At 36.5% G+C, this 144,179-nt stretch overlaps 1 protein-coding gene across 1 annotated transcript; it reads right to left on the bottom strand.

Annotated features, from left to right (window-relative positions):
* Positions 1 to 34,403: 34,403 nt before the first annotated feature.
* Positions 34,404 to 115,290, bottom strand: CDH19 (cadherin 19). The gene is made up of 12 exons (XM_061399564.1): positions 115,015 to 115,290; positions 87,313 to 87,613; positions 83,749 to 84,043; positions 75,766 to 75,885; positions 72,724 to 72,888; positions 70,471 to 70,652; positions 69,497 to 69,750; positions 64,670 to 64,791; positions 47,650 to 47,771; positions 41,485 to 41,599; positions 38,747 to 38,998; positions 34,404 to 35,691 (listed from the first exon to the last, which is right to left on the bottom strand). Exons 2-12 carry the CDS (start codon positions 87,505 to 87,507, stop codon positions 35,201 to 35,203), a joined length of 2,313 nt encoding a protein of 770 aa, XP_061255548.1. The 5' UTR covers positions 87,508 to 87,613; positions 115,015 to 115,290; the 3' UTR covers positions 34,404 to 35,200.
* Positions 115,291 to 144,179: the final 28,889 nt, after the last annotated feature.

Here is a 144,179-nt window from a genome sequence, read left to right as displayed (position 1 = left end):
GTCCATGTATAGTTATGGGGTCGCACAGTCAGACACAACTGAAGCGACTTAGCAGCAGCAGCAGCAGCAGCAGCAGCATAGTTCAAGTATGAACAGTCTTAATGTTGAGAGACTGTGTTTAAACAATTGTTGATTACTGATGTCTTATTTTTACCCAGATGATAAGTGTGTATATTTTTAAGGAAAAAAATGTTTTTTGTTTGGTTGTTCTTTTAAAAAAATTTTTGAATAAAATAGTGTGCCTTGAGAAAATCCTTTCACACTTCTTCCTGGATTTACAAATTTAAGTCTTTGCATTTGTTTTGGAGGCAATGTGGGGAATGAGAATATAAGATGTAGATGTTTACTGTACACTTTTCAATAATATAACAACCTTATACTGCATATTATATGAATTAACCATAGGACACCATGTCTGTGTAGACATAGCTCTATGGGTGAAGGAATAGGGTATGGAATCTTAGTCTGCCTGAGTTGCTGTAAAAACTATCACAAACAAGGTGGCTTAAATACGTTTATTTCTTATAGTTCTATAGATAGAGAAGTCCAAGATCATAATGCTGGCAGATTCAGTGTGGTTTCTGGTGAGGATTGATTCTCCGTTCATAGACTGTGCTGTTTGGTGGAATGACCAAGACACTCTTTGGTGTCTTTAACAAAGGACACTTATCCCATTCATGAGGATACCACCCCCATGACCTAATCATCTCCCCAAAGCCCCATCTTCAAATACTGTCACCTCAGGCTTAAGATTTCAACACAAGACTTTTGGGAGGACACAAATATTCAGACCATAACAAATTCCATGATTTTAGCCATTCTTTTTCTCTTCTGCAGGGTATACAGACTGCACACATGTAACTCTGTCCTGACAGAAAGCCACTCGTTGCCTTCCATGCAGTATGATAACACTGCCCTCGTTCAGTCCTGGCAGCCTCGGATCCAAAGACACTTTTATCTTTCTACAAAAAAAGAACTCTGCTAGTTTTCAGGAATCTTGGTAGGTTGCCCAGGTGAACCAGTGGTAAAGAATCTTCCTGCCAATGCAGGAGATGTAGGTTTGATCCCGGGTTGGGAAGATCCCCTGGAGAAAGAAATGGCAACCCACTCCAGTATTCTTGCCCAGAGAATCCCATGGACAAAGGAGCCTGGTGGCCTCCAGTCAAGGGGGTCACAAAGAGTCTAACAGGACTTAACAACTAAACAACAAGACTTCAGACAGTGTACAGAGAAATGACTTCATGGTACAGAATAGGCACTTCTCTTATAGATATTCATCTTATCCCTGAATTACGCCTCACTTTTAGGGAAATCTGAAGCCTACGAATTCCTAAGCATTTTGCAAGTTTTCTCAGGAAAATCAGGGAGCATCTTGACTTTCTCTGCCCCCACTTTGTGATTCTTCTTACTTGTATCTGCTAAGTCGCTTATCACCTTTGCAGGTCCTCTAACTTTGGTATTTTGCTGCTGTTTTCTTCATTCATATTCTCTTTTTTTGGAATCATCTCTTAAGAATCCTAGTGTTGTCATTTTAAGAGGATTTTTGTGGCAAGGGATGTAATTCTTATACTCATTTCAATGATTCTACATGAATTGATCATAGGGTTTTGAAAAGAACATGATCATAGTATTAACTATTTTTTGCCCATATCCTTGAGGTATTGAGCACTAAAAAAGAAAAACTTAACAAGGAAATCATGAATGTGGATATAAGGGCAGAAAACTGCTAGAATGGATGGGATGATATTTCAACTGCAATCTGCATGACATTACCTGCCTGAAGAGGTTTCTTTCAAAAGCAGTTTGTTTCTCCAGTCATATTCTATTAATCACACATACAAATATGATAATGTCAAATTCAGCTCAATCCAAACACATGATCAAAACAAAAAAAATAGCAGAATTAAAAAAAAAAAAAGCCCAAAATATTTATGCCACACTAATCACCTGCTACTCCTAACACTGTCAGTTTTCTCTTCCCCATATGTAGACTGTTTAAAGAAACATTGGTACAGGTGGTCTGGACATACACTAACTAAATAAACATAATTTAATTCCTGGAAGGCATAAAATACATTGAAAATGACTTGCCTTGTCTTAAGACAACATTTTAAAGCTTTTTTTCCCAGTCACTTTATGGGAAGAGGTGCAAAAGCTGAACCTTCAACAAGCAAAATACACTATTGCTATAATTCATATTATAATTTGAGGGAATGTAAAGATGAGTAAGTCAATGTAAATTTTGTCATTTGAAGTATTTATCCTGTTGAATAATGTTAAAACTTTAGCTTCTAAATAATAAACTCTGTGACTAAAAATTATACAATGTTTTACTAATGTATAAACATTTCTTCAACTTTCCATTAGTTTCCTGTGTGGGATGCAATCAAGTAGGTGCATTGAGGAACTAGTGTTAGTAATTGCCTGGTAATTTCCTATCAGCAAAAGATGTTTTTTGTTGTTAATTTGGAGGAGGGAAGGTAACAGAAAAAACAGAGATATATAAATATTGAACTAATAATCAGGGAAGTTGAATTAGAATTTCAACTAGTATTAGTTCAATTAGTATTAGAATTTTGGATGAAAGAAATCAGCCAAGTGTACACAAAGCAGTGCTCTTTCACCTTTTTACACCATGAGCTAAAATATTTAAATGTCTGTTTCATGACCTGAAGCCATTGGGAAGCCGTTCTGTCACCACCAAAGGCAAACATAGATTTTGTTTATGCTGTTGGGATGCAATCACCCTGCTTGAGAAGAAAAGTAAAACTTCATGAATGCTTCTGCTTATATAGATTACAGATTCTCTCTCTCTCTCACACACACACAAACAGAGAATGAGTTTAATCTGAGAAAGATAAAAAGTTTAACAAGTCAGGAAGGTGAAGAATGAGGAAATATAAAACAGAGAGAGAAAAGGAAAATTCTGAAACTTCCTCAGTGTACACTGCATATTATTGGAACTAAAGGTATATCAAAATGTGGATAAAGATGTGGTCCTTATGCAGATGTCAAAAATTGGAAATACATTTACTGGGGCAAGCCCAGATTAAGTGTGATTCACATGAATGCAGTTTCATTTATTCTATTTTACCAAGTTAGATGGTGTTAAGGAACCCAAGGAAGGAACAGACTTATTGAACCAACATCCAAGTTATCAATTTATTTCAAAGAAGATTAATTTAGGATGAGAGATTTTTCTGGTTTAAATTCATTGTATTATTTCCTGGCAGCAAATCCAATATGGTGATGAAAGTATAGACAAGAATTATGCTTCATGAGAGAAGACTTACAACAAAAAAATGAGAGCACAGAAAAATATTTTCATGTAACAGCTGGTAATGGCTCCTGCTATCTGAAGGGCCTACACATGGAAAATTGTACTCCCATGCCATCTACTTGGCTTTGTGTGCCTTTCAGCAAATCATGTGGGAATGGGCTTTATTAATTCACTTGCCTTCAAAGTTTCAATATGATGGTATTTGGCCCATTACTAACCCACTACAGAAAAATCCCAAATTCATACTTCACACATTAGTCCTGGTGACAATGTTTTGGCTCTACTTTTCACTACTAGAAAGGAGAGAATCATTAATATTGCTATTTCTCTAATTTACTTTTGGCGAGTTAAAACTTTTCAGCTTCTTGGTAAATAAATTTGAGATAAAGAAAAATTATTGCAACTTGGCAGTGTTTGTACCATGAATTATTTACCAGTTTTTATTAGAAATGCTTGAATAACACTACTAAAATTTATCACATTCAGAGGAATGGGATTTGTGCTTATCTAGACATTATTTTCACAGCAGAACACAATTAAATTTTTATATAAAATAGTAAATACACTTTATAAAAGTTGTTCTTTGTTCTCTTGATTTTTCTACAAACCTAAGTTCTTAAATTTTTACATTAAATATTCTTTTTTTAACTTTTATTATTCATTTAGTTTATTTTTTATTTTATTTTATTTTTTTAGCTTTATTTTTTTAATTTTATTTTATTTTTAAACTTTACATAATATTCTATATAACTGAAAGAAATAGCTTTATTTTCACTAGAAAAGTGACTTGTCAGTTTTAAGGGAGGTTTACATTTTTCTCTATTTAAGTATTGCAGATGATTAAAACTGAATTATTTTTCAATGAAATATCACCATTTGTAGCAATGTGGATGGATTGAGGCAATACTATGCTTAGTCAAATAACTCAGACAGAGGGAAAAAGAAAAAAAATGTATGACATCACTAATACATGGAATCTAAACAATAAACAAATGTATATGGCAAAATGGAAACACACTCACCGCAAGATAAAACAAATTGTCATCAGTGGGGAGAGGAAAGCAGGAAGGGGCAAGTTAGGGGTATGAGGATAAGAGATCAATACTACTATACATGAAATAGGTAAGCAACAAGGATATATCATATACCACAGACAATTACAGGTACTATCTTGTAATATGGAGAAAGAAATGGCAACCCACTCCAGTATTCTTGCCTGGAGAATCCCATGGACAGAGCAGCCTGGTGGGCTAAAGTCCATGGGGTCGCAAAGAGTCAGACAGGACTGAACGACTTGTAATAATAACACACACATCTTGTAATAATTAAATGGAATATAATTATAAAAATACTGAATCACTATGCTGCTGCTGCTAAGTCACTTCAGTCGTGTCCGACTCTGTGCGACCCCATAGATGGCAGCCCACCAGGTTCTGCCATCCCTGGGATTCTCCAGGCAAGAACATTGGAGTGGGTTGCCATTTCCTTCTCCAGTGCATGAAAGTGAAAAGAGAAAGTGAAGTCACTCAGTCGTGTCCGACTTTTCGCAACCCCATAGACTGCAGCCTACCAGGCTCCTCCATCCATGGGATTTTCCAGGCAAGAGTACTGGAGTGGGTGGACATTTCCTCCTCCACACTGTGCTGTACAACTGAAGCTAATATATTAATAGTAAATCAAACATACTTCAAATAGCAAATTTTTAAAATACAAAAGGGGGGAAATTGAGTGCTCTTTCAGGTTCTTACTCTTCATTTATATTTAGATTAAATTAATCTGAATAGGTTTATGAAATAAACACCATGATTGACTAAATTTGGGGTGAATAGTGCCTTATACAATGGTCAAATAACATATATAGATAAAGTAATAATTTAGGTGAATTTAAACATCATCATTTTCAAGACTCCATCAAACAACTAATGCTCGTAAAAACCTTTTTTCTCAGGAACTATGTGAACTGCTTAACATACTTTAAGTCACTAAATGGTTATAGATTTATTATTAGTTATATCCTACCTATGAGAAAATAAGGCATAGAGAAACTTGTTCAATCTGGATAAAGCTTGGTTGGTTTCATACTCAGTCTATGAAGTGATAGTTTTCCCTAGAAAGTAATTTCAATTCCCATCATGTTATAATGCTTCTTATTAAAATTAAAAATATGTTTGTTCACTTTGTATTTTATGGAATTCATTTTATGTAATTAAAATTGAAATTCTCATCAAAAAGGATTTGAATGTGATAATTTTATATAAAGATCAGCTCTATGTTTTAACTGAGGCATTTTTTCTGTTTCACTGCAAACACGAACAGCTATTCACTATCGTAGATTGCTTGAGTATCCATACTATATCCCTTAATTCTGATAAATAATTCAAGAAATTATCATTAATCTTCCTTTCATAGTTGTGATTAAATTCAAACTTCAAATTGAAATCCCAATTTAAATATTATAGGCAATATTTTGCTATACAAACTGGGTACCACTTTTAGTGCTGGGAAAGATTTAAGGCAGGAGGAGAAGGGGATGACAGAGGATGAGGTGGTTGGATGGTATCACTGACTCAATGGACATGAGCTTGAGCAAGCTCCTGGAGTTGGTGATGGACAGGGAAGCCTGGTGTGCTGCAGTCCATGGGGTCGCAAAGAGTCGGACATGATTGAGCAACTGAACTGAACCACTTTTAGAGGGTTTCCAAAGTCAGATTGCCTTCAAGTGCTTTCCATTATGTGTACAATAAGAATTCTTAATACCATTTATAAGAACTTTTCAAGTATCAATGAGGCCACTATATGCAATTTTAGATCAAAAGGAATAAACCTAAATTATTAGATTAAAAGAGATAAACACATGGCAGTAAGTTCATTGATTTATTCATTTACCCAACATTTATTTGGCATCAATGTGGGAGATCCAGGTTCAATCCCTGAGTCAGGAAGATCCCCTGGAGAAGGAAATAGCAACTCACTCCAGTATTTTTGCCTGGAGAATCCCATGGATGGAGGAGCCTGGCAGGCTATAGTCCATGGAGTCACAAAGAGTTGGACATGACTGAGTGACTAACATTTTTACTTTTAACTCTGAAACTCATACCCCTTTTATCAATAATGATGACCAAAGATGTGGAATATTTAAATAATCAACAGAGTCCACAGTCTCCTTTTAATCTCTGTTTCATAGAAAAAGCAACTAAATTATCAAACTGTTTAGAAACGCTTCCCTCTCCCAGCCTTGTCCCTGAGGTGTGTGTCTCCTATAACATATACCGCTTATTCCCTGTAACCCTGCTCGATACCAGGAATTCGCCCCTTAGAACTCTCACCCTTCCTACCACTACTGTCTACCACCTTTCTGGTCATTTTCCCCCATTTAACATCACATCTTTCTCTCTATCCAAATCTTACCTTCAGTATAAATATCTATAATCTTAATAAGGATGATTCATCCTCTCATCTTTACCCACCCACTCTCAGGATCATACCTTGAATCCTGTCAACATAAATAATTGATTCCTAAATAAAAAGGAAATTTAGACATCCCATTTTCTGAAACCACCATATAACTTTCCTGTGATAAACACCATCAACTCTTTTCTAAGAGATTCTCAATCTAATTCAACTTCCAGAAATCTAGCTTTAAAAATGCAGCACATTTTGTAGAGTACAGTTGAAATAATAGTTCTAAAAGCTAAATACAATTGTCAAAATTATCTCATTGTAACTTAGGGCAGCTCTAGAGAAACTCCTCAAAATTTTTCAATACAACATGCATGCTTTATGAACTAGCTCTGCTTTTATTCCTGAATTTTTCATCATGCCCCCACTAAGAAGTACACTTGAAACCATAAAGAACATTGTACTAGTCAAAGTTCTCCAGAGAAATGGAATCAATATGAGATAATAGATAGATAGACAAATAGATTTATTTTAAGGAACTTGGGATTTGACAAGTTCAAAATCTGTAGGACAGTTCTGGCAGGCTAGCATTCAGGACACAGTTGATGCCTTAATCTTGAGTCCAAATCCCTTCTTTGAGTAACCTCAGTCTTTGCTCTTAAAGACCTTCAACTGATAGGATTAAATTGAGTTAGTGGTAAAGAAACCACCTGCCAAAGCAGGAGACATAAGAAGCTGGGTTGGGAAGATCCCATGGAGTAGGAAAAGGTAACCCACTCCAGTATTCTTACCTGGGGAAATCCCTTGGACAGAGGAGTCTCATGGGCTATAGTCCATGGGGTTACAGAGTCAGACACAACTGAAGTGACTTAACAATCTGCTTTATGCAGATTGATCTAAATGTTAATCACACTTGAAAAATATCTTCGTGGCAACACCTTAGTCTTGTCTCTGATATAACAATTGAATAACATAGCCTAGTCAAAGTGATACACAAAATTAATCATCAGAGACAGAAAGGAAAAAGCAAAGAAATAAGATGTGTACTTGAATAATAAATTACACTTACATAATGTGCACATTTAAATAAGTTTGTATTGACTATGAATATTATACTGAATATGAGTAGTGGAAAGAATAATGACAAGTTACTCAGAGGTATGGTGTCATACCTTATAGATAGAATTGAAAATATAGCAATGCATAAAATCTGGAAATAATATGAGCATATATGTTTTATACACATTCATATCATTTCATACAGTACATTTACATCTTTCACATAAAGCCCTGGAAATGCGTTTCTAGTGCCAATAAGTAAATACATTTTTATTTTAAAACTTTATTTAAAAAAGCTATCTAAAAATTACCAAGATAAAGAAAGGTAGGAGTTTAAAAGTTTAATTTAAAAGCCATCACTTCATGGCAAATAAATGGGGAAACAATGTAAACAGTGAGAGACTTTATTGTCTTGGGCTCCAAAGTCACTTCTGATGATGACTGCAGCCATGAGATTAAAGGATCCTTGCCCCTTGGAAGAAAATCTATGACAAAATTAGACAGAGTATTAAAAACCAGAGACATTACTTTTCCAACAAAGGTCCATCTAGTCAATGTACTGGTTTTTCCAGTAGTCATGTACAGATGTGAGAGTTGGACGATAAAGAAAGCTGAGCACCAAAGAATTGATGCTTTAAAACAGTGGTGATGCAGAAGACTCTTGAGAGTCCCTTGGACTGCAAAGAAATCAAAGCAGTCCATCCTAAAGGAAATCAGTCCTGAATATTCATTAGAAGGACTGATGCTGAAGCTGAAGCTCCAATACTTTGGCCACCTGATGCGAAAAGCTGACTCATTAGAAAAGACCCTGATGCTGGGAAAGATTAAAGGCAGGAGGAGAAGCAGATGACAGAGGATGAGATGGTTGGATGGCATCACCAGCTCAATGGGCATGAGTTTGAGCAAGCTCCAGGAGATGTTGGAGGACAGGGAAGCCTGGCATTCTGCAGTCCATGGAGTCACAAAGAGTAGGACACAACTGAGTGACTGAGCAACAACAAATAATAATTAAAATATATGCTGAGTGAAGGAATGACTACAAGAATATTTTGATTTAAGTACCTCTATGTTGAAATAAAATATTGTCAAAATATGGTAAATCGGTCATGCTATTCTTTTGTTATCCATTTTAACTTATGTGTATCTCCCTTATTGACATGGAATAAATGTAATAGTAATACACCTTGACATCCCATTATTCCTGACAATGAGACTTCACTTGACTGGTGGTAAATAGTTAAACTTTGATGTGAAAAGATATGAACAACATTCTCCCAAAGAATTAAAAGAAAAGGTAGTTTCTGAGGCTGTACACAGAATCTTCAGAGTCACAGATTAGATGAGGTTGTGGACCAGTAATGCTGGAGAAGCTGAAGTTGAATGGTTCTATGAATACCTACAAGAATGTCTAGAACTAACACCCAAAAAAGATGTCCTCTTTATTATAGGGGACTGGGATGCAAAAGTAGGAAGTCAGGATCTACCCAGAAAACAGGCAAATTTGGTCTTGGAGTACAGAAGGAAGCAGGGCAAAGGCTAAAAGAGTTTTGCTAAGAGAACGCACTGGTCATAGCAAACATCCTTTTCCAGCAACACAAGTGAAGACTCTAAACATGAACATCACCAGATGGTCAATACTGAAATCAGATTGATTATATTATTTGCAGTCAAAGATGCACAAGCTCTATACAGTCAGCAAAAACAAGACTGGGAGCTGACTGTGGCTCAGATCATGAACTCCTTATTGCCAAATTCAGACTTAAATTGAAGAAAGTAGGGAAAACTACTAGACCATTCAGTTACGACCTAAATCAAATCCCTTATGATTGATTATACAGCAGAAGTGACTAATAGATTCAAGGGATTAGATCTAATAGACAGAGTGTCTGAAGAACTATGGACGGAGGTTCCTGACATTGTACAGGAGGCAGTGATCAAAACTCCCCAAGAAAACAAAATGCAAAAAGGCAAAAAGTTTGTCTGATGAGGTCTTACAAAGAGCTGAGAAAAGAAGAGAAGCTAAAGGCAAAGGAGAAAAGGAAAGATATACTCATTTGAATGAAGAGTTACAAAGAATAGCAAGGAGAGATAAGAAAGATTTCCTCAGTGATCAATGCAAAGAAATGGAGGAAAGCAATAGAATGGGAAAGACTAGATAACTCTTCAAGAAAATTAGAGATACAAAGGGAACAGTTCATGCACAGATAGGTACAATAAAGGACAGAAATTGTATGGACCCAACAGAAGCAGAAGATATTAAGAAGAGGTGTCAAGATTACACAGAAGAACTATACAAAAAAGATCTTCATGACCCATATAACCACAATGGTGTGATCACTCACCTAGAGCCAGACATCTTGGAATGCCAAGTCGGGTGGGCCTTATGAAGCATCACTAGGAACAAAGCTAGTGAACTGATGGAATTCCAATTGAGCTATTTCATATCCTAAAAGATGATGCTGTGAAAGTGGTGCACTCAATATGCCAGGAAATTTGGAAAATTCAGCAGTGGCCACAGGACTGGAAAACGTCAGTTTTCGTTCTAATCCCAAAGAAAGGCAATGCCAAAGAATGTTCAAACTACCATCTCAAATGCTAGCGAAGTAGTGCTCAAAATTCTCCAAAACATGCTTCAACAGTACACGAGCTGTGAACATCCAGATGTTCAAGCTGGTTTTAGAAAAGGCAGAGAAACCAGAGGTCAAATTGGCAGTATTTGCTGGATCATCAAAAAAGCAAGAATTCCAGAAAAAAATATGTACTTCTGCTTTATTGATTACACCAAAGCTTTTGACTGTATGGATCAGAACAAACTGTGGAAAATTCTTAAAGACACGGGAATAGTAGACCCCCTGACCTGCCTCCTGAGAAATCTGTATGCAGGTCAAGAAGCAACAGTTAGAAATGGACATGAAACAACAGACTGCTTGCAGATCAGGAAAGGAGTACGTCATCTGTATATTGTCATCTGCTTATTTAACTTAAATGCAGAGTACATCATGTGAAATGCCAGGCTGGATGAAACACAAGAGCTGGAAACAAGATTACTGGGATAAATATCAATAACCTCAGATACACAGATGACACCACCCTTTTGGCAGAAAGCAAAGAACTAAAAAGCCTCTTGATGAAAGTGAAAGAGGAGAGTGAAAAAGTTGGCTTAAAACTTAACATTCAGAAAATTAAGATCATGGCATCCGGCCCCATCACTTCATGGCAAATAGATGGGGAAATAATAGAAACAGTGACAGACTTTATTATTATTATTTTTTTTTTTTGGCGGGGAGTGGGCTCCAAAATCACTGCAGATGGTGACTGCAGCCATGAAATTAAAAGATGCTTGGTCCTTGGAAGAAAAGCTATGACCAACGTAGACAGCATGTTAAAAAGCAGAAGCATTACTTTACCAACAATGTTCCGTTTAGTCAAGCTATGGTTTTTCCAATAGTTGTGTATGGATGTGAGAGTTGGCCTATAAAGAAAGCTGATCGCTGAAGAACTGATGCTTTTGAACTGTGGTGTTGGAGAAGACTCTTGAGAGTCCCTTGGACTGCAAGGAGATCCAAGCAGTCCATCCTAAAGGAGACCAGTTCTGGGTGTTCATTCGAAGGACTGATGCTGAAGCTGAAACTCCAATACTTTGACCACCTGATGCAAAGAACTGACTCATTAGAAAAGACCCTGATACTGGTAAAGATTGAAGGTGGGAGGAGAAGGGGATGACAGAGGATGAGATGGTTGGATGGCATCACTGACTTAATGGAGAAGGGTTTGGGTAAACTCCGGGAGTTGGTGATGGACAGGGAGGCCTGGTGGGCTGAATTCCATGGGGTCACAAAGAGTCAGACACAACTTATCAACTGAATTGAAGAGACCAGTTAATTTTCATTGTGATAGTCCAGGTGAGAAAGAATGATGGCATGTAATAGGAGGATAGTGACTTCCGAGGTGGCTCAGTAGTAAAAAAAAAAAAAAAAATCTGCCAGTGTAGCAAATGTAGGAATGTAGGAAACACATGTAGGTAACACAAAAGACATGCATTCTGTCCCTAGGTTAGGAAGATCCACTGGAGGAGGAATTGGGCAACCCACTCCAGTATTCTTGTCTAGGAAATCCCATGGACAGAGGTGCTGGCATGCTACAGAGTCCATAGGATCATAAAGTGTCAGACACAAGTGAGTGACTGAGCACACACACACACACACACAACAGGAGGATAAGGACAAAGGTGGAGATAAGTGAATACATTCGGGATCTGTATAACAAATAGAATCCACATAACTTGATGAGAGTTTGGATATGAATGGGTAAGAACCGGGGAAAACTACCTATTTCAACTACTAATCATCACCATCATCTTCCGGCCCTTGCTGAATTATGGACAGGAAACACTGAGAGCAAATTTCTGGTTGAGGTTTCCCCAACACGAAACTTTGAAAAGGAGAAAAGCAAAGTCAGTTTGGAAGGCAGAACAGAAGCAGAGACCATTTGTGTCTCCTGCAGAGTTTCCAGGTGTAAGCTTGGGCTTTGGAAGACATGAAGTTACGTAGCTCTCCTAGTGTTTCCTTGATAATTTCCCTGTCTGCTGTTACAGGCAGGTCCTTTTATTGTCTGAAGTTTCCTTGTATTTCTGCAAAACTGATTTTCTAAATTCAAAGAATGAAATTGAGAGTTAGTAATAATTTTCCAGGCCTTGACTCCTCCAGCACTTTAACACAATTTTAGGGTTATCATTTCTTGTATTAAACACCTACCTGTACAAAAGGCAGGTTTCTATTTTTCTGTATGATTCTGGCCCAACTGTGCCTGATATGAGAAATGTACTGAACCTCCCCCCAGTCTGCATTATTTCGGGTTTAAATCTACTGATAAGAAGTAGTTGTATGAGATCTGAAAATGAAAGAGAAAAATAAAGGCAATTATTCCATTCAGGGTGGGCAGGACCCACAGATTTCTGAGGAAGTAATATACTGCCAACTCTTCAGGCTTTAATAAATTTTTCCTGCAAATTTCCTGTCCTCTGCTATAGGCATCTATGATCATGGGCATTTTCCTGCTAGTTTGATGACTCTTTTCATTTCCTAAAACCTCTCCTAGAAAATGTTCTACTAGACCATTGTAAATCAAATCTTCCAATAATTTTTATATATTTAATTCCTTCAATTACTTTAAACCTTTTGACTTATGTAAAGTGATAAAAATCAAACTTCAGTAGGCACATACTCAGACTTATAAATGATGCTTTGCAAATGCAAGATTAGGACATACATTCAGGAAAAAAAAAAAACACATTTGGATCTTAACAACAAACTTGAAATTCTGTCTTATTATTATTTTACTGATACCTCTGAGTAATGCAGATTTTGTGATAGTTCTTTTCAGAATATATATATATATATATATATGTTAGTGAGGGTATCTCACCAGAATTGGTAACTTAAAGTACAATACTAATAATCTTTTGTAGATTAACAGTGAAATTTAAGCTCTCAAAACATTGGTTTGAGCCTTCAATTAAAAAACAGGAGACACTGTATCATTTTATCAGATTCAATAAAGCTGAGAGATTCAAAGAATAAATTGTATACTGTTGAAAATTCTCTTTGGCTTGTGATTTTAGTCAGTTTGCTGCTTAAGTTTATTTTGACATTTGTTGAATCCAAATCTTTAACTTATAAGAAGTTACAGGAATTCTTTCACCTGCTTGGCATTTGTTCCCATGTTTGACATGAGACCATATAAAAATAACATTTATGCAAAGTCGTGCAATATAAATGCACAGCAGCATGTAGGCTGCAGCAGTTCATTTAATTCTTATTAACTTGAAATAGGAAGCTGTTATGACCCCAAAAGAGCAATCATTCCTCTCAGCCCAACTCTAACTCTTTCTCTTTTTGGATAAGTAAATTTTGTAAAGATAATTTATACCTATCTTAAGAGTCTAATTTATGATTTCATTGATGACCTATTAAGCAGGCAACTCTGTACTATGCTCTGTGATTATTAAAGAGATAACTTTCTGGCATGATAAATTAGGATCAATTCAGGGAGGAGTAACAGATAAGAATTTTAAAATCTAAGCTAACTAGAGATAAAAAGATAAGTGACCACTCCATCTTCCTATGTTCTTTAAAGTGTCGCTATGGGACTTTACAAATGAAGTGACTTACATTTAGTTCATTTTCTAAACCTGCTTCTCTCTGCACTTACAAGTTTCTCAAACAGTGACTGTGGATGGAGAGGGTAGTGCTTTAAAACTATTTCAGAATATACTCTGCTGGTATTAATTTTGAAATCAAAAAGGCTGATCCACACTAGACTATGTTTCAAAATAAAATTGCCCATAAAGATATTGTAGTTCCACCCTGACAAATTCATGTTTTAGAGAATTTTCCATAATTCTTAAGCAAAGCATTAAACCTACTTCACTGTTAAATTATATAAGAAAAAATGATCTACAGGCTTCTGTTTTAAAGAAATGACAGGGATGGCCACTACTTAAACAAGATCTGTATCTTATGAGAAGTACTGTATATGATAATCACTTTAGGAAAAGTATCCATTCAAAGGAATGGCTGCATTGGGAGAGATTATGGATGAATTGTAGAGTTAAATGCTGAAAATCTAGGTTATTTCAAAGTCATATAATCTTCTCTGAAGCATGCACGTTAAAACAGAGCTGAATGACAAAAGCTATGCTATAAGCACCTCGTTTAACCTAAGCTAAAGCACCTCCTTTAACAGCAGAGGACAAGGGATAAAAAAATAATCTCTGATCAATTGCTTAATTGATCGGATAGTGTTTCAGTCCACAGGAATATGTCCAGTTAGAAGCTTAAATAATATTTTGTTCAATTACTAGTTCATGTCTGACTCTTTGCGACTCCATGCCCTGTAGCCCTCCAGGCTCTTCGGTGAATGGGCTTCTCCAGGCAAGAATGTTGAAGTAGGTTGCCATTTCCTTCTCCAGGGAATCTTCCCAAACCAGGATTGGAACCCGCTTGTCCTGCATCGGGAGGAGGATTCTTTATCACGGAGCCACCAGGGAAGCCCTAGAAAATATGTACCTGGCTATAAAGAACAAAATATGTTTACTATTTGTGTTTATGCTGCTGCTGCTGCTAAGTTGCTTCAGTCGTGTCTGACTTTGTGCAACCCCATAGACTGCAGCCCACCAGGCTCTGCCGTCCCTGGGATTCTCCAGGCAAGAACACTGCAGTGGGTTGCCATTTCCTTCTCCAATGCATGAAAGTGAAAAGTGAAAGTGAAGCCGTTCAGTTGTGTCTGACTCTTAGCGACACCATGGACCGCAGCCCACCAGGCTCCTCCATCTATGGGATTTTCCAGGCAAGAGTACTGGAGTGGGGTGCCATTGCCTTCTCTGATTTGTGTTTATAATAACCCTTAAATATCGAGTATCACATCATGTACTATATATTTTCAGATGTATTTTCTAATTTGATCTCCAAAAATTGACCAGGGGTATAAAGCAGGCGTATTTAATACTCCTACAAAGTATTAAAATAGGCATAGGGAAGGTAGGACAATTTCATTTTTTTCCCTCAACTCTGTCCTCCTTTGTCATAGACATATTGCTATATTTGATTTTTTCACATGAATAAACTGAAGTAGGAAACTATAATTACTTGCCAATATATGACAGAATCTACATAAAAGCTGTTCTTCATGCATAATCCAGGCAAATTCCACACCAGATTGCTTAATTCATAGGACACTGGGAGAAAAATCATTACTTAAAGCGCTAAAGTACTAACATAGAGCTGGAATTGGATTGGATTTACAAATACCTTAAAACAAGGGTTAGAAAACTAGGGCTTGTGGGCTTGCTGCCTGATTTTACAAATAATATTTTTATTGGAACATAGTCGTGCCACTAATTTATGTATCATCCATGACTGTTTTACTCTATAAAAGCAAACATTGAGAAGTCACAATAAACACTATATTCAGAGCAAGGCTAAAATATTTACCCTCTGAGCCTTTAAGAAAGATTTGCTGCCCACTTACTGGAATTCAGAAGGGCCACAAACAATTTCAAATTGCAACACAACAGTAGGGAGAACTCAACCCACAATCAAGGGGAAACTCAAAACGGTAGCTTCTCCCAGAGAAGCGAATGGTTCTAACCCCCTACAGGGAGCACCCAACTTACTCAGTGGGTTGAGCACCCATTGAGACACCCGAGAGATGAGCCCCCAAAACACCCAGCTTGAAAAACCAACACAGCTAGGGACTCGTGATGGCAATACCCAGGAGCGAATTGAGAAACTGCACTTAAAAGGCTCGCCCTTGGACCTGTCTGCTGATCCAGTGGTAAAGAATCCGCTTGCCAATGCAGAGGACAGGGATTTGGTCCCTGGTCTGGGTAGATCCCTGGAGAAGGTGATGGCAGCCCACTCCACTACTCTTTCCTGGAAAATCCCATGGACAGAGGAGCCTGGTAGGCTGCAGTCCATGGGGTCGCAAAGAGTCGGACAGGACTGAGCGACTTGACTTTCACTTTTCACTTTCCTGCGTTGGAGAAGGAAATGGCAACCCACTCCAGTGTTCTTGCCTGGAGAATCCCAGGGACGGGGGAGCCTGGTGGGCTGCCGTCTATGGGGTCGCATAGAGTCGGACACGACTGAAGCGACTTAGCAGCAGCAGCAGCAACTAGACAGAAGCCCCCATTCTCAGCAACGAGAGAAAGTCAATGCAGCAACGAAGACCCAGCACAGCCAAAGAAAAAACCTCACCCTGGGGTCCAGCACAAAAGCAGCTCTGTGAAAAGCACCCAAACTTGATATGAAGGAAGTCAAGTTGTTAACCTTAAGGCATTGCTCTGAGGGTCAGAGGTCACTGGGATAAACTCCATGGAGAGACCCTGGCTGTGTCTTTTGTTTTTCTTCTTGTCTCCAGACAGTGCCACCTTTGTACTCCTTTCTGCCTTGTCCAGCTCATGGGCTTATCTTCATGCTTGCCCTCTGCCTTGCAAATCTGGGGGAGATGTTTCTGTCATGAGCAACAGTGGATAAAGAGCTTAGAAGATGTCACCCCCAGTTTGTGATATGAGTTCACAGCACAAAAAGAAACATACTGAGATTCAAACTGACTTTCTTTTTTTTTTTTTTTTTACTATTTTCTTTTTTTTTTAAATTTTATTTTTAAACTTTACAATATTGCATTAGTTTTGCCAAATATCGAAATGAATCCGCCACAGGTATACATTTGTTCCCCATCCTGAACCCTCCTCCCTCCTCCCTCCCCGTACCATCCCTCTGGGTTGTCCCAGTGCACCAGCCCCAAGCATCCAGTATCATGCATCGAACCTGGACTGGCAACTCGTTTCATACATGATATTATACATGTTTCAATGCCATTCTCCCAAATCTTCCCACCCTCTCCCTCTCCAACAGAGTCCATAAGACTGTTCTATACATCAGTGTCTCTTTTGCTATCTCATACACAGGGTTATTGTTACCATCTTTCTAAATTCCATATATATGCGTTAGTATACTGTATTGGTGTTTTTCTTTCTGGCTTACTTCACTCTGTATAATAGGCTCCAGTTTCATCCACCTCATTAGAACTGATTCAGATGTATTCTTTTTAATGGCTGAGTAATACTCCATTGTGTATATGTACCATTGCTTTCTTATCCATTCATCTGCTGATGGACATCTAGGTTGCTTCCATGTCCTGGCTATTATAAACAGTGCTGCGATGAACATTGGGGTACACGTGTCTCTTTCCCTTCCGGTTTCCTCAGTGTGTATGCCCAGCAGTGGGATTGCTGGATCATAAGGCAGTTCTATTTCCAGTTTTTTAAGGAATCTCCACACTGTTCTCCATAGTGGCTGTACTAGTTTGCATTCCCACCAACAGTGTAAGAGGGTTCCCTTTTCTCCACACCCTCTCCAGCATTTATTACTTGTAGACTTTTGGATCGCAGCCATTCTGACTGGCGTGAAATGGTACCTCATAGTGGTTTTGATTTGCATTTCTCTGATAAGGAGTGATGTTGAGCATCTTTTCATGTGTTTGTTAGCCATCTGTATGTCTTCTTTGGAGAAATGTCTGTTTAGTTCTTTGGCCCATTTTTTGATTGGGTCATTTATTTTTCTGGAATTGAGGTGTAGGAGTTGCTTGTATATTTTTGAGATTAGCTGTTTGTCAGTTGCTTCATTTGCTATTATTTTTTCCCATTCTGAAGGCTGCCTTTTCACCTTGCTAATAGTTTCCTTTGTTGTGCAGAAGCTTTTAAGTTTAATTAGGTCCCATTTGTTTATTTTTGCTTTTATTTCCAATATTCTGGGAGGTGGGTCATAGACGATCCTGCTGTGATGTATGTCATAGAGTGTTTTGTCTATGTTCTCCTCTAGGAGTTTTATAGTTTCTGGTCTTACATTGAGATCTTTAATCCATTTTGAGTTTATTTTTGTGTATGGTGTTAGAAAGTGTTCTAGTTTCATTCTTTTACAAGTGGTTGACCAGATTTCCCAGCACCACTTGTTAAAGAGATTGTCATTAATCCATTGTATATTCTTGCCTCCTTTGTCAAAGACAAGGTGTCCATATGTGTGTGGATTTATCTCTGGGCTTTCTATTTTGTTCCATTGATCTATATTTCTGTCTTTGTGCCAGTACCATACTGTCTTGATAACTGTGGCTTTGTAATAGAGCCTGAAGTCAGGTAGGTTGATTCCTCCAGTTCCATTCTTCTTTCTCAAGATAGCTTTGGCTATTCGAGGTTTTTTGTATTTCCATACAAATTGTGAAATTATTTGTTCTAGCTCTGGGAAGAATACCGTTGGTAGCTTGATAGGGATTGCGTTGAATCTATAAATTGCTTTGGGTAGTATACTCATTTTCAATATATTGATTTTTCCAATCCATGAACATGGTATATTTCTCCATCCATTAGTGTCCTCTTTGATTTCTTTCACCAGTGTTTTATAGTTTTCTATATATAGGTCTTTAGTTTCTTTAGGTAATATATTCCTAAGTATTTTATTCTTTCCGTTGCAATGGTGAATGGAATTGTTTCCTTAATTTCTCTTTTTGTTTTCTCATTATTAGTGTATAGGAATGCAAGGGATTCCTGTGTGTTGATTTTCTTAAACCTATCAGATAATCAATAGTGCAGTTCATTATTTCAGGGCAAAACTGCTACACTGAACTTTGGAAAGACAGGTGAATCCAGTTGGTCTCAGACCCTAGAGTCATTAATTGGTCATTTGAACCAGTTGCTGGGGATGGAGTGTGGACTAGCACGAGAGCAAGAAACTCCTAAAAGCGTCAGTGTTTGGTGGACTCCCCCTCTGGAATTCCAGGAGCTTTTAAGAAAAAGAGCCTTTGCCTATCCCCACAAAAGGAAAGAAAATAGAGAAGAGAGAAAGGAGGGAAGAAGATAAAGAAGGAAGGAAAGAGAAGGTCATCGAGAAGATTCCTTATATTTATAGCAGTAGGAAAAGAAAAATAACCATTGTGAAAATATGTCCAGGATATTCTTGGTGGGCCTATGGAATGCTATCTCTGTGGCCTACCCTCCAAGGAAAAAGACCTCGCCAGAGACACACCTACCTAGAGACAAGGCCATTTTTTATCTGAGTGTAGCTCCCACTCCTCCCTGCCTCACTTTAGGGCTGGAGAGAGCTAAAAAATATTTGTGAAGGTCAAAGCACAGGGACAGAGGGTCAGTAAATGAAATTAACCATAAACTGAGATTTAACCATAGTGTTATAGAATGCTTCCCCCCACACACAGTATTACCATATCATCAGAGCTCCAGTAAATAAGAGTGGATTATAAATGAAACTGGAGAAGGAAATGGCAACTCACTCCAGTATTCTTGCCTTGGAAATCCCACCAACAGAGGAGCCTGGCAGGCTACAGCCTTTGGGGTTGCAAAGAAGTCAAATACGATTTAGTGAATGAGCACTTACTGACTAAGCATTAATGAAATAATCACAAGGCAGGGACTTCATGTAAGGAGACAAAGAAAAGGACACTAGGGGAATTTGAAGCTATACATATACATATACATATATATATATATTTATAAAGTAAGAAAGCATTAGTATTAGACATGTTCAGTTGTGTCTGAATCTTTGCAACCCCATGAACTGTAGCCCTTCAGGCTCCTCTGTCCCTGGAATTCTCCAGGCAAGAATACTAGAGTGGGTTGCCATTCCCTGCTCCAGGGCATCTCTTGGCCACCACCCAGGGATCCCCACCTAGGGATGGATCTCAGATCTCCTGCATTGTAGGCAGATTCATTACCAACTGAATAACCAGGGAATCCCATACATATAGATAATATAAATTTAAATATAAATGGTATAATCATTAAAAAAGAGAGACTGGGTAATCATTAAAAAAATGAGACTGGATATAAAAATAACTCAGTATGTGTTGGATATATGGAATCCACTTTTAATGTAAAGATTCAAATAAGTTAAAAGTAAAGGGGTGGGGAAAATGTACTATGCTAATATTAAAAAAAAAAAACCTTGAGTAAGTATATAAATTTCACAAATAATGGTCTTTAGGAAAGAGAAAATTATCATCTATAATGAAGAATATTATGTAGATTATAGACAGAAATAGATAGCGCTGTGGTGGTGGTGGTTTAGTTGCTGTCATGTCTGACTCTTTGAGATCCATAGACAGTAGACTGCCAGGCTCCTCTGTCCATGAATTCTTCAGGCAAGAAAACTGGAGTGGGTTTCCATTTCCATCTCGAGGGGATCTTTCCAACCCAGGAATGGAACCCTGGTCTCCTGCATTGCAGGTAGATTCTTTATCAACTGAGCTATGAGGGAAGCCCCAACAGATAGCGGTGGAGAGAGTCAATTCCCTCTGAAAATATAACTGGTGACAGTCCTTATAGTGTTATCTAACAAAAGAGCACCAACACATGAGGCAAAAACTTAAAGAACTTAAAGGATAAACAAGTCTGTTCTTTAGTTTGAGACTTCAACACCCTCTTTCAGTAACTGACCATTCAAGCAGGCAGAAGATTAGCAATGATATAAGTACCTGACCATCATTGTCATGGAATCAAATTGGCATTCATAGAATACTCTGTTTAACCACAGCAGAACCCATGCATACAAAGTTTCCTCCCACAGGGGTACTTGTTAACAATTCTGCTACTGCTCTAGATCTTTGTTAGAACTGAATAATTAAGTAAATGAATGGCATTTACTAGAAACCAGGTTTCTCACTGTTGGGTCACAGTTTAGATATAAGCAAGTATAAAAGGCTAAAATGATACACTAGCTAATGGATTAATATTGGAAACAAAGATACGAGCTCATATTTTGCTTAATATATGAGTTTGAGCATGCTCCAGGAGGTGATGACAGACAGGAAAACCTGACGTGCTGCAATCCATGGGCTCGCAAAGAGTCAGACACAACTGAATGACTGAAGAACAATTTTGCTTAAAACAGATGGTTGTATATGGAAATTTTTATGGTATGAGTAAGATACATGAATCCACACATGGCCACACTGCTGCTGCTGCCAAGTTGCTTCAGTCGTGCCCGACTCTCTGGGACCCCATAGACGGCAGCCCACCAGGCTCCCCCGTCCCTGGGATTCTCAGGCAAGAACACTGGAGTGGGTTGCCATTTCCTTCTCCAATGCATGAAAGTGTAAAGTGAAAGTGAAGTTGCTCAGTCATGTCTGACCCTTAGCTACCCCACGGACTGCAGCCTACCAGGCTCCTCCGTCCATGGGAGTTTCCAGGCAAGAGTACTGGAGTGGGGTGCCATTGCCTTCTCCGACACATGGCCATAAACACATGTATGTTTCCCTGCTCTTATAGATAAGAGCCTAAAAGGAAAAAAAAAAAGAAAAGAAAAACCATTATCTCAGTAGCAACAAACACTCTTACTGCCCAAATCTTCATTTCTAGTATCATTCACCAGAAAATAGTCACAGAGCTCCCAACCCAGGGATTGAACCTAGGTCTCCCTCATTGTAGGCAGATGCTTTACCGTCTGAGCCACCAGGAAATTCCTAAAACATAGGTAATGAATACTCAAAAAATAAAATGTAAATCTAAAAGCAATATAGCAAACATAAATCTAAAATTGTTTAAAAATTAGAGACATTCACAGTGTTCTTGGGAGAGAGACATTTGTGGCCAAAGTTGCCACATGACTCAAATTCTATTGCAACATTGCTTGCAAATAAATAGCGCCTGCAGAGTTATGCAACCATGTTCCTTCTCTACTGCATAGTTAGGCTCTCTACCTAGTGTTTGCATTTGCACCACACTTGGTATTCACTACTTACATACTAGCTTTGAGGCAGTTCTTATGTACCTGCAAGCTAAAGGGTGTCACCGGAAGTTGCTAACGTCTGAAGAAATTCCACTGTGTTGTAGGTACGTGTGTTCACATGATCCGCAAACATCATATAAACAACCACCTCCTTATCTTTTTCAAGCCCAGTTCAAATATCACCTGCTTAGAGAAAGTTTTCTTACCACATCTCTCTGCCCTATCCCCTCCTGGGGACCGCTTTGAGATTATGAGAACTGGAGCTGCATGGCTCTCTCTTGTTTAGAGTATATTTGGGGTCTTAAGAGACCTTGTGTCATTCTCTCTGATTTTAAAGACACTTAGGCATGTAATCAGTGCTCAATAAATACTTACTGATTAGGATTTAAAAGGGAAAATTGAATAAATATGTTGTCTATATGTAATTAGAAAGAACCAAGGATGAGAACAGCAAAACGGATTCTCACTATCTTATGGTGTGACTTCTGCCCCTTACAATGTATGTTACTATGAGTTGCTATAGTTTGTATATGTGTGTGTGTATATATATATATATATATATAATGGTACTTTTCATTGCTGGGCTTCCCTAATGGCTCAGTGGTACGCAATCTACCTGCCAATGTAGGAGATGCAGGTTTGATCCCTAGGCTGGGAAGATCCCCTAGAGAAGAAAATGGCAACCTACTCCGGTATTCTTGCCTAGCAAATCCCATGGACAGAGGAGTCTGGTGGGCTACAAAGGCATCGCAAAAGAGCTGGACATGACTTAGTGACTAAACAACAATAATTTTTCAGTGCATGACACAAGTAAACTAGAACCAAATCATCCTAAAAAAAGTAACAATATAGGGATCATGTAGCTATCACATTTAATAGTATTATTCAAATGGATCTTTTGAAGAAACAATTACTAAGTAACAAAATCTTTTAACATACGCATTTTCACATTTTCCTCCTACTTTTAGTAGTGAAGGACATTTTTGGGACTTAAGTGTCATTGTGTCTTACAAGTAGTTTAATAGTGGTTTAACTGTATGAGATTTAACTTTTGAAAAGATTAACAATGTTAACTACATAGTACTTTTCCATAAAGAATACCTACTAAATATTTGCATATTCCAAATCAGTATTGCTTGACTCTTTTATTACTAATGCAAAGCAGTACAGGTATGTCATTTTAAAATTCATTGTTATACTGATCCTCTTTCACTTGTTCTGATCCTCTCTCACCTGGGGCAATGTCTTAAGTCAAAAGCTAATTGTAAAAGCCACATCTCAGATCAGTTCTGCTTGAATAAAAGGACTGTTTGGAAGAAGAGAGGCACCTTGGGTTGCTTTATAAAGATTTGATGTTGCTGAGATTCCCAGTCTCTCAGTGGGACTGATGCCATGTTTAACATATTTGATACATTTAAGTATCCTACCTTTCAGAAAAGCAATTAGAGGTCATGATGGAATACTCTGATTAACTTAATGTTGTAGACAGTATGAAAGTCAATGAAAGTGATTAGGGAAGGGAAACTATGAGCTGCAACCTGCCTCAGGGATTAGCATACATGCCACAAAATGTAACATTTGGCTTTTAGAAGTGTAAGGCATGTGGCAAAAGAAGACTCAGCATGGAAATGAATTGCTCTTCCCCTGCAAGGCTTTTTGAGTTCAAATCCCAAGGTTCCACAAGCTTTGTGCAATCAATTTAATTAGAAAAAAGAATACATTATAAGGCAGCAAATGATTTATAAGGGCGGAAACCCTTCTGCCACCCGAATGTTAAATACACTAAGTTGGCTCACTCATCGAACCCTAAGAAATGACTTCTAGCTCTAGTTATCTATGTGTTTTAATAGCTCTGGTAATTTTTATTAATGTTGCAAACCAAACATTTTAAAGCTGAAAATCACAAGAAAAATTTAAGATTTTAACGTAATATAAAATTCTGTGTGGGTTGGTGCTACTTACTCATGCATATTCAATTATATTCTCTTTCTCTGAGCCAATAATGATAATCTTTGCTTTGGCACAAAAATACAGAAGGGCCCATAGTCTTAATTTAATTCTACCCATCCAACCTCAAAAGTGGGTAGAATGCACCCCCTCCCGGGGCAGATTTTATGGATCTCATACCTACTTTGCCCTTGCCAGATCAGTCAAGCTTTATTTCATCAATAGAAACAGGCATTTTAACTGCTTGGCAATAATTCAGTAATGATTCAATGTTAATAACTGCCCACCATGCTTTAATATTTACTCTAAAAATATTTAGAAGAAGGATTTTAGGTTACTTTCTTTCCATAAGTACAGTAGAAAGAGAACATGGAGAACAGTCACTGTAGATAAAATGGAAACTTCTATTTGGTTTTATCCTGAGTGAAGTGGGTGTGTCCTAGAGAAATCAGTCGATGACCTGGTGCCCAGTAGCGACAGTGGCTATTATCTCGGTATTTCAGGTCATCCCTTGGTCAGTTGCTGTCTCCTTTAATCAAGGAGAACTACATTCTTTGATATAATACAGACCATGAACTCTGATATCAGAAAAGGAGAATTAAAAGAACATGTCAGGCTTATTATCTTTCTTTTGTTCCTAGGGCAGAGATCATTTTGCTGAAAAATGCATCAGGGAACCATGTGTGTTTATCTATGAAGGCTTTCTTTGTGCTACCCAAACACATCAGAATAATTCAACAATCCTGTGAGGCTTGGGTTCAGTTCTCTGTCTCTGTGAATCTCAAAAGTCATTGCTTAAAAATAGCTAATCCCTCTCTCTGATTGAGGATTAAATTATGAAAAAAATCAAATGCATTCTATTATAAGTTTTAAAAGATACAGAAAATGCTCACATAGGGGAAAAAAAAAAAAAAGCAGCCAAGAAAGGAGCAGGGGGATGTGACAACAAGCAATGCAAATGAAAAGTAGTTTCTCTGAATTCCCCTATGTGAATTTAGTGCTTTTTCATATTCTTGCCTAATTTCCTTTCTTTCTTTTGCTCATTACATACTTGCTATTCATGACAACATATACACAATTATTTATTTGTATGCCCTTTGTGGATGATCATTAATACGCAGAGGGAAAAATATATCATATTAAGTAAATTAATATACTGCATTTTTATGCCAGTTTAATATAACAATAATTTAAGAATGCATATCCTTAAATAATCAAGGTTCTTTCTGTTCTCACATATGTTTTGAATGTGTCATTTCTATGGTTGATTAGTAGCAATAAGGAATGATATGTAATAATAAAAGGAAAAGAAGAGTGTTTGTCATTTAATTTTGACAGAAACTCAGTTTCAGTAATAACAACATAAAAATGGATAAGGATGTTTTGAAAAAAGAATACTAATCAGCTCTTTATTCTATCCATGTGTACTCATAAATATTACCATATCATCTAAAGTAACAAATCATCAGTAACCAAATGAAAAAGCCCCAGATTAATAACCTAAGGAGGTGATGCAGATTTAGGAGCTAATATGGTATGATGGATTAAACCTTGGAATCTAGAACTAACTTGATCTTGTGTATGACTTTAGGCAAATCAGTTTTTCTTTGTCCTGGTTTCCTTATTAGTATGCTAGGAATAATATCAGTACCTTACTTTGCTAATAGAGATTTAAATGAGATAACACTTAAAGTGACCCTTAGAATAACACCTGGAAATGCAACTGCAATTAAAATAAACAAAAAAAGAGTGAGTGAGATTTAAAGGAACAGCTTTGTTTGTCATATCCAGAAACATTTGAAATACAAATCTCATCATGAATACTTTCTTGGTTTTGGCCAGAAGGGTAACTGAATGAAGATCAGTGAGAGGCAGTGGCTCCTTTTTGAAGCACAGAGGGAACCGACTCAGCACCTTATCTCACCTGGGTGCCAGCCTGACACCCAAGTCACAGTCAGCTCAACCTCAACTCAACCTCAGTGTGTTGCTCATCATTATTTTTCAGGCGAGGACACACATATAGCGTTTGTTAGGATTCCAATCAGGATTCACTGCTCAGCACTCAACGTAGTGTTGTTCAGTAGATGATACTAGTGGATAAAGTCTTTGATGTTTGCTATTTATTTACAGAAGGTGAATGAACACAAGAGTGAGAAATACATAGGATTTGCACAGTTAACACATTTTCCCAGCATGTTTTTCGGTACAGGTTTCAATTTCAAGTCCTTACTTAAAAAGACAAAGTAATGTGACTGTAGAATACAAAGGGGGAGAAATATTTGTTCTTAAACACTGTACTATTTGGACAAATTATTTTAATGATATATGGTGATGGGTGAGTATGAATAAATATAAGATTTATGAACTTCTAATTTTATTTATATAGTCCCCGAAACTTGACATTTTCAAGTGATCAGATGAAATTCTATGTAAATTGAATTTGTCAAGTGCAGGTATGTGTTAAGTTTTAAAGAGACTTAAACTTAGATAATTAGCTCTGCAAAGGAAGCTTCCAGAATAATGCAGAGGTCTTCTGGGATGAGAAAGAAGTTTCTGAAAACTGAGGTGTCAGTATGAGCCAGATAATTGCCTAGAACTTGTCTGAGCCCTAAGAATAGATAGAAGAGAAAAAGATGACAAAAACGTTCTCATCAGAGAATATATGGCAACATGTCATTATTTTATTTTATTTTATTTTTTAATGAGAAAGGACAGTGGAATACAGAGAGAAGCCAAGGTGCAGCTTTTCATTTTGTATCTTCAGAGGTGATGAGAAGAATCTGCTTTGTACTTTAAATTCTTAGTATAAAATTAGAACTCTGGGTATCAGACCTTAGATATTACAAAAGGTATGAAAGCTTTCTCTTGGAGCCCTTAGCCCATTTACTTTGTTTTCCGTGTAGTTCCAATATTAACATAACATAGAAATAATTTCACTTTTCCATCAGTTACAAAAGTGAGCAAAATCAACCCTTTTCTTTTTTCAGTTTTTTTTTTTTTCCCCTAAAACAAATAAACCTAGAAAAGTCGCCACCAAGTGCGGTTACTACTTAATTTAGCAGAGCTTTTTCCAAGTAAATGTCACAGAGGAGGGATGTTCAATCAGAACATCTCATACATAATGTATAACTCAAGCAATTAATTTTTCCTTTGGTAGTAACAGCACATTACCATGGAAGGGTCAAAGTGGGCAGGCAGGAAGTAACAGCAAGCTAATTATTGTCCTAAATTAATTCATATTCTTCTCACCTTTTTTTGTATTATTAACTATAGTCAACATACTATGCATTTCATTCTCAGGACTTATTTTATAAACGGAAGTTTGTAGATAGCTTTCAGCCATCTTCACTCATTTCCACTTCATTTTCTTTTGCCCATAATATTTCTAGAGTAAGATGAGTCCATGAGCATTCCTAAAGATTAACTTCATATAATTATAATAATTATTATTTTTAACAATCACAAGTTAAAATGTCATGTTTCCTATACATTAAGCTCAATTAATTCTTTATATGTATTATTTCGGTTACTTCCTCTAATAATATGATGAGGTATATATCCTTAATGTTACCACTGTACAGATGGAGCTACCAAAAGACAATGTTTTAAGTAACTCCAAAGTTTACACAAGAAAGAAACATTAGCAACTGGAAAAAAATATGAAATGTACTTCATACACCACTTACTCTCTTTACCATGTAAATGAAGCAATATTACAGAAACATGTGATTTCCATATATCATCTGTACCCCCTTTTTTAGGGCAAAATATTCTACAGATTTGTACCTCTGTGTCATCGTGAATATATGGTCATTTCCATGTCCAGCCTTATGTTTGGCTGAGATAAACCACTTAGCACTGCAAAACCCAAAGAACAGATCACAACTTAAATATTAAAATGAATAAGCACAAAAAATGTGATAAAATAAAGTTGTGCAAACTATTTTAATATGCTTTCAAGTGGCCTAAGAAAACTATCAATTATATTTACTTTTTTGTATTTTGCTAATGCTTCACACTGCTGCTGCTGCTAAGTCGCTTCAGTCGTATCCGACTCTGTGCGACCCCATAGACGGCAGCCCACCAGGCTCCCCCGTCCCTGGGATTCTCCAGGCAAGAACACTGGAGTGGGTTGCCATTTCCTTCTCCAATGCATGAAAGTGAAAGTGAAGTCGTTCAGTCGTGTCCGACTCTTGGTGACCTCATGGACTGCAGCCTACCAGCCTCCTCCGCCCATGGGGTTTTCCAGGCAAGAGTACTGGAGTCGGGCGCCATTGCCTTCTCCGAATGCTTCACACTAGCAAGGTGAGTTTCAAATTATTCAAACTACATGAAATGCCAAATGGATTTGATACTTTAATGTATCCACTTTATTGATCAGTTTGCAACGTGAAAGAAACATCATGAACATGCTTTATTTTATTCAGTTTTTAAGAGACATTTCCATTGATCTTTGTTATGCCCACCTTGGCCAAGATGGCTCTGTCCCTCTTCCTCTTCCACGTACTCTGTGCGTCAGGACCTCTGGTTTCTGGGTGGGGATGGAAAGGTGAAAGACAAAGGACCGGCACTCTCACAGCTTCACAGCCAGAGTCCTGAGTGATGACCGGCGCCTGACGGCTGCCCCTCCCTTCTGGATTTCATGCAGGGGGCATTCGGAAACTTTTAAGGACCAGAGGTCTCTGTTTTTCCTTAGCCTGTGTCACACAGTCTTTGAATGACTGATTTAAGCTCCTGAAGCTTCTCCCTTCTGTGTGAAATATCTACAGGTGCAGTGACTTAATCTCTGGGAAATTACGCAGTTTTGCCTTGTCAAAGGGTAGGAACTGCATTTTGCCCAGTTCTTGCTTTCTCTCCCTGCCGTTTCCTACCAGGCAGCTTCCCATCCTCAGAGCTCTCTAGGAAGAGAAGACAACAATTGCTAACAGGTTCCAAGGATCTAACCTGTGATTGAGATGCTAATCTCAAGTGTAATTGTGAAATTACAATTTCCTGGAGGAGGAGATAGATAATAGTCAGGTGATAGATGATAGATAGATATGTGGTGGGTATGCAGATATAGAAGACAGACATAATTAGATATATAAAAAACCACATATAAGACTGGCCTGGCAGTGCAGTGTTTAGGACTCCAGGCTTCCACTGCAAGGGGCGTGGGTTCAATCCTGGTCAGGTTGCTAAAATCCCACATGCTGCTCATTGTGGCCAAAAACAAAATAAAAAAGGAAAAAAAGTCACATAATCCTTTCCTACATTTCTCTCGCTAATGTGTCTCCCAGCTTTGAGTGTCTTTGATATCTAATGCCTATTTATATCATAAAAAAGAACATGAAGCTACCTTGAAGGTTTTGTGTAGCCCTGCGAACTTAACAATGCATTTGTTCCCAGATTGTTTTCTAACATGTGAAGCAGAATTCCCATGCCACACAAATGTTTTCCTGCACATCACACTTCATGGGACCTTATTCATATGAGAATTTCTACAGCAATCATCAAAGGATGTGTTTCGACCAGACAGGGTAACTGCCATTACCCCTCCCCACAACAGGAAGTGATACAATTAAGTACAAACAAGTTAAAATAACAAACTCTTATTATTTAAAGAAAGATTTTGAAAATCTGGGGTATTTTCAAAGTTCTGGGATATTATTTGTATCCCAGAACTACCCAGTGCCAAACTCATTTGACAAATACTTTAATTCCATATTAATATTCAACAAAGTTAAGGTTGCTTCTATAATACATGACCAAGAAAAATAGATGGGAATTCATTACTGCATTCATTCAAGAAATATTTATTGGTCACATACTGTGTGCCAGAAGCTATTTCAGACAAGAACAAGTGAAAAAGTCAGACAATTCCTTGCCCAATTAGGGTTTACATTGTAACAAAAGGATAAAGACAATAGTAAGTACCATATGTACAATGAAATACCGAGTAACTGAGTGATCTGATGGAAAGAAAGCAAAGCAAGGGACCCACATTTAGGGGACAGTGGCCCAGTAGGTCTTTCTGAGGAAGTCAGAATTGATCATGGACTTGAATGAAGTGAGGGAATGAAAAATAGAAATGTTTGGAGAAAGGTTGTTTCAGGCCTTGAGCATGACATTGGAGGAGTGGAGAGCACACAGGATAAGCAGAACACACGATGATACACGACCTTGTATGTCAGGTCAGAAAGTTGACTTATATTTCAAATGTGCTGTGAAGCCCTTGGGATGGTTCAGTGTTTGAAAAGAAAGGGATCTGTGCATTCCAGCAGAGCCGTGCCGGCCTTTGTGATGATGGGCTGTCATTTGTTGAGCTCTTGCGTTTTGTGTGGTACTGCACACTCTTCCTGTTTTGCTTATTCTTCACAACAGTTGTGTGAAATAGGTAGATTGGACCTCATTTTAGCGATCACAGCCTCAGACGTGGAAAAATTATTCCGTTCGACAAAGTTAACACAGTTACCTAAATGAAAGCGAAATAATGCAAACTCAGATCTGACAGGCTCAAGCCATGGGCTTAGTGAATAAATATGGCTAATATTTTCTGATCCCTATAAAGGCTTTTAACATCATCCTGTATCAACCACCAGTAGTTTAAGACTTAGGCATCAACCTGTAAGTTAATGAAGAGTGACATTTAAGTTTGTGTGTGTTAGTTGCTTAGTCGTGTCTGACTTTTTGCAACCCCATAGACTGTAGCCCATCAGGCCCCTCCGTCCATGGGATTCTCCAGGCAAGAACACTGTAGTGCAGGTAATAATGTGAAGCTGTGCTGTTTCATAAGTATCCACACTGATTTACCTTTATTAAAATTTACAAAAATGAGATCTTAATGTCATGCCTTTCGCTTGGGATACAGCTGTATTCTTGCAACACCTGTGTGACTAGAAAAAAATTTTTTAATAGTTTTTGAAATATTACCGAATATAATTTCTAGAAAATTGCAACTTATCTACTAGAATCTGATAGTGTTTTTTATATGTAATTTAAAAAGAACACTTTTTAGACTAACATATAGGTATCTATCCCTGAATCTCTTTTCCGATGTACGCTATGATTGACAATCCTATCATTAATTAAACCAGAATTTATGTTAACACATCTGCTTAATGCCACTGGACTCAAACGTTAAACCTTATTGATGCAGATATTGCATCAATGTGCATTTTTATAAGGTGTTCATCCAAGTTGATAAGCTGTTTATAAGGCTTCCATCCATGACAGAACTGACTGTGAGCCTCAAAGATCCTATTTTTTTTTCTATTTTCCATAGATTGCTTCACCTGCTATTTATCACACTTTCAATTTCTTTAACCAAGATTATATACACTATTTTCTAAATACAGGGAGCAGTCATTCATGGAATGATTCATGAAAATTTCCCTAACTATACTTTTTCAATTTTTATGTCAATATGATAGGAATATAAACATTCTCTCAACCCATACATTTCTTTTTTACTTGCAAGCTTTTGCTCTTCTGGAACTTTCTTTTGTTTACTGTTCTTTCTTTTCCCTAGGTAAATAATGATATGCATGTACAAGGATTTACTACAGTGAAAGTAGGGAAAACCACTAGACCATTCAGGTATGGCATAAATCAAATCCCTTATGATTATACAGTGGAAGTGAGAAATAGATGTAAGGGCCTAGATCTGATAGATAGAGTGCCTGATGAACTATGGAATGAGGTTCGTGACACTGACTGTACAGGAGACAGGGATCAAGACCATTCCCATAGAAAAGAAATGCAAAAAAGAAAAACGGCTGTCTCGGGAGGCCTTACAAATAGCTGTGAAAAGAAGAGAAGCAAAAAGCAAAGGAGAAAAGGAAAGATATAAACATCTGAATGCAGAGTTCCAAAGAACAGCAAGAAGAGATAAGAAAGCCTTGTTCAGCGATCAATGCAAAGAAATAGAGGAAAACAACAGAATGGGAAAGACTAGAGATCTCTTCAAGAAAATCAGAGATACCAAAGGAACATTTCATGCAAAGATGAGCTCGATAAAGGACAGAAATGGTATGGACCTAACAGAAGCAGAAGATATTAAGAAGAGATGGCAAGAATACACAGAGGAACTGTACAAAAAAGATCTTCACAACCCAGACAATCACGATGGTGTGATCACTGACCTAGAGCCAGACATCCTGGAATGTGAAGTCAAGTGGGCCTTAGAAAGCATCACTACGAACAAAGCTAGTGGAGGTGATGGAATTCCAGTGGAGCTATTCCAAATCCTGAAAGATGATGCTATGAAAGTGCTGCACTCAATATGCCAGCAAATTTGGAAAACTCAGCAGTGGCCACAGGACTGGAAAAGGTCAGTTTTCATTCCAATCCCAAAGAAAGGCAATGCCAAAGAATGCTCAAACTACCGCACAATTGCACTCATCTCACACGCTAGTAAAGTAATGCTCAAAATTCTCCAAGCCAGGCTTCAGCAATATGTGAACCGTGAACTTCCTGATGTTCAAGCTGGTTTTAGAAAAGGCAGAGGAACCAGAGATCAAATTTCCAACATCCGCTGGATCATCGAAAAAGCAAGAGAGTTCCAGCAAAGCATCTATTTCGGCTTTATTGACTATGCCAAAGCCTTTGACTGTGTGGATCACAATAAACTGTGGAAAATTTTGAAAGAGATGAGAATACCAGACCACCTGATCTGCCTCTTGAGAAATTTGTATGCAGGTCAGGAAGCAACAGTTAGAACTGGACATGGAACAACAGACTGGTTCCAAATAGGAAAAGGAGTTTGTCAAGGCTGTATATTGTCACCCTGTTTATTTAACTTATATGCAGAGTACATCATGAGAAATGCTGGACTAGAAGAAACACAAGCTGGAATCAAGATTGCCGGGAGAAATATCAATAACCTCAGATAAGCAGATGACACCACCCTTATGGCAGAAAGTGAAGAGGAACTCAAAAGCCTCTTGATGAAAGTGAAAGTGGAGAGTGAAAAAGTTGGCTTAAAGCTCAACATTCAGAAAACGAAGATCATGGCATCTGGTCCCACCACTTCATGGGAAATAGATGGGGAAACAGTGGAAACAGTGTCCACAGACTTTATTTTTTTGGGCTCCAAAATCACTGCAGATGGTGACTGCAGCCATGAAATTAAAAGACGCTTACTCCTTGGAAGGAAAGTTATGACCTAGATGGCATATTCAAAAGCAGAGACATTATTTGCCAAAAAAGGTTTGTCTAGTCAAGGCTATGGTTTTTCCTGTGGTCATGTATGGATGTGAGAGTTGGACTATGAAGAAGGCTGAGCGCCAAAGAATTGATGCTTTTGAACTGTGGTGTTGGAGAAGACTCTTGAGAGTCCCTTGGACTGCAAGGAGATCCAACCAGTCCATTCTGAAGGAGATCAGCCCTGGGATTTCTTTGGAAGGAATGATGCTAAAGCTGAAACTCCAGTACTTTGGCCACCTCATGAGAAGAGTTGACTCATTGGAAAAGACCCTGATGCTGGGAGGGATTGGGGGCAGGAGGAGAAGGGGACGACAGAGGATGAGATGGCTGGATGGCATCACTGACTCAATGGGCGTAAGTCTGAGTGAACTCCGGGAGTTGGTGATGGACAGGGAGGCCTGGTGTGCTGCGATTCATGGCGTCGCAAAGAGTCGGACACAACTGAGCGACTGATCTGATCTGATCTGATGTCCTCTCCAACTGCTTTTAATATCTTGCAAAATTGTTGTATTGCAAGTCTGATTTTCTCAGGCTTTTGTAAAATTATATCTGTGTTGCTGACACAAAATGATACCAATGATACCTGATTGATATTGATGAAAAAATTATCTTCTATTACATGGTATGGATGTTTATGTCTCAAAATAGAGAGAGAGAGATTGTAGGTATTCAACTGTTCCAACTTCAGCTCAAAATTATTTGACATATTTGATTTGAACATATATGATCAAGTTGGTTCAGTTCAGTTTCACACGCTATTAATAAAAAATGAACACATATAGCAATTTTGAGCACACAGTTTTCACTACTTTCTGTTCAAACTGTGAATTTCGAATTTCACTTTGATTTGGATAGAATAAGAAGAATCATTTTTACAAGGCTGATTAAAATCAAAGTGTTTTATTATCTTACTCTCTAATGTTACCTTCAAGCTTTATGTCCAGCAGCTTAGCATATTTCCTCCATAATGTTACAATAAAAGTAACTCTTGCACCTAATTTTATACTGAATAATAAAAAATGACATGGAAGAATCAGTTACAGTCTAAGCATCGATAAAAAAGGAAATGCTGAGAATTTTATCATGTTTTATTTTATGCACAGTAAGAGCAGCACAGTTGGTCATAATATTTTGGATGAATACTAATTCTAGTTTGAACCCAGTACTAATTTCACTTACTTCTCTCATTTGGTAGCAATAAAATTAAAAAATAAAATGAAAAAATTTCACGCTTTCAATTATTTTTAAAAAGTTTTAATTTAATCTTGAGGAAATATTGATATGTACTTTGTGATTGCATTGTGACATGATAAAGAAGTATTCTGAATACATAAGAAAATAACTTATGAAAATCTCCTAAACATAGTCTATGTGCTTTTTTCTATAAAGCTGTAATATCCAAGAGAATATAAATTTACACTATATCTTTGATTCATAAACAAATACCAAGCATCTGTCTAAATTTGAAATCAGTTTTAAAATGTGGTGTTGAAGACAATTTTAAAATATCAAACTGGAATGAATCATAGACTCTCAGTCATAAGCTTGCATATTCACAGAAAAGAGTTTTTCAAAGTTGTATATAATCACCCAGATTCTCCTATATGTTTTTCTCAGTAGAGTATCAGGAAGTTAACACACAGAAACACTTTACTCTTACTTTGCAAGATTTACAAAGTGAATAAATGAAATAAAAGTAAGACGATCTAGTTCATTGCCCTTTTCACATTAAACAGTCAAAAATTTTCAAAATTTGTATTCGGCATTAAAAAAACAAAAAAAAAAATAAAAAAATAAAAAACGTCTGAAAGAGTATTTCAGGGGCCTGCTAGAGGGAGTCTGCAGTTAGCTTCACTTCCCTTATCTGCTGTCAGGGATGATATGGGATATTTATTCCAAGAAAATCAGAGAATAGTGTAAGTTGCGTCTCTTTCTTTTCCCAGGGAACTGAAGTAAACAACTTTTCACCAAGCGACTACCAGTTTGCCCAAACATACATTAGCATTTTTTAAAAAATGTATTAATGAAAAAAGCCCTAATTCTTTGACTGCATAGCGGAACCAAACATGTACGCTAATCTTTTAAAGCGAGGTCCCAGTTCGTTAAGATAATCATAATTTTCATCGTGATCAGAGACTGCGGAGTCTAAGGAGCTCAGGGATCCAGCTGAGGACCCTGTTCCCTCAAAAGCATAGGTCTGGAGGGAGTCGAAAGGTGGGGCGCACGGGTCAGTGTCAGCCTCTTCCAGCTTTTCTAGAATGAACTTCCTGAACACCGCGCTGTCAGGGCCGACCTGCAGAGACTGCCTGTACAGGCTGCGCATCTCCGCCCTGGCGGGTCTGCGGGGCTTCCGGCCCCGCATTACCGCGCTGCCCCGCAGCTGCGCGATGTCAAAGGCCTCCGTGTCCGCCTCTCCGCCACCTTCATCATCGTATCTGAATATATTCTCTCTGAATTCTTCACTTTTCTCAGGAAACAGAGTTTGCTTCCTCCGTTGTTTCAGACCGAGGTTCAGAAAAATAAACCCTGTTAAACAAAGCGTATCAGAACATTAACGCAAATACAATATTATAAATATTAAGGCTTCATATTACTCCTTAAATATAATGCATGTTTATATTTGTATTACTGTATTATAAATAAACAATAATGCCTAATACTGTTATACTAATGTTATACCTATATAATGTTATATATTTATTCTATTTGTACTGAAACACATTATCAAATATTGTTACATTTATAATATTAATGCATACTATAATTAAATATATAATATGTTATATATTTACATTATAAAATATTGTTAAATAGTATGCTATTTATAATAAGCTATGAATTCTTGCTTTTGTTACAAGCTCAAGACAAAAGCTTCAGTTTTCCGATTATAAAGCAAAGATATATTTGTCATTGAAAATTTACCAAAGGGACTTGCAGAAAGATAAGGCAGCATAGAAGTCTTAACTGGTTGATGATTTAGAGTGGAAAAACATCAGCGAAATATAGTGAACTTTATATGATGATCAATTTATGACAAAATTTTATTTTTTTTCTTTATTGAAAATAAAACAAAGATGAGAAAGAAGATTTTCCAATCTACGTGCCTCTGTCAATCTCAGGAACCAGTGATCCGTGTTAGAGGAAGTTAATCACACTGAGATGGTTTGATTTTTACCACTGAGACACATTCTATGGCATAATTTCTTTCAAAGTTAGTATTTATTGACTACAAAGTCTGTACCAGTCATTTTTCTAAAAGCTCTACATATATTCATTGATTTGCTGTGCTACCTATATTTTATTATAGTGCTCTAGTAAAGATGGTGAAAATGAAGTGCCGAGAGATTAAATCACATGCCCAGGAAACAAAAAGCTGGCATTCAAAACCAGAAAGTTGGTTCACAATCTGTGCTCTGCTATACCATATTAATTTCAGAAATTCGAAACTTATCAGGTTTTTGAGTCATAACACTGGTATGTTCACATCAATCAACTGTATTAATATGAAATAGTTTTAACATTGTGTAGAAATAGAACAATTTCAGAATGCTTTTTAAAAATTTTTTGGAGAAAATTGTGTGTGTTTCATGGTTAGTCCCCTTACACAAGTTCAGATCTTATGTATCTGTTCAGAATTTCATCTACAGAAACTAAAACAAACAGGAAGTAATGTTATTAATATTATCAAAAGAGAAATACATTAGGCAACGTTTTAGGTAAATCTTACATTTAAATAAATTGAAATAGTGTTCCTGAAATAAGCTCACTGTGCCTGAATCCAGGTACAGTAATTTAATACAGCTGAGATATATGGTTGAAATAGAAAGGGATCTAATAAATAATTTTTCAATCTATGAATTGAAGTGCATATTCATGAAACTTTCACAGGAAACTGCTGACTATTGTTGAACCTGACATTCCACCTTTCCAATATGACTCGTGCCCTTGACTGTGAGGTTGCCCTTGGTTTACTTGCAGGGTCTTGGGATTAGGTTTGGGTCTGTATCAGTGAGTAATTTTGTACTTGCAACCTGCAAACATTATACTGTTTCTACTGCTTCTTGCTTCTGATATCTAGTTATATAGCTCTAAATTCAGATTTATGATAAAATATCATCAAACATAATTTGAAAAACTGAAGCTAGATAGAAAAGACGGGCAACTTTGGTAAAAGAGAAATGCCTGGTTTTTAAAGCTTTGAGAACGATGAGAAGACTGAAGGTAAAGCAAATCCTGAAACATTTTGTATGTCAGTTTGAGTAGTGAGTTTGGGATTTCATAACCCATGGCTCGTATGGTTGCTGTCAACATTCAATACAGTTGTGTTGGCTTTGATGTGAAGTGATGAGGGAAGCAACAGAAGGGTTTAGACTATATAGACTGGTATGTTAAGAAAAGTTGTGCTTGATGCATAATGTGTAGTTTTAAAAGCTTAGCTAAAACATTTGGAACCTCATTTGCCTCATCTGTAAAATGACTATAACTTATTTCCTTGTGAAAACAACAGCAACAACAATAGCAAACAGACAAAAACAAGTGGAGCTATTTTACTGAGATTTCTTTTGTGTTTAACACTTTAAGTAAGACTCTCTATTTTACATGTTTAGAATGAAAACTATGTTTATTTTTAACTACAAAGCTAGCTTAAGCATAATTACCCATCATAAACAATTTTTTTTTTAAAGCAGGAAACTTTCTGTTAGTTCCTCATGGTATATGCTGGAAAGTTGGAAACCCTGAGATGTATGTGACCGACAGAACCATGTGCGTCCTGATCAGTTGGAATTTCCTTTTTTTTGGAGTAGAGTTGATTTACAATATTGTGTTAGTTTTAAGTGTGCAGCAAAGTGAATCAGTTATGCATGTGTACAGATTTACTCTTTTTTAGACTTTTTCCCACATAGGCCAGTACAGAGTATTGACACGTTCCCTGGGCTCTACAGTAGATCCTTGTTACTTCTCGTTTACATTTTTTTTCATCCTAACATTTACTCCCCAATGCTCCTAGGCTTCAGTGTGCTGCAGGAAAGAGTTGGATGGAGGTTTGTTATGGTTATGGAACCTCAGCACTTCATTTATTAGCTACAGGACCCTTTGTAAATTAGGTAACTCTTGGACTTTCACTTCTTCATCTGTACAATACGGGCGATAACAGTTGCTACTTCTTGAGGTTATCTTGAGGAGTAAACTGCACAGTTTCTGCAAATCACTTAAGACAGTCTCCTGGAGTATAATAAGCGTGAAACAGAATTTCACCATTATTATTACTAATTTTTATATTACTACATATGTTGCAGTGTGTGTGTCAAAACCACTCCTAAAAGGACGTGCACGTGTGTACTCACACACTCATCAAATTCAAGGGTCATTGATTTTCAACTTGAAGTGCATATTCACTCTATTTTTCATTTACTCCACTTGAGTTAAGAATTGTAACACATTCAGAAGGGCAATTAAACACACACAAACAGGCACACACACACACAAGTCCACATTATATCATCATAATGGGATTAACTCTTTTCTATATGTATCATATTGTTGTCAATAAATGAATATATGCTCAGTTCACATGACTTACCAAATATTATCATAATGCATATCAGAATAGCAGTTATGACTTCTGCCTTGAATCCCATGGAAAGCATAAAATCCTTATGACTGCAGGTCTGTGTGCTGTCAGCATCACCACAGTCACACACGTGTACGGTAAGGGTGTTTGTACTTGTAAGCGATGGGATTCCATTGTCAGCAATTAGGATGGCTATGTAGAAAACAGGCTCTTCTTGAAGGCTAAAACCAGTTCTATTGGTCAAAATTACAGCTGTGTTATCTAAAACAAAAATCCACAGGCATAATTTTTTTTAATAATTCAAAAGAAATTCGTAGCCACTAAGTGTAGAAGAGGCAGGAATGTAGAGATTAAATAAGCTCAAATAAGAAAGAGTACATTTCTGATGAAAAAGAAAATTAAAAGAACAATTCAAAAAGTCATTACTGATTTAGACTTTGCCTAAATCCCAATTACAAAATTAGATGAATTATATGAATCAGTTCTAAAATCTTTTTTTTTTTTTTTTGGTAAAGATAGGAAACATACATATGGAACACAGAAAAGAAATTGCCTTTTAATTAGCCATTGACAGTATATGGGGGTACTAGAATTAAATGTGGAGAAGGCAATGGCACCCCACTCCAGTACTCTTGCCTGGAAAATCCCATGGACAGAGGAGCCTGATAGGCTGCAGTCCATGGGGTCGGGAAGAGTCGGACACGACTGAGCGACTTCACTTTCACTTTTCACTTTCATGCATTGGAGAAGGAAATGGCAACCCACTCCAGTGTTCTTGCCTGGAGAATCCAAGGGAAGTGGGAGCCTGGTGGGCTGCTGTCTGTGGGGTCGCACAGAGTTGGACACGACTGAAGCGACTTAGCAGCAGCAGCAGCAGAATTAAATGTATAAAGACACATCAGTTTCATTTGAATTAAATACTCATGACTCATTTTTCTAATAGAAACTCATTACTTTCACAAATAGTATAAATAACCTGAGATTTTCAAAGTCATCTCTGTGTCACAGTAGTGATCTCAAATAATGTATTTATTAGTAAGGCAAAAGAATTAACTTTACTTGGAGTTAAAGTTTCTTTTAGAACATTTTATTTCACCTTGACATTATTAACCTATTTTCTACTTATATTTCAGAGAATCGTTAAACCTTAATAATACTGATTAATTCACCTGGCTAGAACACTCAGATAGTTAACAAAAATAAATCACGAATACTTCAACATATTTAATTTTTTTCCTTAAATCCCCAAAAATGCTAAGTGGTCTTCTCCAGTGCAGTTTGCTGTGTATCAGTCAATGGTACATAATATGTTTCCCCCAGACACTTTTTTTTTATTGGCATTCCTTGAAATATATTCTGTAGCAATCAAACAAATTTTAGAAGACACAAACAAATAAGAGGAGATAGATAAATGGAAGTCTTTGAAATAGATAAATAAAAATATGGAAGTCTTTTGAAATATATGCCTACTTATCACTTTTCCCAAATCTCCTTTTAAAAACAAACTCTCCATCATGCTCTTGAAGTCTATAAACCTTCTGTGATTTTATTCACTAGACACATCAAACAGGTGAGAAAGTTTATACTTTTTGGTATGTATTTTCTTAAATTACTTATAACCACAAATATTAAACCAATATTAAATTGTTCCCTTTATGTTTCAATATATTTATTTTGTCCCACTAATTTATTTTATATTAATATAAACAAATCTATAGCATATTTCTTATTTTGATGTGGCTTTTTTTTTAATCTTAAATCTATTTGAGTTTCTATCACTAGGGAATTTGACAAAGGCAAAGGGGAAAGAATGTGTCTGCATTTATCCTTCCATAAAAGATCTCCCCTTGATGGGAGTTTAAACTCAGGTGTAAGGAAGAACAGCTGCGGGTGTTTGATTATAGATGCCTGAATAATGAATCCTACAGTGCTGCATATCTTTGTGATATGAAGCAAAACTAGAATAGAAACATATATGATGACAAAAAATATTTTACTGAAGGAAAAAAGAACACTGCAGCTTTGTACAAAGTTAATCTACTTCTGTATGAAAGGAAAAGGAACTCCGTCTCTCCATACAAAATCCTTTAGAACATTTTGTTCTTAGGCTGATACAACTATTTTGTTTTGAAGGGAAAAGAACAGCCTTTTCATATATTTATAGCTTCTAATTAATGATTCCAAATATCTTTGAATCAATCAAGTGAGTATGAAAAGTGAAAGTGTTAGTTGCTCAGTTGTGTCCAATTCTTTGGGACCCCAAGGACTGTAGTCCTACAGGCTCCTCTGTCCATGAAATTCTCCAGACAAGAATACTGGAGTGAGTTGCCATTCCCTTTTTCAGGGTATCTTCCCAACCCAGGACTGAACTCGAGTCACCCTCATTGCAGGCAGATTCTTTACTGTCTGAGCTACCAGGGAAGTATATATCATTTTCTTCTCCAGATATGAAGACATGAGAGGAACTGCAATTATATTTTCAAGGTCATTCAGACTTTGCAAGGGCTTATAGCCAATAATTACTTGAAAAAGTGTTTCCAATTTAAAGAAATCCAGTGGGAAATGAGGCTAGTACTCCCAGAACACTACTTTGGGTTTTGTTTCCCATTTCCATTGCCACTCCTTGAATAATTTCTCAACACTATCATATTGCAGGAACAGTATAAAAAGTAATGTTATGAATTTTCTTAAAATTAAACAAGATCTCAAAGAATGAATAGAAAGCTATTATAAGTGAATGGCATTACCTTGATTATCTATGATTGCAAAACTCGAGTTATTTTCTTTCACGGATAGATTGAAATAAAAATGGTGATGTTCTATGGATTCATCTCTATCCACTGCACTGATGGTCTGAATCACCTAGGAAAAAAAATAGGGATAAGTTTTGATCATTCTCTTTATAATATTCTGATTATTTTAAATTATTATTAGCTTCTATTAAAATTGCTTTACCAAAATCTTTATGGATATTCCAGAGGATATCTCAAAATTGGTGGAAAATATGAAAATATTTTCTGAGGTTAAAAACATGTTTACTTGCTCCTTTCAGAAGAATGTTTTGATATTACATAGAAGGTAAATTCTTGTTAATGGATGAGATGATTTCCATAAGGTAAGTTTGTCAGAAAACATCCTCCGATCCTTCCTGCCTGGATTTCTCCTTTCTGTCCTTTTCTCCTTCTCTCTTTCTTATCTGAATACTAACCATTACGATTTGCTGAAATTAAATAGTTCCTGCATATATTGGAGACATAACTGTAATAAACTTTATTGTCTTACTTGAGTATTTGTTAAAGTAATGAGGTTATAAATTGATTTTAAGAGTAGTGTATTTAAAGCTTAGGGGTGATGTACATAATTTCCTTTCACCCAGAAGATTAGAGCAAAAGTGTTCCATGTCAAGTAAATTCCTCTCTCTATCTCAGATTATAAAAAAATGAAATAATGCAACTAGGAACAAATCAGTTCACAATTAGTCCTTTGCTTTCAAGACATGAAAGTGTCAGTCAAGTAGTTAATTATTGTCAAAAAAGAGATGTGCTGTCAACATCAAATAGTGAGACTGTGATTAATTCTGGAAATTAAAGTAAATTGACTATAGAAGTTATTGTTTTGAATTTTCTAGAATTAAATTGCTTTTAACAATGTGTCAAACAAAAATATCCTTAGTTGCAAGATGACAGATATGATTTATAATCTTATATTTCAAAGGATATCTCTACACATGCATGAAGAACCTTGTGAAACTAATACAGTTTGTGCATTATTTCTCTACATTGATTTATCTTTTCCCTTACAACACATTCCTAATTAAATCACAATCATGGAGTGTTAATTAAATAATCTAGTAAAAGAAAACCTTTTTATTCAATCCATGCCTACAATAATAAATGTGCATTGTATCAGGATAATGCTTTCGAGTTATTGCGAGATTTTGTATAGCCAGGATGAAGGATATGGGCTTGAAAGTCTAATATTCTGAATTCTGTCTTTCCCACTTAATGTTCTAAGTTTAAAATTTGGAGAAACATTTATTTATTGGCCACACTGCACGGCAAGTGGGTCTTAGTTCCTGGGATGGTGGCACTAATGGTAAAGAATCCACCTGTCATTGCAGAAGATGTAAGAAACACGGGTTTGATCCCTGAGTTGGGATAATCGCCTGGAGGAGGGCATGGCAACCCTCTCCAGTATTCTTGCCTGGAGAATCCCATGGACAGAGGAGCCTGGCAGGCTATAGTCCATGGGATCAAAAAGAGTCGGACATGACTGAAGTGACTTAGCATGCATGCATGCCATGGATCAGATCGGCGCCCTCTGCAATGGAAGCCTAAATTCTTTTTTTTTTTAATTTTATTTATTTTTATTTTTTTTAGTTTTCTTTTTTTTTTAATTTTATTTTATTTTTAAACTTTACATAATTGTATTAGTTTTGCAAAATATCAAAATGAATCCACCACAGGTATACATGTGTTCCCCATCCTGAACCCTCCTCCCTCCTCCCTCCCCATACCATCCCTCTGGGTCGTCCCAGTGCACTAGCCCCAAGCATCCAGTATCGTGCATTGAACCTGGACTGGCATCTCGTTTCATACATGATATTTTACATGTTTCAATGCCATTCTCCCAAATCTTCCCACCCTCTCCCTCTCCCATAGAGTCCATAAGACTGTTCTATACATCAGTGTCTCTTTTGCTGTCTCGTACACAGGGTTATTGTTACCATCTTTCTAAATTCCATATATATGCCTTATTATACTGTATTGGTGTTTTTCTTTCTGGCTTACTTCACTCTGTATAATAGGCTCCAGTTTCATCCACCTCATTAGAACTGATTCAAATGTTTTCTTTTTAATGGCTGAGTAATACTCCATTGTGTATATGTACCACAGCTTTCTTATCCATTCGTCTGCTGATGGACATCTAGGTTGCTTCCATGTCCTGGCTATTATAAACAGTGCTGCGATGAACATTGGGGTACACGTGTCTCTTTCCCTTCTGGTTTCCTCAGTGTGTATGCCCAGCAGTGGGATTGCTGGATCATAAGGCAATTCTATTTCCAGTTTTTTAAGGAATCTCCACACTGTTCTCCATAGTGGCTGTACTAGTTTGCATTCCCACCAACAGTGTAAGAGGGTTCCCTTTTCTCCACACCCTCTCCAGCATTCTTAACCACTGGAGTGCCAACTAGTTCACTTTGCTGTATACCTAAGACTAACACAACACTGTAAATCAACTACACTCCAATATTTTTTTTAAATATGGAGATATACATTCTTAGGATTATTTATATTTATTTTTAGGATATACATTTAGTATTCAAAAAGGTTGTGAACATCTGTTCTAAAGGTCAAAGTGCTAATCAAATAATAGAGCTATAAGAAAATTGAGTCTATAGTCTGTTTTCTTTCTTTGTTTAGAATATTTTTAAGGAAAAAATATTGAAAAGCTCGTGATATCATAACATTTTGATAGCAGACAGAGGCAGAACTACTGTTTCAAAAAAAAGTTTTCACAAAATTTTATTAGATGTATTCAAATTACATTAAATGTAATGTTTTGCCATTAACTTGTATAGATATACATTTATTCTGTTAAAAATGAAATAGTCTTAGATTTTATCTCAATATATATTTTCTCATTTTCCTTTGATAAATTACTTTTGTCATTCTTTATAAAATTCTTTATAAAAGTACAAAGAAAATCATCACATATAAATTTAAACTATGAATGTATATAATGAATATCCCAAGGGTATCCATTTAACAAATGTTTCATTGGCATTTGGAACACTCCAAGTCATCTCAGGTCTGGGTGTCCCATGGTGGCAGGGGCCAAGAGTGTCTCTATCACCACTGTTTACATTCCAGCAGAATAGAGGTAGAAATTTTCTCTAATTATTTGGACTTACCGCATTAAATATAAGAGAAAGAACTGGCATAAAGATCTAGAAGTCATTTGCATATGACTGTAATTGAGACATTTTGTGGATAACAGAGTGAGTCTGAAAAAAATAAAAAGTAAGGGACAGGAGGGAGAAAGGAAGATGAAGAGAAACCCAGGGAACACACTGTGGGATCATAGAAATTTAGGCAAGAGAAAATTTTTACATGGAGACAATGTAACTGTCTTTACATTAGACAGTGTATTGGTATGAAGGAATCTAAAAATTACTGCTATTCTACTTGACTTCTGGAAAAGATATTTGGTATCAGTCAAGATAATGGGAATCATTAATTTGAAAAATGATAACTATTTATACCAAACAGAAAAGGCAAATTGCCCTAATGTCAGCTCGTTTATTATATTCATATTTTGCAAAACCCTGAAAAGTTTTACTCTTCCTCTCTGCCGCATCCTGGTCGTTTGCACATAAGGAACAGAAATAAAACTTCTGCTTAGCCACATAGGTCATTAAGGGAAGGCCTGATTTCCTTCAGAATACAGTGCACTGTTCTGGCATTTTTGGTTTCCTACAGGGATTGTATTATCTACCCAAAGCAGATAGATACAGGAGACCTTTTAACACACCATTTTGTCCAGCTGTCTGAGCCTGTGGGACACGAAACAAGAGTGATTTTCATAGTATGAGAAAATACATAAAATATTTCCCTATATTTTTATTACATGTGAAAATCATCATATTCTGTCAAACAAACATTAAAATTAATTTTACCCCTTTCTCTTCTACATTTTAAAAACTTTGTGGCAAAAGCATTTAACATGAGATCCACTCTCTTAACACATTTTTAACCATAGTGACAATGTCACAGGCTTATTCACCCAGCTTAATGCAAACATTATGCCTGTTGAAGAGCAATCTCCTCTCTCTTTTTTTAATGCTTTCAGAAAAATTAAAATTCTATCTTATTTATTTGTCAGCACTTTACTCACTTGACTAGATAATTTTATGTTCTCAAATATATTTTATTCTTTTTGGTAACTCCGCTTTGTATGAATTATATGTATTATTGTAGGGACCTAAGCTTAGGAACACTATGAATTGATAGTATGGAAAGCAGAGATTTTATTCGCATTATTATTTTAAAATATACTACCAAATGTGTTTCAGTATTAAGGGAGATTTTGACTATTAGACTGAGTACCAGTTATATCATTACTTTCAAATATTTGTTGCCACTCTGTAGATTGTCTTTTTTATTCTTTTAACAGGGACTTTCACTGGCTTAATTTTGATTACATCAAATTAATACACGTTTTCTCTTTTGGATTGGTATTTTGGTGTTATATTTAAGAACTCTTTGCCTAGCCATAAAATAATATTTTCTCCTCTGCTTATCTCTAGTTTTAGGTTTATGTTTAAATCTATGATACATTATAAAATAATCTTTGTATAAAGTATGAGGTTTAGATGGAATTTCCATTTCCTCCCTGTTTCCTTCTTATCTATTTGTTACAGCAAAATTTGTTGAAAACACTGGAGAATTTTAATATATTTATGTATCATCTTCCCAACACTGTTTACATCATTCATATTTTCAAATTATTAGAACACACAAATATCATATTACAAAATAGGGATATAATTTTTATAATTTACCCAATATTTCTTTCTTTTTCTTGATATGCATACTCAAAGGTATCATTTCATTGTCTTTCAAACAATAATTTCAAAATAAAATAATCTGATAAATTAAAAAGTATTAACTTACTTTAAGAAAGAAAAATGAAATTTATTGAGTTATTGCTTCTGAGATATTTTATAAAAAACAACATAATATATTTCAAACCAACCAGAATAAATCAAGAATCTAAGTAAAAAAACCTCCAATAAAAACAAAACCAATACCAGTAATACATTTATATTGGTTTTTGTAACCTTCAATTTTTGTTTTATAGTTTTGTAAGTACTTGATTCTTTTTTTTTGTTTGTTTGTTTTATGATCCTTTCGAATTGTGTTGTTAGAGAAGACTTTTGAGAGTTTTTTGGTCAGGAGATCAAACTAGTCAATCCTAAAGGAAATCAACCCTGAATATTCATTGGAAGAACTGATGCTGAAACTGAAGCTCCAATATTTTGGCCACCTGATATGAAGAGCTGATTCATTGGAAAAGAAGTGGATGCTAGGAAAGATTGAGGGCAAGAGGAGAAGTAGAAAACAGGATGAAATGGTTGGATAGCATCACTGACACAGTGGACAGGAGTTTGAGCAAACTCAGGGAGATAGTGAAAGACAGGGAAGCCTGGTGTGCTGCAGTTCATGGAGTTGCAGAGAGGCCAACATGACTTAGAGACTAAACAACAGCAATACTTATTTAGGATTTTAAAAAGTAGGGTTTTTTTAATGTTTTATGACATTTAATAGGATAAATAAAAATGTAAAGTTATTGTGATTGGAACTGAGATCCTCAAAGGGGAATCTAATTTAAATTCTACATTTTACAAATGTAAAAAGGTAAGCCCCATATAAGAAAATGTGTGAAAAAACTGATAATGTATTTCAAAAAGAGTATGCTATCTTGTCTTTATATATTTAATAGTTCATTTCAAATTTAATTTCATCTGTTGATGTCTGATGTATTTTATATATCATTTTATCTTTATTTGCATGATGGATGGAATAATAAAAATGAATTAAAATTATTTACAGAATCACAAAAAATAATTTCTTTATTGACAAAGTACAAATGATTTACTATTAAATTCTAGGGGTTAGCAGATTTTTCAAACGTGAGGAATTTGGAAATAGAAAATTTGAAGTTTACATATTTTTTGAAAGAAAGAAATTTAAATTATATGTAACTTACATTAAAGCCTATAATTAATATAGCTAAATAAAGGCTATTTTTATTAATATCATTTCAAAGATGGAGGAATACATAGAAAATGCTATTCTGTATAATACAAAGTACTGTTTAGATATTGACAATTTATGATGGATTCTTACCTGACCAGAGACTGCATTTTCACAAACATAAGTCTCATAGTATTCGGAAAACTCAGGAGCATGATCATTGATATTGAGAACTTGTACATAGACAGGTACTGAAGAAATCTGTGCTATATTGTCTGCAAATTGAGTAAACAGAATGAAAATAAAGAATAATGCTGTTGTTAGGGGTAACATAGTCATGTAAATTGCATTAGAGGTTATGTGGTATATTTTTATTTCACATGAATAAAAGCCAAGGACAGGATCATTATATATTTCATATACAACAACATAGCCTACAAAAAATGTTCTCAGAACATTCAGCTCAATCAGTATTTATCGAGTGCCTTGTACCTGCCATGGACTGTAGGAAGCTGATGAGGAAAAGCTGTAAAAGTAAAGAAGATAGTCAGGTATATGAATATATTTTTTTTAAAATCCAGGAACTGTCAAACATATTTGTATTATCCCTGGCCTCTACTAACTAAATGCCAGTAGCATTGTCCACTCTAGTTGTGATGATCTAAATTGTCTTCAGATGTGGTCTGAAGGTACTAGGAAGCATAACTGTCTACATTTGTGACCTGTTGAAAGAAAGTGCTAGTCACTCAGTCGTGTCTGATTTTTGTGACCCCATGGACTGTAGCCTGCCAGGGTCCTCTGTCCATGGGATTCTCCAGGCAAGAATAATGAAGTGGGTTGCCATTCCCATCTCCAGGGGATTTTCCTGACCTAGGGATGGAACCTGGGTCTCCTGCATTGCTGCTGCTCCTGCTGCTAAGTTGCATCAGTCGTGTCCGACTCTGTGATGACCTCATAGATGGCAGCCCACCAGGCTTCTCTGTCCCTGGGATTCTTCAGGAAAGAACACTGGAGTGGGTTGCCATTGCCTTCTCCAATGCATGAAAGTGAAAAGTAAAAGTGAAGTTGTTCAGTCATGTCCAACTCTTTGCGACCCTAAGGACTGTAGGCTACCAGGCTCTCCGTCCACGGGATTTCCCAGGCAAGAGTACCAGTGTGGGGTGCCATTGCCTTCTCAGCTCCTGCATTGCAGGCAGATTTTGTACCAACTGAGCCATCAGGTTTGCCTTGAAAACGAACAGAGATCATTCTGTCGTTTTTGAGATTGCATCCAAGTACTGCATTTCGGACTCTTTTGTTGACCATGATGGCTACTCCATTTCTTCTGAGGGATTCCTGCCTGCAGTAGTAGATATAATGGTCATCTGAATAAAATTCACCCATTCCAGTCCATTTCAGTTTGCTGATTCCTAGAATGTCGACATTCACTCTTGCCATCTCTTGTTTGACCACTTCCAATTTGCCTTGATTCATGGACCTGACATTCCAGGTTCCTATGCAATAATTGCTCTTTACAGCATCGGACCTTGCTTCTATCACCAGTCACATCCACAACTGGGTATTCTTTTAGTAACACTGAAGAAGTTGAAGTTGAACAGTTCTATGAAGATCTACAAGACCTTTTAGAACTAACACCCCCAAAAGATATCCTTTTCATTATACGGGACTGGAATGCAAAAGTAGGAAGTCAAGAAACACCTGGAGTAACAGGCAAATTTGGCCTTGGAATATGGAATGAAGCAGGGCAAAGACTAATAGAGTTTTGCCAAGAAAATGCACTCGTCATAACAAACACCCACTTCCAACAACATAAGAAAAGAAAAGACTCTACACATGGACATCAGCAGACGGTCAACACCAAAATCAGATTGATTATATTCTTTGCAACCAAAGATGGAAAAGCTCTATACAGTCAGCAAAAACAAGACCAGGAGCTGACTGTGGCTCAGAACATGAACTCCTTATTGCCAAATTCAGACTTAAATTGAAGAAAGAAGGGAAAACCACTAAACCATTCAGGTATGGCATAAATCAAATACTTTATGATTATACAGTGGAAGTGAGAAATAGATGTAAGGGCCTAGATCTGAGTGCCTGATGAACTATGGAATGAGGTTCGTGACATTGTACAGGAGACAGGGGTCAAGACCATCCCCATAGAAAAGAAATGCAAAAAAGTAAAATGGCTGTCTGGGGAGGCCTTACAAATAGCTGTGAAAAGAAGAGAAGCAAAAAGCAAAAGAGAAAAGGAAAGATATAAACATCTGAATGCAGAGTTCCAAAGAATAGCAAGAAGAGCTAAGAAAGCCTTGTTCAGCGATCAATGCAAAGAAATAGAGGAAAACAACAGAATGGGAAAGACTAGAGATCTCTTCAAGAAAATCAGAGATACCAAAGGAACATTTCATGCAAAGATGGGCTCGATAAAGGACAGAAATGGTATGGATCTAACAGAAGCAGAAGATATTAAGAAGAGATGGCAAGAATACACAGAAGAACTGTACAAAAAGATCTTCATGACCCAGATAATCACAATGGTGTGATCACTGACCTAGAGCCAGGCATCCTGGAATGTGAAGTCAAGTGGGCCTTTGAAAGCATCACTACAAACAAAGCTAGTGGAGGTGATGGAATTCCAGTGGAGCTATTCCAAATCCTGAAAGATGATGCTGTGAAAGTACTGCACTCAATATGCCAGCAAATTTGGAAAACTCAGCAGTGGCCACAGGACTGGAAAAGGTCAGTTTTCATTCCAATCCCAAAGAAAGGCAATGCCAAAGAATGCTCAAACTACCGCACAACTGCACTCATCTCACATGCTAGTAAAATAATGCTCAAAATTCTCCAAGCCATGCTTCAGCAATATGTGAACCATGAACTTCCTGATGTTCAAGCTGGTTTTAGAAAAGGTAGAGGAACCAGAGATCAAATTGCCAACATCTGCTGGATCATGGAAAAAGCAAGAGAGTTCCAGAAAAACATCTATTTCTGCTTTATTGACTATGCCAAAGCCTTTGACTGTATGGATCACAATAAACTGCGGAAAATTCTGAAAGAGATGGGAATACCAGACTACCTGATCTGCCTCTTGAGAAATCTGTATGCAAATCAGGAAGCAACAGATAGAACTGGACGTGGAACACCAGACTGGTTCCAAATAGGAAAAGGAGTTCCTCAAGTCTGTATATTGTCACCCTGCTTGTTTAACTTACATGCAGTGTACATCATGAAAAATGCTGGATTGGAAGAAACACAAGCTGGAATCAAGATTGCCGGGAGAAATATCAATAACCTCAGATATGCAGATGACACCACCCTTATGGCAGAAAGTGAAGAGGAACTCAAAAGCCTCTTAATGAAAGTGAAAGTGGAGAGTGAAAAAGTTGGCTTAAAGCTCAACATTCAAAAAACGAAGATCATGGCATCCGGTCCCATCACTTCATGGGAAATAGATGGGGAAACAGTGGAAACCGTGTCAGACTTTATTTTTCTGGGCTCCAAAATCACTGCAGATGGTGACTGCAGCCATGAAATTAAGAGACGCTTACTCCAGGAAGGAAAGTTATGACCAACCTAGATAGCATATTGAAAAGCATAGACATTACTTTGCCAACAAAGGTTCGTCTAGTCAAGGTTATGGTTTTTCCTGTGGTCATGTATGGAAGTGAGAGTTGGACTGTGAAGAAGGCTGAGCGCCGAAGAATTGATGCTTTTGAACTATGGTGTTGGAGAAGACTCTTGAGAGTCCCTTGGACTGCAAGGAGATCCAACCAGTCCATTGTGAAGGAGATCAGCCCTGGGATTTCTTTGGAAGGAATGATGCTAAAGCTGAAACTCCAGTACTTTGGCCACCTCATGAGAAGAGTTGACTCATTGGAAAAGACCCTGATGCTGGGAGGGATTGGGGGCAGGAGGAGAAGGGGACGACAGAGGATGAGATGGCTGGATGGCATCACTGACTTGATGGACGTGAGTCTGAGTGAACTCTGGGAGTTGGTGATGGACAGGGAGGCCTGGCATGCTGTGATTCATGGGGTCGCAACGATTCGGACAGGACTGAGCGACTGATCTGATCTGATCCATCAGGCAATGGTATTGCATATTTGTATATCATTATTTTGAATATTTCTTTCTTCATTTGAAAAGTCACTGGAAACTACATACATTGAAGAGTGGGGAGGAATTTCTTTTGTCTTAGTGTCTTTATAATCTTGCATGCTCTTTTTTTTTTTTAAACAAAAAGCATTATATTTGAAATTTTAATGTGTAAAGGTAAAGCACAATTTTTTAAAAAAGAGAAAGAATTAGTTCTGTTGAAAATTAGGGAAAAGTCTTTCCTTTCTTCTCCTTCTTAGAGTATTTACTTTAGAAAAGCTTGTAAATTAGTTTTCTCTCTATTTTTTTGAAATGTATGTTAACCTTTTAAAACTGAGACAAATCTCTTGCCAACTTTACAACCCAAGCTTGTCTTTTTTCAGTTATGGGAGCCAATTCTTTGGAATGTAATTAATCATCAAGGAAGATATTAATAGCATATTTTCTCCCATTTTCTGTGGGAGGGTAGGCACCTAACTTCAGCAAAAACCTTGACCAAAATACAGAACTATTTCTTGTCATAAACATGTACAAAGTTTAGTTTTCATATGAATAAAGCCAGTTAGCAAACACAAATGGTCATTCTAACTACTTAGTGGACTTAGGACAAACTGTGTGACACGTGGTGGTGCTAAGTGCTCCTACTTTAATACCAGTAGTTATTTATCTGGGCTTCCTGGTAGTTCAGTGGTAAAGAATCTGCCTGCAAGGCAGGACACCCAAGCTCAATCCCTGGGTCTGGAAGGTCACCTGGAGAAGGGAATGGCTACCCACTCCATTATTTTGAGACATGCCTGCAGCGGATCCTGTTTGGTTGACTATGTAAAAGGCCTGAGGTTTCTTTCTGACTTGGCAGTTTCTTTCCAACTATGATGAACATCAAATTCTGGTTTAATGCTTTTTAATTATAAAACTGTTCATATCTGTTTCACCTTGTAAAGAGATTTTCCAGGTTGGGATGAGATTTTGTATGTAATTATTTTAACCAATACATAATCAATCAGTTAAAATTAAAACTTGCAGTTTTTATTGCATATAAAAAACCCATGGCCTTTAGGAAATACATAAACCACTAAGAATTATTATTTGGTGACTCTATTATACTATTTTCAGAATCAAATAGATTAAAAACATTAAATATGAAAAGATATTTCTAGAAATTTCAAGATAAAAGTATTCAAAACTTAAAATTCATATTTTATGGTTTAACTATACATCACTGTAGAACAACTTTCTGCCTAAGTAAAATGGAAAAAGTATATGTTACAAATAAATTTAAGAAAATTAGTTAAAAAATAATTTAAAATCTTTATCATTTTTTTTCCTGAAAAAGCTATTTAAAATTAAGTTCAGGAATCAGAAAGGATGGAGGAAGAGTAAGATGGGGAGATCGCCAGCCTTCCCCCAAAATACATCAAAAACTCATCAAGATATGGAACAACTCCTACAAAGCAACCTCTAGGCGACAGCAGAAGACCCCAGGCCTCCCGGAGACAGGCTAAGCTCTCTGAAATGAGGTAGGAGAGAAGAGGGAGACACACAAAGGGAAAAGACAGGGAATTTCTGGGCAGCAGCTTGTGCCCCAAGGGAGGGAGGGAGTTCCCGTGCACTGGGAATCTCCCTCACAGGCGGCCCAAGGGGGAGCTGCGGAGTATTGGAAAATCAGGCAAAGCAGGGACTTGGAGGGCCGTAAACAGAGAAAGCTGAACTTCTCAGTCCATTAACAGGCCATGGACTGTGACCCCAAACAGATGGGCGCGCTCAGGGGAACCGAGAGTGGTGTAGCAGACAAACCCAGCCAGTGCCCACAACCCTTGTAGTACAGAGGGCGCAAACACAACCGGCGCAAAGCTCAGGACCGAGGTGCCGACGGAAGGGAGGCCTACAAACTTGGGCAGCGCACACTACCCTCCCGGCGGCACAGCCTTAAGAAGAACAAATAACCCCCGCGACAAAGAGTGCAGGCAGTGAGACGAAACAAGTGCACATAAAGCCCGCGACGTAGAGGGTGAGCACAGGGAGCTGAAACAAGTCCACACTAGCCCAGTGACGCAGAGTGGATGCCCAGGGAGCTGAGACAAGTCTACACAAGCCTCGTGATGCAGAGTGCATGCCCAGGGACCTGAGACAAGTGCACACAATGCCCGCGATGCATAAAGTGGACCACGGAAACTGAGAGTCAAATGCACACACCCCTGCGACACGGAGGGTAAGCTCAGGAAGGTGAGGGAAGCCCACACAAATCGCCAGGACATAGAAGGATCCACACAAACACCTACCAAGCAAGCTTCGGCCAAAAGCACAGGGCGGGACAGGGCAACAGAAGCACCGGCAGTGATCCCAGGGACAAGTAGGGGACTGGTGGCACTGCAGTTATGCTAAGAGCCACTTTGAAGCAGCTATGGAAATAGACACGCCAGAAGGCAGTGGCCACCCACTCCAGTACTCTTGCCTGGAAAATCCCATGGATGGAGGAGCCTGGTGGGCTGCAGTCCATGGGGTCGCGGGGAGTCAGACATGACTGACCGACTTGACTTTCACTTTTCCCTTTCATGCATTGGAGAAGGAAATGGCAACCCACTCCAGTGTTCTTGCCTGGAGAATCCCAGGGATGGCAGAGCCTGGTGGGCTGCTGTCTATGGGGTCGCACAGAGTCGGACACGACTGAAGTGACTTAGCAGCAGCAACACCTTGAAAGCTACAACTGCCCAAAGGCATACTGAACCCATACTACTACTACAAAGTAGCTTCAGTCGTGTCCGACTCTGTGAGACACCATAGATGGCAGCCTACCAGGCTTCGCCGTCCCTGGGATTCTCCAGGCAAGAACACTTGAGTGGGTTGCCATTTCCTTCTTCAATGCATGAAAGTGAAAAGTGAAAGTGAAGTCGCTCAGTCGTGTCCGACTCTTCCCGACCCCATAGACTGCAGCCTACCAGGCTCCTCTGTCCATGGGATTTTCCAGGCAAGAGTATTGGAGTCGGTTGCCATTGCCTTCTCCATACTGATCCCATAGACACTCCAAAACCTACTCCTGGACACTGCATTGCCCTTCAGAGAGGTGAGATCCAGTTCCATCCACCAGAACACAGGCACAAGCTCCGCCAACCAGGAAAAACATCACAGGACACTAACCCAACCCCATCCACAGGGCAGACTCCACAACCAAGAGCTATGATCTTGAAAATCCTTTATTATTTTTTTCCTGTTTCATTTTTTTTCTTTTTCTTTCTTTCTTCCTCTTATAAATCACAGTTTATTCCACCAACATATCTCCATCTTCACACTAGCATTTAGTGGTGCTGTGGAGTTTTCCTCTTTCTTTTTCTTGTTATTAAAAAAAAATCATTTTAAGATTCTTTCTTCCTGTAAATCACACTGCTTATTGCCCAACATATTTCCACCATAACATTAGCTTTCTGTGGTGCTGAGGAGTTTTCTTCTTTGTTTTTCTTGTTAAAAAAAAATCAATTTAAGAATTCTTTCTCTTTTTTTTAATAAATCACACGGTTTATCCCCCCTACATATTTCCACTTCAATATTAGCCTTTTGCAGTGCTTTGTGTTTCTTGTAAAAAAAGTGCAAGAAAAGCATTCATTTTAGGTTGTTTCTTTTTTCTCCTCACTTTTTTTTTTCCCCTTGATGAATTTTTTTTTGGATTTTGTTTTGGATGTATTCAACCACTTTTCCTACTGTGCTTTACCAGCTGTAGCTATTCATGAATATATATAAATCTTTCCCACACACATCTATTAATTTTTGTTTTTCTATTTTTTCTCCTTTTTAAATTTTTAAATCCTCTTCTCCACCCCTTCCTTTTCTCTTTTCCCTCCCTTCTCTCCTTTCTTTTCTCTCTCTTTTTTTTTATTCTCTCATTTTTCCATCACTCTTTCTTCTTTAACCAAGTAAGTTAAGTTGTTGAGTTCTCTATGCTATATTCCCCAGCTGGCCTTCTGCTCATACTCAGATTTCCAGATTGAGCATTAGCTAACTCTTCTTTCAGTTGGTGGATATCACCTCTGGTTTTCCTTGCTCACCAAGTCAACCTCCCTCTTTTCTTTAGAATACTTTGATTATAACTGTATGTGTGGAAGTGTGTGTGTATATGTCCCAGTGTTTCCGTAATTACCTACTTGACCTTCTCCCACTAGAACACAGGCACAAGTCACCCCCAACAAGGAATCAATGCAAACCATGCAGCCAACATTTCCCTCCAAGGGCAAAAAAATCAAAAGGAAGAAGTAATACAATCCTAAAGCCTGGGAATGGAGTAATTTAAAAAAGAAAAAAAAAAGATGAAAAGGCAGAGAAATACAACACAAATGAAAGTGTAAGGTTGAAACTCACAAGACCAAGTAAACAAAAAGGAAATAAGTAATCTCCCTGAAAGAGAATTTATAATAATGATAGTAAAGATGCTCCTAAGACTTGAAAATAGAATGGAGAAAATGCAAGAAGCACTTAACACAGTTAATACAATCACCGAAGACATAGAAGAAATAAAGAATAAGAAAACAGAGATAAATAACACAATTATTGAAATTAAAAATATTCTAGAAGGAGCCAATAGCAGAATAACTGAGGCAGTGGAATGGATAAGTTTACTGGAGGATAGAATGGTAGAAATAATTGCTGAAGAGCAGAATAAAGGGAAAGGAATGAAAAGAATTGAGAAAAGCCTCAGAGACCTTTGGGACAATATTAAATGTGCCAATATTTGAATTATAGGGGTCCCAGAGGAAGAAGAAAAAAGAAAGGCACTGAGAAAAGTTTTGAAGAAAATATAGTTGATAACTTCTCCAACATAGGAAAGGAAATAGTCAATCAAGTCCAAAAAGTACAGAGAGTCTCCTACAGGTTAAACCCAAGGAGAAACTCATCAAGACACATATTCATCAAGCTAACAAAGATTAAACAGACAGAATATTAAAAGCAGCAAGGGAAAAGCAACAAGTAACATGCAAGGGAAAACCCATATGATTAACAGCAGATCTTTCAGCAGAAACTCAACAGGCCAAGTGAATATGGCAGGATATATATAAAGTACTGAAAGAGAAAAACCTACAACCACAATTACTACACCCAGCAAAGATCTCATTCAAAATTTATGGAGAAATCAAAAGCTTTATGGACAAGCAGAAATTAAGAGAATTCAGCACCATCAAATTAGCCTTACAACAAATACTAAAGGGACTTACATAGCCAGTAAACACAAGAGAAAGGAAAAACCTACAAAAACAAACCCCAAACAATCAAAAAGTACGAATAGGGGCATATGTATAAATAATTACATTAAATGTAAATGGATTAAATGCACCAACGAAAAGATACAGACTGACTGAATGGATACAAAAACAAGACTCATATATATGCTGCCTACAGGAGACCCACTTCAGACCTAGAGACACATACAGATTGAAAGTCAAAGAATGAAAAAAGATATTCCATGAAACTGGAAACCAAAAGAAAGCTGGAGTGGCAATCCATAGTAGACTTTATATCATAAGATACAAAGAAGGACACGACATAGAAGGGATCACTCCAAGAAGAAGACATAACAATTGTAAATGTCTATGCACCCAACTTAGGAGCACCTCAATACATAAGGCAAACAGTAACAGGCATAAGAAGAGAAATTGACAGCAACACAATAATAGTAGGGGACTTTAACACCCCACTGTCATCAATGGACAGATCATCAAAACATAGAATCAATAAGGAAACACAAGCCTTAAATGAAACATTAGACCAAATGGACCTAATTGATATCTTCACGACTTTCCATCCAAATGCAGAAGAATACACTTTCTTCTCAAGTGCACATGGAACATTCTCCAGGATAGGCCATATCTTGGGCCACAAATCAAGCCTCAGTAAATTTAAGAAAACTGAAATTGTGTCAAGTATCTTTTCTGCACAACACTATGAGACTAGATATCAACTACAGGAATGAAACAGCAAAAAACACAAACTCATGGAGATTAAATAATACATTACTAAATAACAAAGAGGTTACTGAAGAAATAAAAAAAAGCAATCAAAAGATTCCTATAAACAAGTGACTAAGAAAATACGATGACCCAAAACCTATGGGACTCAGCAAAGCAGTTCTAAGAGCAAGGTTTATAGCGATACAATTATATCTCAAGAAGCAGGAAAAGCATTGAATAGACAGCCTACTCCACATCTAAAGCAGCTGGAAAAAGAAGAACACAAAACCCCCAAAGTCAGCAGAAGGAAGGAGATCATAAAAATCAGAGCAGAAATAAATGAAAGAGAAATGAAGGAAACAATATCAAAGGTTAATAAAACTAAAAGCTGGTTCTTTGAGAAGATTAATAAAATTGACAAACCACTAGCCGGATTCATCAAGAAAAAGAGGGAGAAAAATCAAGTCGATAAAATGAAAAAGGAGAGGTTACAATAGACAACACAGAATAAGAGAATATTATTAATAACTACATGCTAACAAAATGGACAACCTGGAGGAAACATACAGATACTTAGAAAAAATCAGCTTCCCAAGACTGAACCAGGAAGAAATAGAAATTATGAACAGCCTAATTACAAACATTGAACTTGAAACGGTGATAAAAAAATCTCCCCTAAAACAAAAGCCCAGAGCCAGTTTGCTTCACAGGGGAATTCTGTCAAACATTCAGAGAAGAGCTAGTGCCTATTTTTCTGAAACTCTTCCAAAAAAATTGCAGAGGAAGGAACACTTCCAAACTCATTCTATGAGGCCACAATCCCTGAAACCAAAACCAGGAAAAGACAACATGAAAAAAGAAAATTACAGGCCAGTATCTCTCATGAACATAGATGCAAAAATCCTCAGCAAAATTCTAGCAAACAGAATCCAACAACACATTATGTTGATATATGGCAGAACCAATACAATATTGTAAAGTAATTAGCCTCCAATTAAAATAAATAAATTTAAATTAAAAAAATAAGTGACCCCCAAGTGTTGAAAATAAAATAAAATAAAATGGAAGCACCAAAAAAAAAAAAAGTTCATGCACCATTTTCAAGTCAGGTTTATTCCAGGGATGCAAGGATTCTTCAATATATACAAATCAATCAACATGATATACCATAACATCAAATTGAAAGATAAAAACCATATAATCATCTTGATAGATGCAGAAAAGGCCTTCGACAAAATCCAGCATCGATTTATGATAAAAACACTTCAAAAATGGGCACAGAAGGAATCTACTTCAACATAGTAAAGGCCATAATGCAAAGCCCACAGCAAACATTCTCAATGGTGAAGACTAAAAGCTTTCCCTCTAAGATCAGGAACAAGGCAAAGGTGTCCACTCTCACCACTATCATTCAACATAGTTTTGGAAGTCCTAGCTACAGCAATTAGAGAAGAAAAAGAAATGAAAGGAATCCAGATCAGAAAAGAAGAAGTAAAACTCTCACTATTTGCAGATGACAAGATACTAAACATAGAAAACCCAAAAGAAAGTATCAGAAAATTACTAATCAGTGAATTCAGCAAAGTTGCAGGTTACAAGGTCAATACACAGAAATCACTTGCACTCTTATATACTAACAATGAAAAATTATAAAGAGAAATTAAGGAATCAATACTATTCACCATTGCAACAAAAAGAATAAAATATCTAGGAATAAACCTGTCTAAGGAAACAAAAGACCTGTATACGGAAAACTGTAAGAGACTGATGAAAGAAATAAAAGACAACATAAACAGATGAAGAGATATTCCATGTTTCTAGGTGGGAAGAATCAATATTGTGAAAATGACTGTACTACCAAATGCAATCTACAGATTCAATGCAATCCCTATCAAATTACCAATGGCTTTTTTCACAGAACTAGAACAAAAAATTTCACAATTCATATGGAAACACAAAAGATCCCGGATAAACAAAGCAGTCTTGAGAAAGACGAATGGAGCTGGAGGAAGCAAACTTCCTGACTTCAGACTACTACAAAGCTGCAGTCATCAAGACAGTATGGTACTGGCACAAAAGCAGAAATGTAGACCAATGGAACAAGATAGAGAACCCAGAGATAAACCCACCCACTATGGGTACCTTAGTTTTGACAAGGAGAAAAGAATATGCAATGGGGCAAAGATAGCCTCTTCAATAAGTGGTGCTGGGAAAACTGGACAACTACATGCAAAAGAATGAAATTAGTTCACTACCAAATGCCATACACAAAGATAAACTCAAAATGGATTAAAGACCTAAATGTAAGACCTGAAACTATGAAACTCTTAGAGGAGAATACTCAATGACATAAATCAAAGCAAGATCTTCCATGATCCACACAAAAACAAAAATAAACAAGTGGGACCTAATTAAATTTAAAAGCTTTTGCACAACAAAGGAATCTGTGAACAAAGTGAAAAGACAACCCCCAGAATGGGAGATAATAACAGCAAAAAAACAACCAATAAAGAATTAATTTCCAAAGTATACAAGCAGCTTATACAACTCAGTCCCAGAAAAAACAAACAACCCAATCAAAAAGTGGGAAAAAGACCTAAACAGACATTTCCGCAAAGACATACAGATAGCTAACAAGCTCATGAAAAGGTGATAAATATCACTCATTATCAGAGAAATGCAAATCAAAACTACAATGAAATACCCCCTCACACCAGTCAGAATGGCCATCATCAAAAAGTCTACAAGCAATAAATTCTGGAGAGGGTGTGGAGAAAAGGGAACACTCTTGCATTACTGGTGGGAATGTAAACTGATAAAGTCACTATGGAAGATGGTATGGAGACTCCTTAAAAAGCTAGAAATAAAACCACCATATGACCCAGCAATCCCACTCCCAGGCACATACCCTGAGGAAGTCAAAACTGAAAAAAACACATGTACCCCAATGTTTACTGCAGCTCTATTTACAATAGGTAGAACATAGAAACAACCTAGATGTCCATTGACAGATGAATGGATAAAGAAGCTGTATATATGATTGAATACTACTCAGCCATAAAAGGACCACATTTGGATCTATTTTAATGAGGTGGACAAAACTAGAATCCATTATACAGAGTGATGTAAGTCAGAAAGAGAAATATAAATATCATATACCAACACATATATATGGAATCTGAAGAGATGGCACTGATTAATTTATTTTCAGGGTGGCAATGGAGAAACAGACATAGAGAACAGACCTATTGTCAAGGTGGGAGGAGAGGAGGGAGAGGGGAGATGTATGGAGAGAGTAACATAGAAATTTATAATACCATGTGTAAAACAGATAGCCAATGGGAATTTGCTGTAAGACTTAGGGAACTCAAACAGGGGCTCTGCAACAGGCTGAAGGGTGGGGTGGAAAGAGAGATGGGAGGGAGGTTTTGGATGGAGGGAACATGGGTATACCTATGGCTGATTCTTGTTGATGTATGACAGAAAACCACATTTTTCTGTAAAGCAATTATTCTTCAATTAGAAAATAAAAAATTAAAATAAAAATAAAATAAAAAAATTAAGTTCAAATTAAACCTTTGACATGACTATACAAAGCATACCCATATCTTTGCAGCTTGTTTAAAGTAGTTAGTTATGTAGTTAGAATAGGAAAAGGAGTCCAGAATGGTGGTGGCTAAAAGGAAAAAGCCCGTGAAAATAAAACAAAGGAAAGTCCAAGGACCGGAGTGAGAACCTCAGGTAAAACAAACAGCCCTCCTGCCTAGCCCAATTTACATAAGGTAGGTTCATTAGGTGGAGAAAATAACATACAAAAAGAGGAGCCAAAATTGAGCCCGGGCAGGGTGGGGGGCCTCTCTTCTCTTCCTGTATTTTACGTGGCCCACCCTTACTCCTGGAGTATATTTTGCTTGCCAAAATATACTGAGCTGTAACAATGGTCTGTTCATTGCTTCAAATTTCTGCTGCGGTAAGACAGAACTGAGGAAATTACAAACTCCCCTGACAATTCACTTAGCTGTCATGTTGATAAATAGCTTGATGCTTAATTTGGGAAACTTTCCAGCAAAAAGACTAAGCACACAGTGAACTTCATTTGCTGGGAAAACACATGTTAATTTGGAGCATGTCTTTCCCATAATCAACATAACTGATACGTCACAACCTTCCAGATACTTAACACATGCAGCAAGTGCTTTATGTAACAATTTTATATGAAGCCCTGCTTTCCACAGTGAGTGTTTTTGTTTTTATTAGTATGTCTTAAGTGACTGAAATGGATCAAAAATTATGTTGATATCAATATTACCATAATAAAAAATTGGCACTTGCAATTATTTTCTCCAAAGTTGTTCTAAAGTGAAATTAATAATGTGGATTAAAAATGAATCAAGAGATAGAGGGAAAATGCTTGCAAATTGGATGCTTGGTGTAATATAAGTTCTTCCTAAGCAACTTCCCTTAAAGTCTTAAAATGAAACAGATATTTTACAAAATATGTCTTCAAAGATGAGTTTAAATGAGGTGTATTTTTTTTTTACTCTAAGAAAATGAATTTTATAGCACAAGAAGCAGATCAGCAAGAAATGTGTAATTTCTAAACTTTATAACATTTCTAATCACTTATTTCTGGAACAGTGATTAACTTCTCAGTAATAAATTTCATGTAATATAAATATATTGTTTATTTTCAATTTGCCTTTCACAGGAATTATTTCCTCAACCATATTTTTAATCTTCTTTTATTTATAAATTGTTTTATAAATTTTACAATATTTGTGTCTTAGAATACACATAATCAATTTTAAAGACACTGCTTTTTAATAACTTAAATTGTTGTGCTTCTAATTTAGCAGAAGTTAATGAAATATTCTTACTTAAGTTCTCCTTATATATAAAATAAAATTACAGTGGATAATTATTTACATAAATTTCATTAAAACATGCTCTTTTAAAAGTTGAAAACTACTTTATGGAGAAACACATTTTTCAAAGATGTTCACTCATCCTTTGAACTGGTTTAAATTCTTTCTTCAATTCTTTGGAAACAGCAATAAATTTTTTTCTTGAAAATATCCAGTGAATAAAAGCTTCTTGCTTTTAGGCTAAACATCCTTGTGTTTTCTGACACCAAAAACTTTGGAATTTCTTCTGTGCAGCAGACATTTATTCCCTTGAAACATTTGCTCCCCATCCATTTAGTGTTTAAATAGAAAATTCAAGACTCAGCCCCAATCTTCCTGGGTGCCAAAGAGCCACTCAGTGTAGAACAGAAAATATGTAAGTGATGCTTCTACACCAGCATCTCATCAGCAAACTGCTCAATAAGGTGAGGAGTAAGATATATGTTTAAAGACTTTCAAAGAACAAGCCAAGTAGGTAAACACGATTATTAAAATTCTATGCAAAATCAGTTTGGAAAGGATGCATTCTGATACATTTCAAATTCACAAACTGAATCCTTTATTGTATTATATGAAATCCATTGACTGTAATAGTGATGATTTTGATAGTCTTTTCCATTCTGTTCTCTCTATTCTTTTGAGCTTGATTGATTTAATAACTGATTAATTGAAATTTTAAAGACACAAACTAACTGGTAAACTAGATAATTTTATCTATGTTTTGAAATCTGAAAATGGAAAAATACCTGGTTACTACTGATTATTGAAGATGTGACCATTAGCACAGCTGACAGGAGTTTTATTTGAGCAAATTTCACTGGGCAATACTTACATGTCCAATTTGGAAAAAAAAAAAAAAACTTGCAAAATTTATTTTCTTTTTTATTTTTTTTTGAATATCAAATCTTTTTTTTTTAACTTGCTTTATTTTTTTAAATTTTATTTTATTTATAAACTTCACAATATTGTATTAGTTTTGCCAAATATCGAAATGAATCCGCCACAGGTATACCTGTGTTCCCCATCCTGAACCCTCCTCCCTCCTCCCTCCCCATACCCTCCCTCTGGGTCGTCCCAGTGCACTAGCCCCAAGCATTCAGTATCATGCATCAAACCTGGACTGGCGACTCGTTTCATACATGATATTATACATGTTTCACTGCTATTCTCCCAAATCTCCCCACCCTCTCCCTCTCCCATAGAGTCCATAAGACTGATATGTACATCAGTGTCTCTTTTGCTGTCTCGTACACAGGGTTATTGTTACCATCTTTCTAAATTCCATATATATGCGTTAGTATACTGTATTGGTGTTTTTCTTTCTGGCTTCACTCTGTATAATAGGTTCCAGTTTCATCCACCTCATTAGAACTGATTCAAATGTATTCTTTTTAATGGCTGAGTAATACTCCATTGTGTATATGTACCACCACTTTCTTATCCATTCATCTGCTGATGGGCATCTAGGTTGCTTCCATGTCCTGGCTATTATAAACAGTGCTGCGATGAACATTGGGGTACACGTGTCTCTTTCCCTTCTGGTTTCCTCAGTGTGTATGCCCAGCAGTGGGATTGCTGGATCATAAGGGAGTTCTATTTCCAGTTTTTTAAGGAATCTCCACACTGTTCTCCATAGTGGCTGTACTAGTTTGCATTCCCACCAACAGTGTAAGAGAGTTCCCTTTTCTCCACACCCTCTCCAGCATTTGTTGCTTGTAGACTTTTGGATGGCAGCCATTCTGACTGGCGTGAAATGGTACCTCATAGTGGTTTTGATTTGCATTTCTCTGATAATGAGTGATATTTTCAATGTTTAAAATTTGATTTAAAAATGTATTCATGAACAATATTGTAAGAGCATATAATAAATAAAGATTTTAAAATTTCAAGTAATTTGGATTTATTTCTTATGTTTTTCTGAATTTTCTGATTCATTTCTTATATTAAACATTATATATTGCCATAATAAAATAGAGATATTTTGTGGTAAGTATATAAATAAGCTGTAGTAAGAATGAACAGATGGTTAACTTTTAAATAATAAATGATATACACTTTTATATATAAACACTTGATATATAAATGATATACATGATAAATAAATTATATACACTTGATATATAAAATACCATTTAATTCTAATTTCAGCAACACTTTAAGCTACCCTTCATCCCTATGTTTAGAGATTGTTGAATGGTTAAAAAACATGGTGAACCAATATATGGTTCTCAAATGAATACTTACATTTTTCCGTGGCTGTAACACTTAGGTTGTACCAAGCACTAGTCTCTCGATCAAGTGGGTTAGTTGTGAATATTGTGCCATTGTCATCAACACTGAACACTTCACTTCTGGTAATAGAATATCTGCACACACAGGCACAAATAATTCCTTTAAAATATTATTTTCTCTGTACAACTTTAAAGTGTATACATTGTTCTTGTTAAGCAAAAAGATATCAAATCCACATTCTACAGAGCTAGTATAATGCTGAAAATTTTCAAAAAGATAACTTCTACATTTACAATTCAACTCGATGGAAATAGAGGAGAAAAACCTGAAACAAACTCTAGTTTTCAAATAATGTGTGCTAAATCTGGAAATGCCACTCATTCTCATTTGCAAGAGAGAATTTTAACAAAATTCTAAAAAATATCACACTAATTTGTAGGTTGGTGTTGGGGAAAACTAAAATAGAAACTACAGAGAATTAAGCTTTAAGGAAATTCCATTTTAGCGCTGCTGCTGCTGCTAAGTCGCTTCAGTCATGTCCGACTCTGTGTGACCCCATAGACGGCAGCCTACCAGGCTCCCTGGTCCCTGGGATTCTCCAGGCAAGAACACTGGAGTGGGTTGCCATGTCCTTCTCCAATGCATGAAAGTGAAAAGTGAAAGTGAAGTCCCTCAGTCGTGTCCGACTCTTAGTGACCCCATGGACCACAGCCTACCAGGCTCCTCCATCCATTGGATTTTCCAGGCAAGAGTAGTGGAGTGCGGTGCCATTGCCTTCTCCAAGTTTTAGCTCTGCTCATTGTTAAATCTTAATAAGCAATTTGCTTACATATCAACAAGTGGTCACATTTCCTACTTAAATATTTTTGACAAAATGAAACAGTTGTTGTTCAGTTGCTTAGTTGTGTTTGACTGTTTGTAACCCCATGGACTGTAGCATGCCAGGCTTCCCTGTCCTTCACCATTTCCCAGAGCTTGCTCAAACTCATGTTCACTAAATTGGTGATGCCAACCAACCATCTTATCCTCTGTCATCCCCTTTTCCTCCTGCTTTCAATCTTTCCCAGCATCAGGATCTTTCCTAATGAGTCAACTCTTTGCATCAGGTGGCCAAAATATTGGAGCCTCAGTTTCAGCATCAGTCCTTCCAATGAATACTCAGGTTTGATTTCCTTTAGGATTGACTGGTTGGATCTCCTTGCAGAAGGGACTCTCAACAGTCTTCTCCAACACCACAAAGAATCGGGACACAACTGAGCAACTTTCACTTCACTTCACCATTTAAGAAATAAATGTGTAATATATATTATAAAGAGCGTGGACTAAAAAGCCTAAAATGTGAAGTTTAGATGTTCAGATTAATCTCTGGTTTGCTTTGCAATTCCTTTTTAAAGATTCTTCATTCCGCTAAAAGTGCTGAGTGAATAGAATGTGGTTGTGCGGCGTTTTCTCACTGCTAAGGGTTCCTGACAGAATGATATAAACAAATGATTTCTCCATGCATATATGGATGCCTTTATAGTCTGTTCTTAATCTTCATACACCTCTATAAAAGTACTATTCCTGTCTCCCAGAAGAAGAACTGAGACACATAAAAGCCAAGCCCATAACAAAGGCTAAATCTTCCCAAGTAGGTGCAACTCCACCAGATCTTTCAAGGATGCTTTTAAGTATGCTTTTATGCACAAGTAATAGAGGATTTTATTTTATTTTTTTAAGTTTCTATTGGGGTATAGCCAATTAACAAAGAGTGTTGTGATCATTTCAGGTGAAGAAGGAAACGACTCAGCCGTATATATACGTGTACCCTTGCTCCCCCAAACTCCCCTCCCATACAGGCTGTCACATAACGTTGAGCAGTGTTCCCTGTGCTATGGGGCTTCCCTGGTGGCTCTAGCAGTAAAGAATCTGCCTCCAATGCAAGAGACCTGGGTTCAATCCCTGGGTTGGGAAGATTTCCTGGGGAAAGAAAGGGCAACCCACTCCAGAATTCTTGCCTGGAGAATCCCATGGACAGCGGTGCTATACAGTAGCTCCCTGTTGGTTATCCACTTTAAATATAGCAGTGTGTACATGTCCATCCCAAACTCCCTAACTATCCCTTTCCTCCAACTTTCCCCCTGGGAACTACAAGTCTATTCTCTAAGTCCGTGATTAGGTGAAAGGTGTTTAAAGACAGCTTCTTCCACTGGTGAAAGAAATCCTAGTCATTCTTGAACGAAACACAAACCTGCTTCCAGCTAGCGGCTAAACTCTTTCCCACAAGTCTGATTACTCAGATTATTTATCTTTTGCTGTGAATGCAGGCAGTTTTTCTCTTTCAAGGAATTGATCTGAATTCATAGACATAGAGTTATTCTTAGTATCTCCTTTTAATACTGTTTAATGTCTACAGGTTCAATTAAATAATTGCATTCCCTCCTTCATTTATGATAATGGTAATTTTTGCCTCTTCTTTTTTCTCCTTGGTAGTCTGGTTAGATGGATAACTTCTACTGGTGTTTTGGAAGAACCAGCTATCATTCCATTGTATATCTCTATTTTCAATTTCACAGCTTCTACTCTAAAGTTTTTAATTTTCTTTCTTTTTTTAATAACAGAAAATATTTTAGTGCCATTCCCATATTTATAAAAATTATAAAATTTGACTCTAGGTTTAGTTAGAAAGGAAATTTTAAAAATGTCCAAGGAATAAATCATCCACAGTAGTGGCAAAGAATTTATTCCCTCTATCTGTCATCTAAACAATGCAGTAATATAGAGAATGGGGATAAGATGAAAAACTTTGGGAAGATTTCTTGTGCAGTTTCTTATAACTTTATGATGGGGTTTTTATTACAGATAATTTCGAGGTTCTAATTCCTAGCACACTAGACTCCTTAAAACAACTATTAATACATGTTTATGCCACCACCTTCCCTTATTCATCTATTTCCATATTTATAGTCCAGAGAATTACACAGGCTTCCATATACTAAGATGCTGGGTATTGTTTTGCTCTTTGGAAGGGCTACTGATATAGAAGAAGCATCTTTAAATTTTTAAGACAGACGATGCTCCAGTTTCCCACTGTAATTCCTAATCACAAAATGCTGTCTTCTAACATGTAGATATAGTTCCTATTTATTAGCAGTAAACTTAGTAATGAATATAAGTATATATGTAGTATATGTGTGTGTGTGTGTGTGTGTGTGTGTGTGTGAGTTGCTTAGTCGTGTCGGACTCTTTGTGACTCCATGGACTGTAGCCTGCCAGACTCCTCTGTCCATGGGATTCTCCAGGCAAGAACACTGGAGTGGGTTGCCATTCCCTTCTCCAGGGGATCTTCCCAACCCAGGGATCCAACCTGGGTCTCCTGTATCGCAGGCAGATTCTTTACTGTCTGAGCCACCAGGGAGACTTCCAATATAAGTGTGTGTGTATATAATCAAAGCACAATACATTGTTTAAATTTTAAATAGCATGTCTATTAACCTACTTGTTTTTTGACAATAGTAAAGAACACACAACTTAATAAATACTTTCATGATTAAAGTTTTCATCATGCTATCATTTATAAAGACAAATTGTAGAAACAATTTAAATATCTAATCTCAGTTGTGTAAATAAGGCAATGAATGATGAATGCTTCATGAAAGTTGCTCAGTCTATGTCAAACTCTTTGTGACTCCACGGACTGTAGCCTGCCAGGCTCCTCTGTCCAAGGAATTCTCCAGGTAAGAATACTGGAGTGGGTAGCTGTTCCTTCTCCAGGGGGTTTTCCTAACCCAGGGATCAAACCCAGGTCTCCCACATTGAGGGAGGATTCTTTACTGTCTGAAACACCAGGAAAGTTCAAGTATACTAGAGTGGGTAGCCTATCCCTTCTCCAGCAGATCTTCTGACTTAGGAATCAAACCAGGGTCTCCTGCATTGCAGACAGATTCTTTACCAACTGAGCTATCAGAAATAATGATGAGTAAAAACATAGCTGAAAATGTGACATTTGAAAAAATACAAAAGCATTAAAATTGATGATTATATGCAAAATATTATGTAACATATATGAGAATAATGTGACCACAGCCAAATATAATAACAGCTTTTGCTTTTATCTTTAATAAGAAATACAAGGAGAATAAAAAAAATTTTTTTAAAGGCAGAAAGTATATTACCCGAATGTAACAGACTAATTTAATGGATGGTAAATATAGTTTAATCGCAACAAAAAAACTTATTTCTAACTGATTGGACTCATTTTTATGCCTTTAATGGTACCTTATAAAAGCTTGGTTAACTTTTGAATATCATCCCCTGGTGGCACAACTGGTAAAGAACAGCTCACAATGTGGAAGACCTGGGTTCAATCTTTGGGCTGGGAAGATCCCCTGGAGAAGGGAACAGCTACCCACTCCAGTATTCTGGCCTGGAGAATTCCATGGACTGTATATAAGTCCATGGGTTCGCAAAGTGTCAAACACGACTGAGCGACTTTTACTTTAACTTAATCAAATAGTATTTGTATGAACCACATTGTCATCAACTTTGTTTCTCCTCTGACTTGGCATAATCAAGGGTTTCTTTTTCCTAACATCCCTATCCCAATTAACAGAGTTGATTGCATCGGATTTTGGTGCACAGCCTCTCTCTTGTCCATGTTTGCAAGAGCTTACTTCTTTGCATCTTAACCAATAGTGAGGTTTCCTGTTTTGATTTGTTTAAACTTTTGCAAATTTTATAAGTGACCATAGAGAGAAATATAGGTCTGGATATATCTTGGTTCCACTTTTAAAAAATTTTATTTTCAAACTAATCTGTGTTCCCTCATTTATCAATGCAAAGCTGGGCTTCCAGACATACCCAATTGGAGATTTCCTCTGATCAGGATCAGTGGCAGAGACCGTGCCTACAGAGGATCCATGAGGGCATTCTTCAAAGATTTCAAAGATGTAATATGGGAGGAGGAAAACAGGAGGCTCATCAACATCTTCCACCTGGATCTTGATGACAGTGGTGGAAGCTTCAGTGTGGTATTCCCTGAGATGCGCATCAACTTGGGGGTTTTTAACTTTTGCTCTAATACGATAGTGGTTCTGGTCCTCAAAGTTCACTTTCTGCAAAGTAATACAGTGTACACAGAAAACCCAAGGAATTACTTAGGGGAAAAAAAAAGGTTTTGTTGATAAATTAAGTCTCAGGTGCTTTCCAGTTAGGTTTTTACTATTTATGTTCTTGGATCCCTATGAGATTGTCATTAAATATTTAGTAGTTGTGGAGAAAATCCCTATGTTATGTGTATTTTGTTATTTACAACTGTTACAAAATGTTTTTAGTTAATAACTAGTTTTTTTAGGATTAAAGCTATACTTTTCTGAGTATAAATATCTTAGGGAGTTGAGAATTAATTTCCTGTTATTTAATATATTTTTGAAGTTTGTCCTCTGTTTTAAAATCTTTTTCAAAAACTCTCCTACAGTGTAATTCAAGGAACTCTGTAATAACTCTCTCATCAGTTATATCTGAAATATATAGATAGAAATATAAAAAACTGAACTTTTTCTTAATTTTTTCAGAAGTACCTTGCACAAAACTGATAATTAGCTATTTTAAAATTATGCTTTGTAATTTATGCTAAAATGTAGGCAATATATGAAAATTGAAATGAAACATCTTAGAAGTTTTTTAAAAGCACACATATCTTTCCTTTTTTCTGTAAACTATAAATCACAAGATCTTAATTTAATTACTTAATTGAAACAAACACTAATTGGTTACACAAAATAATTATATGTATTTGCATTATTATTCAAAGCAAAAAAAATTAATGCATCTACCTTTTTTAGTATAATTATTCCTTCTTGGGTCTCATTATTGGTAATGACGTCAAATGTTCTTGAATCGTCTTCAATGCTATAGTCCATTTCTGCATTCTCTCCTATGTCTCTATCATATGCCATGATTTTTCCTATAGATGTCCCAACAGGTGCAGATTCAGAGACAGTCAAGCGGTATAAACCTTCAAAAACAAAATTCAGGATATTTTGCACAGATAATTAACATAAAGAACTTCCAAATATAGCACCCTCCTTTTATTTAATGTGCTATCAGAAAAAGCATACCCATTCTCACTAATTGCTTATTCTAAATACACCTCTCTCTCTCTCCCTTTATATTTTGCAGTCTAAACATCTCCCTCATATCTTTTTGAATATCTATTATTTTCTCTTTAAATATATCTTAGAAAGTTCTTTCACCACTACATATAATTTCCAAATTTCTATACATATTTGTGTGTGTGTGCGTGTGTGTGTCTCTTAGCTACCCAATCATGTCCAACTCTTTTTGACCTCATGGGCTTTAGTCTGCCAGGCTCCTCTGCCTATCGGATTCTCCAGGGAAATTGATAGACATTTCCTTCTCCAGGGGATCTTCCTGACCCAAGGATGAAACCCTGGTTTCTTGCAGGCAGCTTCTTTATTTTCTGAGCTACCAGGGAAGCCCATTCATACTCATACCTTCTCACTATTCATGGATTTATTTTCTGTTGTATCCTTCAACAATGCCAAATTATATTTGATACAAAGTTTTTCAATATTACTCAGGCATTCTCTGATACCTAAAATTACCAATAAATATAAGTATGAATTAAAGAAGGTAGTGTCTAAAAGCAAATACTTGAGTTCTAAGTGTACTAGTTTGATTTAAGAGACTATGAACTTGGATTGCATTAACCATGGTTGAAATGAAATAGAAAGATGTGGAAGTGTGCATCCATAAAAAAGAATGAAATAAGAACATTTGCAGCAACATGGACGGACATGTAGATCATTATATTAAGTTGAGTATGTTGGAAAGAGAAAGATACCGTATGCTATAACTTATATGTGGAATCTAAAATATGACACAAAGGAACTTATCTACAAAACAAAAACAGACTTACTGATATGGAGAACAGACTTGTGGTTGCCAAGTGGGATGGGGAGTGGGGGGAAGGATGGATTAGAAGTTCAGAACTAACATGTGAAAACTATTATACAGAGAATGGATAAACGAGTCCTACTGTAGAGCACGGGAAACTATACCCAATACCCTGTGATAAATAATAAAGGAAAAGAATATGAAGAAGAATGTATATATGTGCATAACTGAATCACTTAGCTGTATAGTAGATATTAACACAACTTTGTAAATCAGTTATGAAAGTGAAAGTCACTAAGTCGTGTCCAACTCTTTGCAACCCCATGGACTGTAACCCATCAGGCTCCTCTGTCCATGTAATTCTCTAGGCCAGAATACTGGAGTGGGTAGCCATTCCCTTCTCCAGGGGATTTTCCTAAGTCAGGGATTGATTTCAGGTCTCCTGCATTGCAAGCGGATTCTCTACTATCTGAGCCACCAGGGAAGCCCAAAATATACATCAATAAAATAATTTTAAAAGAAACAAATGATGGAGCTGCAATAGTTGGTTGGTTGTGAAAAACCATGCAGGCATCAGATGATTCTATTCTTTTTATATAATGGCAGTTATATTTGAAATATATTGACACAAATAAAAATAAATAAGCTTCCTTTCTTTACTTTTCAGAAGTAACTTGCAAAAAACTTATTAAAATTAGTCACTCATATATCATTTGTAATTTATGCTGAAATGTAAAAAATCATCAGGAATGATAACATCCTAAAGAATAAATCTTAAAATTAAAAAAAGGAGCACATTCAATATAATTTGTCTTTAAAGGGATTCTTGATTTCCTTAGAAGCACATAGCCAGTCACTACATAGACTGCCTTGTGAGATCTTTCTCTATTTTTAAGCAGGAGAAATGTCACTTTAAAATTGGTAATATTTCGCTGTTTTCAGGAAGCAAGAGTTTAAGTGTGCTACCATGTATCTGTCATTGTGGGGAAGTTAAAAGAATCATTTATTCGATTGCACAAATTAAAAATTGCCAACAAATTACTCTTGAGGAGAGAGTGACACTATCCCAAATCTGAAAGCAGATGCTTTAATACATTGCCAAATCAAGACTTAGTCTGTGCTATTTCCCATACTTTCAAAAATCATTTGTTAGGGTACTTCTTACTTACTGTCTTTAAATATGGGTTTATTGTCATTGACATCAGAAAGTTTGATTAATACACTTGTTGTTCCAGACAGTGCTCCAGGCAGACCAATCATGTCTTTGGCTTGAATAATCACCCAGTACTCATCTTGCAGTTCTCTATCCATTTTAGAAGATATTCTTATTTTTCCTTTAAAAATGTAACAAAATACAATTAGTATTTCATAATTAACCCTGGCTTCTCCCTAGTTAATTTCTTAAGAATTTGAACATAAGATCATTTGTTTGACACATTTTGAATCATTACAACATGCCAGATGCTGCCCTGGAGATTAAAATAAGAAAATAAACTATTCACCAACTCTGCCTAGAGTTTAGTCATCACAATACTAATAGTAGTATATCCTTAATAAAATACTATGTTAAGATAAACCACAGGGAGAGAAGAAGAAAGTCTTATTTTTCTGCTTTCTTTTCTGACCTGATACTAGGGTGCTACAATTATCTGTTCCCCTAAACTTGGAAGGAGTTGATTTACTATAGATACATGTGTAAATTAAAATGCTAAATTTATGCAAAAAATACTGTGCACCTGTGATGTTAAAATCTATTTTGAGTCATAACATGTGAAGAAGGGCTGATTTTTGATTCACAGTTACTCATAATCCACCAACAGAGATATTCAAACCCACACTGGACCATGAAATTGTTGTGTTAGGTGTCCACTTTCTATAAAATTATTCAATAAAAAGTTATTCATCATTGAGGAAACCTAGGAGAAACTTAAGATGGTGCATAGGAGGGTGAAATGCAATCCTAAAGATTGGGGAACACATAATACAAATATAAGAAAGGGAATGGCTAAATGTCAACAACTTCTGGGCAAAGGTATTTATTAAAAACTGTGATACCTGAACAAAAATAAAAGAAGGATAAATTGGACCACACTCTCATGATATTTTAACTGTGGACTGGTGTTTCACAATTATATTCTAGTATATGGACAGGGAGGCCTGGTGTGCTGCGATTCATGGGGTCACAAAGAGTCGGACACGACTAAGCAACTGATCTGATCTGATATGTAATCAATATGGAAACCACAGAATATATGAAACAGATGCTCCTACCGTCTTCCCTAGATGTGACTCAACAGAGAATCGTGTTTGCTATTAGCAACGGTGAATAGTATTAGACCTTCTGAATTATATATCCAAAGGTGTAGAGACTGAGAGGAACACAAAGACCTTCACTTCCCATGTGTGGAGGCTTCAACTAACTCTGCCTACTTCCTTTTCTTTTCTTCTCACCTTCAAAATGAACAAATTTAAATATATTCCTAGATCCTCTTACACACTCCAAAACTTACCTCTTCTGTGTTTTGGCTTTCAATTGCCTTGCTGCTCACTCTACTGCTCCTCCGCTAATGAAATTAATTGCTTTAGCAGATTTGTTCAATATATAATATTTAAGAAGCCAGAGAGGAGTAGGAGGGAAAGACAAGGCTCGAAATGGCCAAGAAGATCGAGTGCCACCCAGCGCACGTCTCCTCCACAGATAACCCACTTTCTGCTTTCCTCCTCTTCTGTTTTCTCACCCTGGTGCCTGGGTAGTCTAAGAGCTTCAACAGTTCCCCTTCTCAGGGATTTCCTGTACATTCTTCCTATAACCTGGAATGCCTTCCTCTCCTCACTTTGATTGTGCTGAGCAGGCTCAGCTCAGCATCCTGTTTTCAGTGCATTCTGCCTTGCCAGACAATATGAAATAGTGCTTACTTTCTTCTATTGAACCTTGTTTATTTTACTTCATGATATACACAAACTGAATGCATGCATTTATTAATATGCCAACGTTTAAAATTTATATTTAAATTCCAAGAGATAAGAATTCCTGTTGCTTCCTTTTTATTATTGTTTTTTTTAAATATTGCAATGTTGTACTGCTGTAAACATAGTATGTTGTAAACACAACACCTCTTACATATTCGACCCTTCTCAACCAAGATCATGTAAAAGAATGAAAACCTAATGTCTTAAGGCATCTATTCATTGCATGTATTAAAATAACTTTAACTTGTACATTCAGGATAATAAAAACTAGGTATTATTCTGGGAGAATTAAGAATATAGTCACTCAAATCATACTTTTCAAAATCTGATTCTCACAAGAGACCTGACTGATAAAAGCTGAGACATTTAGTATTTGCTAAATGAATGAATCAATAAAAAATGCTTAAAGACCCAACACATGCTTTAATTGCTTAAAGCTTTTCATGTCATCGAGATGGATATAATACTTGTCTCATTAACAACCATAGAATTTTACTCCTTTTGGCACTTGCCACATTTTTGGGTGGTTAGTTAGGTATTTATTTTTTTCGTCTTTAGAGACTATAAGCTTCTTTATGTGTATTTAATCTTTGCAGTGACCAAAGAAATCATACTTGTTAAATGACCAATGTTATTTAATTCTTATATGTTCAATAGATATAGAGAAATTTTTGTTTTATTTATTTTATAAAGTATTCAATTGATTAACAGAAATTGAAGAAGCAAGGGTAGAAAAATCAAATGCTATATTCATGTAAATCAAAAGTACATAAAATACAGAGTTATTATTTTTAAGTTTCCACACCCAGCCATAAAGTCAGGATTAACCTCACTCTGGCTGGGTGTACAGGTGGAACTCTGTGATTTTAATTTGCATTTCCATGATGACTAGTAAGCTTGCACAATTTTAATATGCTTGCAGGCTATCTTTGTATCAACTTTTTTGTCAATTGTTTGTAAATGTCTCTTTCCCATGTTTTTAAAATGTAATAATCCTTAGGTATGCTCTATAGCCCATACACAAATCATTTGTGGTATGGATGTGAAAAATCTAATCTCCCAACCTTAGAAAAATCAGCTAAAAAATAAAAATAATTAAATGCTTAAGATTACATTACAACCTCCTTGTTTATGGAAACATTTGGTCCACTTTACAACACATTTGTAGGCAGGGAATTTTTGCTCTGATGTTTGCCAACTTAGAATCATGTTGAATTGCACATTATTTCATCCAGGAATACCTGTTGTTGGTTCAATGGAGAAATATGGTTGGCCTTGTAGTAAGCTGTACACGAGACGAGCATTATTGCCACTTGAAGGATCATCAGCATCACTTGCTGTCACCTGGATTACTAATGTTCCTGAAGAGAACATAAATAGTTACAAGAAATTAAGACTCTGATCTTTTTGAAAAATGGATCCTAGTTCTCTAAGATTCTTTCTTTAGCAAGAAAGACCTGCCCTCCTTTTTCTGAATTATGAAACAAACAAATATACTTTTGTTTAGATAAGAAAATATAACCTTATAAAAAATAGCCCTTATTCCCAAATACAATATAGAATTTTAAATGTGTAGATCTTATGCAACCTACATATTAAATAACCTAATAAAATATATAATTAAGGATTACTCAAATAATACTCCATTAGTGGAGTAATCAATGGGAGATTTAAAAGCAGTTTTTCTTCAAAAACCATATTGTAACCAGTTCTTCAAAAAATTATAGAATTTAAAAATATTAATAAATGTTATTAAAATAACCTTGACCTAGTGTCAAGCTGAAAATAAGCAGAATTATTTGGCTAACATCATTCCCCTTAACAAAATGCCTACTTTAATGAATTTTCTTTTAAAGTGCAATGTAAAATCTACCAGCTTGATAAGGTAACCATTCTTAATCTAATTTAATAACAATCAATAAAATTCATGGGAAATAAATACTTGTATGTTTAAAATCAATGATTAAATTAAATATCTTTATTTAATTGTGCTTTCTAATGATTTTTATGTAAATATGGAATCTGGCATTATGAGTCTTGTTGAAAACACATATTTTTGTAGCTCTATGTTCTGTGTTTTTACTATGAAAATAATAAATGTAAAATAAATTAAGATGATACAAATTTGAGGCAGAACTTCTAAAATAAATTTCATAAAGTCTTGCTTTACTCTTACTCATAATTTGTAAATATCAGCTATAAAACTTAGAAGGACTTTAGGAATGGTCAATTCTAACATCACTTTAACTATCTGATTTTATTTTCTTCAGTTTCTGTCTTTCTTTTCTCCTGTTTCAGTTTTATTGACATAACATTTCATTAAATACAGATTAATTAACTTTAAAACTTTTAAATATTTTCTAAAGGTTTTTTTCTAAAAAAGTCAGTGGAGAGAAGTAAGCCTGTATACATTCTTAATCAGTAATTTAAAAACTGTAGAAATGTTCAAAAATAGTAAAGTAACATAAACAGTAATAATAAATAAGCACTGAAGCAATTGCTGCTGCTGCTGCTGCTGCTAAGTCGCTTCAGTCATGTCCGATCTGTGTGACCCCATAGACAGCAGCCTACCAGGCTCCGCCATCCCTGGGATTCTCCAGGCAAGAACATTGGAGTGGGTTGCCATTTCCTTCTCCAATGCATGAAAGTGAAAAGTGAAATCGAAGTCGCTCAGTTGTGTCCGACTCTTAGCGATCCCATGGACTACAGCCTACCAGGCTCCTCTGTCCATGGAATTCTCCAGGCAAAAGTACTGGAGTGGAGTGCCATTGCTTTCTCCCATTGAAGCAACTAAGAAATACAAATCATTTGATAATATTTTGTACATTTATGTTTTCTGTGAGGAATTGTCATGTATAAGAGAAATTGTACATTGACTCAAAGTTCAGTTCAGTCACTCAGTCGTGTCCGACTCTTGAGACCCAATGGACTGCACCTCGCCAGGCTTTCCTGTCCATCACCAACTCCCAGAGCCTACTCAAACTTATGCCCATCGCGTCGATGATGCCATCCAACTGTCTCATCCTCTGTTGTCCCCTTCTCCTCCTGCCCTCAATCTTCCCCAGCATTAGGGTCTTTTCCAAAGAGTTCATACTTCGCATCAGGTGCCGAAAGTACTGGAGCTTCAGCTTCAGCCTCAGTCCTTCCAATGAATATTCAAGACTGATTTCCTTTAGAATTGGCTGGTTGGATCTCCTTGCTGTCCAAGGGACTCTCAAGACTCTTCTCCAAAATCACAGTTCAAAAGTATCAATTCTTTGGCACTCAGCTTTCTTTATAGTCCAACTCGTACATCCATACATGACTGCTGGAAAAACCATAGCTTTGACTTGACAGATCTTTGTTGGCAAAGTGATGTCTCTGCTTTTTAATATGCTGTCTAGGTTGGTCATAACTTTTCTTCCAAGGAGCAAGCGTCTTTTAATTTCATGGCTGCAATCACCATCTGCAGTGATTTTCAGTTCATTTCAGTTGCTCAGTCATGTCCGACTCTTTGCAACCCCATGAATCGCAGCACACCAGGCCTCCCTGTCCATCACCAACTCCCGGAGTTCACTCGAACTCACGTCCATTGAGTAAGTGATGCCATACAGCCATCTCATCCTCTGTCATCCCCTTTTCCTCCTGCCCCCAATCCCTCCCAGCATCAGAGTCTTTTCCAATGAGTCAACTCTTCTCATGAGGTGGCCAAAGTACTGGAGTTTCAGCTTTAGCATCATTCCTTCCAAAGAAATCCAAGGGCTGATCTCCTTCAGAATGGACTGGTTGGATCTCCTTGCAGTCCAAGGGACTCTCAAGAGTCTTCTCCCACACCACAGTTCAAAAGCATCAATTCTTCAGCACTCAGCTTTCTTTACAGTCCAACTCTCACATCCATACATGACTACTGGAAAAACCATAGCCTTGACTAAATGGACCTTTGTCGGCAAAGTGATGTCTCTGCTTTTTAATATGCTGTCTAGGTTGGTCATAACTTTTCTTTCAAGAAGTAAGCATCTTTTAATTTCATGGCTGCAGTCACCATCTGCAGTGATTTTGGAGCCCCAAAAATAAAGTCTGACACTGTTTCCACTGTTTCCCCATCTATTTCCCATGAAGTGATAGGACCAGATGCCATGATCTTCGTTTTCTGAATGTTGAGCTTTAAGACAACTTTTTCACTCTCCACTTTCACTTTCATCAAGAGGCTTTTTAACCGAAGCAGAAGCAGAAGATATTTAACAGAAGCAGAAGATATTAAGAAGAGGTGGCAAGAATACACAGAAGAATTGTACAAAAAAGATCTTCACGGCCAAGATAATCACGATGGTGTGATCACTCACCTAGAGCCAGACATCCTGGAATGTGAAGTCAAGTGGGCCTTAGAAAGCATCACTACGAACAAAGGTAGTGGAGGTGATGGAATTCCAGTTGAGCTATTTCAAATCCTGAAAGATGATGCTGTGAAAGTGCTGCACTCAATATGCCAGCAAATTTGGAAAACTCAGCAGTGGCCACAGGACTGGAAAAGGTCAGTCTTCATTCCAATCCCAAAGAAAGGCAATGCCAAAGAATGCTCAAACTACTGCACAATTGCACTCATCTCACATGCTAGTAAAGGAATGTTCAAAATTCTCCAAGCCAGGCTTCAGCAATACATGAACCCTGAAATTCCAGATGTTCAAGCTGGTTTTAGAAAAGGCAGAGGAACCAGAGAGCAGATTGCCAACATCCGCTGGATCATGGAAAAAGCAAGAGAGTTCCAGAAAAATATCTATTTCTGCTTTATTGACTATGCCAAAGCCTTTGACTGTGTGGATCACAATAAACTGTGGAAAATTCTGAAAGAGATGGGAATACCAGACCACCTGATCTGCCTCTTGAGAAATTTGTATGCAGGTCAGGAAGCAACAGTTAGAACTGGACATGGAACAACAGACTGGTTTCAAATAGGAAAAGGAGTTCGTCAAGGCTGTATATTGTCACCCTGCAGTGATTTTGGAGCCCCCCAAAATACAGTTTGTTACTGTTTCCATTGTTTCCCCGATGGGACTGCATGCCATGATCTTAGTTTTCTGAATGTTAAGTTTTAAGCCAACTTTTCACCCTCCTCTTTCACTTTCAGCAAGAGGCTCTTTAGTTCTTCTTCACTTTCTGCCATAAGGCTGGTATCATCTGCATATATGAGGTTATTGGTATTTCTCCTGGCAATCCTGATTCTAGCTTGTGCTTCATCCAGCCCAGTATTTTGCATGATGTACTCTGCATATAATTTAAATAAGCAGGGGAAAAATATACAGCCTTGACGTACTCCTTTCCCTATTTGGAACCAGTCTATTGTTCCATGTTCAGTTTTAACTGTTGCTTCTTGACCTGCATACAGATTTCTCAGGAGGCAGGTGAGGTGGTCTGGCATTCCCATCTCCTGAAGAATTTTCCACAGTTTGTTGTGATTCACACAGTCAGACGTTTTGCTGTAGTCAATAAAGCAAAAGCAGATGTTTTTCTGGAACTCTCTTGCTTTTTTGATGATCCAGCAGATGTTGGCAATTTGATCTCTGGTTCCACTGCCTTTTCTAAATCCAGCTTGAACATCTGGAAGCTCCTGGCTCACATTCTGTTGTATCCTGGCTTGGAGAATTTTGAGTATTACTTTGCTAGCGAATGAGATGAGTGCAATTGTGTAGTGGTTTGAACATTCTTTGGCATTACCTTTCTTTGGGATTGGAGTGAAAACTGACATTTTCCAGTCCTGTGGCCACTGGTACATTTTCCAGATTTGCTGGCTTATTGAGTGCAGTGCTTTCACAGCATCATCTTTTAGGTTTTGAAATAGCTCAACTGGAATTCCATCACCTCCACTAGCTTTGTTACTAGTGATGCTTCCTAAGGCCCACTTGACTTTGTATTCCAGGATGTCTGGCTCTAGTTGAGTGATCACACCATCGTGGTTTTCTGGGTCATGAAGAGCTTGCAGTTAGGAATGTTATACAGTACATAGAATGTTGACAAAATCACCACGAGGCCAATGATGTGTCTTTCATGGAAACAATCAATGATTGTTTCAAGTGTCCCTTTCCTTTTAATACCAGTAAAGATAGATAACAGACACTTGGTGGTTGAGTATCATCTTTAATTTGTATTAGTCAATCAGTGTATGAAGCATGGTATATGTCATTATATATAATCTAACCTGTTTAGCCTCTATTTATTCTATTGATCATTTTAATGTACTCTCACTAAAACTGATAAGGTTGACTCTACAACATTAATAGGTCAAAAATTAAATTATATTAGAAATAAATATATTTCTAAAGAATAAATGATCTATATGTACATTAATGAAAGATATCTTGTGCAGACTATTTTAACCTGAAGTATATCAGGATACCCTTCATCCACATTTGCATCATTTGATCAGTTTCTCAGATTAACTGTATTTTATCATATAGCCCCCATTCAGATTTAATCATGTCTTAAAAAGAACTGCATTCAGGGCCCATGTGTCTCACACATTGTGAAAGAAACTGGAAGTAAAACAACAGATGTCTACAAAATTCACTCTGGCTTATTGTAATGCAAGAATTAATATTTTTTCAAAAATTAAAAATCAATGACAAATGCTTCTAGTACAAGTTGTAAATATATATATAGGTTTGAGTAGGGCGGTCCTCGGTAGAACTGGAGAGCTGATCACCCTGCTTAGAACCACTGTGACAATGCAGAATGATCATGAAAATTTTGTGCTAAGGGAGGGAGCAATAACCCAAAACCTGTATATGTGTACACTGAATTCTCTCACCCTTAATTCCTATTCTTCCATCTTATGACACCATCCTGTCATTAGAATTGGGTAATTTGTGGCAACTCTTAAAAAATTAAATTGAATAACTTCTTAAAGTTCAATTAGCAAGGAATGTATACCAGAGCGAGGGAAAGCCTTCACTTGGTGACTGAAAGAGCTAAAGGTCACTGAATTTCTGAGTTGTCATCACAGCTTGATCACAGATGACCAAACTATTTGCAAATGCAAAGAGCCAATGATTGGACTCTTGAAGTCTAAAGCACTCTTAAATTGATTTTTATCTATCCTGTTATGCGAATAAAGTATAATTATAAAATATCATTTTCTTAGATTTTAATAAGAGCAATTTCTCAGTTTACTTCTTCCTTTAATAAATTTACAACGTAGCATGTAATATAATAACCTGTGTCTCTTATGTCCCCAGCATTGGCAGGAAGGTTCTTTACCACTCTGCCACCTGGGAAGCACAGTTTATAACAATAAAATATGTAATATAGTAAGTCTGCATTCTATCCATTACATTGATAGTTGATGTTGTTTTCCTATATTATCCTTTAGAGATTTTCTCCAATATGGAAAATTTAAATCAACTTTGTGTTCTGAACAGCCTCTTAATCTTAAAGGTAGTCTTTGCAAAGGACTTTATGAAAATAAAACTTAAGATGATATTTGACTTTGCCCACTTTATCAGACATATCGTCTTGCAAAAACTTATTTTGTGTATGTAAACTTACCTGTAAATGTGTTCAAATGCTTGAAAAAAAATCCCTCTTCTCTGTTGATTTTATTCAGCCTCACAGCAGCTTCCATGCAGCTGGAGGATCTCTTCTTTTGCAACATCGCTTCTCATGTCTTTCTTTTCTTACATGACTGTCTAATTCCACTGATTCTCCTTCACCAGTCAACTCCTTTATATCTAGCAGTTCGGTCACCCTGTATCTTTTCCTTTTCCCCACCTACATTCTTCACCAAGGAGATCTTATCCATTGCCATGCCCTCTGCAGCTCTCCTCACTGTGCCATGGGAATTTTTTTCCCAGAACATGGCATGGCTGGCCTCTTTGGATCACTTTCTTTAAATATTACCTCCTCAATGACCCCTCTTTGTCCAGTCAATTAGCCATCATCGTATTTTGCTCATACTTAACAGTTTAATAGCATATAAGGTCAAATATTACCTGGCTTCTTTAAAATAGTTGCTTACAGTTTGTACGCTATCATTAAAATATAAGCTCTGTTAACTAGCAATTATTTCATATGTTTCCTTTACAATCAAATCCCTAGTCTCACAAAAAATTCCTAGAACATGTTTGATCTATAACATATGTTTGCTGAAGAAGGAAAAGAAAAGAGCTAGGAGGAGAAGGAGGAGGAGGATGAGAAGGATGGAAGGAGAAAAAGAAATATATCACTGCCTAGTGATCAGACAGGACAATATTAATTCATCATTTATATCTAAGGATAATTGGCCTTGATATATATTACACAGCTAAATTTGTTTATGCTGGTGTTAAAAATCTATGTTCTGAATACATGTAGAAATGGGTCTTTAAATTGCTAGTTGTTAAAGAGTGAAGAATCAGGAAAGTATATATGGAATTTACATTTTTAGACATGCTGGATAATGAATCTAATGTTCAGATAAGGCAGTTTTAAAGCACCTTAGCATAATTTTAAAAATCATCTTTATTGAATCACACATAAATTCAAGTTTATCACAATTAAATACATTTTATGAAGTAAAATTTATATACTATTTGTTGTTTTGTTACAATTTTCTGACAAAGAAAGAGTGGATAAATTTTGTATGATTGTATGATAATTTTCCCCATTTGGAAACAAGTCTGATTTCCAAGGTAGTCAATTATTATATCTCATGGAAAGCATTTTCCTTTACAAGTATTTATACTTAAAGTATTTATTAAAGTGATATTGGGTTTGAAAAAGAAATTAAAAATGGATGAGGCTACACAAAGATCTTCAACTGTTTTGTTTGTCGTTTTCATGATCCCTTGTTTGGATGAAATATAGATTTTTTTGTCTTATAAAATGGTTTCTCCTATTTTTAAATGGAGATGATCTTATATGTTTTTTTGAGATTCAAAAATATAGTTTATTTTGGAAAGTAAATTCTTATATTGAAGAAAGTAATAAGTGAACAAGTTAAAGAATTTCATGTATCACTGAAACATGTTTAACCATTCTTTATTGAAGACTGAAATTATATTTTAACAAGACAAATTACCTAATAATAAATAGTATCATTGCTTATAAAATGTTACTGTATAGTCAAATTTTTCAAGTATTTTACTTAACAGATTTGCAGAAGGAAGTACCCAGGTAGAACTTTAAATAATTCATGTTCAAAACATATGCTTGAAATTTTAAATCTGTTTTCATTGTTAACAGGTACATCTTTGATGTAAATTAATATGCAATACCTTCTGGAGACATCTCTGGTACAATGGCCTCATAAGGTTCATCTAGGAATTTTGGTTCATTGTCATTGATATCCGACACTCTGATGACAAACTCAGACTCAGGTTCCACAGCCCTTCCAGTAGTGGTGTCGATTACCTGGGCTCTGAGAGTGTAGAGGGACCGTTCCTCTCTATCAAGCTTCTGTACAGCATAAATGTCACCTGTTCTTTCATCAATAACAAAAAGACTTTCAGCTCCAACTCCCAAAAGCTTGTACTGGAAAGAGTTGTTTCCATTGTCTAAATCAGATCTTAGCTGCAAGTGCAAAGAGAGATAATTTACTATCTAGATATGTTAAAATAGATATATTTTAACTGTTTCATTTTCACGTTTGTTAATTATTCTCCAAACTAACAACTTCATATAATTCCCATATTGTATTAAATGAGGTGAAATGTTAAATTTAAGATTAAAATCTATCACCAAGAAATTTCACTGTAAAGCAGTATACAAATTTTATTAGTCTAAATAGATGATTCCAATTAGAAACTATAATGATTGAAAAACAAAGTCTCTTTTATACATTATGCACAACACAGTCGGTTCATGTTTACTCAGATGATTACATTTTTAGTCATTAAAACCATAATCTCAAATATTTATATTAGATCGGGATCTAGAGACAGTTAAAGAGATAATGACTTACATAAATTTAAATAGTGATGTTCTATCTCTAGGCTAAAAACACATAGAAGACATGGAAATATTAGTAAGAAAATTAGGGAGCATGTTGAGACTATGATAATAATCTCAATCATCCATAAAATCTGAAAATTGCTTTATATTAGTTTTTTCAATTAATCCTCATACTAATATTGTGAAATACATATTGTTGATTTAATAAATGCTTTGAATAGAGAAGAGAAGTGAGATTTAAAAATATAAAAACTTTCACAGAGTTGTATGGTTTGGGTGTCGAATTATGATTTGGACCAAAGCCCTGTTTGACCCTAGACCCTCGCCTACACAGCCCCTCCCCTCTTACAAATCACTATGTAACATGGTCTTTTAGTCCTCAAATTTAAGCCAGATTAGATCTAATTCTTTCTTTCCAATATAGTCCACTTAATTCTCAAATATACTTTTTTTTTGGCTCTCACTAAATAGCTTATTCATCATAGTGTTAATGGAATTTTGAATTTTATATATTAAAAAGGGTTATTATATAGATAATACTACATGATTTTTCATATCTAACTTATTTTACATTAAGAGAAGAAGCATTAGACAGGAACCTCCTAATTATCGTGAATCCATGGTTTTCTTTATTCATATTTCAATTTATGAATGTGTGTGTGTGTGCTCAGTCATGTATGACTCCTTGTGACCTCATGGAATATAGCCCACCAGGTTCCTCTGTCTATCTTATTCCAGGCAAGAATACTGGTGTGTGCATGTTCTCCTCTGTATATGGAATTTTCCAGGCAAGTATACTGGTGTGGTTTGCTATTTCCTCCTCCAGGGGATCTTCCTGACCCAGGGATCGAACTCACATCTCCTGCATTGTCAGGGGGGTTCTTTACCACTGTGCCAGCTGGGGAGCACTATTTATGAATATGCCCTTCTTCAAAGTAAGAGCTTCTCTGAAAATTTATATGGTTAACCAATAGACACAAGCTTAATTTCATAATTTTTCTGACAGCTCAAGGTACAATGTGTCATTATTCTGGACTAATTAATACATTTTTCTATGTGGGGAGAATATCTCAAGATATCAAAATGAACAATTTAATATTATAATGCTGTCTTGAATCATTGTTTTACAATAAAAGAAACAAATTGGAAATAATGAAAAAACAATTACAGCTTTTAAATTTTAAAGTCCTTTATTATTCATAAAAGTGAAGTCCACATGCCCTAATGATAAGAAATTAAGGAAACAAATGTATTTTCTAAAATAAGTATTAGAAGTGAGAAGAATCACAGCCCCTGGTTTCCAATATCATTTCAATATACTTTGAATATCAGGATGAAGGAAAGTCAGATTTAGTTATGAATAAATGCATTTCTAGTATATTCAGTTTAATTGTCATAGATCAGTGAGCTTGATCTTTTTAGGATTCAGATTTAATTTAAAAAACCATAATTTCAACATCTTCCTATTTATGTCACAAAATGCATGTTAAACACATTTCAATTTCATGATTATACATTTTCTATATTTCCATTCAAAACCATTTTTTCAATTATGTATTTACTATCAATTTGGCAAATCAATATGATGAAATCTTTACTTAATTGTGCTTCCAAATTTTAACTCCTTTTAACAAATTGATCAAAAACAAAGTGATTTTGGACATATCAGCTACATTGTCTTTTTACCAGCTCTGTCACTACAACATGTAAATATTCACTATTACTCTCTTTTAAATAGTTACCTGTATGCTGTTTAAGCCCAATGAGGTTGTTTAGAGGAAAGATATCTGTTAGAATACTTTCATAAATATTTTTACAGAATGAAAAACAAAGCTAAATGCTATATGAAAGGAGGAAATAAAAGTTATCTGTAGTGAGCAGAAGCAAAAAAAGAAACAAGAAAATGTGAATTAATCACATCAACTAGTCCTCATTCTGATTGCACTGTTGCACTTCCCTTAGAGCCTTACCACTAAAAGTCAAAAAAGGCATGAGAAATATTACTTATACCAGATACACACACACACACACCAATGACTGAAATTGGCCTAAAATCCTAACCGAGGTCATTGGTTGAATGTACTCATATATTTGGCTGATGGGATAGATGAACTCATGCGGAATCCAGACAACACGCTAACACAGGAGTTCTCCTGAAAGGGCTAGAAGGAGGGAGTTAATGAATTTTGAGTGCCTCACCCTTTGGGCCCAATTAAATTTTAGTGCTAGTTAATTAGCGGTTAAACTTATTTGAGTTCATTCATCCAGAGACAGAGCCTTACAGAGAAGAAGGACATGATATTATAATTACCTCTGTTTAAAGAAAATCAAATAAGAATAAAAACTGAAAACATGAATAGGAAATGTTTTGTGTCATTAAGGACATTTTCTTAAAATGTTTTTATAGAGAGAAGTGAAATAATTATTCATTTTACTTCAACTTCACTAATCAAATGAAGTGTGTAGGTTCTTGAAGCTACATGACTGTAAAAGGATTTGGTATTAATCTATTTCATTAAAAATTAATGAGCGGTAAATCAACACCCACTTAGCATAATGGAAAATTCGGCTAAATACTGTTGGTAAACATTACTGTTGCTTTGATCCATTACCAAAAATAACACCATCAGATTTCCAGATGTTGATAAATGCTGCATTTTCACATGAGAGACTAAAGTGAAATTTGAAAGGCAGAGCTTTCCTTCTTCTTCAAGTTTTGAGAATATTTCAGGCGTTTGCAAATATGAAACAATCAGTTATGCTGTTGTTTGAGCCTTTCTAATAGTTCCACTGAGAAAATGAAAAATTCATCAAATACTGAAGCCTCCTCAACTCATTCGATTACATTTACAAGGTTATTTCCAGTAGCACTTTCAGAAAATCAGTACCTGGCCAATGTGATGTCTGGTCTTATTCATTTCCTCTGGTACAAAAAACTGGTTCCACATCCAGCCACGCCTGATTCTCAAATGAGATCCCGCTGGGTGCCTCACCTCCTCTGTTTTAGAGTTTTCTGCTGCTATAATGCATGGCCATAGGAGAGGAATTCCCAACATAAAAGGCAGCAATAACCAACAATTCATTTTGCTCTGGATTCCAACTGGTACTCTTCAGGGGAACTAGTGTGCTGCAAACAAAACTCTTAAGCTCTCTTGTAATATTTTCAACTCTTACGTATCTTCCATATTCCTAGAGAACAGAATAAAACAATATTTTGACATGTAAAAAATAACACTCTGTGGGAGAAAGTGAGGGTGGGATGATGTGAGAGAATAGCTTTGAAGCCTGTATATTATCATATGTGAAATGGATTGCCAGTCCAGGTTCGATGCATGAGGCAGGGCGCTCAGGGCTGGTGCGCTGGGATGACCCTGAGGGATGGGATGGGGAGGGAGGTGGGAGGGGGGTTCAGGATGGGGAACACGTGTATACCCATGGCTGATTCATATCAATGTAGGGCAAAAACTACTACAATATTGTAAAGTAATTAGCCTCCAATTAAAATAAGTAAATAAATAAATAAATTCTCCTGAATCACCTAAAAACAAAACAAACACTTTCTCACAGAATTATTGAAGGCAGGATAAAACTTTTGCATCTGTAAAAATGGGATAAAATATGCATTTATTTTCCGGGTAAGCTAGTTAATCATATTTTGTAGAAATAATTTGAATGGAACAATTACAAATTTCTGCTTAGTTTTTGTCATAAATCTGCCTGAAGGTGGAAAAGTTGCCCTACCAATCTCCTTGACAGATAACCGGCACTGACAAATTTTTAAAAGTTTAACTCGCTTACTTTTTTCTATTTCAGTAAAACTCAAACTCCATTAAATCAACTATCAAACCAGGTGAAATGTGACATTTCTCTTTTTCAATAGAAATGTTTTTTCATTCAGTTTCTCAAATTATGATACTTTACGTAGCTAATTAAATAGAAAAAAAAAAAGAGAAAATTCAGCTTAAGACCTGGGGGACTTAAAATTTTATACTGATTCATAATATTGATGTTATCAAATACTTTGTGAATAGAAACTCTAAGATATTTTTATATTGCAAATATATACCAAAGAAATGTTTTTCATCTTAACAAAGAAACAAAACCATTTATAGAAAATAAAATACAAATTACAGTGCTTGGGTAACATGGCTGAATGTTTATAATAAGTAAAATGGAGATGAAAGCTATCTTTCAGTATTTAAATAGAAGGTGAGGGTGGGATGATTTGAGAGAATAGCATTGAAACATGTATATTATCATATGTGAAACAGATCACCAGTCCAGGTTCGATGCATGAGACAGGGAGCTCAGGGCAGGGGGCATTGGGATGACCCAGAGGGATGGGATGGGGAGGGAGGTAGGAGGAGGTTCAGGATGGGGAACACGTGTACACCCATGGCTGATTCATGTCACTATATGGCAAAAACCAATAAATATTGTAAAGTAATTAGCCTCCAACTAAAATAAATAAATTTAAAAAAATGAATAAAAAAAATTAAGACACACAAACAAGCTAGAGACTTTTCCATTTAGAACTTTCTGTTTACCTGACACTGTTCATACCAACTCTCCAGGACATGACTGGTAATTCCCAGCTTTAAATGAAACAGAATAACTTTGCATTTCCCATATTTATATAGTCTCCATATAACCAAATTGGATTTGTATGGGATTCAGTTCAGTTCAGTTCAGTCACTCAGTCGTGTCCAACTCTTTGCGACCCCATGAATCGCAGCATGCCAGGCCTCCCTGTCCATCACCAACTCCCGGAGTTCACTCAGACTCATGTCCATCGAGTCAGTGATGCCATCCAGCCATCTCATCCTCTGTCGTTCCCTTTTCCTCCTGCCCCCAATCCCTCCCAGCATCAGGGTCTTTTCCAATGAGTCAACTCTTCACATAAGGTGGCCAAAGTACTGGAGTTTCATTCCTAGCATCATTCCTTTCAAAGAAATCCCAGGGCTGATCTCCTTCAGAATGGACTGGTTGGATCTCCTTGCAGTCCAAGGGACTTTCAAGAGTCTTCTCCAGCACAACAGTTCAAAAGCATCAATTCTTCGGCATTCAGCTTTCTTCACAGTCCAACTTTCACATCCATACATGACCACTGGAAAAACCATAGCCTTGACTAGACGAACCTTTGTTGGCAAAGTAATGTCTCTGCTTTTGAATATGCTGTCTAGGTTGGTCATAACTTTCCTTCCAAGGAGTAAATGTCTTTTAATTTCATAGCTGGAGTCACCATCTGCAGTGATTTTGGAGCCCCCAAAAATAAAGTCTGACACTGTTTCCACTGTTTCCCCATCTACTTCCCATAAAGTGATGGGACCAGATGCCATGATCTTCGTTTTCTGAATGTTGAGCTTTAAGCCAACCTTTTCACTCTCCTCTTTCACTTTCATCAAGAGGCTTTTTAGTTCCTCTTCACTTTCTGCCATAAGGGTGGTGTCATCTGCATATCTGAGGTTATTGATATTTCTCCCAGCAATCTTGATTTCAGCTTGTGCTTCTTCCAGCCCAGCATTCCTCATGATGTACTCTGCATAGAAGTTAAATAAGCAGGGTGACAATATACAGCCTTGACGTACTCCTTTTCCTATTTGGAACCAGTCTCTTGTTTGGGATTAAGGAAGAAAAATCCCTGAAGAAGGAAATGGCAACCAACTCCAGTATTGTTGCCTGGAGAATCCCATGGAGAAAGGAGTCTGGTAGGCTACAGTCCACGGGGTCACACAAATCTGGACATGACTGAGCGACTTCACTTTCACTTTCAAGGAAGAAAAATAGTTTTGTCAGATTTAACAGTGCCCTAATCAACAGAAAAGTCATAAAATCTTTTTGAGTTAGGAGTTTTTCATATGACCTTGTTTGAATTTTCTCCACATATCTGTGATTGTCCCTGACAGATTTCTTAGGTCTTTGACTCCTGTTAGTAAGAGTGTTAAAAAAAGCTAATTATAAAGAACATACTGTTGTTAATGGGAATTCCATGGTTCCTCTCTAATTCCTTCAAGAAGATATATTCTTTGTTGTTTACTTAATGAAAATCAAGAAAAAAATTCACCTGAGGTAAAAATTAAAGATTAATTTCACCCTTATGTTCAATATTTGAAATTTTAATTATGTCTGTTGCTTAGAAATGGATAAAACGCATATTTCTGATAGCAATGAAAAATGAAAACATTTGGAACAAGTACAGTTTTCTTTATGAAAAGATATTTTGTATAAATTTGGAAAACTATCACTAGCAGTGATATGTATTACAATGAGGTGGATGAAACTGGAGCCTATTATACAGAGTGAAGTAAGCCAGAAAGAAAAACACCAATACAGTATAGTAATGCATATATATGGAATTTAGGAAGATGGTAACGACAACCCTGTATGTGAGACAGCAAAAGAGACACAGATGTATAGAACAGTCTTTTGGACTCTGTGGGAGAGGGAGGGGGGGATGATTTGGGAGAATGGCATTAAAACATGTATAATATCATATAAAAAACAAATCGCCAGTCCAGGTTCGATGCAGGATACAGGAAGCTTGGGGCTGGTGTACTTGGATGACCCAGAGGGATGGTATGGGGCGGGAGGTGGGGGGGGTTCAGGATGGGGAACACGTGTACACCCGTGGTGGATGCATGTTGATGTATGGCAAAACCAATACAATATTGTAAAGTAAAAAATAAATAAATAAAAAAATTAAAAAAATAAAAAAATAAAATGTCAGGTAAATACCATCATAGTTAACTTTATATTATGATATCTTCATACATTTAAGCATAGAATAGTATAACAAACACCATCATTTAGGTTCAAAATTATCAAGACAGGATCAGTCTTGCTTAATCTGTATACACACCTATTTCCTGATATTAAAAACAATTTGAAATGTCTATCATTTTAATGATTCATTACACATACAAGCAAACTTGGACACACATGGCATATATATATATGTGTGTGTGTGTGTGTGTGTGTGTGTGTGTATATATGTACCCTTTTTAAAAATCAAAATTGACTACTAAAAATTAAGAATGTCTTCAATACAATCAAATATTCAAACAATACTCAAAGTAAAATTATTTAAACATATTTGAGTCAAGATTCAGCTATTTCCACACCATGTAGTTTGTTGAGACATTTGTTACATCTCAGTTAATCCACAAGACTCATCACTCTAAATTTAACTTTTCTTTCCATTTATGTGTTGAGAAAAGTTATTGATCTTATGGATTTTCGCACATTATGGATTTTTCTGACTGCATCCCCACAGTGTGGTTTAATGTGCTTCTTTATTTACTTTAAATTAGTAGAATCTTGATTAGATGCAATTTTACATATTTGTCAACAATACTCATAACTGATACTCTACATTTCATATTGCTTCATATCTGAAGGCAAACAGTTCTTACTTTTGTCATATTTTATTTCCAGTCTTGATGTGTTCTTGTTCCTAAGTTTCATTATTAGCTTCATGTACTGGCACTTGAATCATTTATTATGAATTTCCTCATCACTCTTCCTTTTAAAGTTTTGCCAGTTATTGATGATAACTGTCTAAATCAAATATTTTAGTGATCACATAAAGAAACACAACAAAGAACGAAAAAAAAAAGAAACTCCTAGAACTGAATGATGTAATATTTAAAATCAAAATGGTTATATCAAAAGATCAAACATTATAAAAGAAAATACCATTGATTTTAAATATTATTTTTTAAATTATTCAAATTAAAGTAGAGAGATAATAGCAGCAGCAGAAAAAATGATTTTTAACAATAAAGAGAATTTCAATAACTATGGAACAATTTCAAGTAGTATAACATCTATATCACTGGAGTCCAAAAGAGAAAGGAGAGAAAATAATAATAACCAATGGTTTTTCAAATGTGCAGAACAATATCACATTTAAAAAGACACTCAACAAACAAGTAAGAGAAAAATCATGTTATTGTAAAATTACTAAAAATAAAATGTTAGGATAAAAAGGGAAACAATGAGAATGTCCATTAAATGCTCATCAGAAATAACTGATGAAAAGAGAGTGACACATATAAAGTTCTGAGAGAAAATCCTTCAACCTATAATTATATATCCTTCAAAATCAAGGTAATATAAAACACATTAGAATTAATCAACAGCACAACTGCACTGTAAAACTATTAACTGGAAACTCTTCAGAATGAAGGACATGTGGACCAACATAAAATAACGAATTAGAAGGAAATATTAAATATGTATAGTAAATATAAAAGGCTATTTTGTATTTTTATTAATACTTTAAAATACCTACTATTTATAAATTAATAACAATATTACAGGGTATATAACATGTAGAATAAAATCAATGCTGATAATGATGAAAATAAAGGGATGTGGGAAATTACACTATCTATTATTCAACTTCTTGCATTATAGATAAAGTGATGTAGCAATTGCTCACGTAGGCTGCTGTGAGAAATGATGGATGCACACCAAATTCACCAGAGCAATCACTAAAAATAAACAAAATGCCGTATCATGTGACGAAGAAAGGGAAAGTAAGATTCTAGAAATTTTTATTAGTGCAATAATAAACAGGAGACTGCAGGAGAAGAAGTAAACTCAAGATTGTATAGCAAATTCAACCAAATAAGTCACTGCAGTAAAATGAGATTAATAAAACACTGCAAATAACATGCAGTGTTTGTCAGTTTGGAATTTAAAAACTTAACCCAACAAAGTACTAAACAAATCATGTAATTATAAATACACAGATAGGTTGTAAGGACAAGGAGGAGAAAAATGTACCATAAAATAATAATCATGTTAGCTGAAATGATGTATCAGTATCTCAGAAACAAGACCTCAAGATAAGAAGTATATCATCTGACATAACAAGAGCATTTATAAAGATTATAAAAGGAAATTTATCAAATAGGCCTAACATTCCCCAACATAAGTGAATTTAATATCAGAGCTTTGGAATACATGAAGCAAATATCAATAGAACTAAGAAGTAAATAGTTATAATTGTGGAGTAGTTAACACTGACCTCCTCTATTGAAATGTGAATTGAACAATAAAAATCCCTGAAAATTAAAAGCACAGTCAATCAACATAAAATAATTAAGACTATAGATTGCAGTACCAAATGGGATATAGTTTTCATGCACTGCTGGTGAGAATGGAAGCTGGCACAACCGGTGTAGAAAACAGGTTTTTAAGTTAAAAACTTAAATATACACCAGCCATATGAGCCAGCAATTCTATTCTCAGATATTTGCTCCAGATGAATAAAATTACACGTCCATGCAAAGATATTTATCAGAATGTTTAAAGCAGATTTATTTAAAATAGCCCAACTGACTACAAATCAAATGCCTAGCAACAATTCAATGTATTAAGCGTGGTACATCCACGGGGTGTAATCGTGCTCAGTAGTAAAAATAAATGAACTATTGATGCACAAAGTAACATCCCCAATAGTTATGCTGAATGAAAGAAGCTTGACAAAAGATAATTCAGATTGTATGTTTCCATCTGTATATAATTCTAGAAAATTCAAACCTATTACAATGACAGAAAACAGGTAAGTTCTTGAGAGATCATGGAGCTGGAGGAGAAGAAGAAGCAGGGAATACCAAGGGTCTTAAGAGAAAATCCAGAGAAGGCAATGGGACCCCACTCCAGTACTTTTGCCTGGAGAATCCCATGGATGGCGGAGCCTGGTGGGCTGCAATCCATGGGGTCGCGAAGAGTCGGACACGACTGAGCGACTTCACTTTCACTTCTCACTTTCATACATTGGAGAAGGAAATGGCAACCTACTCCAGTGTTCTTGCCTGGAGAATCCCAGGGACGGGGGAGCCTGGTGGCTGCTGTCTATGGGGTCACACAGAGTCGGACACGACTGAAGTGACTTAGCATAGCGTAAGAGAAAATCGAGAAGTGATGGCTTTATTAACTTGACTGTGATGATGGTCTCACAGAAGTATAAATATGCCAAAGAAACCCACATCAATTTGAATATGTGTGGTTTGTTCTGTCAGTTATCCCTCATTGAAAGTGAAAGTGAAACTGAAGCCGCTCAGTCGTGTCCGACTCTTTGCTACCCCATGGACTGTAGCCTACCAGGCTCCGCGGTCCATGGGATTTTCCAGGCAAGAATGCTGGAGTGGGCTGCCATTTCCTTCTCCAAGGGATCTTATTACTGCTGCTAAAAAAATCTGATTTCAATGCTACTCTCTCAAATCTTCCTACCTTTTCCTCCCGACCATTGCATCCAGAAGTCTGTTCTTTTGCACTCAAACATATGCATTAGGGCTTCCCTGCTGGCTCAGACAGTAAAGAATAAACAAGCAATACAGGAGACCCGGGTTCAATCCCTGGGTGGGGAAGATCTCCACTCTCCCCTTACCCCACTGTGTCCAAAAGTCTGTCCTTTTGCACTGAAACATGTGCATTACCGTATGTAAAGTGTCAGTGGGAATTTGTTATATGAGGCAGGGAACCCAAAGCCTGTGTGTTCTGTGACAGTGTAGAGGGATGGGACTGGGGAGGCTTCAACATGTTAGTAGTTTGACAAAAAAAGTGTGGGGTTTTAAAAGAAGATATTGTGCTAGATTAAAAGATGTTTAAGACACAAGAACAAGTGTAAAGTGAGGTCATTGTCTAGACCTTGATTTGTATAAACACATTCTTATCCTTACATTTTTATGAATCTGTAATATTTAATATGAATTGGTTATTAGGTGATAAATAAAAATATTGCTAATTTTGCTAGTTGTCGTTTTTCTGGTCAAGAACTGATAATTTTTGGTCCTCCTGATAGTTAATATTCTTAAAATTGGTTAATGAGTATTTGCGCTGCATTTTCAACTGTATTTAAAACATATTTTCAACGATAAAAATAACAATGATTTATTTTATATGTGTAAAATCAATATGATGCTCAGAAAGTTTTAAATATTTTAGTACCAGCAGTTGATGAAAATATACAAAAAACAGAACTCCATAATAAGTTAATGAAATTAAAAATTGGGCAACCACTAAATGGGCATACCAGATGGCTCAAAGGTAAAGAATTCACCTGCAGTGCAGGAGACACAAAAGACTCTGGTTTGATCTCTTCATTGGGAATATTTCCTAGAGAAGGAAATGGCAACCTTCTCCAATATTCTTGCCTGGAAAATTCCATGGACACAGGACCCTGGTAGACTACAGTCCACAGGGTCATGAAGGATCAGACACAACTGAGCACATACATGGACATGATGAAGATAATTTGTCCAAATTTAGTATATATTTAAAAGCTAGTTTAATCTATAATCTAACAGCTATTTTCTTTACCACTTTATATCTCAAAAAATTTTTAAAATTTGTCCACTTAGAGGCAAATATAAACGAATTATGTAGGAAAAAATGTATAAAGAATTGAAGTTCAAATTAAGGGACCATATGCTACCAAATGTTTCAAAATTATAAGATGATACATTATAAATTATTCTCATAAATTGGCTTTCTAAACTAAGTCTAGGAAAATAAAAATAATACACAGAATTTATTATGATAGTTAAGATGATAGGAGAAAGAGAAACCGGTTTAAGTTGAAGTTTAGAAATATCTGTGGCATTTTTCTCCTCTGATACAACCTAAAGCTATCAAAGCATAATATCCATTAAACCTGAATGACTGTTCTACCTTATGTTATTTTTTCAGCTTAAGCATATGACGGAAATATTTAAAAGTTAAGTTATCACTATTTCATGCATCTGTATCATAACAAAACAGATAGGAATACAATACCCTGTCATATGAAACAGTAAAAAAATAGAATGAAATGGTGGCAGTAAGCATATTTGAATGATGAACTATTGTGGATTTGTTTGCTATCTTCCATATTCCAAATTTCCTATAGTGGTCATACATTTAAGGGGAAGGGAAAAATTGTTGCAAATAATGGTCCTTTTTTGATTGAAGAGTGTTGGCAGCTGTCAGCGGTGTCAGATGAGAGATACCCAGAGCTGAGTTCAGGCTAATAAGGAAGACTGTTATCAATTAATATGTCTGAAATGGGCCCTAGAGAAATAGCCAGTGACATTTCTGACCTACGTCGGCAATCCTGGTTTTATTTTCCAATCAAGTGAATACAGGATATAAATCTGTATAATATTTCTTTCTTTGTTAAATTTTTATTTTTGATTGGAGGATAACTGCTTTACAGTGTTGTGTTGGTTTCTGCTGTACAACAAAATGTATCAGCTATAAGTATACATATACTTATATCTATCCCCCCTTATATACAGTATATACATACACTGTATATTATATGTATATAATTATTATTATATTTATATAATAATTATATATTATTACAATTATACTATATACAGTATAAAATACTGTCTATATTATACAGTATGTGTATATATACTTATATTATCCCTCCATGCATAATATGTCAATATAGAGAAAAACATGCCATTACTCTGAATCATATTAGCTTGTTTGGATTTAATATCAGTTCCAGTATCTAGACATATGTGTAAATATTAAATAAAATGTATAGTATAGTATTTTTCAAAATATATAATATATTAAAATAAGGTGGCATTGATATTAACACAATATTATCTAATAAAGTTATTAATATTTGAACAACAATATTATTATAAGCATCAATATAATATATCCAAGTAGAATCACATGATTTTAATATATAAAAGTGTATTTCATATAATATATTATACTCACACATGAAGGGATGTCTATTGAGAAATTTTAAGTGATCTACATAATAGCAAATAGAAGTAGGATTGTATATCTAATTTTAAGGTCATAGAGTCTACATTATACTTTGCATTTTCCTGAATAGAAGAAAGGAAATGCATAGATTTCTGACATTGTGTATGACACCTGTCTTGGGTAGTTCATGTTCTTAAAGCTGAATAAAGTTCTTTAAATTGCATTTTAACTTTTGGACCAGTCTTGAAACTAGACATAATAAAATGTTTTCTATTATCTCCTTTTAGACCATCATTTTCCCTCTTACTCTAAAGATTCTTGAGGTCAGAAAGCAGAGAAAGAATAAGTCAGAATGATGGATTTGGTGGCTGTGTGGGGGAAGATAAAAGTTGGAGCTGGGGAAGTGTGGATCAGATAAATATAGAAACTTAATCCTATTTGTGATCTCTTAAAAATCAAGGGAAACTTGGCAGTATCTTAGAGTGACATTATAAATAAAGGCTTTTAAATGGCTTTCTCAGAACTGCTAATAGGAATATAATAAGAAATGAGTGGATATAGCTTGCAGATATAAGTGAGAAGGAAGACAATTTTTGAACCAAAAATTATAATTAAGCATGTGTTAACTCTTTCTTAAGAGAGTTAGAATGTAAAATACCTTTTTCTTTGTTCTGTTTATGAATTCTCATTAGACTTATATTTTACTCATTTACTGTGGAATTGAGAGTGTATGCTACAGATGAAACAATGTAGTGGCTGAAACCGCCTAAGCCCTCTTTGACATTATAGCCTTCTCCAACACTACTTGTGCAGTATCCTAAAATGTAGAATCAATTCATTCCTGGGCTGGCTGTTGTGAACTCTGTTTTGGAGCAGCAGGGAGGGGAGTCCATGGGGACACAAAGAGTCAGACACAGCTGAACGACTTTCACTCATTTTCGGGGAGGGCTGTGGATTAATGAGCCCCATGTGAAGGCTGTGCATTGATAGGATTGAAAATGCCCATGCAAAATATTCCACAATGGGAAGATACAAATTTCAGTTGATGAAATACACATTGGCAAAATCTCATTTAAAAAAACCTGGTATCTCACCTTTTCTTTCCCTTCCACAAGCTTCCAAAATGGGATTCATTCTTATAACTTCAAGGCTAAATCTTTGTATAACTCTCTACTGAAGGTTCACTCAAACTCCTTTTGGACTATATTCCTCACTACATGTTGCCAATGCAGTTAGTATGTATAAAACTTAACTATGTCTTTACCAGTTTTGTAATCCAATTTTAATTTAGCTATTGCAGGTCCACTGGCTATTTCTCATATGTATTTTCTTGTGTGATTGCCGTCAAAAAACTTTATTTTCTGAAATTTTTTTCATATAACATTCTCATGAAAACATGTAATATAAATGAATAAAACAGTGCTCTATTTTTAATACCTAAAAAGATATTCTAATACAGTATTTCAGGAGATAAACTCATATATATTTCTCTATATTTTTCTATCACTGTATAATTTCAAAACACTGGAAAAATCCCAGAATACCTTGTATTTAATTATTTGGAGAAGATATAAAAAATTGCTCTCATAGATGACAAAGAAACAAGTGAATGAAAAATAAGTTTCAAAATTCATGTTGGTGGTGGTTTAGTTGCTAAGTTGTGTCCAACTTTTGTGAGGCCATGGACGGTAGCCTGCCAGGCTCCTCTGTCCATGGGATTCTCCAGGCAAGAACACTGGAGTGAGTTGCCATTCCCTTCTCCAGCAGATATTCCCAACCCAGGAATCAAACCCAGGTCTCCTGCATTTCAGGCAGATTCTTTACCAACTGAGCTACCAGGGAAGTCTGAAATTCATGTTAACATAATGCTATTCAGCTACAAAATCTTATGCTGTAAAGGCACTTAATGAAATGAAAATATGGTGCAACACTTTGCTAGGTGAAAGAAAGAAATTACGTAGAAAATGATTCCATTAATTTGACCATAAATGTAGACAAATTCAGAGAAGAAAGCCTGGAAGACTATGCCCTCAAATGCAAATAGAAATCATCTCTGAATTGAGGAATTATAAATGGAGTAAAAGAATATGCATTTCTATTTTTTAGTATTAATATTTATTTAGTTTATACAGATATACACCTAGTTTTATAATGAATTATGAAGTTATTTTACATAAAGTAAGGTTATGTAGCACCATATTGAAGATCAAGAGTTTACTATTTCCTGAGTGAGGTGATTCTCCCAAATATGTTGAAACGCAATGTTCTAAGTCCGCTCAGTGGGGTTAAGAGCGCCACCTGTGGACCAAAGATGTCTATGACAAGATCAGGCCCACCACCCACTGCTGTGTGACTGGGCAATACCTGCTTAGCTATTCTCGCCTGGGAAATCCCAAGGGCAGAGGAACCTGGGGACCTTCAGTCCATGGGATCACAAAGAGCCGCACACGACTGAGCGACTAACACTACATACCTCAGTTTTGTCATATGAAAAATGACAATGAAAATAAGGCATATCACTTGGGGTTGTTATCTTGATTAAATGAGTCAGTGTACACAGAATACTGTCTGATGCACACTATATGTTATGTAAGTATTTTAAGTAATTCTATAAAAATAGCAACCTATACCTGGGTAGTAAATACCTAATGATTTCTTTATTTCTAAACTTTGAAGTAGTCAACTACTATTATTTCTGCAAACTTCATGCACATATAAAAACTTATAAATGACTATTGCAAACATAGTGTAGGATACATTGTCCTAATGTATGTGTTCTACAAGTATTTTCAAAGGATTTGAATATCATTATTTTTTCCAAGAATGCTAAGTGACTATGACAGATAAACATTGTCATGCTTGAAGCAATGTGTGATATTGGATGGGCATATACAGGCTGAAAATGATCCCACTGTGACTCAGAACAATTATGTTTTCAAAGAAGACTAATTATGACTTAAGGGATGAAAAATATGATAATCTATGCACTTATACAGTTTGTTACTGAATCTAATTACAAATTGTCTTTTCTATGACCTCTTCCTGGTTATATAAAGATAATTATTCCATCTGTGAAAACTTATAAAATATAATGTATTCTGAAAGGCTTGTGTAAAGCTGAAACTAAGCTCAACTTAGCCAGCTCCTCAAAGAGACAAGCAGATGGCAGTTAATACAATGCCTCTGTCTTCAGAAAACCACTGAGGAGGCTTGGCCAAAATAGCATACCAAAAGACATACTTTGCAATGGTCAGGAAGTTCCAAAGCTTAAAAAAATAAACTCTTAAAGTCCTAGTTTCTAAAGTGCTACTTAAAAATAAGATAACATATTTCCCTTTATTAATTTAAAGAAGCAAATCTAATGTTTCATATTAGGATCTAAAGGTGTGAAGCGAGCAAGTTCTATAAAACCTTAGGGCTGGACAGGCAGTAAAATGAGGCTCTGGGGGATGTGAGTGGTAATATTATCACAGAGGAAGTAGTTTGAAATCCTTTTCCTTTTTCTTTTTTAATTTGACAGATCTTTTTATAAAAGAAAAACAAGGAATGCCTCTTAACAACCCCCCTTATTCCATAAGCAACTTTATCATTCCTTATAGGATGGGTGGGGGAAGGTTACTGACTGCGCCTTGAAGTTCATTTTTTCCAAGGTTGTGGAACTGCCTCAATGTACCTTTCAGAAGATACTCTGCACTTGTGTGAATCTATTTAAAGCTTCTCTACTTACTTAAATGGGCTTCCCTGGTGGCTCAGTCAGTAAAGAATCTGCCTGCAATGCAGGAGACTGGGGTTCGATCCCTGGGTCAGAAGGTCCCCTGGAGAAGGAAATGACAACCCACTCCAGTATTCTTGCCAGGAAAATCCCATGGACAGAGAACTCTGGAGGGTTTCAGTCCACGGGGTCACAAGAGAAACTAAACCACAACCACCACTTACTTAAATGCAGAAGCAAGGATATTAATAATATAAAAGTGTTAAGTTCTTGAACTATTTCAGTTGAAGTATCTTGGGGACTCTATTATTACCTACTGTAGTGTTTCCCAGCTCAATGTCTTCCTTTAGATTTATATTTATTTATTTTAACCATTAGTTAATATGAGGTCAGTTTTCAAGAAATAATTTTAATTCTCTAAGAGTGCTGAAAGGCATCTGCAATTCCAGGACTTTGAAATGTTTGTTCTGTTTCTCCCATCCACCATGACAGTTTGTTGCCCAATTGAAGGCTTCAGTGTATTCCAACAGTCAGGTCAATCACAGTTCCAAGAAATAGATAATATGAATGAGGACCACAATGAATAATATGCAAACAGGATTAACAAAACTTGATGGCTAACTGGAATTCAAAAGAGATTAGGTCAGTTTGGAAATACTGAGGTTGAGATTTCTGCAAAAATTATAGGCAAAGGTTTTGAGTAGCATGAGGTGATTCCAGTCTCAGAGACCATTGTAATTGTCCACAAGGTATCTTCCCTTTCACCCTGTTTCTAAGAAAAGCCTACCTTTAGTTCTGTAGGATTTCCTTAACCATCTCTAACATCTAAATAATTAGTAAGCAGAAATGGCTGTGACTGGCATGTGAAATAAGAGAGCAAAAAAGGAACTAAAATCTTTTGATTGCTATGGTAGACATTATCATATCTTACCAGTATCCCTACCACAATTGCAGAAGCTCTATACAATCAGCAAAAACAAGACCAGGATCTGACTGTGGCTCAGATCATGAACTCATTGCCAAATTCAGACTGAAATTGAAGAAAGTAGGGAAAACCACTAGATCATGCAGGTATGACCTAAATCAAATCCTTTATGATTATACAGGGGAAGTGAGAAATAGATTTAAGGGACTAGATCTGATAGACAGAGCACCTGATGAACTATGGACAGAGGTTCGTAACACTGTACAGGAGACAGGGATCAAGACCATCCCTATGGAAAAGAAATGCAAGAAAGCAAGGTCTGAGGAGGCCTTACAAATAGCTGTGAAAAGAAGAGAAGTGAAAAGCAAAGGAGAAAAGGAAAGATATAAGCATCTGAATGCAGAGTTCCAAAGAATAGCAAGGAGAGATAAGAAAACCTTCCTCAAGATCAATGCAAAGAAACAGAGGAAAACAACAGAATGGGAAAGACTAGGGATCTCTTCAAGAAAATCAGAGATACCAAGGGAACATTTCATGCACAGATGGGCTCGATAAAGGACAGAAATGATATGGACCTAACAGAAGTAGAATATTGAGAAGAGGTAGCAAGAATACACAGAAAAAATGTACAAAAAAGATCTTCACAACTCAGATAATCACGATGGTGTGATCACTGACCTAGAGCCAGACATCCTGGAATGTGAAGTTAAGTGGGCCTTTGAAAGCATCACTACGAATAAAGCTAGTGGAGCTGATGTTATTCCAGTTGAGCTATCCTGAAAGATGATGCTGTGAAAGTGCTGCACTCAATATGCCAGCAAATTTGGAAAACTCAGCAGTGGCCACAGGCCTGGAAAAGGTCAGTTTTCATTCCAATCCCAAAGAAAGGCAATGCCAAAGAATGCCCAAACTACCGCACAATTGCACTCATCTCACACACTAGTAAAGTAATGCTCAAAATTCTCCAAGCCAGGCTTCAGCAATACATGAACCGTAAACTTCCAGATGTTCAAGCTAGTTTTAGAAAAGGCAGAGGAACCAGAGATCAGATTGCCAACATCCACTGGATCATCAAAAAAGCAAGAGAGTTCCAGAAAAACATCTATTTCTGCTTTATTGGTAAGACAAAGCCTTTGTGTGGATCACAATAAACTGTGGAAAATTCTGAAAGAGATAGGAATACTAGACCACTTGACCTGCCTCTTGAGAAACCTATATGCAGGTCAGGAAGCAACAGTTAGAACTGGACATGGAACAACAAACTGGTTCCAAATAGGAAAAGGAGTACGTCAAGGCTGTATATTGTCACACTTCTTATTTAACTTATATGTAGAGTACATCATGAAAAACGATGAGCTGGAAGAAGCACAAGCTGGAATCAAGATTGCCAGGAGAAATATCTATAACCTCAGATATGCAGATGACACCACCCTTATGGCAGAAAGTGAAGAACTAAAAAGCCTCTTGATGAAAGTGAAAGAGGAGAGTGAAAAAGTTGGCTTAAAGCTCAACATTCAGAAAACGAAGATCATGGCATTTGGTCCCATCACTTCATGGGAAATTGATGGGGAAACAGTGGAAACAGTGTCAGACTTTATTTTTTTGGACTCCAGAATCACTTCAGATGGTGATTGCAACCATGAAATTAAAACACGTTTGCTCCTTGGAAGGAAAGTTATGACCAACCTAGATAGCATATTCAAAAGCAGAGACATTACTTTGCCAACAAAGGTCTGTCTAAGTCAAGGCTATTGTTTTTCCAGTGGCCATGTATGGATATGAGAGTTAGACTGTGAAGAAAGCTGAGTGCCGAAGAATTGATGCTTTTGAACATCAATTGAACATGCTTTGGAGAAGACTCTTGAGAGTCCCCTGGACTACAACGAGATCCAACCAGTCCATCCTAAAGGAGACCAGTCCTGGGTGTTCTTTGGAAGGACTGATGCTGAGGCTGAAACTCCAATACTTTGGCCACCTCACGCAAAGAGTTGACTCATTGGAAAAGACCCTGATGCTGGGAGGGATTGGGGGCAGGAGGAGAAGGGGACCACAGAAGATGAGATGGCTGGATGGGATCACCAACTCGATGGACATGAGTTTGAGTGAACTCTGGGAGTTGGTGATGGACAGGGAGGCCTAGCGTGCTGCGATTCATGGGGTCACAAAGAGTCGGACACGACTGAGTGACTGAACTGAACTGAACTGATGCATTTTATTTTGTTAATGAAATATAAGTAGAAACCATACATCTGTGTTTCAGAACAGAAGCAGTAAAAGACATTTGAATAGTTCTCTTGTCTTTATCTTTCCTTTCTTGGGCAACCAGATGCTGTAGTATGAGAGGATGGAGTTTCAGTCAAGCTTGAGACAATGAGTGACTGTACCGTCCACTGACTCAAGCATCTGTGGTATGAGATTGCTGAGAACTTGGTTAACTAGCTTAGCACCCCAATAAAATCACCAACTAGATTCTTAACAACATAGGAGGTACTCCCTGTATTTTCCAGTTAATATTCCTTTAATTCAATACTAATTATTAACTCCCATTTAAAAAGAGAAGAAAGATGAAAGTGAGCTTATAGAAAGTAATGAGAGAAAGGAGGTCACAGAGGCCAGCTATAGATAATAGCTGGAATAAAGACTTGTCAGAGTAACAGAAGAGATAAAAATGCCTAACCTAAAAGGATACAAGAAGTTGAATAGGGTCAGAGATGGAGAGAAATATGATGTGCCCAGGGACAAGTGTATTTGCATATTAATTTCAAAAACATTATTTCAAATAGCTGCCCAAGTTAAGTAATTTCCAAGATATTAAGCATAGTCAAACGGGCCACAAATCTCCATAGCCTGTATAATTCAGTTAACTTCTTCTGCATTATATCAAATCTTCGTTTCTCTAGTTCAGTTCAGTCCTCATTTTTCTGGGATATTTTCTCCACAATATTAGGTCCTGAATTAATTCCTCTGCCATTTCTTCAGTATTTTTAAAGCATATGCTTAAAATATTTTATACTGAGTATGTTTTTATTTGGGATTTCCTCATCTATCTGGTGCATTCTGATTTGGGTAAAACTCTCAAGCATTTAATACCAGGATATTCTACATGTATGACTGCAATGTATAAAATACTAAAATCAGCTGGGGGTATTCCATTAAAAACAAAACTTAAAAGGAAACTTCATTTCATCAAAGTTATAATGAATGACTTTTAAACTTAAGGTTAGCTAGGATAATGAATTTCCTGGAATATAACAGATTTTAGTCTTCCCCCCTCTCTCTCCCCCCTCCAGGGGGTAGATAATATATATCTTTACTTTCTGAGATAATTTAATTAAGGTATTAATTTTTCTGTTTGGAGCTATATTTGATATAGATATATAGATAGATAGACTGATGTTCCCTCTGGTACCATTTCTATGATCTGAGGTGGCAAGCAGAAAATATTTCTTTGTTGGCTGTTTATATTCTATGATATTAATTAACATTTAAAACAGGAAAAATAGACATAAAATTTTACTGTAAATAATTCAATATTTTACTATTGATTTTACTTTATGTATGATTACAAAGATGAAAGGTAGTTGAGAGCAGCATATACAAAAAGAAATATATAACTAAAAATAAATCTACATTCATACATTCATAAAATAGTGGTGGGTCTAAAATTTTCAAAAAGAAAGTGCACCTATCCATGAACTATTCCCAATTATACGTTGTATATCAAATCCCAAGTCTCAAACACACACAAAAACTTGTTACACACACAAAAATTTGTTACACACACACAACACACACACAAACACTCACACACATTAAAGCAATATGTGTATAATATATTATTTATAATACATATTATATTCTCATGTAATTAAAATGTGTATACATAATTATACTACATATCTATACATACACACATGTAAACATATTAAAAACAATTGGAATTCCATCTAAAATTCAGCAATTACTTATTAGTCTACTTTGATAAGTATTTTTTTCTTTGAGCAAAATGAGTGTTATAAAACTTTTAAAGTATTAACTTTTTGTATTTTAATGTTAATATTTACATAATGAAATATTATGAATCTTCCTCCTTTTCCACCAAAAAGATAACTATTATCTTGAATATAAAGAGATTTTTTTTTCTATAGATAAAAAAATCTACTCTATGGATGTTTATAAATAACATATATTCAGCATTTAAAAATCTGCATGAATGAGATATCATGTAAAGCCTTTCTCAAATTGAATATTTAATCTATGAGTTAGACTCATCTGTATTGATATATATAGACCCAGTGCATTCATTGCCACTGATTAGGATTATACTGACATATGAAGAAATCTCAATTATATACTCATTGCCTATTGAGGGAGATTTGAGTTGTTTTCTCTTTATTTATTTACCATCAATGTTTAATGAAAAGCTTTGTACCCATAAATTAAAGAGTTGGGAATTCCACAATCATGGAATCATGCAAATGAGGCATTTTTCACCTAAAACATTGTTTTGTGTGATTATACAACATTATTGGTTAATTGTTTTCATTACATAAATACCACCTGTCGATTTGAACTTATATATCTCTACAAAGACAAGATAAAGTAAAAAATATTTTCTTTCTTATCAACAATATATTCTAGTCTCTCAAGAATTTATTGCAACATTTATTATTTAGTCCTCAATTTCCATTGTAAATATATTATTTTGTCTTCCACTTATTGGAAATCTTTTTAGCCACTTCTTACTATAGTAAATAAAGACATAGTTGTACTCTGACAATTTTTGCTGATGTTGTATTAGTAGCTACATAAAGCCTAGTCAAATATATCAACCAAATGTTCCTTTCTTCAATTATCAATTTTTTCAGTACATCTTCTTTATAACTATAATATCTATAAATTTATTCTACCATCAAAAGCAATACTTAGTAAGCACCACTGCCAAATGGTGTGGAAAATATGATTTTGTTATTGAAAAAGGCATAATATAAACATGAATTTTTTAAAGACCCAAATCTTAGTGAATGAAAAGAAAGTTTAAAGTCATAGACTCTGCTATTTTGCTTGTGTGTGTGTCTATGTGTGTATGTGTATCTGTGTGTGTAGGATCAAAGCAAAATTTTAAAATTCATAAAATAGTTTCATAGAACCATATAGTATTGGACGCAGATGAACTGGGTGAAATATTAAAAGCATTTAAGCAAAAATACTTTTTTGAAAATGGTAGTAATGGTTTTTACACTAAACTGTGAACTTATGTGACAATTCTTTTATTTTATGTTGGACCTGATTACATGTTCTCTAGTTGAAAATTTTTTACTATGCATGAAGAGAATCCCTTAATCTTTTTGTGTGTAAACAGTAACTTGCTTGGTTCGTTCCCTCTAGCTGCAGGAAATGATTTACACACTTACTTTACATTAGTTTGAAATGAAAACTGGGATAAAATGTGGATTTTCCACTCCACAGTTTCTGATTCAGTGAGGTATTTTTAACAGTCTCTAAAGGTGATTCTAAGGCAAATAGACTGAGGACACTACCACCGCCATCATCATCTTCATCATTATTATCATCATGTTATCTAACTAATATTGAATGCTTAATCCATGCTTATGACTATACAAATACTATGCCATTTTTAAATGACTTGTCTTACAACATTTCTACGGTATGCATTCTATGTGCTATGTTATGAATGCAGAAAATGTGCATATGTAGGTTAGCAATTTTGCTTAGCCTTGTGGGGTGGGGTTGGAGTTAAACTCAGGGCACTTGCTTCCTTCTGAGTGGGTACCTTTAACCAATGTGCCTGAAGGATTTTGGAATATGGATAATATATTGGAAAAGAAATACGTGTGTAGATATGGGCCAGGGTTTATTTTTAGAGCAGTGGTTTCCTAACTTTCATGTTTTACACTCTTAGCAGGAAAAGAAAAACGCTTCAGGTGGACTCCAGCGTTTGCTGCGCATGTGTATACTAATCATTTACTTCTATAACTTCTATGACTATACAGATATTTCACAAGACACACGGAAAAATGAAATGCAAAAGGAGATAAAGCATCAACAAAAATAGAAATTCTTATATTTTCCCACAGCTCGATTGATGGTCTTGTGTATGCCCTGTGTTATCTAAGCGCCTGTCTGGAGACCGTTCTTAGGATAGAGGTGCACTATGTGGTCAGATGGATGTTCCAGGCAGACATTTCCCACCTTATCCTGCTTCCTCTGTCTTCAAGAGAACAATTTGCTCTAGTTCTCAGCTTGACTTTACTGTATGGCTCTGATCATGTAGCAGTAACCTTCTGGTTGACAAATTATATCTAGAATGGATGGTTATTATGAATAGTAATGACTGAGAATGTGTAATAGTAGACAAAGGTATGACATGAAGTAAATAATTAAATCAGCTGTGTAATTTTCAACTGGTTCTTTTTCTTAATTATATTATTTATTTAAATTCTCATTTAGTAACATTAAATTATTGCTATTAAGAAGAATCTAAATAAAATGTATGGTACTAACTAAGGTATGGCTTCCCAACCAGCTCTAGCGGTAAAGAACCTGCCTGCCAATGCAGGAGATGTAAGAGACACTGGTTGGATCCCTGGGTCAGGAAGATTCCCTGGAGAAGGGAATGGCAACCCACTCGTTTTCTAACCTAGAGAATCCCATGGAGAGAGGAGCCTGGCGGGCTACAGTCCCTGGGGTCGCAAAGAGTAGGCCACGACTGAAGCAACTCAGCATGCATGCATAACTAACTAAGGTACTTAAACACTCTCAGATTGAGTTTCTCCAACTGCAAAATGAGATAACATACCTGACTTCTGTATATGTTGTGATAAGTCAGGTAAAAAGAATTGGGACTGCACCAGGAGCATGCCAAATGCAAAACAAAGGTAGTTAGTATTAGGCCATAAAACAAGCCATTAAACGTTTGTAATCCCAGATTTCTTCAGAACCCTCTAATTAATCCATCCTTAGAGTGTATAAGAGAATCAGTAGTAAATCCCCATTACCACAGGAATAAAAAATCAAAGGCGTTAACTGTCAATATGAATGCTGCTTAAATCGTAGAGAAAAGAACTCCTTCCAAGACAGGACAAGAATAATAGGAAGTACTTGCTGCAGGCTGCATACAAATGACAGAGGAGTTTGGAAGGCTGCAGTCCAAATGGTCACAAAGAGTCAGACGCAACTGAGTGACTAAGCACACACAGCAAGCTAATGTACACAGTTTCTATTATGTGAAAAATCAGGTTTTGGAGTAGAAACTTACTGTCCATAGGATTTGCCAGGCAAAAATACTGGAGTGAGTTGTCATGTCTTTCTCTAGGGGATTTTTCTGACCCAGGGATCGAACTGGACTTCTTACATTGGCAGGAGGATTTTTACCACCAAGCCACCAGGGAAGCCCGGAATGATATTTGGGGAGGTCTAAATCAATCACCTTAGTCATTGCCAGAAAAAAAAAACATCTAATGAAGTTGAATCTAGTGACTAGTTTTTAAAAGGTGGGGGGAGGGGTGGTTAAACGATAAATATGAGAAGATCTCTTAGGTACTAGAATAATGATGCATAGATATCGAAAATTGGATAGAAAAGATCAGGAAATTAGAACACGAATTCAAAAGGCACAACATCCAAAAGTAAATATTAAAGCAAATGGAGGGGAAATATTACAGAATAAATGTCCATTCACTGTCTTCACGTTCTCTCATTCAGTCTACAGAAAAGTGCAATTTAGCTTTCCCCCACCCTAATAGTGCAATGCAACCAATCTATCAAGATCAAAAGGAAATTTTCCATTATATTTTAACAAAATCTAAAAACCACTTTTATTTATTACTGTAAGATTAGCTTCACAGTGGTATAACATATTGTTGCCTTCACAATAACCACATTCCTTTTATAAATGCTCCCTTTTTTGGTTTGCAAATCTCCGTACACATTTGTGTTTCTCTTTTGCCTGTAGAATCTCCATCTCATTTTCTTGCCCTAAATTCTGAAGGTCCATTCTTAAAAAATTTTTTGCTCATTCAGTACATGTTTATCTCTTGGTTTTCCAGCTTCAGTTAATGTTTATATACTGAAGCATCACAAAGCAATCTCCTGAATAGTCTATACATATCTATTTCCTGATCTACAAACCTATTTTCCAAGAGGCACCTCGATAATCATCTTTTATTCTTCATTCTCTATCATTGCGTGCATGTGTGCTCAGTCACTTCAGTTGTGTCTGACTCTTGGCCCTGGGGACAGTAGCCCACCAGGCTCCTCTGTCCATGAGATTTTTCTGGCAAGAATACTGGAGTGGGCCCTCCACATCATGATTATGTTGTTTCTTTCACCAAATAAAACCAGCCTCCACTCAGAAACTCTCAGTTGAATAAAAATTCCCTGTTTAATGTTTTCCTCCTTTACCTCTCATGCATATTCAAGCTTCATCTATGGTCAATTCTACCTCATAAATCTTTCAAAGATATGCACTAATCTCCTATGACCTCTAAATTCCTAATCCATAGCTTCTTGTTATTAGTTGTTATTCATACCAGCAAAATAACTTGGAATGATATTTTGAAATTAGAAAATATCTTCCAAGAATGTTAAGAATTTCAGACTGTTTAATCTACTAAACTCAGGTCCAAAACTCTGTCCTACAGAAATAAACTGGCATTTAGAAATGCAATGCATTATTGTGATGCATTGTTTATTGTGTAAAAAATTTGGAAATCTTTTTTATTTTATTTTTTAACTTTACAATATTGTTTTGGTTTTGCCATATATCAACATGAATCCGCCACAGGTATACACGTGTTCCCCATCCTGAACCCTCCTTCCTCCTCCCTCCCCATACCATCCCTCTGGGTCATCCCAGTGCACCAGCCCCAAGCATCCAGTATCGTGCATCGAACCTGGACTGGTGACTCATTTCATATATGATATTATACATGTTTCAGTTCCATTCTCCCAAATCATCCCACCCTCTCCCTCTCCCACAGAGTCCAAAAGACTGTTCTAATTGTTGAAGCTAGTTGAGCAATTTTTGACATATACAACCAGTCAATGTTTAAAGAGGTTTTGGACAGAGAAAGGGACGACAGAGGATGAGATGGCTGGATGGCATCACTGACTCGATGGACGTGAGTCTGGGTGAACTCCGGGAGTTGGTGATGGACAGGGAGGCCTGGCGTGCTGCGATTCATGGGGTCGCAAAGAGTCGGACACGACTTAGCGACTGAACTGAACTGATGACAATGATAGTTACATAGTTTCTTGGTAGAGAAACTATATGCTATCCAGAAAGTAGAGTTTGATAGTGAGTTATATTTAATAAGAAAAATCAGTATTACAAATGAACATGAAAAATAGATATCTTCTTTAACTCACCACCAGAGGAGTCTATAACAAGTGCTAATGTGTACCTGAAGTGTCCAGATTTGGCTTCTTTGCATTAATTAAAAACAAAAACCAGTGGCTGGTGCCTCGTGATGAATAGCTCAAGAATTTTATAAGTGTTTCTCAAGAATTAGAAAAGAGTGAATTGAAGAGTGAGTAAAGGTCGAGATGAGTTCCAATGGTAGATGTGCCTCTCGAAGGAGTTGCAAATGACAGGAAAGCAGATACATGTCTCTACCCATTTGGAATTAATAAACAATTTTTAACATAGAAATTACAGTGTTTGAGAGCTCATTTGTAGGGCAATTAAATGAGTGATATGTAAAGATGCTTCAAAAATACAATAAAAAATAAAAGATAACACAAATGAACTTATCTATGAAACAGAAGCAGACTCAGAGACATGAGAGAGGAAACTTGTGACTGCCAGGGGAGGATGGTGAGGGAAGGATGATTGGGGGTTTGTAGCAGATGTGAACTATCATGCAGAGAATGTGTGAACAACAAAGTCCTCCTGTATAATATAGGAAACTGTATTCAATATCCTGTGATAAATCATAAAGGGAAATAATATGAAAAAGAGGGCTTCCCTGGTGGCTCAGACAGTAAAGAATTCACCTGCAATTCAGAATGGGTCAGGAAGATCTTCTGGAGAAGGGAATAGAGAAGGGAATGTGCGTGAATCACTTTTTGTACAATAGAAATTAACACAACATTGTAAATCAACTAACTTCAAAACAAACAAACAAAAAAGAGGTAATGAGAATTCTCTAGGGGCCCAGTGGTTAGGACTCTGTGCTTTCACTGCTCAGAGCCTGGGTTCAGCAAACTTAACATTCCACGAGCCTCGTGGCCAAAACCAAAACAAAACAAAAAAACCCAAATCTCTTAAAAAAGGAGGTCATTGATGCTCCACTAGAGATTTTTAAGAATAAAATAGATGGCAAACTCTTGAAAACAATTCAGCTATAATTCAACTTAAAGGCAGAAAAACGATGGCATTTTCCTTTCCCATGATTTATGTACAACTTCCTCATTTCCACAGAAATGACATTTCTAAATTTTGCACTTAGAGAAAATTACCTAGGCTATTTTTAGCTGTAACTGATGTGCCAAAAGTACTCCCACCTTAATATACTATCCTGCTAATTTACGAAATTCATTTATCATCTAAGTTCTTAGAAGGAAGGAGCAGAAAAAAATGTAAATGTACTGATCTTGTATGTTGATAACTCACTGTTCTATGATAACATTTCAAACTTGATTTCAGATGCCAAAGCAGAGTCTCTGAAAAATTATATGCTGTCCTTTAACTGTAAGACGTTTTTTGATGATCCTGAATGTCTTTTACTGAGTACTAATTAATGAGACAAACTTCTGACAAAAATATTTCTACTTTACTAATTCTAGAGCCACTTTTTTTTTTTTAATGTGAAACAAGAATTGTCTGACTGGATCACTTCTGAATATTCATGCATTATTTCAAAAGGGCATGCATTGTCTCAAAAAGAAACTAGTTTTCTAGAAGTTGTGAAAAGGTAGATTTTTAGAGCATTTGAACTGAATTCTCTTAACTGAGTGGTGGCAGCAAAACTCTAACACTGTGAGCCTTTAAAAGAAAGGTCAAACATCTTTCTGGTCAGTATGGCAAAAGTAACTCATTCATTTCTCAAATTATGAGTTGTTACCAGCACTGTGAGAAAGAAAGGATTCATATGGGTTATGAAGTTCTGTATTTGTGTTTTATCCTTAATCTGTTACACCAAAACAAAGATACAGGTATTAGATGATCATAGTTTTTAAGGAAAGTCATCATGACAACAAAATATAAAAGTTCCAATTCCTCATGTTCATCAGCATAGTCCTCAAATATTATGGTCAGTATCAATGAATCCTAATCTAAAGAAAGGGATATGAAAATCAATATCTTCTTTTAAACTGTGTAATGCATTTATTCTTATTGCATTACTACTTAATAACTTGTCAAATACTATACTATAACACTTTACATATAAAATAATGCTAAGAGCATGACTGGCAAAAAGTTCATAATTAGTTATTGATTATTATTTATCAAATTACATGTGTATATTATGATAAACTTCTAAGCAATAGATTTCTTATGAATGCATGGGAAGAATTTGTACATGTCAGTTTAAAGCAACTTCAGTTTATGATAATTTAATTGAATAATTTTTAAAAATTTTCTGGAGATAAGTACCTTAAAAATATTTCAAAAGAGAAAACAAAATAAAACAAAATGCATAAGTAGATAATCTATGCTTTAAGATTTCTAAAAATTGTGTGAAAGTGTATGTGTTTAACCAAAAAAGGAAACAAGTAAAAAACATGCTAAATTGAAACTGTAAAAATTTTATATAATTTACCTAATGATCTGATTCATTTCAGTCATCGGTAGAAGTGTTGCTAAAGAAAACACATATAAAGAAGATGAGAGCAAATGATTTCTAGATTTCATAAACTCATTATTTAAAAATTTAAGCAATTCTAGACCTATCAATTTGTATGTTTATTCTTATTGGAAATATTTTTAAATATTTTGTTAAAAATATTTGGTAAACAAAAATATTCAGATTATATTTAAATCTAAATATTTTCAAATTTAAAATTATAAATATTTGTTTGCATATTAGTGATATTTAGACATTTAAAGTACTTTGAAATAAATAATATTATATGAAAGTATACTATTTTATTACTTTATTTGATATTGCAAATAGATCTAATATATAGATATATCTTAATTATAATTATAAATTAGCAAATATTTTATGCAAATAAAGTCTTCTCTCAGGATATAGTAATTAAAAAAATAAACTGATTGATAGAACTGAACTATATATAAATTTACATAATCTGAGAAACACTTTGACATTCTACTTATACATTTTGTTAACTTTTTAATATGTTATTTCATATGCTAGTTATAGATTTACTAAATGCTTTGGCAAATTTACATTGAAATATTTTATTAAAATTAATAACCCAATTAAAATTGCTTGCAACAAATCAGAATTGAGACAATAATAAATCCCTTTCACAATTTGCATTTTCTTAATTTTTAGTTTTGTGTATTTCATATTTGATGAATTAACCTTCATGTAATGGATATAATAGATTGAAAGCTAATATGTGTACATGTTTGAATATGTATGTATTTATATTCATAATGTGCTCAATAATTTGCTTTTATTATTATTATTTTTGTAACATTCTTAATTACTTAAGCTTTTTCACTTTAAGAATTTTTGAAAGTCAATGAAAAATTTGATAACCAAAAAACCCTGACAAAAATAAAGAAAATAAAATAAGTATATGTCAACTTTAATAAGAAATTATTCTCCAAAGAAACATATAATTTTATTCAAATATGTGGAAATCTCCACAATGAATATCATTTACTAAGAAATAAATAATTTATTATTTAAAATATTTATTCTATAAATAAATATTTCCACATATCTTTAAGGTTTATAACTTTAAACCTTGACATGGCATCTGATAGTAGAGTGGTAAATATTTTTTAAAAAATTAAGAAACAAAATCCTGGAGAAAGATGCTACGTTCCTCCCAAGAAACTTGTTTTAAATTTTCTAGATATAAAGAACTTTTATTTTCCTGAATCTGAATTGCAGAGATGCTAAATTGATCTTTGTTTTAGAGAATGTTCAATGTACACGCCAAGTTTAGAGATTTTTAGAAATTTTTCCCTTATGAAGTGGAAATTAGTTTTTCAATTACTTTTTCACTCTATTTTCTTTGAGTTAGCTTATATAATTAATACTTGCCTGCTGATCACATTCTTACCTGTATATCTTCAATAAGGTCTGAAGAGACTGAAATTCAAAATTCACGTGAACCACAGGAAGAATAGTAGGAGAGTTTGCCCCGATTTTGCTTCACAGGCTTCTCCTGGAACCTTACATGTGCCACATTGCTCCGAGTTACAGACACTTGTGCTTGTAGTACCAAGACCCTCAGTATGTCACTGCTTACTGAATGCTATTTTGGGTTCTCTGAGTAGAGCCATGAACACTGAGCCTTTGTGCAAAATATCATAAGGGCACTCTGATGTCCGTTCATAGTCTGGGATTAAAATGCAGACAGCTCCAGCAAATAGTTATGAGCTGATTTTTCCCCCCTCTTTTTCCTAACAACAAACAAAAAAGAAAATAAAGTGCTTATTGGCTTGAGGTGATAAGGAGGGAATTCAACTTATGTAAGAGAATTCTGCAAGTGGAAAGGACATGCCCTCTACTTGAGGATTAGCTGATGAAACAAATGATCAATTTAAAGCAGGCACAAAAGTTACTAAAAAGAGAAGAGCTTTTAAACTCTGTCTCTATGATTTCTGGCTGCTCCTAAATTCAGTCTTTCTACTCAGGAATGAAGTAAAATACAGAAAGAGAGGGCAATGTCTAAATTATAATCCTCTTCTTTCCCTTGGTATATGAACTACCTAAATTTATTTATTTTATCAAATTTATAGTTAGGTTTTGTTATAAATAGTTACTGTTGTTTATAGTGAACTACATAATATTACACTCTATACTGTTTACACTCTATACTATTTACACTCTATACTGTTACTCAAGCTATTTTTAATTAAAAATCATTTTTGAACCAAATCAGAGAAAGGGTAAAGAATATGAACAGTATTTAACACCATGATTGATGTCTATAAATTTTAACACTTTTATGGTTTACATATGCAAGCATTGCAGGAAACAACCTCAAATTCAGAAATAGACAAATCCTGCACTATCTGGAGGATACGCATGTTCATTCTTTTTACCATAACAATGGAAGGAGAGGGGGAAGGGATTACAAACAATGCTAATGAGAATGATATAGATTATGTGATATAGGTTATCTGATTCATGCTTACTTCATTTTTGAGTTCATATAAAACAATTCTGGTTACCACTTACTAAAGAAATGTAAAGGCCTGTGTAACATGCAGCAAAACCAAACAAAAAATGTTTTTTTCCCTGTTAGCTTTTTTTTTTAATTGTGGTAAGAACACTTAACTTGGGAGCTACCCTCTTGACAACTTCTTTAAAGTGTGTGGTATAGGACTGTAAACTAGTGTCATGATGTTGGACAGCAGATCTCTAGAAATCGCTCCTCTTGTGTAACTGAAATGTTACACCTGTTGAACAATAGCTCCCCATTTCCACCTGTCCCTGGCCCCATCAACTGACATTCTACCCCCTGCTTCTGAGTTGGACGACTTTAGACACCTCATGTGTGTGGACTCAGGCAGCATATCCTTCTGTGAATGCCTTATTTCACTTGCGTAATGAACTCCCAATTCATCTATATTCCAGTTTTGGACTACGAATCTAATATTTTATGGGGTATAGTTTCCTGCATTGATACAGTCTCCAGCTCCACTCTGAACTCAATTACACTTTTTCAACCAATAGCCCTATTCAACAAGATGTCCCGAGGGCTTATCTTCAGGCAAAAGAGAGCAAGTGTGGGTCAGCGTTTTATACAGTGATTGTTATAAAACCACTAAAGGGGGAATCAGGACTGTAGAAAATCTGCTGAGACAGGAACAAACTTTCTAAATAGTGAACAGTTTGAAACTATGTGTTTTATGTAGAATACCATTAATGGCAATTTTTTATTTCGTTAACTACAGATCTGTTATAAAACACCTATGCAAAGTGACCAACTAGATTTGTTTTTAATCTAGGCAAAAAGTGCTCTAAATGTCTAAGAGTTTATAGTCCCTGGAAGAAGAAAATTTCTTAATACCACATTGGGGAATCCAGCAAGTCTGTATATCACAACCAAGAATATAGACTTGACTGGACTGATGGGACTGGCCATCAAAAAAGCTTACGGATTACTTCTACCACATTTTCCTCACATCTAGGTGTGGGAGAGTAAAGAAATAGGGCGTGGAACATGACTGTTATACAGAAGGAAGAGCTCAGAATTAAGTACAGCACTATCCATAGGAGAGACAGAGCCACTGGTGCACTACGGGTTACTGGAGGTCTCCACATCATAGAACACACATAGGGAGGGGGGACCATTCCTGAGGCACAGATACTGTTTCATAAGTACACAGAGACATTCTAGCAAACAATCATCAGCTTTCGCATGCAGTCCGGGAGAATTCTGCAAATGTCATCTGACAGCAGGCTGTTCAAAGGCGAGTGTAGTTTCAGAAGAAATCAGACTAGGATTGAATTGAGTTAATCTAAGATTTAAATGATCATATTACAATTCAGTAATGCTCTGATGAGCCACTAATTTCTTTTTAAAAAAATATAGTTAAGAAATGTAAATCTAATGACTAGCTGCAGAATGGAGCAGCTAATGAAGTTCAGACTTAACAGCGGGCAGAGGACAAATTCAAATGTTATTCAGGCTCCATCCCTGGAGATAAAACTTCAATCAGAAAGTTTAGCTGTACATATATCTCAGCATAGATTATCCAGATGACTTTAATTAGATGTTAAGGCTCCAATTAGCTGTGGTCTGGTTGACAGTATTGAAGGTCTACCTCCTGATCACCACAGTCATGGAGAACACTATTATGTATAATAACATATTGTTATTATAATATAAAAAATAATATTCATGAATGGTTTTAGAAAAACTCATATATATTGACAGAAATAATGTAAAATATATTAACTGTCAATCATTGTGTTAATTAGGATTCTTTTTGGCTGCCATAGAAACAACAATACAAAATAAAGTTAAGAGAATGGAATAAACCTTGGAGAAATGTGGAACATACATAAAAAGATGAAGTTGGCTTAGGGTTAGTTGGAGCAACTGGTTTCACCCTGCAATCAATTATCCAAGTTCATTTGCTCTCATCTAGTGCTTAAGAGTAATTTATCACCCCAAGAGTGTCCCCAAAACTTCATTTTTGTCTTATTGACTAATATAATCTTTTGTCCATATCTGAAAAACTTACGCCAAAGAGAAAGATTAGAACAATTAAGCCATTACTGCACTTGGGAGGAAGAACTACGTGGTAGAGAAATGGATTAATGCGAACAACTAAAATTTAGATTGTTGAATCAGGTTTGACAATCGACAGTGTTTACTATAGACAAATATGTAAAACAGCCTTTCAAAAAGCTGAAAATAAAAGTAATTTTTTTCCTAGAGTGAACTTTAGATGTTATTCTTTTCTAATAGTCCAGTTTGATGCATTTTATCTTTTTAAAAAAAATCATGATCATATATCACAATGATAAATAAGAGAAGATAAAATAAACACTAATACACTAGCTAATCCATATATTTCAAATAACATCAGTCCTTTTGTGTTAAAGCCTCTTGAGAAATTTGTATACAGGTCAGAAAGCAACAGTTAGAACTGGACATGGAACAACAGACTGGTTCCAAATAGGAAAAGGAGTACGTCAAGGCTGTATATTGTCACCCTGCTTATTTAACTTCTATGCAGAGTACATCATGAGAAACGCTGGACTGGAAGAAACACAAATTGGAATGAAGATTGCCGGGAGAAATATCAATAACCTCAGATATGCAGATGACACCACCCTTATGGCAGAAAGTGAAGAGGAACTAAAAAGCCTCTTGATGAAAGTGAAAGTGGAGAGCGGAAAAGTTGGCTTAAAGCTCAACATTCAGAAAACGAAAATCATGGCCTCCGGTCCCATCACTTCATGGGAAATAGATGGGGAGACAGTGGAAACAGTGTCAGACTTTATTTTTTGGGCTCCAAAATCACTGAAGTTGGTGACTGCAGCCATGAAATTAAAAGACACTTACTCCTTGGAAGGAAGGTTATGACCAACCTAGACAGCATATTCAAAAGCAGAGACATTACTTTGCCAACAAAGGTTCGTCTAGTCAAGGCTATGGTTTCTCCTGTGGTCATGTATGGTTGTGAGAGTTGGACTGTGAAGAAGGCTGAGCGCCAAAGAATTGATGCTTTTGAACTGTGGTGTTGGAGAAGACTCTTGAGAGTCCCTTGGACTGCAAGGAGATCCAACCAGTCCATTCTGAAGGAGATCAGCCCTGGGATTTCTTTGGAAGGAATGATGCTAAAGCTGAAACTCCAGTACTTTGGCCACCTCATGCGAAGAGTTGACTCATTGGAAAAGACTCTGATGCTGGGAGGGATTGGGTGCAGGAGGAGAAGGGGACGACAGAGGATGAGATGGCTGGATGGCGTCACTGACTCGATGGACTTGAGTCTGGGTGAACTCTGGGAGTTGGTGATGGACAGGGAGGCCTGGCGTGCTGCGATTCATGGGGTCGCAAAGAGTCGGACACGACTGAGTGACTGAACTGAACTGAACTGAACAGAAAACTTGGCTGCTAATAAAGAAACATTCTATTGAATATGGCAACATTTTGCATAGTCTTAGAAGATTTATCTTTTAAATTCTAGTTGCAGTAGCCATAGGTTTGGTACAATTTAAATGTGTTCATTGTAAAGCAACTATACTCCAATAAAAATTAATTAAATAAAAAAGAAAACCAACAAATAAATAAAATGTATCTGTTCATATATACCCACATTTTATTATTTTATTTTCTGTTTTGTTACTTTTTTCTTTTTTGTGGGAAGACCTTGCTTTGGAGGTTTGTATCTAAGGAATAATTCTCTCTGGTTAAACTTATAACATAAATTCCAAGACAGAAAAAAATGATTGAATAATGCATAAATAAAAAAAGTTCTATTCCATAAAAAATATATATTTTAGTAATTGGTAATACATCAACAATTTAGAATAATAGAATTCAGAAGTACAACCTCCAAAATGTAGCATTAGCACTCTTGAACCCTGGCTCTTGAACTATCTATTTATTTATCTATCAGTCATCCATATCTTTCATTTTGTAAGACATCTCGTTACAGTTATACAAAGGCAAATGAAACTCTGACCAACCATCTCTTGAAAATAAAAAGCACACATCGTTTTTAAGCATCAAACAAGATGCTTAACCAAATGAAATGTAACAAAATGAAAGTCCAATAAAATCACTTTGTAAAAGAGGAATGATAACCTCCAGACTCTGTGATGATATGTGAGATATATGTATTTAATCAAGAGCTGATTAGGAGAGAATTTAAGAACAAAACAGCTTCTCTGCAGACTGAGCCACACTGTAGGAGATGGCCTATTGTTTGTGCTCAGTCACTCAGTCCTGGCCGACTCTTTGTGACTCCATGTACTGTAGCCCACCAAGGCTCTTCTGCCCATAGGATTTTCCAGGCAAGAATACTGGAGTGAGTTGCCATTTCCTTTAAGTTACCTCAAGTATAATTTGAGGGACATTTTATGAAAGATTTTTCATATATTTTTATAAAGAAAGGGGCTTCGCAGGTAGCTCAGTGGGAAAGAATCTGCCTACCAATGCAGAGGACGTGGGTTCGATCCCTCGGTCCGAAAGATCCCCTGGAGGAGGAAATGGCAACCCACTCCAGTATTCTTGCCTGGAAAAGCTCATGAACAGAAAAGCCTGGTGGGCTACAGTCCATGGGGTCACAAAGAATCGGACAAAAGTGAATGACTGAGTGAGTGACTGAGCACAGAGCATGTAAAGAAAAACTCTTCTTAAACGGCATGCATTTAAATTAATAAAAAATAGTCATTGAAAATTAGTAGTGCTTAAATATTAATTCAGTGATATTTTATCCACATATGCAAAATAAGACATTTAACATGTCAAATAATCCAGCTTTCTGTTTAAAAAAAAAATCAGTTTCCTTGGAACACAACCATACTAACTTGTTTACATATTGTCCAAATTGCAGATGTTTTCAAGTTCTTAAGGCAGACTGAGTAATTGCAAGAGACTTGACCTGCAAAATAGAAACTATTTCTTACCTAGTCATTTACAGGAAAAGTTTACAATTATCTGCTTTATATTCATGTGATGTAGTGTTTTTAATTAATATGTATAGGACATTTTACTTAAAAATTAAATTACATGTATTTGATCAATAGATGAATAAACACACACACAAATATACAAAAATCTACACAGCAGCAGTCATCTCACACTACATTATCTTGCTTATCTGCGGGTCATAAATTGCTATGGCTGACTAAAATGTTAGTTTTTTTATTAAAAGACAGCTTAATTTTTTTTAATTACTTATTTATTTGGCTGCACCAGTTCTTTGTTGCAGTGTGTGAATTGTTGGTTGTGGTATGTAGGGTCTAGTTCCCTGACCAGGAGTCGAATTTGGACCCCCTGCATTGGGAGCACAGAGTCTTAACCACTGGGCAACAAGGAAGTCCCAGAACAATTTAAATACTTTATATTTACTTAAAATATATGTTGTTGTTGCTGCTGCTAAGTCGCTTCAGTCGTGTCCGACTCTGTGCGACCCCATAGATGGCAGCCCACCAGGCTCCCCCATCCCTAGGATTCTCCAGGCAAGAACACTGGAGTGGGTTGCCATTTCCTTCTCCAATGCATGAAAGTGGAAAGTGAAAGTGAAGTCACTCAGTCGTGTCCAACTCTTCGAGACCCCATGGACTGCAGCCTACCAGGCTCCTCCGTCCATATGATTTTCTAGGCAGGAATACTGGAGTGGGTTGCCATTGCCTTCTCCGAAAATATATGTTAGGTTGACCTAAAAAGTTCATTTGGATTTTCTCCTAATATCTTATGAAAACATCTGAATGAACTTTTAGCTAAACTGCAAGGAGATCCAAGCAGTCCATTCTAAAGGAGATCAGCCCTCGGTGTTCTTTGGAAGGAATGATGCTAAAGCTGAAACTCCAGTACTTTGGCCACCTCATGTGAAGAGTTGACTCACTGGAAAAGACTCTGATGCTGGGAGGGATTGGGGGCAGGAGGAGAAGGGGACGAGAGAGGATGAGATGGCTGAATGGCATCACTGACTCGATGGACGTGAGTCTGAGTGAACTCCGGGAGTTGGTGATGGACAGGGAGGCCTGGTGTGCTGCGATTCATGGGGTCGAAAAGAGTCAGACACGAATGAGCAACTGATCTGATCTGACCTGATTTTTTTATGACTTGATAGCTTACTTGTTTAATTCATGAATAATATTCCACATTTTACCCTTTCACCTACTGAAGGACATCTTGGTTGATTCCAAGTTTTAGCAACCATGAATAAACTGCCATAAACATCCATGTACAGGTTTTCATGTGGACATAAATTTTCCCTATTTGCTTTCAATAATTTTTCATATCTATTTTTAAAAATGCTTTTATTCATACCCTTCAACAGCTTTTTAAACACCTGACCTTTTTTAACAGATGATCTTTTCTAGAAAAATCATGGTTTCTATTTTTCAGACATATTTAATTTGTTATATTCTGTAAATACATGTTTTTAATAATTAGAAAACCTGGCATAAATAGTTTTGCAAACAAAGCTGGCTTTTTGTAATAATATATTTGCATGGTTGAAAGAAATATGTGCTCATATGCTAGAGAGTATTATGGCAGTTTCAGAGGGTTCTGTTTTGCAGAAGAAATGGAAAGCTGCAGTTATTTCATTTTACAGCACACACAACATGGCCGTGCTATGATAGAAGCTATTGAATACCTACCACACTTCTGCCAGGTAGTCATCAGCTCCCTTTACATTTGAGTAAACATGAGACAAATAGCAAAGCAAGGTCTTGAATAATCAGAGGATTTTTTTTTATGACACAGTCTATATTGTGCTCACTACAACACACTCCCTCTTTACTGAAGAAAACTTACAATTTTTAAAAGAAACTTTTAAAAAATATAATCAGCAATTTTAGTAGTGTTATAGTAAGCATCACTTGTAAAGCAATAAAACTAACCATATAAGGGCTTAAACTAGGGTCCTTTCTTCCTTTATTTATCCCTTTTTACTCCTTGAAATTTTTGAGTATATACTATTTCTTAGGAACCTGTCTTAGTGCTGGAGGTACAATTAGGAATGATCCAGGAAAAGAAGCTTCTATCTGGATGAAGTTCATGTTCTAGTAATCGGTCATAGTGAATAGACAAGGTAAATTAGTAGAATATAGAGTATACTAGCGGAGAAGGCAATGGTACCCCACTCCAATACTCTTGCCTGGAAAATCCCATGGACAGAGGAGGCTGGTAGGCTGCAGTCCATGGGGTCGCTAAGAGTCAGACATGACTGAGCGACTTCACTTTGACTTTTCACTTTCATGTATTGGAGAAGGAAATGGCAACCCACTCCAGTGTTCTTGCCTGGAGAATCCCAGGGATGGGGGAGCCTCGTGGGCTGCCATCTATGGGGTTGCACAGAGTCGGACATGACTGAAGTGACTTAGCAGCAGCAGCAGCAGCAGAGTATACTAGATAAACAAAAGGGCTAAATAGAAATAAAAGCAGGTATGGGGGGTGGTAGTTCAGCAATACATGAACTGTGAACTTCCAGATGTTCACGCTGGTTTTAGAAAAGGCAGAGGAACCAAAGATCAAATTGGCAACATCTGCTGGATCATCGAAAAAGCAAGAGAGTTCCAGAAAAACATATTTCTGCTTAATTGACTATGCCAAAGCCTTTGGCTGTGTAGATCACAATAAACTGTGGAAAATTCTTCAAGAGATGGGAATACCAGAGCAGACTACCTGACTTGCCTCTTGAGAAACCTATATGCAGGTCAGGAAGCAACAGTTAGAACTGGACATGGAACAACAGACTGGTTCCAAATAGGAAAAGGAGTACGTCAAGGCTGTGTATTGTCACCCAGTTATTTAACTTCTATGCAGAGTACATCATGAGAAACACTGGACTGGAAGAAGCACAAGCTGGAATCAAGATTGCCGGGAGAAATATCAGTAACCTCAGATATGCAGATGACACCACCTTTATGGCAGAAAGTGAAGAGGAACTAAAAAGCCTCTTGATGAAAGTGAAATAGAGTGAAAAAAGTTGGTTTAAAGCTCAACATTCAGAAAACGAAGATCATGACATCTGGTCCCATCACTTCATGGCAAATAGATGGGGAAACAGTGGAAATAGTGTCAGACTTTATATTTTTGGGCTCCAAAATCACTGTCGATGGTGACTGCAGCCATGAAATTAAAAGACGCTTACTCCTTGGGAGGAAAGTTATGACCAACCTAGACAGCATACTAAAAAGCAGAGATATTACTTTGCCAACAAAGCTCCATCTAGTCAAGACTATGGTTTTTCCTGTGGTCATGTACGGATGTGAGAGTAGGACTGTGAAGAAAGCTGAGCACCAAAGAACTGATGCTTTTGAACTGTGGTGTTGGAGAAGACTCTTAAGAGTCCCTTGGACTGCAAGGAGATCCAACCAGTCCATTCTGAAGGAGATCAGTCCTGGGTGTTCGTTGGAATGACTGATGATAAAGCTGAAACTCCAATACTTTGGCCACCTCATGCGAAGAGTGGACTCATTGGAAATTGGGATTGTGGTGTGAGGGATTGGGGGCAGGAGGAGAAGGGGACGTCAGAGGATGAGATGGCTGGATGGCATCACTGACTCGATGGACATGAGTTTGAGTGAACTCCAGGAGTAGGTGATGGACAGGGAGGCCTGGTGTGCTGCGATTCATGGGGTCGCAAAGAGTTGGACACGACTGAGCGACTGAACTGAACTGAACTGAACTGAATGGGGGGGGGGTAGTTAGTATTGTCATGGGGCAGGAAGCACAAAATTTTATACAGAATGTTCAGAAAAAGTCCAACTGAAGAGCTAGTGGGGAAATATATCACTAAGATGAGGGAGTGAGCCCTGAAGTTATCAAACCAAAGAAAAGCTTAGGTCAAACCAAACTGTTAGCCGGAAATGCTCAAGGGACAACAAGGTATCCTTCGTGACTGCAGTGCAGAGAGGTGGAAAGCAGGAGAAGGAAGGGAAAGGGGAGGTTGGAAGGCAGAGGAGGGCAAGGGGAGAAGGAGAAGGAAGAGAAGGATGTGGTGATTGTGATGACAAAGATCGCAAGTGGCCCGTGTGTTTACTTGTACACGTGGTGGCAGAGTATAAAAGATCTTGCTGGCAATTTCAGGTTATTTGGCTTTTACAAGGATGAAACGGGAATTATTGGACAGTTGTAATGAGACACATTGTGACTTTACTTACATTTTAAAGACTTGATCTAGTTTGTGTGCTGAGATTAGAATGCCAGGGGTGATGACTGGAAAGAGGGACACATATTAATAACTATTTAAAACTCAGTGTCCTCTGGATTATAGCAAATTTATGAAGCAGGTAGTGATTGCTCAGGCAATTTGGGTTGTAAAGAAAAGAGATTCATTGTAGTTATGTTAAATGGACTTTCATGGAAATAAGGGAAGAAGAGCCATGGCAAGGTTATAATAGATCTGGTGATGGCAGTGATGGGAGTTCATAGGTCTCCAGAAATGACCTGGCTACTTTCTCTTTCTTTGTACCTTTTCCAATTAATATTAGATTATGTCATTAACCTCCTCTCTCTGTGTATTGGTTTCTTTCACTCAGAATTTCTGCTTATTTATAATTTATCTTGTTTATGGCTGATTGTTAACACCTATAAACTCTTAGTGACAGATTTTCAACTTCCACTGAGTAAAGGCCTATTCTTATTTTCCTGTTGAAACTTCTAAGGGGTCAAAGTATTCTATGTACATCAGCAATGATCCCATAGCCTCTTATTTTTTGGATTCGCATCTCTTGCCCAATATCTTTGGCAAAGGGAGTAGATGGTGTTGTGTGCGACAAATGGTAATTTCTCAGGGCAGGCCTTCCAGTAGCAGTAAGGTGAGGGATGCTGTGACTCTTAGGTGATACACAATTGTCAAGCATCATAATATATGTTGGTTGGTATTATCTTCATCCTCATATAAGACATGAGAAAACTAAAGCTCTGAAAATGTCATGCAACTAGAACATTTTGCAGCCAAATCTCAAGTTTCTATCTGATGCCAAAAATGATGCAGATTCTTCCACTCAATCACATTGCTTTATATTTAGGAATGCAAGTGGATACAGAGCTTCCATTTATTCAAAGAATTTATTGAGTACTACTGTGTGTGATGCACTAGGCTAGAAATAGATGAAAACAACAACAAAAACAAAACCAAAAAAAAAAAAAAAACAACCCTACTGCCTTTCCCTGCAATAATCATGGCATCTATTAAAGAACCTTGCATTTCTTATACCTTAATAAATGCTGTGATATTTTTATAACAGCAGACCACAGGAGGATGTGGCTTACTTTGCTGACATTTTACAGATGAAAGTGTGGAGGCAATTGGGAAAACTTTTCCAAAAGGCATGGTGCTCATGTTGAGCTCGATGAGAAATTAGGTCTACTTACACCTAGGACGGTATCCGTATGTGCAAGAGGAGGAGAAAGAACGTCATCTTAATGGAATGCATAGAAAATTGGCATACTTGGATCTTAAGGTGGATGTGGAAAAATGTTAAGAGTTAAGCATAAAAATACAGGCAGAACAAGAATGTGGAGGTATTTGACTTAGTTCTGAATGCATTAAAGTCATTGAGGAAAGGATAATTTGACTAGATCCCTCTCTCTCATTATAAATAAAGGTTTATCAATTTCACTACTTAAAAGTAGCTTTGTTTCTATTGATTTACTTATTATTTCTATTTTATTGGTTTTTCATCTTTCTTATTTACTATTCTTTGCTTCCATTTATTTGGTTTGCCATTTTTAGGAGGGGACCTTCTAAAGTAAGACACTTACATTACTAATTTTAGACCTTCAACCTTTTTCAGTGTAAACATTTAAAGCATATACACACACATACACACTTGCATATTTTAATTTCTTATGTGCAAGCAATAAAAAAATTGGAAACATACTTATAGCTTTATATTCTAATTTTAGAATTTATAATTGCTATTTGCAAGAGATTTTGCCCAACCATATTACTTTGCAGGAAAGTTATGACCAACCTAGATAGCATATTCAAAAGCAGAGACATTACTTTGCCAACAAAGGTTCGTCTAGTCAAGGCTATGGTTTTTCCTGTGGCCATGTATGGATGTGAGAGTTGGACTGTGAAGAAGGCTGAGCGCCAAAGAATTGATGCTTTTGAACTGTGGTGTTGGAGAAGACTCTTGAGAGTCCCTTGGACTGCAAGGAGATTCAACCAGTCCATTCTGAAGGAGATCAGCCCTGGGATTTCTTTGAAAGAAATGATGCTAAAGCTGAAACTCCAGTACTTTGGCCACCTCATGAGAAGAGTTGACTCATTGGAAACGACTCTGATGCTGGGAGGGATTGGGTGCAGGAGGAGAAGGGGACGACAGAGGATGAGATGGCTGGATGGCATCACTGACACGATGGACGTGAGTCTGAGTGAACTCCGGGAGTTGGTGATGGACAGGGAGGCCTGGTGTGCTGCGATTCATGGGGTCACAAAGAGTCGGACTCGACTGAAGGACTGATCTGATCTGATCTGATCTGATTACTTTGCCAACAAAGGTCCATCTAGTCAAAGCTATGGCTTTTCAGCAGTCATGTATGGATGTGAGAGTTGGACTATAAAGAAAGCTGAGTGCCAAAGATTTGATGCTTTTGAACTGTGGTGTTGGAGAAGACTCTTGAAAGTTCCTTGGACTGCAAGGAGATCCAACCAGCCAATCCTAAGGGAAATCAGTCTTGAATATTCATTGGAAGAGCTGATGTTGAAGCTAAAGCTCCAATACTTTGGCCACCTGTGGCAAAGAATTGACTCACTGGAAAAGACCCTGATGCTGGGAAAGATTGAAGGCAGGAGGAGAATAGGACAAAGGATGAGATGGTTGGATGGCATCACTGACTCGATGGACATGAATTTGAGCAAGCTCCAGAAGTTGGTGATGGACGGGGAAGCCTGGCGTGCTGTGGTCCATGGGATTTCAAAGAGTCGGACACTACTGAGCAACTGAATTGACTGAATTTCTGGATTAAATTACTGGAAGCCTAAGACTTTAAATTTCCCTATATTTATATACTACATGATATAAGCCTACAGATAAGGAAGATACATTTATTCGTTAATACCTCAACTACTCTTATATATTCCTCCCGTAATTATTTTAATTAATCTTCATAACAACCCCAGTAGGTAGACAGTTTTCCCATGTTAGGATTGAGTAGACTATAGGTTAGAGAGCTCAAGTAACTTCCTGAAAATTATACACAGAGTAAATTATAGAATTATAATTCAAGCTTACGAAGTACAATACCAGTCCCTGTCATCTTCACTATTACCTTTGGGGACTGTTGAGAGGGTGATTAAAGAGTGTGAAATGAGCTTGAGTTGGCAAGAGTGAGGGGCAGACACAAGTGATTTGTTTTCGAAAGGTTTCTCTTTAATAGATTATGAGATAGACAAATCTGTATACAGATGTTAATAATATATGTGAATAATACACTGTGCAATAACAACAGAAGGGTAATAAATAATGATTAACAGGATGATAAGAAATAGCATAATAATGATAATAAATAGGCATACTTATGTACTTAGATCTGAAACCAGTCATTGCTTTACATTATTAATGTATGTCTAGTATGTCTATGGTTAATGCTAAGCTACCACATGCAGTTTCTTACATCGTGTAATAAATACTTTGGGGGCACTTTTACATTAATATTCTGGGAATAGACCCCACCAGCTTTGTATGGAACTCTGCCATCAAATGCCAATGCTAGCCCTTATCATAAATATCAAAGCATGGAATTATTTTTTAAACACTTTGCTCCAAAAAACACATCATACATGATTATTTTCAAAGATTATATAATGTACCAAATCAATATCAGAAAAGAAATAAAAGCAATTGAAGACAATACAATTTTAGCAGGTAAAATAGTTCGAAAGACCCTCAAAACGACAATCCTCTTTTTTAGGCCTAGAGATTATAAGGTCTGGACAGGTGGCTGAGAGGGGTACTACGAGAGAGGGTCACAGCAGTGATAGCTCTTCAACTCCAAGAATTCTCATTTTCTTTCTTAAAAAAGGTGATTTTGTTAAAATGATGAAATAGCAGTGGTCACTGTTTGCAACTCTCTGTTTATTTCCCTCTAATGGTACCCCACTCCAGTACTCTTGCTTGGAAAATCCCATGGACGGAGGAGCCTGGTGGGCTGCAGTCCATGGGTTCGCTAAGAGTCGGACACAACTGAGCAACTTCACTTTCACCTTTCACTTTCATGCATTGGAGAAGGAAATGGCAACCCACTCCAGTGTTCTTGCCTGGAGAATCCCAGAGATGGCGGAGCCTGGTGGGCTGCCGTCTATAGGGTCGCACAGAGTCGGACATGACTGAAGCGACTTAGCAGCAGCACTCTGTCTCAACCAAACTTCAGTCAGACTTCTCTGCTACCTACAGGTCGCTGACTCTGGACCACACCCCCTTACCAGCTTTTCCTTAAGTGGGGTGGAGCACACCCCCTTTCCAGCTTTTTATTTTTATTTTTTTTCTCATTACACCTGTAGGGTTTATTTTTTTTATTTCATTTTATTTAACTTTACAATATTGTATTGGTTTTGCCATATATCAAAATGAATCCGCCACAGGTATACATGTGTTCCCCATCCTGAACCCTCCTCCCTCCTCCCTCCCCATACCACCCCTCTGGGTTGTCCCAGTGTACCAGCCCCAAGCATCCTGTATTGTGCATCGAACCTGGACTGGTGACTCATTTCATATATGATATTATACATATTTCAATGCCATTCTCCCAAATCATCCCACCCTCTCCCTCTCCCACAGAGTCCAAAAGACTGTTCTAGACATCAGTGTCTCTTTTGCTGTCTCGTATACAGGGTTATTGTTACCATCTTTCTAAATTCCATATATATGTGTTAGTATACTGTATTGGTATTTTTCTTTCTGGCTTACTTCACTCAGTATAATAGGCTCCAGTTTCATCCACCTCATTAGAACTGATTCAAATGTATTCTTTTTAATGGCCGAGTAATACACCATTGTGTATAAATACCACAGCTTTCTTATCAGTTCATCTGCTGATGGACATCTAGGTTGCTTCCATGTCCTGGCTATTATAAACAGTGCTGCCATGATCCACTGACCACAGTAAGGTGTGTTTCCTGTCAGACTCCACAGGTCATTACCATGTGGCTGTCCAACTTTTCCTGAAAAATATCTGTTAATTTTTGCTTATCCCTTCTTGTTCAACTTTGTCTTTTAAAGGCCTTTATCTGTTTGATTTTGAGACTGGGGCATATCTCTGAAGTTGGAGCATGCTCCCTACAACAGACCATCTGCACTGCAGGAAATCACTGGGAGGGGAAGATCCCCTGGAGAAGGAAATGGCAACCCACTGCAGTGTTCTTGCCTGGGGAATCCCATGGACAGCGGAGGCTAGTGGGCTACAGTTCATGGGGTCTCAAAAGTCAGACCCGACTGAGTGACTAACCAACCAACCAACCAACCCTAGGACAAAAGTCATACTTCTGGATACAGTCTCCCCTAATCTAAGTCTGGATTTGTTTTTAACTGGACAATCTAAATCCAAGTTCTACCCTATCTGGCATAAGAATACAAGCTTTGTGTCTACCCCAAGCCTTGACTTATTAGCAGATGCCATTGCTTTGCTTTCTAACTTCCTTTCTGAGCATTTCTTGGATTTTAATATATCTCTCTCATCCAGCTCATTAGTGTTTTGTATAGTATATTTTTCCTCAAAGAGAACAAAATACTCTTTTTCCTTAAAGGAGAAACTCATTCACTTTTTTTTTTTTAATTAATCCTCTCTGTAAGATTTGTATTTTTACAGTAGACTGTAATAAGACACTAGAAATGGAAAGGAAACATTGAGTTAAGAATGTGTCCTCACTTCTTCCAAATATGGCAAAAGATAACATACTGCTATAATTAATTGCAAATATTGGTAAAAACAGTGAGCAAACAGTGTCCTAAAGTTTAAAAATTAAATAGTGGAGGAGGAACAAAAAGCAATGTGTTTTTTTGTTTCCTTAATTAACTTTCACAGTAAAATAATTTATACCCTATAAATACAAACTAAAAACTTTTAGGAAGAAATAGTCCTGTGTTTCATAATTTCTTCTAATTCACCCTAAGAAGGTAAAAAAGTTTTCTAAAATAGTCCCTATGATACTATTTCATAATGAGAGGCATATGTCATTCATTATACATTCGTCCAAACTCAGAATGTACAACACTGAGAGTGAGTGCTGCTGTAAGCCATGGACTTTGGGTGATAAGGATGTGTCAGTGTTGGTTCATTGATTGTGACGCGTGTGCCCCTCTCAGGATGCTGATAATGGAGAAGGTTGCATATCTGGGGGAGTACCTAAAATTGCTTAAAAAGGGTCTGAAAGAATAAAACAAAGTAACAAAAGACTCAACATCAGTGACAGAAACAAAACACTATGCTGCCCACTTGGTGAAATAAAGGTGCCCCCTCAGAGGCTGTTGGAGAATACACCCACCTGCATGAGTAGAATCTCTTCTGTATGTAAGCAGACTTGTCACACTTGAAGCTAAAGCACTAAAATGACTACTGCATTATCTATTATGGCAAATTTATCAAGTTGTATCTAGAAGTCTTGCCAGATGTGGGAAATCATGTCAATTATTGTTCCTTGGATCCAATTCTAATAAAATGCAAAGCTTACTTTTACATTTTATTAGATGTTTATTTTTACATGTCATAAACTTTTGTGTTGGGGGAAAAAATCATGAGAATGATTCTGTCCTTCCCTTTCTATATTTTTTCCTCTGAATTTTCCCATGATACTATCAAAGAATGAGATTATATTAGTGATTGAGAAAGAATGAAAGATGTCATGATGAGCAAACAAAAGTATTGTAAGTATATTTTGAATTAAAATGTAAAAAGAAGGGACCATATGCCAATGTAAGACTTTTCAATATGGCTATAGCAAATATTAATATTTATAATGTTTTTGTCTGCCCAAAGCATGCCTCCTCTAAACTGATTTTGTTCATTTAAAAATTTATATGATCAATCTTATATTTGTTTTTATGATTGAATGAAGACATATGGAGGAGCTATATGTTTATTTTACCTCAAGCTATATTTGTAAAGTTACTATATTATTAATACTTACTACAATTTGGCAAGACTAATACAGAAAATAATGAATTAAATGCTTTCTTGTAAAGCCCAAAAGAAACTCTTAAAGATAAGTGTGTTAATGTCTCAATACTTTGTTTTCTTAGTGATGGTGGATTTTGTCTGTTAGGATGACTAGCCCCACAGATTCATCCTGATTGGGATAATAATGGAAGCTTTTATCCAAAATATAAGAGGGTTATCTTTAGGACCTTGTAGTGTTGTAGAATGCTTGTAAATGCTATAGACTTTCCATTTACTAGAACACAGTTGAGACACTCATGGGAAACAGTAGTGAAATGGATTTCAGTAGTCAGTCAACTAAGTAATTCAATGTGAAACCCAAATACATTGAAGCTGCAGGTTCTATTTTATACCTGCTGAATATTTTTTTTCTTCTTTTTTCCCTCTTACTAAAGCCATGGTTTTTATTCTCACTGTACAGATACTATATATACATGGATCAGAAATTTTCATTTTGCACCAGCACTTTTCATGTTTAGACATTGTCCTTTATACTGATGGTCGTATCTTCCATTCTCAGTGACTATAAAAACTTCTTACTGAAAACACTGTCCTCTCTCTGAGGACTGTGGGTGGTGTCTATCTAACACATTACCCCTAGTTGCAACTCCACCCAAACACATCATATTCTTTTTCCCATCCACTACAGACAGGGCTTCATGAGCAATGGCCCTTTCTTAGAAGGACCCTGCACTCGATGCAAGGGCTTTCCCTGGTGGTTCAGTCATAAAGAATCAACCTGCAACGCAAGAGACTCAGGTCTGATGCCTGGGTCAGGAGGGTCCCCTGGAGGAGAAAATGGCAACCCACTCCAGTATTCTTGCCTGGAAAATCCCATGAACAGAGGAGCCTGGGGGGCTACAGTCCACGGGGTCACAGAATGGACACAACTGAGTGACTAAGCAATATTTTGATGCAATACTCTGCTCTAGCCATCTTTAAATTGTTAACAATGTTTGAACAAAAGGCCCAATAGTTTCATTTTTACTGGGTCTCACAAAGTAAAAAAAAAAATCATTCTGAGGATATTAGACTACTTTGACTAATTAAAATTCTATCCTCACTATTTTTCTCAAAAATTCTCCATGCAAAAATTCATGTTTAGAAAATGCTAAACAAAAATACTCTCCAGAATTCTATACTACATTTTCAACTTCTATGTGTATATCCTTGCAATTGCCTAATTGGGCTCCTAGAAACTTCAATATAAGGCCTTATGTATTCCAACATAATGTTTTAATTCATAGTGTTATCAGTCTGCAATGCTTCTTAACCTATTTCTGTGTCCAAGTCTGTCAAATACAATCCTAAATGACACCTTCTTAATGTATCTATATCTGATTCCCATGCTGAAGGTCCGTCTCCTTGACATTTTCCAGCAACAGAAATCATTGCATATCAATTTTATCATTGCATGAGAATATCTATCAGTGATTGCATTTTACACTAGGGTTTTCTAAATATGGGAGACCTTATTTCTTGCTTTTACACAGCTTAACTCACCTCCAAGCATAGATGAAGACTCCAGGTTGCTTCTGTCTTGTATCTCTGCTTTCTGGAAAACTTCAGTAATTTAAGTTTGTGGCAGAAGAGAAAGAAAATGAATGGTTGCAGAATATTTTTTTAAGTCAAGGCTTGAAAGTGGCTTATATCACTTTCACTCAAAACTTACTGGTTAGTGTTGGGTCATTTGGTTCTCAATATGATTGAAGAAGACAACTTCCTATATTCCTAGGAATAGGAAATGATGTGGTTAATTTATGCCACATTCACCTCTCCCAAAATTGAACTGGGAGAATATATATAATTCACTGTTCGTTCTTCTGTAGAATCTAGGCCAAATTTTAGGATTGGAGGACTTGCTATTTGTTGACTTGATGATTCAGTGTATCTACAATGCTCAGTTCAGTTCAGTGGATCCAGTCATAACGGACTCTTTGTGACCCCATGGACTTCAGCATGCCAGGCTTCCCTGTCCATCACCAACTCCCAGAGTGAATCAAACTCATGTCCATTGAGTTGGTGATGTAATACAACCATCTCATCTCTGCTGTCCCCTTCTCCTACCACTTCAATCTTTCCCAGCATCAGAATCTTTTCAAATGAGTCAGCTCTTCGCATCAGGTGGCCAAAGTACTGGAGTTTCAGCTTCGGCATCAGTCCTTCCAATGAATATTCAGGACTGATTTCTTTTAGGATGGACTGGTTGGATACCCTTGGTGTCCAAGGGACTCTCAAGAGTCTTCTCCAACACCACAGTTCAAAAGCATCAATTCTTCGGTACTCAGCTGTCTTTATGATCCAATCCTCAGATCCATACATGATTGCTGGAAAAAACCGTAGCTTTTACTAGGTGGATATTTGTTGAAAAGTAATGTTCTGCTTTTTAATATGCTGTCTAGGTTGGCCATAGCTTTTCTTACAAGGAACAAGCATCTTTTAATTTCATGTGGATGTTGACCATCTACAGTGATTTTGAAGCCAAAAATAAAGTCTGTCACTGTTTCCATTGTTTTCCAATCTATTTGCCATGAAGTTATGGGACTGGATGCCATGATCTTAGTTTTCTGAAGGTTGAGTTTTAAGACAACTACTTCATTCTCCTCTTTCACTTTCATCAAGATACTCTTTAGTTCTTCGTCACTTTCTCCCATAAGGGTGGTATCAACTCCATAGCTGAGGTTATTCATATTTCTCCTGGCAATCTTGATTCCAGCTTGTTCTTCATCAAGCCCAGCATTTTTCATGATGTACTCTTCATATAAGTTAAATGAGCAGGGTGACAATATACAGCCTTGATGTACTCCTTTCCGAATCTGGAACCAGTCTGTTGTTCCATGTCCAGTTCTAACTGTTGCTTCTTGACCTGCATACAGATTTCTCAGGAGGCAGGTAAGGCAATCAGGTATTCCCACCTCTTGAAGAATTTTCCACAGTTTGCTGTGATCCACACAGTCAAAAGCTTTGACATAGTCAGTAAAGCGGAAGTAATGTTTTTCTGGAATTATTTTGCTTTTTTCTATGATCCAATGGATGTTGGCAATTTGATCTCTGGTTCCTCTGCCTTTTCTAAATATCTAGCTTGAACATCTGGAATTTCATAGTTCACATACTGTTGAATTCTGGCTTGGAGAATTTTGAGCATTACTTTGCTAGCATGTGAGATGAGTGCATGAGATGAGCACAATTGTGCAGTAGTTTGAACATTCTTTGGCATTGCCATTCTTTGGGATTGGAATGAAAATTGACCTTTTCCAGTCCTGTGGCCACTTCTGAGTTTTCCAAATTTTCTGGCTTATTGAGTACAGCACTTTCACAGCATCATCTTTTTAGGATTTGAAATAGCTCAACTGGAATTATATTATCTCCACTAGCTTTGTTTGTAGTGATGCTTTCTAAGGCCCACTTTACTTTGCATTCTAGGATGTCTGGCTCTAGGTGAGTGATCACACCATCATGGTTATCTGGGTCATGAAGATCTTTTTGTATAGTTCCTCTGTGTATTCTTGCCACCTCTTTTTAATATCTTCTGCTTCTGTTAGGTCCATACCATTTTTGTCCTTTATCGAGACCATCTTTGCATGAAATGTTCCCTTGGTATCTCTAATTTTCTTGAAGAGATCGCTAGTCTTTCCCACTCTATTGTTTTCCTCTATTTCTTTGCATTGACCACTGAGGAAAGCTTTCTTATCTCTCCCTGCTGTTCTATGGAACTCTGCATTCAAATGGGTATATTTTTCCTTTTCTCCTTTGCCTTTCATGTCTTTTCTTTTCTCAGCTATTTGTAAGGTCTCCTTGGACAACCATTTTGCCTTTTGCATTTCTTTTTCTTGGAGATGGTCTTGATCCCCGTTTCCAGTACGATGTCAGGAATCTCTGTCCATAATTCTTCAGGCACTATCAGATCTAATCCCTTGAATCTATTTGTCACTTCCATTGTATAATCGTAAGGGATTTGATTTAGTTCATACCTGAATTGTCTAGTGGTTTTCCCACTTTCTTCAATTTAAGTCTGAATTCGGCAATATGGAATTCATGTTCTGAGCCATAGTCAGCTCCTGGTCTTGTTTTTGCTGACTGTATAGAGCTTCTCCATCTTTGGCCACAAAGAATATAATCAATCTGATTTTGGTATTGACCATTGGTGATGTCCATGTGTAGAGTATTCTCTTAAGTGTTGGAAGAGGGTGTTTACTATGACCAGTGCATTCTCTTGGCAAAACTCTGTTAGCCTTTGCCCTGCTTCATTTTGTACTCCAAGGCCAAATTTTCCTGTTAATACAGGAATCTCTTGACTTCCTACTTTTGCATTCCAGTCCCCTATAAGGAAAAGGACATCTTTTTTGGATGTTTGTTCTAGAAGGTCCTGTAGGTCTTCAGAGAACCATTCAACTTTAGCTTCTTCATTACTGGTCAGGACATAGACTTGGATTACTGTGATATGGGATGGTTTGCCTTGGAAACAATCAGAGATCATTCTGTCGTTTTTGAGCTTGTACTCAAGTACTGCATTTTGGACTCTTTTGTTGACTATGATGGCTACTCCATTTCTTCTAAGGGGTTCTTGCCCACAATAGGAGATATAATGGTCATCTGAAGTAAATCACCCATTACAGTCCATTTTAGTTTACTGATTCCTAAAATGTCAATGCTCACTCTTATCATCTCCTGTTTGACCACTGAGTCCTGACAAAACGTGGTCCACTGTCAAGACCATGTGGCAAACCACTTCAGTTCTCAGCCTTGAGAACTTCATGAAGAATATGAAAAGGCAAAAGGTAGGACACTGCAAGATGAATTCCCCACATTGGTAGGTGCCCAATATGCTACTGAAGATCAGTGGAGAAATAACTCCAGAAAGAATGAAGAGAAGGAGCCAAAGCGAAAACATTGCTAATGATGAAATGTTCATCATTTATGCTTTCTTTGCCAAACTCACTGCCTGAAATATATTAACAGCACTTCAAAACAATCATTCCTAAATTTAAAAAGTTTAATAAAAGAAATAGAAAAACAGTTGAAAGATAAAAGGAAGCATCACCCTTGGAATTATATTTTGTTTGTATCTGAGAAATTATGCAATTTGGACTTAAAATGCACTTACTGTTTTCTGTGGCAATATTAATTTCTTTAGAAGAGAAGAAAATTAGTAAAAAGGGTAGATGGACCTAACTAAAGCAAGCAAGTATCTTATGAGTTACTGGAATAATTTATACAGGATGTAAGATAAGATGAAGTAGTAACTATTGAGACCTGGTCCACTAGATAAAGTAAGTAAAATATGAATTTGTGCTGAGCATAGATACAGTGAGAAGAAAAGACTAATAAAGTATGTTGTATTGATTAAGTATACCTGAAACACCACAGCCTCAGTATTCATCATGTACTCACTACATATGAGGAACATGCTGCTGCTGCTAAGTCACTTCAGTCGTGTCCGACTCTGTGCGACCCCATAGATGGCAGTCCACCAGGCTCCCCTGTCCCTGGGATTCTCCAGGCAAGAACACTGGAGTGGGTTGCCATTTCCTTCTCCAATGCATGGAAGTGAAAAGTGAAAGTGAAGTTGCTCAGTCGTCTTCAACTCTTAGCGACCCTATGGACTACAGCCCACCAGGCTCCTCCATCCATGGGATTTTCCAGGCAAGAGTACTGGAATGGGGTGCCATCGCCTTCTCCAATGAGGAACATGAGATACTCCTAATACTTGATGTTTAAAATCATCCCCCTGGTGGCATCTATTTTTTCCTGAAGTGATTTTTATTCAAGATACATAAAATACCTGCTAAATGGACCATTACATTAAATGCAGGTGTGTGTGTCCCTGCCTGTCTCTGATAAATACAGTATATGTGTGAGTCCCAGATACCTTCCATCATTTGAGCCTCCTTACTCGGTGCTCAAATTCAACCCTTATCACCACATTGCCAGGAGCAAAGCTGGCATATGAAACAGAAGGAGAGAAAAAGTAGATGACCTGTGGATAGTGTGCAAAGCATGATTCATCTAGTGCAGTCCTTCACTCTATTTTCAAGCTATGATGACCTTACCCATTTCTTTAGTTTTAGATACATTTTCTTAAAGAAGAAAAGATACCCTGGGAATTTGGGGCTCTCCAACAATGCCATTTAGAAATATTGTGAGAACTAGAAAAATATTGAGAAAAAGTGTCCAGTAAGTTTTAAGAAGTTAATAAAGAGTGGGGTCTTGAGTGTCAAATGAAAAACAAAACAATATATCAAATGCTGTTGATAGACTGCATAGGTCAAAAGCATTTCTGAGGAGGTCAACAGATATCGCCATGGCATGGTGATGCTAACAAACTGATTGAAGCAAGAAGAATGAGAGTAAATATAAATGTGTCTTTTCAGGAATTTTGCATATAAAGTGGAGGAATTGGGTGGTAGCTTGAAGGGAACAGGAAGCAGAAGGAAGGTGGTCATCAACTGATATTAGTAAAATAATAGAATAGCCTGGGCTAAGGATGAGAGCTCCTCATAATTTTTACATTTGTAAAATGCTTAAAATGGAAATGTTTGAGATCAACTGCTATATGTCAATTACTGCCTGCCACTTACTGAGAGATTAAGAAGGACATCTGCTATATTGAGGGCCTTCTTTTAAAAAGCTACTCTGTATCTCTGATTATGGCTTCTGAGCTGAAGAGAAACATCTACTGAGGCTCATTTTTTTTCCCCATAACTGTCACTTAATGTAGTCCTGACTTAGCAGGTCTGAGTTTCATCAGCTACAGAATAGGCAGATTCAAGACCCTTAGAACTTTAAGTCTCTTTTCTAACAAGATCACAGCTTCAATCATGAACTTCCCTTGCAGTGCAGTCACATGGAAGTTGCTTAGTGATTCATAGTGCATTGGAGGGTGAGATCTCTCCCCACTTAGATGGATGGTCATGGAGGATTCAGTCGAGCTGTCTCTAGAATAAGCCAACTCTCTGGTCTTCTTGTCTTATAATTTCAAAATATCATTATGTGTGAGAAACCATATAAAAAAAAAACTCCAATACTTTGGCCACCTGATGTGAAGAGCTGACTCATTTGATAAGACCCTGATGCTGGGAAAGATTGAGGGCAGGAGGAAAAGGGGACGACAGAGCGTGAGATGGTTGGATGGCATCACCGACTCGATGGACATGGGTTTGGGTGAACTCCGGGAGTTGGTGATGGACAGGGAGGCCTGGCATGCTGCGGTTCATGGGGTCGCAAAAGTCAGACATGACTGAGCAACTAAACTGAACTGTCAGATGTTCAGGTGTTACACACCTTCAATGCTCTCAAGACTCTGAGAGATAATATGTTGTTCTTAAGCAAAAATTGCTCTTCCTTGTGGTTGCCTCTGATATCTGACAGACCAGTTTGAGTGCTGGAACCCACATTTCAAACTTCACATGAAATCAGTCAAGATATGTGTTCTGATATCTCATTGTGTTTGGTGCCTTGTCACTCAATCAGTTCAGTTCCATTCAGTTGCTCAGTCGTGTCTGACTCTTTGCCATCCCACGGACCGAAGCACGCCAGTCTTCCCTGTCCATCACCAACTCCAAGAGCTTGCTCAAACTTAACGTCCGTCGAGTCAGTGATGCCATACAACCATCTCAGCCTCTGTTGTCCCCTTCTCCTCCCGCCTTCAGTCTTTCCCAGAATCACGGTCTTTTCCAATGAGTCAGTTCTTCACATCAGGTGGAAAAAGTACTGGAGTTTTATTATTTACAAATATAAAAATATTTATATATATAATATATAAAAATATTTATATAAATATAAATATTTTATTTATATTTATATAAATATTTATATAAAATATAAATATTCTGATATTTAATATTCCAATGAATATTCAGGACTGATTTCCTTTAGGATGACTGATTTGATCTCTTTGCTGTCCATGGGGTTCTCAAGAGTCTTCTCCAACACCAGAGTTCAGAAGCATCAGTTCTTCAGTACTCGGCTGTCTTTATGATCCAGCTCTCACACCACATATGACTACTGGAAAAAACAGCTTTGACTAGGTGGACCTTTTTTGGCAAAGTAATGTCTCTGCTTTTTAATATACAGTCTAGGTTGGTCATAGCTTGTCTTTTAATTTCATAGCTGCAGTTACCATCTGTAGTGATTTTGGAGCCCCCCAAAATAAAGTCTATAACTGTTTCCATTGTTTCCCCATCTATTTGCCATGAAGTGATGGCACCAGATGCCACGATCTTAGTTTTTTGAAAGTTTAGTTTTAAGCCAGCTTTTTCATTCTCCTCTTTCACTTTCATCAGGATGCTCTTCAGTTCCTCTTCACTTTCTGCCATAAGGGTGGTATCATCTGCATATCTGAGGTTATTGATATTTCTCTCTACAATCTTGATTGCGTTTCATCCAGTCTGGCATTTTGCATGATGTACTCTGCATATAAGTTAAATAAGCAGGGTGACAATATACATCCTTGACATACTCCTTTCCCAATCTGGAACCAGTCAGTTGTTCCATGTCTGGTTCTAACACTTGCATCTTGACCTGAATACAGATTTCTCAGGAACAGGTAAGGTGTTCTGGTATTCCCATCTCTCTAAGAATTTTCCGCAGTTTGTTGTGATCCACACAGTCAAAGGCTTTGGCACAGTCAACAAAGTAGAAGTAGATGTTTTCCTGGAATTCTCTTGCTTTCTCTATGATCCAACGGATGTTGGCAATCTGATCTCTGGTTCCTTTGCCTTTTCTAAATCCAGCTTGAACATCTGGAATTTCATGGTTGATGTACTGTTGAAACCTGGCTTGGAGAATTTTGAGCATTACCTTGATAGTGTGTGAGATGAGGGCAAATCTTTGGCATTGCCTTTCTGTGGTATTGGAATGAAAACGGACCTTCTCCAGTCCTGTGACCACTGCTGAGTTTTCCAAATTTGCTGGCATATTGAGTGCAGCACTTTAACAGCATCAGCTTTTAGGATTTGAAATAGCTCAACTGGAATGATATCATCTCCACTAGCTATGTTCATAGTGATGTTTCTGGACCCACTTGACTTGGCGTTCCAGGATGTCTGGCTCTAGGTGAGTGATCACACCATCATGGTTATTTGGGTCATGAAGATCTTTTCTGTATAGTTCTTCTGTGTATTCTTGCCACCTCTTCTGAATATCTTCTGCTTCTGTTAGGTTCATACAATTGCTGTCCTTTATTGTACCCATCTTTGCTTGAAATGTTCCCTTGGTATCTTTAATTTTCTTGAAGTGATCTCTAGTCTTTCTCATTCTGTTGTTTTCCTCTGTTTCTTTGCATTGATCACTTAGGAAGGCTTTCTTATCTCTTCTTCATCTTCTTTGGAACTTTGCATTCAGATGGACATATCTTTCCTTTTCTCCTTTGCCTTTCACTTCTTTTTTTTTTTTTCCTCAGCTATTTGTAAGGCCTCCTCAGACACAGTACCCAATATAATTCCAAAATGAAATAAGTAATAGAAAAAAACATGCATTCACCAGAGTGAGAACCACCCCTGTGACACCCAAGTAAAATGACTCAAAACATTAAGTTTAGTACATGGTATCAGCTGCATTTATGCCACTTATAGACATATTATCAGAGAAGGCAATGGTACCCCACTCCAGTACTCTTGCCTGGAAAATCCCATGGATGGAGGAACCTGGTAGGCTGCAGTCCATGGGGTTGCAAAGAGTCGGACACGACTGAACGACTTCACTTTCACTTTTCACTTTCATGCATTGTAGAAGGAAATGGCAGCCCACTCCACTGTTCTTGCCTGGAGAATCCCAGGGGCAGGGGAACCTGGTGGGCTGCCATCTATGGGGTCGCACAGAGTCAGACACGACTGAAGCGACTTAGCAGCAGCAGAAGCATAGACGTATTATGGTCACACTGCTACTAAATCATATAAGATAGACCTGTGAAAAAATACATTTCTTATTTCACTTTAAATGTACTCAAATTCCAATATTATTCAGACCTAGTGTTCACCTAATAAATGCTGTTGATCCTATATATTAATTTTATTCTAAATATTTGTGACTATATTTTTAATGTAAATTATTTCCCATCCAGAAGGCAATTTGTCTTTTGGGGTCTTCCTTTATGGCCAAGTTGTAGACCATGGTTAGTGGAGGTGGTGAGAAGCCAGCCAGTAGCAAAGTGGGTTTTTGAGGCAAGACTATGCTTTAAAAGTAGTTCTTAATTTGAAAATCTCCCTGTGCTTCTAAAACAATGTTAAGGAAAAAAAATTATTTGACATGAAATAGGCTAGAGGTTCAAGAGGAAAATGTTGCTGAGGGCAACAAAGGTAACTCCAATTTAGATATTTAAGTTTAGTTTTAAAAGTTAAAATTAAGAACTTTCACACGATAATGTGTAATGTAAACCTTCAAAGGGATCCACCCAAGGTAACTTAACGAAGAATATTTCTGTCCTCTGGACACTGATTAGTAGATGACAGAGCAGGAGCTCCTGCAACAAATATTTCATGGAAATAATTTTTGGCAGTTCTGTGAAACTTGGTAACACATTAAAATATTACAAAAAGTCTCATTATGACCTCATAATTTTCTCCTTTTAATAGTTCTCTTTAGGATTATCTTCTTTAAAAAAATGACTTTATATTCTTGATTAAAGGGACCATAGATATTAAGAAATGCATTAAGAAGTAAAATAAGTATTCCAAATTGAAAAAAGGAAGCATTTATCACTGCCGTATTTGTGAAAAGAGAGGGTCAGTAATAGTTTTCACGTATAGCTTCAGTTCAGTTCAGTTCAGTCGCTCAGTTGTGTCCGACTCTTTGTGACCCCATGAATCACAGCATGCCAGGCCTTCCTGTCCATCACCATCTCCCGGAGTTCACTCAAACTCACGTCCATCGAGTCGGTGATGCCACCCAGCCATCTCATCCTCTGTCGTCCCCTTTTCCTCCTGCCCCCAATCCAGTTTATCAAGTAGTTAAATGACCTCCAGAGTATTTTCATTTTTCATGCATTTTTTGATGACTGATATCATGAAACCAACTTTCTATTTAAAGACTAAGACAATATGTAGAACCATAGCTGAAGAATTGACTGCTTGCTCCTTGGAAGAAAAGCTATGACAAACCTAGTCAACGTGTTAAAAAGCAGAGACGTTACTTTGCCAACAAAGGTTTGTATAGTTAAAGCTATGGTTTTCCCAGTAGTTATGTATGGATGTGAGAGTTTGAGAGTCGGACCATAAAGAAGGATGAGTGCTGAAGAATTGATGCTTTTGAACTGTGGTGTTGGAGAAGACTCTTGAGAGTCCCTTGGACTGCAAGGAGATCCAACCAGTCCATCCTAAAGGAAATCAGTTCTGAATATTCATTGGAAGGACTGATGCTGAAGGTGAAACTCAAATACTTTGGCCACCTGATGGGAAGAACTGACTCATTGGAAAAGACCGTGATTCTGGGAAAGATTGAAGGTGGGAGGAGAAGGGGACGACAGAGGATGAGATATTTGGATGGCATCACCAACTCAATGGAAATGAGTTTGGGCAAGCTCTGGGAGATGGTAAAGGGTCGGACATGACTGAGCAACTGAACGGCAAGGATAATCAGTCTCTGAAATGCAGTATGAGAAAGAGGAAAAGCACTGAAGTAAGCTATGACTAGATTTCAACTGTCTCTTCCACACTGAAGAAGTGTAATTAAGAACAACTCATTGCCTTTGTTATCTACAAAACAGACATGGTTGCCACAAATATTCAACTATCTAAATAAAGTTTTTATAGGCACATTGTTCATGTTTGCAAACTGTCACTTTTTCCTTTACTAAAAGCAAATATTTTGCCTGCCAGTACTATGAAAGATCGGATATGCTGCAAATTGATTCAAACCAATTTGCTTTAAAACACTGAGAGGTTATTATTTATAAATATCCATCACTGAGGGGAAAAGTG

Source organism: Bos javanicus, chromosome 24 (assembly GCF_032452875.1).
Source record: "Bos javanicus breed banteng chromosome 24, ARS-OSU_banteng_1.0, whole genome shotgun sequence".
NCBI classification, from domain to species: Eukaryota; Metazoa; Chordata; class Mammalia; order Artiodactyla; family Bovidae; genus Bos; species Bos javanicus.
The sequence above is the reverse complement of the archived record's forward strand: the minus strand, read 5'-3'. Positions and strand labels throughout refer to the sequence as shown.

What these genes read in the sequence shown, in the direction of transcription:
- CDH19 (XM_061399564.1), bottom strand. Translation starts at nt 87,507, where the DNA reads ATGAATTGTTGGTTATTGCTGCCTTTTATGTTGGGAATTCCTCTCCTA. An exon ending in ACCAGAGATGTCTCCAGAAG is followed by an intron (nt 75,886 to 83,748) that starts GTATTGCATATT and finishes TGTTCTCTTCAG; the next exon opens with GAACATTAGTAATCCAGGTG. An exon ending in TGTTACAGCCACGGAAAAAT is followed by an intron (nt 47,772 to 64,669) that starts GTAAGTATTCAT and finishes CTCAATTTGCAG; the next exon opens with ACAATATAGCACAGATTTCT.